Here is a 144,179-nt window from a genome sequence, read left to right as displayed (position 1 = left end):
TGTTTGTGTGCTCTGAATGCATAAAAAAATTATGAGATGAGTGCACTGATCCCTTTGTCCAAAAATGTGCCCTGTTGCATAAGCTGTCCTTAACAGGTCAATGGCCCATTTACCTGGAGAAATATAAATGAGGTCGTAATCATGAACTCTCTTTCAGGTAGACAGAAAAAGAGGGAGGCAAAATTAACAAAATAATCTGAGGGAGTTATAACTGTCTGCATAAGGTATGTCCTACAGACAACTGACAACTTCAACCAGAAGGTAATGTACACAATGAGACAAGACATTAAACATTTAATTACAAAACCAAAATAATGTCAATCAAACATGTTACGTTTACCACATGATCCAACCTAAAGTGTTACCAAATTGACAACCAGAAACTAATTGGTTTTGCTTAGTTTCTGCATTGTTCTTTTACACCATGATCTTATGGCCTTAGGATATCTCTATTGTCTAACTCAGGGGTGGGCAACTCCAGTCCTCGGGGGCCTGATTGGTGTCACACTTTTTGTCCATCCCTAGCAAACACAGCTGATTAATCAAATTGCATTCTAAACTGAAGGTCCTGATTAGGTGATTATTGGAGTCAGGTGTGTTAGCTGGGGCTGGGACAAAACTGACACCAATCAGGCCCTCGAGGACTGGATTTGCTGATGCAGAATACGACACTGAATCCGGCATTGGGGCCAATCCGTTGGACAGTCCAAGGTCATGGGTGCACTTAGAGCCAGGAGTCAAACACATTTAGATCTAGTGATGCACCTTACAATCCTCCATAAGCATTTAATCATCAACCTTAAACCATGCATGTGTGATCAGTAGTGACTTGTAAATATACCGTGCCTTCGGAAAGTATTCAGACCCATTTACTTTTCCACATTTTGTTACATTTCACCCTTATTCTAAAATTGATTAAATAAATACAAAAATCCTCAGTAATCTACACACAATACCCCATAATGACAAAGTGAAAACAGGTACGTAGGAATGTTTGCAAATTTATAAAAAATTAAAAAACAGAAATACCTTAATTACTTAAGTATTCAGACCCTTTGCAATGAGACTCGAAATTGAGCTGAGGTGCATCCTCTGTTCATTGATCATCCTTGAGATGTTTCTACAACTTGATTAGATTTGACATGATTTGGAAAGGCACACACCTGTCTATATAAAGTCCCACAGTTGACAATGCATGTCAGAGCAAAAAGCAAGCCATGAGGTTGAAGGAATTGTCCGTAGAGCACCAAGACAGGATTGTGTTGAGGCGTTGAGTGGCCCAGCCAGAGCCCGGAGTTGAACCTGATCGAACATCTCTGGAGAGACCTGAAAATAGCTGAGCAGAAAAGCTCTCCGTCCATCCTGACAGAGTTTGAGAGGATCTGTAGAGAAGAATGGGAGAAACTCCCCAAATACAGTTGTGCCAAGCTTGTAGCGTCATACCCAAGAAGACTCAAGGCTGTAAAAGGTGCTTCAACAAAGTACTGAGTTAAGGGTCTGAATTCTTACGTAAATGTGATATTTATTTCTTTTTTAAATATATAAATTAGCAAAAATATCTAAAAACCTGTTTTTGCTTTGTCATTATGGGGTATTGTGTGTAGATTGATGAGGGAAAAAAGGATTTAATACATTTTAGAATAGGCTGTAATGTAACAAAATGTGGAAAAAGTCAAGGGGTCTGAATACTTTCCGAAGGCACTGTATCCGTTTGAACACGTGCCCTGTGACACATTCTGTGTAATCCTGGAGTGGTGTGCTCTCCTCTGAGACACTTTGGAGAGAGTGTGAAAAATGCATGGCTATTATCTAGAACCTAAAGGTGCTATCTAGAACCTTAAAGGGTTCTTCAGCTGTCCCCATAGGAGAACCCTTTGAAGAACCCTTTTTGGTTCCAAGTAGAACCCTTTTGAGATCCATGTAGAACCCTTTCCACAGAGGGTTCTACTTAGAACCCAAAAGAGTTCTACCAGGAACCAAAAAGGGTTCTCCTATAGGGACAGCCGAAGAATCCTTTTGGAACTTTTTTTCTATGAGTGTAATGTTGGACAATGTGATTTCGGCCAATGTGATTACCTTGATAACGAAATGCAGATTACTCATGGCGGGGAAGGCCTTTCTGAAGTCTTTGTCTGAGCACACAAAGGCTCAGGTGCAGTTGGTGATATTGAAAGCAAACATGCACACACACACACACTCCCTCCCTCCTTCTTATATCAGTTATCCTCCACTGCACCATATACTTGGTTCTACAGCACTTTGCCCTGGAGGCTACTTCAACCTCACACAGCCCACAGCTCCAGTTCACTCCAATAGAGTATCCTACTGGGGACACAGTAAACAGAGATAGAAATCTAACCAGAAGATGCAAACACAGACACAAAACTATCTTTCAGGATCCACTGTCCACTCAAGTGGTTTGGGAAAATTAGGCACACGTGTCTTCTCAAAGCACTTGAGTGTTCCTATCAGAGAGAGGACACACGTGAAAGATTACCTCTGACCTATAGGATATTCCTCTACATCCGAGGACACGCTGGGGGAATAGTCTGGGTCACATAACCTTCAACAAGGACTCTGGACTTGGGAGGTGCAAGTGTCAAACGTATGAAAAAGTATGAAAATGTATCCACTCACTACTGTAAGTCACTCTGGATAAGAGCGTCTGCTAAATTACAAAAAAATGTAAACATTTCAACACATGCAAGTTTGCAATTTCGTCATGAAAAATTGCTGACACACCCCTGAACCTATAACACGTTAGGTTTGTTAAAATAGAGCACTCTGTCTCTCTCTTCTGCCCCCAGAAAGAATATGGATGGAAATCATTTAGTTGCAGATAATGGTAGAACCACATTGCAGGTTCATGCAGAATATTTATGCTGTATGAGAGGTGTTAGAGGAGTGAAGAAGGACAGAAGGTCTGTTATACAGTCATATGATAGACACCATACGTTCTGAAAATACAGCAGAAACATTCTGAGTGAACCGGCAGTTCTGTTGTTTTCCTTATCTGCAATTGATTGGATTGAGTCCTAAGAACACTCTGCCTGACCTTAAGGAAATACTACTTATTTACGCTGAACATTTCTTGCTTGTGACTAGATGGAGTACAGCTATGACCGGAATTGACTTTTCGAAGCAGGTTAGGAGAGCATTTTAGCTAACCCTTACCCTAATCCTAACCTTAAGTTCTTCTAACCTGCTACATTCATTCTCCTAACCTGCTGCGTGAGTTCTTCTAACCTGCTACATTCATTCTCCTAACCTGCTGCGTGAGTTCTTCTAACCTGCTACATTCATTCTCCCAACCTGCTGCGTGAGTTCTTCTAACCTGCTACATTCATTCTCCTAACCTGCTGCGTGAGTTCTTCTAACCTGCTACATTCATTCTCCTAACCTGCTGTGTGAGTTCTCCTAACCTGCTACATTCATTCTCCTAACCTGCTGCGTGAGTTCTTCTAACCTGCTACATTCATTCTCCTAACCTGCTGCGTGAGTTCTTCTAACCTGCTACATTCATTCTTCTAACCTGCTGCGTGAGTTCTTCTAACCTGCTACATTCATTCTCCTAACCTGCTGCGTGAGTTCTTCTAACCTGCTACATTCATTCTCCTAACCTGCTGTGTGAGTTCTCCTAACCTGCTACATTCATTCTCCTAACCTGCTGCGTGAGTTCTCCTAACCTGCTACATTCATTCTCCTAACCTGCTGCGTGAGTTCTCCTAACCTGCTACATTCATTCTCCTAACCTGCTGCGTGAGTTCTCCTAACCTGCTACATTCATTCTCCTAACCTGCTGCGTGAGTTCTCCTAACCTGCTATGAAAGAAATTACTTCCAGTCATAGCTGGATGGAACAGAACACAGAAGAGTTGTCAAATCTTGTCAACTCTTCTGTGTTCTGTTCCATTACACATTCAGCAAGACCTTAAATGGATCTTGTGTTTTATTAGCAGTCCAAGCGCTGTTCTATCTTCACTGTACATGCCACAGTTATAGAGAGCGTTAGTCCCAAATAATGGCCTTTAATGATAATGTAACCTTTGTACATCCATTGCTACTTACAATAACCGCCTTTCTACCATGTTTCTATAAAGTTAACTAGTTCAAAAGATCACGGAAGATTGCACTGATTATCTTATAAAAACCACAGTGGCAAATAACGAAACAGTTTTACAACTGACTTTGAGGAGTCGGATATCAGATAAAACTCCTCTCAGCAGGCCGTAATCTGTCAAAAGGTCAAACTGAGGTTGCGAAAATATTGGTCTCTTCAGTAAGACCACTTTGAAAGAATATTCGTCCGGCCTTCATGTGAGTTCTCTTCTAAAAGGAATCAAGTGTTTGGGAGCAGAGGGGTTTCTTGTCATGAGACTACAGGTTTGCCAAGAACAAGTTCACTGATGAAATGTAAGATCTGTGTTGATTGGCCAATGCACAACAATCTGTATGATCAGGCTGAAAAGCATACATAGAGTGAAGGGATTATTATTAAGTGATCCATATATTCAGAAAAGTCTTTCCAATGACACAAATGAATACCTCTGAAAGAATGTGTGACAGTAGGACACGGCTGTGTGAAAGTTCCAACAATAACACAAGTCTTGTCTTGAGGCCCTCCCCACCCACATCTCTCTAATCAGTGAACTTGACCTTAACAAAGAGAAAGCAGCACAAAAGTGGTACAGCCTTTTCTCAGGTTCACTAACTGCCAGCACAACGGCACACAACAGATCTGAGGAGAGCATCTGCATTCCACAGGACCTTTATGTTAGGGAAAGCCCTCCCATTCACAAACTCTGAGTATTATCAATATTGCCTCTACAAAAACACCACTGACGTGAACGGCCGTTGACAATGAATCCCTGACTGACGGGTACACCGAGATGTTAAGCAACGATATTGTAACACCATTCAACATAGCTGAAAACATACTTACTTGACGGGCAAGCCAATAACACAGGCACTTGAGCTGATTCAGAGAAAAATGGTTCAACTTAGACATATATCTTTGCACAAAGTTGAATCAAAAACCACCTCGATCATCTGTAATGTATGTATGTCACATACACTCCAGTCTACGCAACAAGGTTTCTGAAAATGGGTGTGTTGGCATCAGCCTTAAACTGTAATTGGACCAGAAACACTATTTATAGTTTGATGTTTGCTGCGAGTCTAAAATGTGTCCTTTTACACCTCATTAAAAAGAGCTTTTGCTCACAGCTGGTTGAATAGCCCCCAATCTTCTTTGTTGTTTATGAGTAAGTCAACACCAAATAGCCACCATCAGAGTTTGCTCTGAAACGGACCCTGGGGCATCATTTATCCCCACGGGTGTATTTACACAGAGCTAATGAAAGGTCTGAATACAAATGAAGCAGTGTATTAGAGACACAAAGAGACCAGAGCTTTTACCACCTGGGAGGTACACAACTGGACATCTACAGCACAGATACTGAAGATTTGGAACACTGAACTTTAAAAAGAGGAAAATGGCTGTGTGTACCTCTTTCTTAAGGGTTGTCACAGTGGGATGTGTTCAAGTATTAGTCAACTGTTATTATGCTTGAGTTGTTGTGTGTGTTTGAGACAGACTGTCTCACATTCCGAGTGGTTCCTATTCTGTAGGGGGCGAATCCTAACTTGAAAAATGTGCATGTTTTGTGTAAATCGTGCACTGACGTCCATGGGAGCTTTGAGTTTTAATTGTGTGCACATTTGTCAAGTTAGGATTCAGCTCTATCACAGACACTCTCTAGTTGTGGTTTCTCCATTACATAACATTATTATGATGTGTTTTTCAGACATTTTGGGGGTTTCATTACTCTTCGGATGCCAAAGGATTTCCATTGCGAATTGGCGATGTAAAAGCTCCAAAATGTTGTGCACCAGTCAGCCAGTCTCGGGGAAGTCTTGATATATGACTGTCTTTGGCTCTGACTCCCGGTGCCTGCATCATTCTCCATCTGTTTTGCTTTAGAGGAAATATTGTGTTATGATGAGAAACTGGTGTGGCATGTGTTGCAATTTAAAATTGTTGATGAAGTCGACTTGGACAGCCAAAGCTTAGATTAGTTAGTTTGGTCCTGGCCTAGGAAGAGGGATGTCGCTAAATAAATTCAATTTTCCACCTCTGACTCACTAAATGTACAGTAAGAGACGCCTGGGACTCCGGAGGGGAGCGGGGGATTTCAAGCAGTTCCACAGGAAAATTCAAAGCAGAACAACCAGTTATGAGAAACCATTCAACAGTGGAGGTATGACTTAGCAATAACCATTCCGTTAGAGCCTCAACACAAAAAAAAATGCAACTAAAGGGATAATGAATTGTCAATATTCAGGAATCCATTGACAGTAATCCAACATTCTGTAGCAATAACTCCCCTTTATATCTATTCCCAGTGGTTGTTTCATAACTCTGGTCTGTGCTAATCAGCAGCAGGAGGCTGATAGAGCCCAGGGAGATAGAGACTGGTCGTAGAAACTGGTGCCGCTCTGAGCCACCCACACTCACGTACACCACAGCGCTCCAACGATCTTTATCAGCACAGCTGCTCTGGGGAGCTGTGCATGACACACACACACACACACACACACACACACACACACACACACACACACACACACACACACACACACACAGTAAACATTTACATTTCAGTAATTTAGCAGAAGCTATTATCCAGAGCGACTTATAGGATCAATTAGGGTTAAGTGCCTTGCTCAAGTGCACATTAACAGATTTTTCACCTAGTCAGATCGAGGACTCAAACCAGCAACGTTTTGGTTACTGGACCAACGCTCCTAACCACTAGGCAACCTTGTAAAGGGATTAGGGTCATTCCCAGTCACATATGGAGTCAGTACGGGGATTTACAATACAAGTTCATATTTCCATACTTCACTGAGACTACACTACATCTCCCACAGTAGGCCCGTGTCCTTCCCTCATTCTTCTACATGCAACACAGTGACCCCAAACACTAAGGGTCTATACAGTCACGAGGCCACCCCCCTCCAGCACCACAGATCAAAGAGGACTATCAAGCCCCTTTCAAACAGGTTGGTCTCTTCAGAGCACACATCACTACACTGTTTGTATGGTAGAGCCCCACCCTTCAGAGCACTGTGTGTGTGTGTGTGTATGTGTGTGTGTGTGTGTGTGTGTGTGTGTGTGTGTGTGTGTGTGTGTGTGTGTGTGTGTGTGTGTGTGTGTGTGTGTGTGTGTGTGTGTGTGTGTACATGTACGTGGCATATGTGCATGTGTACGTGTGCATGTATGCATGTGTGTGTATCTAGAAGTTCCTGCTGGGCTTCCTGCTCAGAAATGTTATCGGTGGTGTGATTGTGAGCACTCTGTAAATGTGTACTCTATCTACCACACCAGTAACCCACTCGATAAACAAGAGAGAGGGAAAGACGCCATTTTTCACCCGGAGTGGTTCCCATCGAGCTCTCTGAAGGAATGTGATTGTAGATGGTGAAATTATGTCTTCGCGGTTTATGCTTGTTTTAGTTCCGGATCCTTCTCTTTTTTCTCTGGTCTTAGATTGTGCCTCTGAATGAGAACCAAAACAGTCTCCAGGTAACCAGGTAACACAGAAACAAGTTAGACATTGAACACCTGGAGCGGGGACAGAGAACCTTTTTATTGATTGTTTTACTGCGTGGCAAACTTTTAATGCCTTTCTAATCACGTAAGCACTATACCTCAGATAAGATTGTCTTAAAGGGGCAATCAGCAGTTGCGACATCCATTTCTGGACATATAAATTAATACTATATACCGATTGATTCTTAAAGAAAATAACTTATAAATGCCTCATGAGCTTAATTCAACTGTCGTCCCCCATCAGAACCCAAAATATAAGCTATCAGTCCATGTATCCATAGCTCTGTCTATGGATTTGAGTGGTCATATTTCTCCAGCCCCATCCCTCAGCTTTTTACCAAAACAGGGGCGGGGATGACGCTTTGTAATTATTTATACTGCTGATTGCCGCTTTAAGGGACAGCCTTCTAATAAAAGTAAATATAGTTAAAGATCTACAGAACCCGGACCAGGAAGACTGTACAGTAGTTGGCAACAGTTCAGAATGTCTTTCTGTCTTTGATTTCTTCTAAACTTTTGTCACAGTTGGAAAACACCAGAAAGTTCACCACATGAAAAATATTTTTGTTGTCTCTCCATCTGATTATTCTCTTTTATTCTATTGCTTGTTAAACGTTGAATGACTCCCTTAGCTGAGTCAGAGGACAGTCTGCCAAGGTCTGTGGTAAGGAGGGGTCTATCACAATACTACAGCATGCTGTAAATCAAATATAATAATAATATGATAATATATAACAAATAATATAATAATAATCATTTATGCCATTTAGCAGACGCTTTTATCCAAAGCGACTTACAGCCATACATGCATGTCATCTGTTCATACTGTAAGTCTACTTATGAACAGATAACATTCCAAGGGACTCCTCCAAACCCCAGATCCCATCGCTCCTATTTCTCTAACAGCAGATCCTGAATGCACTGATAGTTGTGACTTGAGAATGGAAACATGCACAAGACGGCCTGTCTCAAAAGCAGACATTATTTCTCTCTAGAGTCCTCATACGTCTCCATTAAATCCTAGGTGTCCTAACGCTGTCTCTATCAGTGCCATTTCAACCACAGAGCATGTAGATCTTATTACATTCTTCCTGGTTTAATCCAGTTACAAAGACTAGGAGATTGGAATAACAGCTTAGTCTGGCTCTCCTCTGTTTCCCACAGTGACATCATTGAGGATTGCCAGCTAGATAGATAACTTTTCCGAACAAACAGATGAAAGATAATCAGATGAAGGCAGCTGGTGCACGTAAATTGGCTGTGAGAATACGATAACGGACTGAAGCAAGAGTGCGCAGCCAGATTCTTTTAAGACAATGTTTCAACTCACGCCTTGGCAATTCAGGTGTGCAGTCCTCAGTCTAGAATATAACTTTCCCAAATCAGAGTGCTACAGTCAATCATCTCGCTAAGAACCCAAATGAGAGGACCACTGAGAAAGAAGAGAGAGAATCAAGTAGTAGCAGAGGTCTATTAAAAGAAAAGGTTAAGGTTGGGATGGAGGGGAGTGGAGTGGAAGTTACGTACGTTCAACAACTGTCACTCACCCTTTATTTGGATAATCCCAAATATAGTATACAGTGCATTTGGAAAGTATTCAGACCCCTTGACTTTTTCCACATTTTCTTACGTTACAGCCTTTTTTTTATGGATTAAAATTATTTGTTTTCCGCATCAATCTACACACAATAACCCATAATGACAAAGCGAAAAAAGTTTTTTTATGTTTGCAATCAATTATTATTATTATTTTTTTACTTTTACCCCTTTTCTCCCCAATTGGTAGTTACAGTCTTGTCCCATCACTGTAACTCCCTTACGAACTCAGGAGAGGCGAAGGTCGAGAGCCATGCATCCTCCGAAACATGACCCTGCTAAGACGCACTGCTTCTTGACACACTGCTCACTTGACCCGGAAGCCAGCCGTGCCAATGTGTCAGAGAAAACACCATCCAGCTAGTGACCAAAGTCAGCTTACAAGCGCCCGGAATGCCACAAGGAGTCGCTAGAGAGCAATGGGACAAGGAAATCCCGGCCTGCCAAACTCTCCTGTAACACGGACAATTGTGTGCCGCCTCATGGGTCTCCCAGTCACGGCGAACTGTGACACATCCTGGGATCAAACCTGGGTCTGTAGTGACACCTCAAACACTGCAATGCAGTGCATTAGACCTCTGCGCCACTAGAGAGGCAACTAGAAATAACCTTATTTACATAACTATTCAGACCCTTTACTATAAGACTCAAAATTGAGCTCAGGTTCATCCTGTTTCCATTGTTTATCCTTGAGATGTATCTACAACTTGATTGGTGTCCACCTGTGGTAAATTCAATTGATTGGACATGATTTGGAAAGGCACACACCTGTTTATATAAAGCCCAACAGTTGACCCTGTCTATATAAGGCCCCACAGTTGACAGTGCATATCATAGCAAAAACAAAGCCATGAGGTCGATTGAATTGTCCGTAGAGCTCCGAGACAGGATTGTGTCGAGGAACAGATCTGGGGAAGGGTACCAAAACATTTCTGCAGCATTGAAGGTCCCCAAGAACACAGTGGCCTCCACCATTCTTAAATGGAATAAGTTTGGAACCACCAAGACTCTTCCTAGAGCTGGCCGTCCAGCCAAACTGAGCTATCGGGGGAGAAGGGTCTTGGTCCGGGAGGTGCCCAAGATCCCGGTGGTCACTCTGACATCTCTGCAGCACTCCACCAATCAGAACTTTATGGTAGAGTGACCAGACGGAAGCCACTCCTCAGTAAAAGGCACATGACAGCCCGCTTGGAGTTTGCAAAAAAGGCACCCAAAGGACTCTCAGATCATGAGAAACAAGATTGTCTGGTCTGATGAAACCAAAATTGAACTCTTTGGCCTGACTGCCATGTGTCATGTCTGGAGGAAACCTGGCACCATCCCTAGGGTGAAGCATGGTGGTGGCAGCATCATGCTGTGGGGATATTTTTCAGCGGTAGGGACAGGAAGACAAGTCAGGATCGAGGGAAAGATTAACGGAGCAAAGTACAGAAAGATCATTGATGAAAACCTGCTCAAGAGCGCTCAGGACCTCAGACTGGGGCTAAGGTACACCTTCCAAGAGGACAATGACCCTAAGCACACAGCCAAGACAATGCAGGAGTGGCTTCGGGACAAGTCTCTTAATATGTCCTTGAGTGACCCAGCCAGAGCCCGGACTTGAACCCGATCGAATATCTCTGGAGAGACAAGAAAATAGCTGTGCAGCAACTCTCCCCATCCAACCTGACAGAGCTTGAGAGGATCTGCAGAGAAGAATGGGAGAAACTCCCCAAATACAGGTGTTCCAAGCTTGTAGCGTCATACCCAAGAAGACTCGAGGTTGTAATCCCTACCAAAGGTGCTTCAACAAAGTACTGAGTAAAGGGTCTGAATACTTACGTAAATGTGATATTTCAGTTTTTTTAATATATACATTTGCTAACATTTCTAAAAACCTGTTTTTGCTTTGGCATTATGTGGTATTGTGTGTAGATTGATGAGGGGGGGAAAAACTATTTAAACCCCTTTAGAATAAGGCTGTAACATAACAAAATGTGGAAAAAGTCAAGGGGTCTGTATACTTTCCAAATGCACTGTCTGCTCTACACATGGTCATACTATCTGTTGATATGCAAATGCTTGCTAAGGTTACAGTAAGGGTTAGTGTTAGGTTTAGAATAAGGCTTAGAATTAGGGTTTGGGCTAAAGATCAAATCAAATAACATTTTATTAGGGCTAAGTTTAGGGTTAGGATAAGGGTTAAGGTTAGTCCGTTTGTTAATTCAACCTGACGTCTGGAATCAGTTCTGCTCTGCTGCTAAGGAATGGGTTCAGTGCTTCAGCCCTCAAACTTTCCAGCTTGTAACCTGGCATGACACCCCCCTGCCCCAGGCCTAGTGACAGAGCGGTTCACACCAGACAGTCTTATTCACTCTACAGGAAAGGTGCCAACAACCTACATACTATCACAGCTGATTACGGGAGACAGATGTGCTCATAGGCTGACTGATTGGCATGGCCTTGGGTTAACTGGTGCAGCTCAGTGAGTACTGTTCATGTTAGTGAGTGAACTGGTGCTGCCCTTCAAAGGAATACTTTGGAATTTGGGCAATGAAACCCTATAGGGGTGGCAGGTAGCCTAGTGGTTAGAGCGTTGGACTAGTAACCGAAAGGATGCAATATCAAATCCTCAAGCTGACAAGGTAAAAATCTGTCGTTCTGCCCCTGAACAAGGCAGTTAACCCATTGTTCCTAGGCCATCATTGAAAATAAGATTTTGTTCTTATCTAACTTGCCTAGTTAAATAAAGGTCAAATAAAAAATAAAAAAATGTACTCCCCCAGACTCATGGGTACCATTTTTTTTATATCAGTGTTCCTTACTTTTCGTGTTTAATGTTTTTGTGTGGACTACTGGAAGAATAGCTGCTGCTTTGGCAAAAGCTAATGGGGATCCGAATAAACCAATAAACAGGTCAAATATTATCTATCAGTCATTTCTCTCATTAGTCATGTACAAAGCTTACAGTCCAACCCGGGATAATATAAAGTCAATATTTTTGTAACATTGTTGACATACATTTAATTCACAGCCTTCCACTGTACTGAATTTCTCTATCTGTGTACATTCTACACCTGTGGTACTATACATACATTCACTAACTGGGATCTAACTGGTATGCCTCCACCTGGGTACAGTACAATACAGTAGAGTACGGTGGCCAAGTTCTGATAGAAGAGGCCCTGTTCAGGTAATAAAGGTGTTTGAACCAGCTGTCTGGCCTTTTCTTCTGCTCACACAAAAGGCTTCGTTCTGTTAGCATTGCCAAGATTAACATCCTCCTATCTTCAATACTCTAGTTTTTTCAGCCGCAGCGTGCCAATATTGACAGGCTATGTGGACTGAACAGTAATTAATTTCCCAATAGGACCTGTGTGGCGTTGCACAACTCTACAAACCCATCAATCAGGTAGATTTTGTAACTGGGTATGTCTGGAGAAAGGCAAACAGTGTAACAAGCAAGTGTCGACACACAGGTTCAGAAAATCTAACAGTAAAGTGCCTGTTGACATTAATGCCCTGACGGATAAAGGCCTCAGATGAAGATTTCTTACGAGACAAGAGAGATTTACAAATGGAATTCACCTTGGCCATTAGCTGCCTTTCAGCATGTTTTTAACATGCCTTTAGCACAGCAGAACTGGGCCTACGGTGTTATCCAAGCCTTATAATGTGTGTTAGTAATGCACACTTCAATGTGATGCTGAGTGTACATACAGTTGAAGTCGAAAGTTTACATACACCTTCGCCAATTACATTTAAACTCAGTTTTTCACAATTCCTGACATTTAATGCTACTAAATCCTACTGTCTTAGGTCAGTTAGGATCACCACTAAAGTAGTATAGAGAATGAACTAGCATTAGCAATTCTTCACAAACACCTCTCAAAGTCAGCCACTACAGGCCTTGAGGCTTCACAACTCCTTTGTTGTTGTAATAGTAATTTCTGTCCTAAAACAGTGGCCCCTATAAGCCTATGAGGTGTTGTGCGATTTTTCCACAAGGGCTTTGTGAATACAAACTACACTTCTGTCTGCCATCAATGGTGTATTGAAAACCCCAGGTCTAGAGAGAAAAAACAGTCAATGGTTGGTGGTAGGAGCAAAACTTAGAACAAGGACTCATATTCAGCCAGGAATGAGGTGTCTTCAGTGATTGCTACAACTGACAAAGTGGGGAATTTGAAGCCACCTGAGTAACTAACAGCACAGGACTGTGGAGCGGAAAGGCTCAAAACCACAAATATTCAGGAACATTTTGAATTGGCTGGTATTTTACAACTTGGGCTTTATGGGCAGTAACTTAGAAAATCGAAGGTAAAAAACAGGTTATAATTATTCACACACTTACTGCATTCCTTTGACACAGTTTGGACTAACGAACAATGGACTGAACTAAATTCCCTACACAGAGCCATGTCTCCAGTTATATACTACAAAACTGCAGTGCAAATGAAAGCATTTGCCAAAATTGTAACAGTCTATAAAACACCAGACTAAATCAAAACAACCTATTCTTAGAACAAGTGGCTAGATGATAAAATATAGCAGGAATATAACTGTTTAAGTTATGCTGTAGTAAGAATATTCTAGAAGAGAGAGCCATCCAAGCAGAGTGATTTGCCATGTTATACTGAGGCACGATAAAGCGTTATAATTGTAAGCTTGACACTGACACTTCACCTGCGTCTGCATTTTCTCACGCTTCGAGGACAGCAAGGATTCTGAGCGGTCGAGGAGAGGACAACGAGGGCTACGTACTTATGGTCTGCACAGAGGACGTATGTAAATCCTTCAAACGTGTTAACCCTTGCAAGGCTGCCGGCCCAGACGGCATCCCTCTCCGCGCCCTCAGAGCATTTGCAGACCAGCTGGCAGTTCTGTTTTCTGACATTTTCAATCTCTCTCTAGCTCAGGCTACTATCCCCACCGGCTTCAAGATGTCCACCATCATCCCCGCACCCAAGAAAAGGAAAGTAACTGAACTGAATGACTACCGACCCACAACACTCACTTCCATTATCATCATTATCATCAACTGCTTTGAGAGGCTAGTCAAAGACCACATCACCTCCTCCCTCCCGGACACACCCGATTCTCTCCAATTCACCTACCGCCCTGACAGATCCACAGACGATGCAATAGCCATTGCTCCGCACACTGCCCTCACCCACCTGGACAAAAGTAATGCATATGTGAGGATGCTGTTCAGCTTAAAAAAATCTGATTTAAAAATATACCTTATGGGGGGACTGTGAAGAGGCACACAGACAGGCACACGCATACACAGACACATGATAACACACACATTTACACATGGATTTTAGGTTGTAGATATGTGGTAGTAGAGTAGGGGCCTGAGGGCACACACTTAATGTGTTGTGAAATCTGTTGTGAAATGTAATGTCATGTTTTTGCTGGACCCCAGGAAGAGTAACTGCTGCCTTGGCAGGAATTCATTTTCAAAAAACATTTATTTCACCTTTATTTAACCAGGTAGGCCAGTTGAGAACAAGTTCTCATTTACAACTGCGACCTGGCCAAGATAAAGCAAAGCAGTGCGACACAAACAACACAGAGTTACACATGGAATAAACCAAAGTACAGTCAATAGCACAATAGAATAAAATCTATATACAGTATGTGCAAAAGTAGTAAGATGAGGGAGGTAAGCCAATAAATAGGCAATAGTAGCGAAATAATTACAATTTAGAAATTAAACATTGGGGTGATAGATGTGCAGAAGATGAATGTGCAAGTAGAGATACTGGGGTGCAAAGGAGCAAAGAAATAAATAACAATATGGGGATGAAGTAGTTGGGTGGGCTATTTACAGATGGGCTGTGTACAAGTGCAATGATCGGTAAGCTGCTCGGACAGCTGATGCTTAAAGTTCGTGAGGGAGATATAAGACTCAAGCTTCAGTGATTTTTGCAATTCGTTCCAGTCATTGGCAGCAGAGAACTGGAAGGAAAGGCTGCCAAAGGAGGAGTTGGCTTTGGGCATGACCAGTGAAATATACTTGCTGGAGCGCGTGCTACGGGTGGGTGCTTCTATGGTGACCAGTGAGCTGAGATAAGGCGGGGCTTTACCTAGCAAAGACTTAGATGGCCTGGAGCCAGTGGGTTTGGCGACGAATATGAAGTGAGGGCCAGCTAACGAGAGCTTTCAGGTCGCAGTGGTGGGTAGTATATGGGGCTTTGGTGACAAAACAGATGGCACTGTGATAGACTATTTTGTAAATGACATCGCCGAAGTCAAGGATCGATAGGATAAGTCCGTTTTACGAGGGTATGTTTGGCAGCATGAGTGAAGGATGCTTTTTTGCGAAATAGGAAGCCAATTATAGATTTAATTTTCGATTGGAGATGCTTAATGTGAGTCTGGAAGGAGAGTTTACAGTCTAACCAGACACCTAGGTATTTGTAGTTGTTCACATATTCTAGGTCAGACCGTCCAGAGTAGTGATGCTAGACGGGCGGGTGGGTGCGGGCAGCGATCGGTTGAAGAGCATGCATTTAGTTTTATTTACATTTAAGAGCAGTTGGAGGCCACGGAAGGAGTGTTGTAGGGCATTGAAACTTGTCTGGAGGTTTGTTATCACAGTGTCCAAAGAAGGGCCAGATGTATACAGAATGGTGTTGTCTGCGTAGAAGTGGATCAGAGAATCACCAGCAGCAAGAGCGACATCATTGTTATATACAGAGAAAAGAGTTGGCACGAGAGTTGAACCCTGCGGCACCCCCAAAGAGACTGCCAGAGTTCCGGACAACAGGCCCTTCGATTTGACACACTGGACTCTGTCTGAGAAGTAGTTGGTGAACCAGGCGAGGCAGGCATTTGAGAAACCAAGGCTGTTGAGTCTGCCGATAAGAATGCAGTGATTGACATAGTCGAAAGCCTTGGCCAGGTCGATGAAGACGGCTGCACAGTATTGTCTTTTATCGATGGCGCTTATGTCATCGTTTAGGACCTTGAGCGTGGCTTAGGTGCACCCATGACCTGCTCGGAAACCAGGTTGCATAGTGGAGAAGGTACGGTGGGATTCGAAATGGTTTGTTAACTTGGCTTTCAAAGACTTTAGAAAGGCAGTGTAGGATAGATATAGGTCTGAACAGTTTGAGTCTAGAGTGTCTCCCCCTTTGAAGAGGGGGATGACCGTGGCAGCTTTCCAGTCTTTAGGGATCTCAGATGATACAAAAGAGAGGTTGAACAGGCTAGTAATAGGGGTTGCAACAATTGCAGCGGATAATTTTAGAAAGAGAGGGTCCAGATTGTCTAGCCCAGCTCATTTGTAGGGGTCCAGATTTTGCAGCTATTTCAGAACATCAGCTATCTGGGTGAAGGAGAAATGGGGGAGGCATGGGGAAGTTGCTGTGGGGGGTGCAGATCTGTTGTCTGGGGTAGGGGTAGCCAGTTGGAAAGCATGGCCAGACGTAGAAAAATGCTTATTGAAATTTTCGATCATAGTAGATTGTTTGGTGGTGACAGTGTTTCCTAGCCTCAGTGCAGTGGGCAGCTGGGAGGAGGTGCTCTTATTCTCCATGGACTTTACAGTGTCGCAGAAGTTTTGGAGTTTGTGCTGTAGGATGCAAATTTCTGTTTGAAAAAGCTAGCCTTTGCTTTGCTAACTGCCTGTGTATATTGGTTCCTAACTTCCCTGAAAAGTTGCATAACGCGGGGGCTTGGGGATCGTGGGAATCCTTAATAAATACAAATACCATAGTGCCCTCTAAGCTCACCACAAAGCTCACAGCCCTGGGACTGAACTCCTCCCTATGCACCTGGGTCCTGAACTTACTGACGGACCATCCCCATGTGGTGAAGGTAGGCAACAATCCCTCCTCGACACTGATTCTCAACACGGGGGCCCCACAAGGGTGCGTCCTCAGTCCCCTCCTGTACTCCCTGTATACCCACGACTGCTTGGCCTCACACAGTTCCAACTCCATCATCAGTAGTGGGCCTGATTATCAAAAACGACGAGACCGCCTACAGGGAGGAGGTAGGCACTTTGACGGCATGGTGCCAGGTGAGCAACCTCTCCCTCGTCAGCAAAACAAAACAAAACAAAGGAGCTGATTGTGGACTTCAGGAGGAACCAGGCTGGGCACACCCCTATCCTCATCAACGGGGCCGCCGTAGAGACGGTCAAAAACGTCAAGTTCCTCAGCGCCCACAAACCACACAGGCAAAAAGACACGACAGCGATTCTTCAACCTCAGGATGCTGAAGAAATGTGGCCTGTCCTCAAGGGCCCTCACAGTGTTCTACAGCAGCACCATCGAGAGCATACTGTTGGGCTGTATTACAGCCTGGTACGGCAATTACACGGCCAGACAGGAAGGCGATACAGAGGGTGGTGCGCTCAGCCGAACGCACCATTGAGGGCACACTGCCTGCCCTCCAGGACACCTACAACACCAAGTATAGGAGCATCATGACAAAAACTATAAGACTGGCCAATAGCTTCTACCACCAGACCATCAGGCTGCTGAATAGCCACCACTAGTTAGCTGCCTGCTCCCCTTGTCCCCCTCCCGACCCCCGGACTTCCTACCAGTCCAACTGACATTTATCCTGCCCCCACCCCAATGGACATTTATCATTTACACAGTTGTTAATATGTATATTATTATAGTGTTTAATTTGTAACATGGGTAGTATAAAGGGGACCAAGGTGCAGCCTGTAAAGTGCTCATATTTCCTTTTAATGATAACACTTGACCAAAATAACAAAAACGACAGCCAACAGTTCCGTCAGGTACATAGACAAAACGGAAAACAACTACCCACAAAAACCCAGGAAGAAAATCCCCTACTTAAATATGATCTCTAATCAGAGGCAACAAGGACCAGCTGCCTCCAATTGGAGATCAACCCAAAAAACAACAACATAGAAATAGAAAACCTAGAACACAAACATAGAAATAGAAAACATAGAAAAACACAAAACACCCCCCTGTCACTCCCTGACCTACTCTACTATAGAAAATGACATCTTACTAGGGTCAGGACATGACATTATTTCACTTTGTCCTGCATTGTTGGAGCTCAAGAATTTCACTGTACCCTGTAATTATACCTGCAACCCTGTACATGTGACTGTTAAACTCTCTAATCATGTTCCTATGATTAATTTCAGTTACTGATGACATAGACCCCAAGAAAACTGTTGTGTTCACCATTTGCTAACATACTGTAATACCCTTTGGATGATCAGGTGAAATACTGCTCCTTCTGTTTGTGTGCAGCAATAGTATTAGTTTTCACTATGTGTGTGAGGATTCACTATCATGGGACCCAGCCTCTTGTAATCAATATAGTAATTCCCATAGTAGGTTGCAATAAGGAGCAGGTCAGTGAGTTCGAGATACACGTTCAAGGTGTCCTACATATCTCATTGTCAAGTGTTGTTGTTTTGAATGTGTTGTGTGTTATGAGACACTTTTCCATCTTATGTACATGATTTTCTGAACAATGTGGGATGGAGATCAGACGAGTGGTAAACTATGAATGACTGCAACGCCAGAGGCCAAGCAGGGATCATTCCCAGCAGGGTGAGTGTGAGTAACCCTGACATATTAGGCTACTGTAATATACATCATTCCGTTTGAGGCATGTCACTAACCAGAGGCAATGTGTCTTTGCATTCCCATCTCTATTTGAGTCAGAACAACACCTGATAGATGACATATCATCTATTATTCATAAACATTCATAATGAATTAATTTAGTAATATCTTACAAATACAGGCTTGCAAGTTGTGGGTAAAAACTATGAAGCATTAGTTACCCATTATTAATAACAGTTAACAAGTTAATTAGATTAATAATACCAATGTGATATTTAGTGCACATAAAAAAAAGATATTGTTTAAATTCAGAGTCATAGTAAACAGTTATCAGCACAACATACAACACACCATAGAGAATAACAGTAAACGGTGTACACTTTCTAAGTATTGTACCTTGAAAGGGCTCATAGAAAATAGTTTCCTGAAATACAAAAGCAGCCTTTGCACTACAGTGGTCTCTTTCTGCTGTTGAGGAGAACCAGGGCCAGGGGAGCCATGTTTGGCTGATTAAGATGCTGAACACAGGGGATCCTATGTTGGGAGACCCGCTGCAAGTTTGTTTCAGTGGCTTGAGCCGCACACAGAAAACAGAATTCGGTCGAATTTCCTGATTCCAGGGCTTCCTGTCAAGTTTGGTTGAAGGATAAATCGCAGCGATTCTTCTCGGCTTCTTACAAGTTTCAGTTGTAAGTACTGACTCTGAGTATGTATAGCAGAAAGTTGAAAAAGTCAGACATACACAGAGGAGAGTGTGTTCTGAACTCACGGAACTCATTCGTTGGAGACTGTAGGCCAACTCGTTTTGTGTGCGCGCGCGCACACACACACACACACACACACACACACACACACACACACACACACACACACACACACACACACACACACACACACACACACACACACACACACACACACACATCATAATGTCACAAATTCTTCTGTGGTCTTAGTTCCTGTAACACCCACCTCAGTCCTACCACAACAGCTCAATTCCCATAAAGGTTGATCACTAGTCATACGTGACCAAACAGATAAATCATGATCAAACCACTTCCTGAACTTCCAAACACATAATTAATGGAAAACGCAGTACTGTATATGTTCACGTGAAGCTGTCCGTCCGTTGGCAAGTCGAGGAAAACCATGGAGCAATAAGGGAAGCTGGACAATCAATTACAAAATATTACATAAAACCTATCCTAGGGGGGAAATTGATTTTCTTTCACTTCCTGAAAATGATTCTAGACATAGACAACTGCTGTTAGTGGACAGGGTGGTAACATGCAGGGCATGAAGCATTCTGCACCTCTACAGCCGATGAATCTGACTTAGAGGAGTTCAACTGTAGTAGCTCATAGACTGAGTGCTGTCTGGGGTCTTCAAGAAAGGTCCTGCAGGCAAAACTTCTTAAGGGACAAGAAGGAAGTTGAAGTTGGGGGTGTGCTAGGAAGATAAAGAGAGGTGTGTGCGCACCAAATCCCCCTTCCAGCTTTTTGGCCAGGCCTGCACTATTTTAGTTGATGCGCGATAAGCACAACACAATCAAAACTACGTAGACGTTCTTGGAAGAGCCACCAAGAACGTCCAACAATAGCGAAAGATATGGGCCATCTATCTGTGCTGTTTGAGTGCAGTTCTGGGAAAGTTTGCTTGGGCTGAGGCGCCATGCCGTGTTTACTTTCTGACCCAAACACTGATTCTCACGCGTCCGCACAGGCCATGTGCCGATACACACCGCACAGCGCTATCACCATCAACGTTTCCGCAGGGCTCACAAAGGTCACGAAAACACTGCTAGCTTGCCAATGGTTTGTCCCCCGACACTTAACTATCAACAGGAAACATCTTTCACAGAACAGGAAGTGCTACTCTCTTATTGGCCCAGTTTGATTCAGTGAGAATCTTCTCTCAGCCAATGGGAAGGCAGCTATTTTAAGGAGTATAAAAGGAGAGAGCACAATCATTGTGTACAGTCATTCTGAGCCAAGTTGTCCCTCTGCAAAGCTCTCGGCTAACATACTGTCTGTGTTCAAGGAAACAAAAGAGTCTGCTGGTAGCTGAGTCACTCTAATACAATGTTCTTAAAAAATAGTTCCAAAAGCCAAGATATGTTAGATATCACTATAATATGGATTCATTTCACGGAAATCCACAGAATAGCTCTCTGCACTCCAAGCTGACTCTTTAACATTATGCAGTGCAAGCAGATGTGCATACCATTGATACTTGACTGGTGAGTGGATTTATCTGGTCATGATTCCAGTACACTACAAGGCTCTTCTTTAAAGCCCCAAGAGGTGGACATTTGACCCTCTCTGACCATGGTGAGGTGGGAGCATGGTCTGCTAAACAACTGGGAATGTTCTAAGGTCCATTAAAGTCTTCACATGATAACGTTCAAAATTCGGTAACTATTATGGCATTTATCCGCTATAATAAAATCAACGCCAGGACTTTTATTGTACACAGCAACAATTAGATTGTAACTACAGTATCACTAACAACAACTTCATACTGTATACTGTCACATCAGAGAGGGTATGGTGGTAATCTAAATGTAATAGCCTTCCCTGTGGCAGTATGGGAAAAAAAAAATGTATGAAATTAATTGAAATGTATGCATTCACTACTGTAAGTTGCTCTGGATAAGAGCTTCTGCTAAATGACGTAAAATGTCATTTGGAAAGCACAATAAAAACCAAGGAAAGATCAGATGAATCTAAAGCACTTTGCCTCTGTCTTGGACCCTTTTAAAGCTGCAGGCGTCAGAGTAAGATCCGTGTGCACAAGTCTTTCAACACAAGTAGAACTGTGATCAATACCCTGCCAAATTGCATAGAAACCACTTTATCCCGCTGTCCATGGCAACAGCAATTACTCTTTATCAAAAGGGGGAATTCCAACCGCTGTTTTATTATTATGTTATGCAAGCCTCGCCATCCAAACCTTGAGTGGAAATTCACGCCGACCCTGCCAAAATGAAAAGTGACAGATTACGAAAGTGCAGGAGAGTAACAGGGGTCTTTGACAAAGTTCCCCAATTAGCAAGCCGCTGACAAGAGACAAAGAGACTCGGAAGATGCCTGATAGACAACAATTACAATGTGCATGCACATTCCAAGAAAAGCACTGTTCATAACAACAATCACTGAGCCTTCCGTAATCAAGAGGTGGCTGCCTTCCCTGCTAGAGGGGCCGGGTTCTCCCCAGCTCGCAGCTGCTCAGTCTATAAAACACACTGAAGTAGGCATCCAGGCCCAAAACATACCCAGTACTTACAGTAATAACCAGATAAACACAATCTAAACACACACATGCTCAGATCCTGGTTAGACCCTGGCTTAATTTGTCAGAATCAAGTGAATCAGAATTGACTTGATTTATTGGGTGCATCAGAGGCTCGATGTTTTGTTTTCGTCTTGTTTTTATGTTTTTTTCTTCTTCATGGAATGAGGGATAGTGGATGGGGTCCATTGCAGGCTTTTTCCGATTTGTAACAATATTTGGCTCTGTTCTAAAAAAGACTAATATGGGAGAAAAAAACAAATATTCTCACTCTCATATGTTTAACTATAGCTCAGTTATGCACATGTGTAGGCCTACTGATATCTGCCTCTACGATAGGATGTGAACCTTCTCAATAAAAACTTTATCTAGTGCCTTCAAACTCAACTCTGGACCTCCGAAGCCAGTGCCACTGCGTTTTTTCATTGTTCCCCACTAATCAGGGACTGATTTAGACCTGGGACACCAGGTGTGTGCAATTAATTATCAGGTAGAAAAGAAAACCAGCAGGCTCCGGACCTCATAGGTTAAGAGTTAAATACCCCTGCTCTAGTGCTTACTCCAGGGTTGAATTCCCAAAGGTTTTTAGATGAGGCTCTCACAAATCAAAAATATGTGCGCGCTAAAACATACCTTCCTGTATGATATTTAGCTGTGAGTGGGTGGACCTGAAATACACTTGGTTCCTTTTATATTTATATTTTTACCAGCAAAGTTTCAACATGAAGAAGGTAAACAAAGATGACAGCATGAGAGACTGCAGCTTCATTTGTAATTTAGAGGAAAGATAAAGACACAGTAGCATCCACTGAAAACAAAACTTTACTCAAAGTATCCCCCATATGGAGAAGAGACAATCTGGGCCCAAAATGATGTTTCTGGATCTATAGGTTTAACAATCCTGATATAACCTACTAGATATATACTATAAGTACAGTCAGGAGGACATGACTGTACATGTAAGAACAAGGGAATATAGTATGGAGTTCAGGTTTGAGGCCTGACGGTCTGGGGTCAGAGTAGTTGGAACAACCCTCCTAAGTGCTGTGATGGTTGCCTTGGTCGAGTGGAAAGCATTGTGGGCTAATGGGGCCTTGCGTCACTCTTTATTGGCCTACACCTGGACCCAGGAATTTTTACTGCACTGACTAATCTTTGCCGACCCCCGTCTCTGAACAGGGTCACTTTCTGTGACCTCCCCTTTGGTACCGAATCATGTAAAACATTGACCCAGGTTGTGCTTCACTGCATGTGTGTATTAGTGCATACGTGCCTGTGTGTGTGTGTGTGTGTCTCTCCAAAGCAGTACCCTTGTCTCAGTGTTTGGCAGTACTCCATGCGCGATGTCTGGAGCATTGCCAACTCTTCCGGCACGCGATTCCCTCCACACTCTTTGGTGGAGCGTCCATTGCCCATCAGATCTCTGACTGGGCCTGGAGGTTGTGATGAATGTGCTTTTGTGAAACTGCCAGAGTCTAACAAGAGAGCGAGGCCCCATTTGGGCTCCTTTATTAGGGCTGGCAATGTTTTCCCAGAAGCTTTATGTGGCACCTGTTGGGACGTTTTCTGGCAGAGGCAACAGGTGAGAGAGATCAGCCGGAGGGGCCGTCCACGTATGTCATCTCATACTGTTTTAACAACGCCACTGAGGTTATGATTAGAATGTATATAATGAGCATACGCTAGATTACTGTTGCATATTCATGCATTTACATGCCTGTATAGCATGTACACACACTCGTTGTGGTGAGCACTTACATACAAATAGGTTCTTACAGAGGTTGCGAAAAGTCACAGACCAATTAGGACAAAAGCAATCCTTGATTTTACAAGCTCAGGTTTTTCGCTCTGATACGCATTCACAAGAAAGTAAACAATTCAAGAAAGTACAATAATGTGTGTTCCAGTAAAGCTTAGACTTCTAACACTCCAATCCTTGATCTCACTCTGAAGCACTGACAACAGACAAGCCACATGCTGTGCAACAACTATGATCGGCAGGGCTAAAACTGTATGACACTTACATTTGTCCATCAAAATCCCTCTCTGTCTGTCACCAAGTGTCAACGATGGTCATCTCCACTGTCAGCCAACCTGTTACCTGAGACATACGTCTGCACTAGGCCTCTTAGAGACACATACCGCAGCATACATTTCAATGGGGAAGTCAAGTTACTTATCCTAAAGATTGACGGGAAGGCAAACACTGTGTTGCAGCCAAACCCCAATGTCCCTCAGAAAGTGAACTGATAGTAGTGATATCATTAATCAATCAATCAAATGTATTTATAAAGCCCTTTTTACATCAGCAGATGTCAGAAACTGATTACAGAAACCCAGTCTAAAACCCCAAAGAGTAAGCAATGCCGATGTAGAAGCACGGTGGCTAGCAAAAACTCCTTAGAAGGGCAGGAACCTATGAAGAAACCGAGAGAGGAAACAGGCTCTGATGGGTGGTCAGTCCTCTTCTTGGTGTGCCTGGTGGAGATTATAAGAGTACATGGCCATTAAGGCCAGATTGTTCTTCAAGATGTTCAAATGTTCATAGATGACCAGTAGGGTCAAACAATAATCACAGTGCTTATAAAGGGTGCAACAGGTCAGCACCGGAGTAAATGTCAGTTGGCTTTTCATAGCCGAGCATTCAGAGGTTGAGACCGCAGGTGCAGTAGAGAGAGAGGGAGAAAGAGAGAGAGCGCGAGAGAGAGAGAGAGAGAGAGAGAGAGAGAGAGAGAGAGAGAGAGAGAGAGAAGATCGAAACAATAGGTCCGGGATATGGTACACTCTTAGAAAAAATTATTCCAAAATGATTCTTCATCTGTCCCCATAGGATAACCCTTTTTGGTTCCAGGTAGAACCCTTTTAGGTTCCAGGTAGAACTCTTTTGGGTTCCATGTAGAGCCCTCTAAGGGAACCAAAAAGGGTTCCTCAAGGAACCAAAAACGGTTCTTCAAAGGGTTACCCTATGGGAACAGCCGAAGAACCGTTTTATGTTCTAGACAGACCCTTTTTTTCTAAAAGTGTAGCACGTCCGGTGAACAGGTCAGAGTTCCACAGCCGCAGGCAGAACAGCAGAAACTGGACAAGCAGTAGGACCAGGTGGACTGGGGATGGGGACAGCCAGGATGATATCCCCGGAAAGGGTCAACCAGGCAGGATATAACCCCACCCACTTTGCCAAAGCACAGCCCCCACACTACCAGAGGGATATCAACAAACCACTAACTCACTACCATCAGACAACGAAAACCAACAAAGATCTCCCCCACCACATGAGCCTGAGGGGGTGCAAAACCGGACAGGAAGATCATGTCAGTGACCCAACCTACTTAAGTCGAGTATTGCAAAAAAAAGCCTGCCAATTCTAGGAACAATAAGGGACCTACATTTTGTGACCGTAGCGTACGGGTAGGTACAGTGCCTGCAGAAGGTATTCAGACCCCTTGTACACATTTTGTTATGTTACAGCCTTATTCTAAAATGGATTAAATAAAAACAAATCCTCAGCAATCTACACACAATACCCTGTAATGACAAAGTGAAAACAGGTTTTTAGGAATTTTACAAATTTATAAAAAGTCAAACACAGAAATACCTTATTTACATAAATATTCAGACCCTTTTCTATGAGACTCGAAAGTGAGCTCAGTTGCATCCTGTTTCAATTGAGCATCCTTGACATGTTTCTACAACTTGATTGGAGTCCACCTGTGGTAAATTAAATTCATTGGACATGATTTGGAAAGGCACACACCTGTCTATATAAGGTCCCACTGATGTCAGAGCAAAAACCATGCCATGAGGTAGAAGGAATTGTCCGTACAGCTCCGAGACCGGATTGTGTCGAGGCACAGTTCTGGGGAAGGGTACCAAAAATGTCTGGAGCATTGAAGGTCCCCAAGAACACAGTGGCCTCCACCATTCTTAAATGGAAGAAGTTTGGAACCACCAAGACTCTTCCTAGAGCTGGCCGCCCGGTCAAACTTAGCAATCGGGGGAGAAGGGCGTTGGTCAGGGAGGTGGCCAAGAAACCGATGGTCACCTTGACAGAACATTAGAGTTCCTCTGTGGAGATGGAAGAACCATCCAGAAGGACAACCATCTCTGCAGCACTCTACCAATTAGGTATTTATGGTAGAGTGGCCAGACGGAAGCCACTCCTCAGTAAAAGGCACATGACAGCCCACTTGGAGTTTGCCAAAAGGCACCTAAAGACTCTCAGATCATGAGAAACAAGATTCTCTGATCTGATGACATGAAGCCTGAATGCCAAGCGTCATGTCTGGAGGAAACCTAGCACCATCCCTACGGTGAAGCATGGTGGTGGCAGCATCATGCAGTGGGGATGTTTTTCAGTGGCAGGAACTGGGAGACAAGTCAGGATCGAGGCAAAGATGAACGGAGCAAAGTACAGAGAGATCCTTGATGAAAACCTGCGCGCTCAGGACCTCAGACTGGGGCGAAGGTTCACCTTCCAGTAGGACAATGACCCTAAGCACACAGCCAAGACAACGCAGGAGTGGCTACGAGACAAGTCTCTGAATGTCCGGGACAAGTCTCTGAATGAGTGGCACAGCCAGACCCTGGACTTGAACCCGATCGATCATCTCGAGAGACCTGAAAATAGCTGCTCAGCAACGCTACCCATCCAACCTGATGGAGCTTGAGAGGATCTGCAGAAAATAAGGTGAGAAACTCCTCAAATACAGTTGTGCCAAGCATGTAGCATCATACCCAAGAAGACTCGAGGCTATAATCACTGCCAAAGGTGCTTCAACAAACTCCTGTGTAAAGGATTTGAATATTTATATAAATGTCATATTTCATTTTTATGTTGTTGATGAAATTAGATGTTTTTAAAAAATATATATTTTTAAACAACTTAATCAATTTAGAATAAGGCTGTAACCTAACAAAATGTGGACAAAGTCAATGGGTCTCAGTACTTCCTGAAGGCACTGTATGCTTGGCGGAGCGATAGGTCGGAGCGATAGGTAGGAGTCCATGTAACGCTTTTTGGTTAGCGGTAAAACCTTGAAATCATCCTTAGCCTTAACAGGAAGCCAGTGGCTAGCAGTGGAGTAAATTATAACATTTAGTCAAGATTCTAGCAGCCTTACTTAGCAATAGCTGAAGTTTATTTTGTGCTTTATCCAGGTAGCTAGAGAAATGAGCATTGCAGTAGTCTAATCTTGAAGTGACAAAAGCATGGATTAGGTTGTCTGCATCATTTTTACAAAGATGGAACAAAGCGGCTCTTTAAATATTCTTGATATGTTCGTCAACAGAGATATCAGGGTCCAGAGTAATGCCAAGGTCATTCTCAGTTTTATTCAAGTACAATCATCAAGATGAATTGTCAGATCAAACAGCACATCTCTTTGTTTCTTGGGACTTTAGTGTCTCCATTGATCTGAGGTCCTGGCAGTTCTGTGCAGACTCAGGACAACTGAGTTCTGGAGAAATACGCATATTCAAAGAGGAGTCCGTAATTGCTTTCTAATGATCATGATCTTTTCATCAAAGAAGTTCCTCACTGCTGAAGTGAAGGCCATCCTCACTTGGGGAATGCTGCTTTTAAGTTAGCTTTGCGACAGTATCAAAAATAAATGTTGGATTGTTTTTATTCTCCTCAATTAGGTTGGGAAAGTAGGCTGATTGATCAGCAGTGAGGGATTTTTGATATTGCACAGAACTGTCTTTCGAAGCTCATCGGAAGACTTTCAATTTGGTGAAGTGCCATTTCTGTTCCAAATTTCTGGAAGCTTGCTTCAGGGCTCGGGTATTTTCTGTATACCAGGGAGCAAGTTTCTTGTGACAAATGTTTTTAGTTTTTAGCAGTGTGACTGCATCTAGGGTATTACACAAAGTTAAGTTTAAATCCTCGGTTAGGTGGTTAACAGATTTCTGTACTCCGACGTCCTTGGGTAGGTGGAGGGAGTCTGGAAGACCAAAATATCTATTCCACAGGACAAAACTAGATCCAGGATATGATTGTGGCAATGTGTAGGTGTCGAGACATTTTGAACAAAACCCGTCGATGAGTTGATGATGGCTCCGAAAGCCTTTTGGAGTGGGTCTGCGGATTTCTCCATGTGAATATTGAAGTCACCAAAAATATGAATATTATCTGCCATGACTACGAAGTCCGATAGGAATTAAGGGAACTCAGTGAGGAAAGCTGTATGAGGTCTGTAAACAGTAGCTATAAAAAGTGATTTAGTAGGCTTCATAGATTTCATGACAAGAAGCTCAAAAGACACTCATGAAGACCTAAGACAAAGGGAAAGTTCAGCAATAGACATCACACCCTTTCATAACATGAGTCCCTTAAAACGGTTAACATTTCTTTGGTTAGTCATAAACAATAAATTATACTCACTATCTAATATTTGGGGATTAACACACCACACAAAGAAAACTGCTTTTGCACAGGTTTATATTACCACACGTGCACTGGTTCACGCCCCCTTTTCTTCAACTTTAAAAACCACAGTGGAGCTTGACTCTGAAGGCAGGCAGGCTAGGTGACCCTGTTGTTCTGGGTTGTGGCAGGTGTGGCCTACCAGTGTGGTGTGTACTGTGCAGATAGCCCCCTCAACACTCCCTGCACACATACCCAACTCTCAGCTTCTCTGTACTCTGCCTTCCTGGTGAGGAGCAAAACATTTCTAAAAACCGCAAGCCCTGCAGCAAAAACATCACACATCTACCCTCAGTTCCAAACACTGATTTGTACTGTAGTATTTCATCTCTAAACGAATTACTATGATTTGTTAGGTACTAATGGATTAATGCATCTTGCATAAATGCAGTTTTCAACCAAGACTCATAAAAAACAATAACAAGTCTAAATTCCCACCATATACATGTCATGTTTGATATGGTCAGCTCATGGTTCACAAAGTCTATCAAATGAGTAAATACATACAATATGTTACTAGGCATGATGCGGGACAAAAGTGAACAGTGTTGTTAAAGGACTGGTGTGACATGGAGGGAGTAATGTTGTCCACAGAGAGAATTAGCTAATTAGCCATAGAGAGAATTAGCTCACCGCCATCTGTCTGATAACTATGTGGAGTGACTTCACTGAGACGTCAAGAGACGCTCGCCGCACAGATACATACAGTATGAAGTAACATTCTGGAGAAAATAGCAAGAAAAAGAAGGGAGAGGGAGTGAGTGAGGAGGGCCAGATGAATAAGGGCGGCGCGAGTGAGGGTTTGTTTTGTGAGGATACGGGTCGTCATGGTTACAGAGGGGGAAGCCCACACAGCTGTTAGCAGCCAAAGTGTGAGTGTGTGGGGTGGGGCGGGGGGCGTCTCCTCCAGGCTCCTGGCTGCCGATTGGCTCCGAAGAAGGGGGGGCAATGGCAGGCCCTCCCTGGTTTCATCATGCGAGGGGCCCTAATGCGCTGCAGATGTGGAGCCGTCAGGAGCTGTCAGCCAACTGACAGCCAGGATGGAGCAATCCCCATTCCTCCCCTCCTTCTCCTCTTCCCACTCCCCACTCCTCACTCCAAAACCCTCCTCTCTTAGCTCTCTATGGGACGCAATCCCAGGCTTTGTTTGCTAGGCCAATGAGCCCTAGATTCAGTTGTGTTTGAATGCTATACAAGCAGATGCTTTCACTCTCGTACTGTATGTTAACACATGTACTATACAGTCCGACACATACGCTCACATATACAGTTGAAGTGGGAAGTTTACATACACCTTAGCCAAATACATTTAAACTCAGTTTGTCACAATTCCCAACATTTAATCCAAGTAAAAATTCCCTGTCTTAGGTCAGTTAGGATCACCCCTTTATTTTAAGAATGTGAAATGTCAAAATAATACAGAGAATGATTTATTTCAGCTTTTATTTCTTTCATCACATTCCCAGTGGGTCAGAAGGTCACATACACTCAATTAGTATTTGGTAGCATTGCCTTTAAATTGTTTAACTTGGGTCAAACGCTTCAGGTAGCCTTCCACAAGCTTCCACAATAAGTTTGGCACATTCCTCCTGACAGATCAGGTGTAACTTAGTCAGGTTTGTAGGCCTCCTTGCTCGCACACGGTTTTTCAGTTCTGCCCACAAATTTTCGATAGGATTGAGGTCAGGGCTTTGTGATGGCCACTCCAATACCTTGACTTTGTTGTCCTTAAGCCATTTTGCCACAACTTTGGAAGTATGCTTGGGATCATTGTCCATTTGGAAGACCCATTTGCGACCAAGCTTTAACTTCCTGACTGATGTCTTGAGATGTTGCTTCAATATATGCACATAATTGTCCTTCCTCATGATGCCATCTATTTTGTGAAGTGCACCAGTCCCTCCTGCAGCAAAGCACCCCCACATCATGATGCTGCCACCCCTGTGCTTCACAGTTGGGATGGTATTCTTCGGCTTGCAAGCCTCCCCCTTTTTCCTCCAAACATAACGATGGTCATTATGTCCAAACAGTTCTATTTTAGTTTCATCAGACCAGAGGACATTTTTCCAAAAAGTATAATCTTTGTCCCCATGTGCAATTGCAAACCATAGTCTGGCTTTTTTATGGCGGTTTTGGAGCAGTGACTTCTTCCTTGCTGAGCGGCCTTTCAGGTTATGTCGATATAGGACTCGTTTTACTGTGGATATCGATACTTTTGTGCCTGTTTCCTCCAGCATCTTCACATGGTCCTTTGCTGTTGTTCTGGGATTGAGTTGCACTTTTCGCACCAAAGTACGTTCATCTCTAGGAGACAGAACACGTCTCCTTCCTGAGCGGTATGACGGCTGCGTGGTCCCATGGTGTTTATACTTGCGTACTATTGTTTGTACAGATGAAAGTGGTACCTTCAGGTGTTTGGAAATTGCTCCCAAGGATGAAACAGACTTGTAGAGGTCTACAATTTTTTTCTGAGGTCTTGGCTGATTTCTTTTCCTTTTCCCATGATGTCAAGCAAAGAGGCACTGAGTTTGAAGGTAGGCCTTGAAATACATACACAGGTACACCTCCAATTGACTCAAATGATGTCAATTAGCCTATCAGAAGCTTCTAAAGCCATGACATAATTTTCTGGAATTTTCCAAGCTGTTTAAAGGCACAGTCAACCTAGTGTATGTAAACTTCTGACCCACTGGAATTGTGATACAGTGAATTATAAGTGAAATAATCTGTCCGTAAACAATTGTTGGAAAAATTACTGTCATGCACAAAGTAGATGTCCTAACCAACTTGCCAAAACTATAGTTTGTTAACAAGAAATTTGTGGAGTGGTTGAAAAAGTAGTTTTAATGACTCCAACCTAAGTGTATGTAAACTTCCGACTTCAACTCTACAGACTCACATATACATTTGTAAATAACAAAAATCACCTTTGAACATGCAGTGTTTCTCCAACCAGGACTAGGGCAGGTTGCCATGCCCCACTACCAAGCCACCTAGTTCAGCAGACCCCGACCAAATGAGTAGTGGTTTCAGTTGAAAACCTTTGTGCTCCCCAGGTAGATTTTTTCGGGCCTACTGTATGTGCCCCAGCTAGGGAGAAAGTATCGAGAAAACACTGAGATCCTTACCTGAGAAATTCTGAAGACAGAGCTCCCAACCAAGGCATACAACCTCGAGAAGCGCACATGTTGCTCCCTTTTGGCAGATCAAGGCCTTGTTTGACTCAAACCAACCAAAACAACTCCTACCTGACCCTTTGAACTTTCACATTACGTTTGAGTGCCAACTAAAAACAAGGTCCGTCCTCTAACCAGCCATATGTGAAGCCTCAGGGAGGGAGACGGCTCTTTGTGCTTTGCCCATACAACTACAGGTCCTCTCTCTGTACCAGCCTGTGGAAGCCTCCACTTGTCAGTGCTTGCATAACCTCCAGCTGTTACCCACAACAGTAAACGCTGCCTCAGTGACTACAGGTTGTCTTACTGCTTGTCCTCCTGTCATTACCATGGTATTAACACTCTTTTATTTGAACTCTTCAGCTGTTTATGCCTCTTGGCCGTTATTGTGAATGAGAACATGTTCTTAAATGACTTCCCTGGTTACAGAATGGTTAATAACTAGAGAAACACACAGGGAGGAGAGATGACTAAGGGTAGCCTACGCGTTAAAAATGTATTCCAACCTATGGAATGTTCATCATAGAATAGTCTCATGGTGCAATGTCAAAGGCAGCCATCACTAAAAATACTTGTGTGGGAGCCAACTGGTGTTATCCAACCATTCTATCAAGCTGAGATGAAAGTGGGAAAAAACAGTAGTAGCTGGTGGGGGTAATCAATTTTCACAACAAACATGCCTCATACTGTAGTGATAACTGTGCAACAGGGTTGTGGTCCATTCTCAGGAAGTAAATCAAAATTCCAATTGAAGAATTGACAAATCTTGATCGAATTAAATGGCACTTTCAATCATTTAACTAATCTAAATTATTTCTATTGATCTCCTGAATTGACTAATGGACTTGACCCCAGATCCCGCTGCAGGACTCCAACAGAAAAGCCCTACTTCTATCCCAGCAAGTTCCATTGCAAATAGTTGGCATCCACAGGGTGATTATGGTTGGCCCTGTCCCTGGACCCTGTCTGTGGTGGAGGACTCTGGGTAATGGCTGCCTGTAAAGACTGGGGATTTTGCAGAAGGGGGTTTGGATCCCTGACACTTCCTCTTGGGAGACCAGCTCCAAACAAAACAGCAGGTGCTACTGGCGAGTCTCAAACCACTAATCAGCCCTTTGCAATAAAATATGTTCCACTTCTTCTAAACCAGAGAGAGCAATTTGACTCATTTGAAAAGGCTTTACACTATTCAGCTCAACTCTTTTCTGTGTGGCTGCTCTCTTGTCTCTCAGTGTCACTCACAAAGCAGCCTTACCACTGTGTGTTTACTCACAGCATGAGAAAGAATGGGTCCTTGCACAACATCAATGTTACTCTGTGTGTGCTCTCCCCCCCCCCCCCTTCTTCTATCTCTTTTTAATCTTCTCTTCAATGGCACCTAGCGATTACATTGTGCTGACTGTGTGGAGTTGATGAGTTGAAGCTGTGTAGTGAATGGATGGGTGGTATGGCTAAACAGGACAGGAGTCAGTGAGAAGAGGAGGGATAACAATGAATTAGTGGCAAAGGAGGCTGGTAGAACAGTCCTAAAAATGAACCACTGTCAAACATCCTTGTTTTTCTTTATGACTGTGGACAGCAGTCTGGCTCTAGGGCATCACCACACTCCAGTAAGTCAGAGTCCTTCGTTCTACATTTCCTTCCATCATAGGAAAACAAAGGCCAGAAGACCAAACAGAGAACTAAGAATGTGATGGTCGATGTTTTATTTATTCCATCCTGACAAACAGATTGACTTCACTCTCTCTTTCTGTGAGCTGTACCAAAAAAGGAACGTATGCTGGGACCTCATAGTACTGTCTGCAAAATAGACACATCATGCAAAGGGACCTCGATTAGTCATTCTATGTGAAAGGGTGAGGTTCCTGGGTGTTGTTGAGGGGTTTGATGAACAATATTGAGAGAAGAAAAGAGAACAGAAAAAAACAGGTCTGTTCCTGCACTCAAACATTGCACGATTCATGTAAAGTGAATCATGTGAAGAAGAATCGTTGAAAAGGAAGTGGTTATAGTAGAAGAAGAAAACACCACAGATGCATGTTTTTTTCACTTTTGAAAAAAAACAACTGTTGCTTTAAGCCAACTGGTTGCAAAACTCATCTTAGCTTGTGTCTTATCAGACCTGAGCGTGATTTTTTAAAATTTAACTGGGCAAGTCAGTTAAGAACAAAGTATTATTTACAATGGCGGCCTATCCCAGTCAAACCTAGACAACGCTGGGCGCCACCCTATGGGAGTCCCAATCACAACCAGATGTGATACAGCCTGGATTTGAACCAGGGACTGTAATGACCCTTCTTACACTGAGATGCAGTGCCTTACACCGCTGCGCCACTTGGGAACTACTTCACTGTTATGAAAAAAAGTACTCTGACTTGCATTGAAAAGATGAAAATGTAATCGTTAGGCACTGAAAATAAATCTCAGCCAGACAGCCAAACACTAGGAGTGACACATTTTGCTTGGTTGCACATCCTTTTGAAACAGTTTCACTGACAAATCTGGTGCTTGTTAACTCATCTTGAAAGAGGTGAAAGACATTTCAACAATAACTAGAGTTGGAAAGTGTGATTATGACTATAAATCACAGTTACTGATTGTAAGGGGATTTTTGGTAACTGTCTATCCAATCTTTTTGTCACGTCTGCTCCTGCTCTTCCCCCCCGGCACTTGAGGGCGCCAGGCTGCCCTGCATCACGTACTCCTATCATCTATTACGTACACCTGCCTTCCCTCATCACGCGTATCAGTGATATTGGACTCACCTGGACTCACTCATCACCTGTTATTACCTCCCCTATATTTGACAGTTCCCCAGCTCTGTTCCCCGCTTCTGCATTAATTGTTTTTTGTTTGTGTTACTCGTTTGCTGACGCTGTTCCTGTCTCGTTCCATGTCCGTTATTTATTAAATGTTTTACTCCCCGTACCTGCTTCGTTTCTCCAGTGTCATCACATGTGACACTTTTACATTTACATTTGTCATTTTAGTAATTTAGCAGACGATCTTATCCAGAGCGACTTACATTAGTGCATTAATCTTAAGATAGCTAGGTGAGACAACAACATTTTCCCTCAACAAAGTAACACGGAACCCAAACCGGCTGCGCGCGTGCGCCATCGTGCATAAATGTATTTTGTCCCCCACACCAAACGCAATCACGACCCGCAGGTTAAAATATCAAAACAAACTCTGAACCAATTACATTCATTTGGGGACAGGTCGAGAAGCATTAAACATTTATGGCAATTTAGCTAGCTAGACTGCACTTGCTAGCTAATTTGTCTTATTTAGCTAGCTTGCTGTTGCTAGCTGATTTGCCCTGGGATATGAACATTGAGTTGTTATTTTACCTGAAATGCACAAGGTCCTTTACTCTGACAATTAATCCACAAATAAAACGGTCAACTGAATCGTTTCTAGTCATCTCTCCTCCTTCTAGGCTTTTTCATTCTCTTGACTTTATATTGCGATTAGCAACTTTCATAAATTAGGTGCATTACCACCACTGACCTCGTTCGTCTTTCAGTCACCCACGTGGGTATAACCAATGAGGAGATGGCACGTGGGTACCTGCTTCTATAAACCAATGAGGAGATGGGAGATAGAACTGACTTCACAAATAGAACTGACTTCTATTTTAGCCCTTGGCAACGCAGACGCTCCTTTGGCGCACGCGGGCAGTGTGGGTGCAATAATTGAATAATATAGATTTCTACATTTATTTTGCAACGCTCGCGCACATGACGCGAGCGTTGTAGTCAGCCTGTTACTGTCAGCGCAGACTTGGTAAAAATGGGCAGACCAGTTGTGGCTCCACTACACTGTGGCTCACAGCTACAAACTGACAAGACCAATGTTATCTGTGAAGACTTGAGGGAGGTGGACAGAAGAAGCCATTAAGGTATTATACCTATGATACAGTTTCCAAATCTGCACAGCAAAGGATAACCAACAGATGGCTACCAAAGACTGATGAGACCGGCGAACTATGTCCTACAGCAATGCATGCTGTTACCAAGCACCCAGCTTTTGAATGTGAAAAACATTCCCCTGCACACATACAAGGAGAGTATCCCGTGATTATATGAGTGCTGACATCCCAGCATAATGAATACAAGACTTAAGGACCTCAGGTTGATGATGTCAGAGGTCTCCAGTGAAGGACATATGTTACCATAGAAACAGAGGGAGATTGGGCCAAACACTTTAACCCTATTAGATCAATACTGTAACAAAGGGGACCAGGTGCACTGATCCAAGATACAACACAGCTTGACACTAGCTATGGGACTAAGCCCCCCAAAATATTTGTTAACATACAGCAAGGGTCCTCTGTGCCCTGTGCCTGAGAGAGATCTGTTGCGTTTCAACACTCCTTCAAGGGGAGGTAAGTCTTTGCTTGCTTACCAAGGTTATACTCTGCTTTCTATCCATAGCCGCAGGAAGTAGTTCAGTGTTGCGATTTGGGGGGGATGCAGTAAAAATTGCCCGCACTCAAGGCGTCTATATCGGTCCAATAATACAGGACTGGTAATGGCCCAGGCGTCTATATCGGTCCAATAATACAGGACTGGTAATGGCCCAGTGCACTACTTCAGTGAAAACATTTTAACTAATTGTATTTGAGTGTTTACCAGCATGTGTAACTTGAGTCTGATAATTATCTGTACAAAACAGTTCATCTGATAATAGTTGAATATAAAAATACTTGCTTGATATATGTTTTCCAGTTTCTTGAAATAATTAGCAAATGCAACTTATTTCTATGTGAAAACTGAAATGGTCTATTCATTCATTTTACAAGATGCTCATATACAGTGCATACATCTTCATACTGTTCCCCTGTGGGAATTGAACCCACAACCCTAGCATTGCAAGCACCATGCTCTACCAACTGAACTACATCATCACATCACAACAAACCACTTGATATATAAATGTACTCAATTACTGTATTGTGCATTGTTTTTCTTCACAGTGATGAAAAGTCTACAGGTACAAACCTAGATGTCCAATGTACAATACAGTAATGTACATTTACATTAAGTGGTTTGTACGGATGGTAAAACATTTTTTAATTTGATGTGGATGTTTTGTGTCTTTGCCCATAATTTTGCACATTTTGATGGAAAGGCCCAGTGCATTACTTTTAATTCGATTTTTTATAATATTTTTTATAAATATTTTTTTGATGTTGTTGTTTTCACAGGGTGCTGCAGCATCCTCAGCACCCCTACTTCCTGCGGCTATGTTTCTATCTTGTACTTTTCAATCACCAACTCTGGCATATAGGAGACAACACAAACTGAATGTGTGTTTGTGTCATGAGACAGATAAGTGAGCAAGACATAAACTGTTTAACGTCTCTCCTGCCTTGTTTTGATTTCATCTGATTCACCCTATAAGGCACTGACATTAAAGGCCAAATTGGTGGCTTTATAGTCATAACAAACGGCGGTTACACCAGTAAGCACGACAGGACGGGTGTAGACTACTCACTTTAATCTCTGATATCTTTTGACTTTTTAACTTCACGACCAACACACTCACATCACGGTGGCCGACAGACTTGCAACTCCACCCCCCCCCCCCCCCCCCCCCCCGACAGCCTGATTGAGCAGATTTTAGTGAAGTTACAGTAACACCTTTAAACAACACTAAGACGAAGTCTCTCCTCCTCTATGTACAGTATTGTTCCCTATCCTATCATCCAGACAGTAAATCCAGGCTGCATCACATCCGGCCGTGATTGGGAGTCCCATAGGGCGGCGCACAATTGGCCCAGCGCCGTTAAATAAAGGTTAAAAATAAATACATTAAATTATCCCATAATCACTGATCTGGGATGGCCTGGGCTCTGCAACAGGAAAAGACTGATGTGTTCTAGATAAAAAAGAAGACACCTGAGCTATCAAAGCCCCAGAAGCAAGGAAAAGAGCACGTTTGGTTGTTTGAAGTCATCAAATGAAGATGTTGATGTGAGCGGTAATGTGAGGCTGAGGTTTGTCAGTAGTAGATGAGTAGCTGCCCCCCCATCTAGACCGTGTAATTACCCCCACTAATAAAACTGGCTGTCTACCGGCAGCATGAAAGCAGCACGGACGCCTAATTGATTGCCCTGAGGAACACCCAGCGCTTTAAACAGCGCCACTACCGTAGTGACATTAGTTTGTGTCTGTGTGTGTGCGTGCGTGTGTGTGTGGCAGGTCCTGAGCATTCATTTTACATTCCTAATTCCTACGTCCACCATTGGCAGGCTTGTCATTTGGACCTTCCATATACTTTGACTTGTCTGCACCCTTCATATCCATTGCCCGTCTTTGCTGAGTTGCGGTTTCAGTTGAAACAGACTAGAGGTGGTCTGAATTCAGGGGACTTTTGGAGGGCTCTTTACATCCGATGTATGTGTGAAAATGTTCTCTCAATTTCCATGAGGATATATATGACTAGGCAGTGCTTCTAAGAATGATATATATATATATATAGATTGACACAAACACCGTTCTAGAGCTGCACATACCAGCATATACAGCATCTGTTTCATCAACACCAAAGTGCTAGTCATCTTCTCACCCATAACATCAATTTATTTTAAATCAATATGAAATATAACATCAGTATTTTATTTGACTTTTGAGCTTGTTCTTGATTCTTTACCACATTGAATTTTTACATGTTGGATGAACCTATTGACCAGAGAAAGGAGATAAGGAAGAACAGGATATTTTAGGAAAAAGACAACCAAGCATCCTGGACCACAAAAACAGCACAAACACAGACAGCCTAACTGGTACTTTACAGTTCCCTGGCTATCATGTAGCACTGCACCTACCCACCTTTATACTGGTTCAAATGTTCCATGCAGGGCCGGCTCCAGGCATAAGCGACATAAGCAGGCCCCAGGTTGTAAAACTTACATTTGTTTCTCTCTACCCCATGGCAATATATGTAGAATTGCATGAAAGGTGTTAGAAAATTGCAAAATGTTAGTAGAATTGCATGAAATGTGTTAGAAAATGGCAAACTTTGCTCTATGCCCCATGGCAAAATGAGTAGAACTGTAGGAAACTAGCTGTAAAACTGGATATTTTTATATCTGCCCCATGGTAAAATTTGTAGAATTGCATGAAATGTGTTATGAAATTGCAAAATGTTCTCTCTGCCCCATGGCAAAATGTGTAGAACTGCAGAAAACTATTTTAAAACTGCAACATTTTCTCTATACCCTATGGCAAAATGTGTAGAATTGCAGGAAATTAACCAAACCTCACTGAGGGCCCCTAAAAGACTAGTGATGGCCTTGATTCAATGGCTTAAAAACAATAACATGGCATTATGTGTAAGTTTGAAGGCCTAAAGCCACCCACCTGCAGTTACATCTATTTTTATTCCATATGCTCCCTGTGTTTGGACTGTGAGAGACCACCCTGGAAAAATAACCATTTATATCTCTACATTACCACGACATTGGATGTTTCCTGGCATGTGGTTATGAACTAGGATACCCACCAAGCAGTCAATTAAATGCAGTATAAAGATGGTCTTTGTATTCTCAGGTAGGCCCTATTATTGCCTCGAAACTAGGCCTAGCATAGCAACGATGGTGAGTGTGGGTTTGTGGGTATACAATACACAGAGTGAACCAACTCAACCATTGTGGTAATGATAATTATGTTTAAATAACTTTTTGAAATGATGCAACAATTTATTTCTGAAGTTAAACTATCTGTAAGGTGTTCATGTCAGTTTTCTTCTTAACAGTGCATATCTGTGAATTATCTGGTAAACATCTATCTGCACGGTGTGTGAAACGTTGGCGTGTGTCATAAAGCTAGAAAGCCCGGCCACGAGAAAAGGGGAGCCTAGTTGTAACACCCTCTTGTGGTTTAACAGACCACACATCCTGTATCTGCTGCTACGCTGCAAACCTGGCCACTCTGTTGTGTGTCGTGAAGAAGTGTGAAGCGGTGATACCAGAGGCAGAGCTCACCGCAGTGGCATCTGGGTTCACCACTCAAAGTGAAAAACACAGGTTTAGAGCCTCTGTCACTGACATTTACATAACCTAACTGTCACACTGTCATTTTCTTAGTTGGTTCCAACTGAAAGCCAAGCAAGATAAGTCAAATATTTATGACACACATTTCATTTTTTTGCACCGTTCTACTGTTTTAGATGACACAGCATGCCTTAAGGTACTAGGGTATTCTCATGAAAGGAACATTCACATGGATAGTTGGGGTACAATAATACCTACGATGCTATTCACAAATCAAAAACGTGTGTTAATCTTACACACACTGTATAAAAATTAAGGAAAGTCTCACAGACACACACACACACACACACACACACACCACCCCCCCACTGGAGAATTACCACTAACATTATCATGCCCGGTTTCTCCGCGACCCAGAAGAGAGGGCTCGTCACACTTACCTTCGACCCCCTTCCAAATCAAATCTAATTTTATTGGTCACATACACATATTTAGCAGATGTTATTGCGGGTGTAGCAAAATACTTGTGTTCCCAGCTCCAATAGTGCAGTAATATCTAACAATTCACAACAATACACATAAATCTAAAAGTAAAATAATGGAATTAAGAAATATATCAATATTAGGACGAGCAATGTCCGAGTGGCGTTGACTAAAATACAGTAGAATAGAATACAGTATATACATATTAAATGAGTAAAGCAGTATGTAAACATTATTAAAATGACTAGTGTTCCATTATTAAAGTGACCAGTTATTCCATGTCTATGTATATAGTGCAGCAGCCTCTAAGGTGCAGTTTGAGTAACCAGGTGGTAGCCGGCTAGTGATGGCTATTTAACAGTCTGATGGCCTTGAGATAGAAGCTGTTTTTCAGTCTCTCGGTCCCAGCTTTGATGCACCTGTACTGACCTCGCCTTCTGGATGATAGAGTGGTGAACAGGCCTTGACTCAGGTGGTTGATGTCCTTGATAATATTTTTGGCCTTCCTGTGACATCGGGTGCTGTAGCTGTCCTGGAGGACAGGCAGTGTGCCCCCGATGATGCTTTAAGCAGACCGCACCACCCTCTGGAGAGCCCTGCGGTTGTGGGCGGTGCAGTTGCCGTACCAGGCAGTTATACAGCCCAACAGGATGTTCTCAATTGTGCATCTGTAAAAGTTTGTGAGGGTCTTAGGTGCCAAGCCAAATTTCTTCAGCCTCCTGAGGTTGAAGAGGCACTGTTGCGACTTCTTCACCACACTGTCTGTGTGGGTGCACCATTTCAGATCATCAGTGATGTGTTTCCCACCGTCTCCACTGCGGTCCCGTCAATGTGGATAGGGGCGTGCTCCCTCTGCTTTTTCTTGAAGTCCACGATCAGCTCCTTCGTTTTGTTGACGTTGAGGGAGAGATTATTTTCCTGGCACCACTCCGCCAGGGCTCTCACCTCCTCCTTGTAGGCTGTCTCGTCATTGTTGGTGATCAGGCCTACTATGGTTGTGTCGTCTGAAAACTTGATGATTGAGTTGGAGGTGTGTGGCCACGCAGTGGGTGAACAGGGAGTACATTAGGGGGCTGAGCACGTACCCTTGTAGGGCCCCTGTGTTGATGATCAGTGAAGTGGAGGTGTTGTTTCCTACCTTCACCACCTAGGGGCGACCTGTCAGGAAGTCCAGGACCCAGTTGGACCCAGGGCCCCGAGCTTGATGATGAGCTTGGAGAGTACTATGGTGTTGAAGGTGGAGCTATAGTCAATGAACAGCATTCTTACATAGGTATTCCTCTTGTTCAGGTGGGATAGGGCAGTGTGCAGTCCAATGGCGATTGCATCGTCTGTTGATCTATTGGGGCAGTAAGCAAATTGAAGTGGGTCTAGGGTGTCAGGTAAGGTAGAGGTGATATGATCCTTCACTAGTCTCTCAAAGCACTTCATGATGACAGAAGTGAGTGCTACGGGGCGATAGTCATTTAGTTCAGTTACCTTTGTTTTCTTAGGTAGAGGAACAATATTGGACATCTTGAAGCAAGTGGGGACAGCAGACTGGGATAGGGAGAGATTGAATATGTCCTTAAACACTCCAGCCAGCTGGTCTGCGCATGCTCTGAGGACGAAGCTAGGGATGCTGTCTGGGCCGGCAACCTTGCAAGGGTTAACAAGCTTAAATGTCTTACTCACAACGGCCACGAAGAACGAGAGCCCACAGTTCTTGGGAGCGGGCCGCGTCGGTACTGTGATATCCTCAAAGCAGGCGAATAAGGTGTTTAGCTTGTCGGGGAGCAAGACGTCGGTGTCCTCGACGTGGCTGGTTTTTCCTTTGTAGTCCGTGATTGTCTGTAGACCCTGCCACATACGTCTCGTGTCTGAGCCGTTGAATTGCGACTCCACTTTGTCTCTGTACTGACGTTTTTCCTGTTTGATTGCCTTACAGAGGGAATAACTACACTGTTTCAATTCAACAATATTCTCAGTCCCCTTACCATGGTTAAATGCGGTGGTTCGCGCTGCCCTTCTTCCCAGAGAGTTTTTTATTCCTGTCTGCGCGATGTACTGAGAACCCAGCTGGCTGTATGGACAGGGACAATATATCCAGAGAGATCCATGATTCCTTGAAACAGAGTATGCTACCGCCCCTGATGTCTCTCTGGAAGGAGATCCTCGCCCTGAGCTCATCTACTTTATTGTCCAAAGACTGAACATTAGCAAGTAATATACTCAGAAGCGGTGGATGGTGTGCCCACCTGAGTTGGACTAGAAGTCCGGCGGTGTCTTGGAGCAGCCTATGGGATAAGTTCAATTGCCCGGGGGGTGTGAACAAAGGATCCAATTCATAATGCCGGTGAGTTACTGCCGCTCTGCTCTCCAAAAGTTATTTCCGGCTGTATGTAATAACACAAAAAAAACGTTCCTGGCTAATAGTGTAAGAAATAACACAACAACAAAAAAATACCGCAAAGTTAGGAGGAGCTGGAAGCAGATCGGCCATGTCTGCCGGCGCCATCTTACAACTGATACCATACAATACACTGACTACTGTAACATTAATTCAAAGTATGACATGTAGAGCTAAGGTCTTGTTAGTAGTCATGGATCTGGCCTATACCTACAGGATCCATTGCTGTAAACATATACAGTAGAAGTGACCTATCTTATTGCAGATAAGTAGGCATGTGTGTCAGAAATAGGTTGGCTATATGGTTAACTGGGTATCACTAACTTGCAGTCCAACCAGCACGTGTGTTAGCTACCATGTGAAAATACAGTAATAAAAAACATTTGTAATTGTTAAATAGAAATGGCCCGAACCATTTAGCTCTTGATGACATATTTTCTTATTACAGCTCTGTAAAATTCTGATGAAAGAAACAGATTTGCATTGATTTTTTGAAATAATACGGTAACATCAATGTAAAATAATAAGGCAATACCATGACAGACTATTCATTTAGAAAAACAGAATAAAAACAACCCCTACATACCTGATTGACCTAGTCCAAAAAACACTGCTGTATCAAAATAAAAGATGGTCAAAGCAAAAGTGGAAGGGTGATGGGCCTAGTTCTGGTAGGCTTTGTCAAAGTAAAAGCCCTCTAATTCATAATAGGGAACAATCACCATGCTACGCACTCATTTAAGAAGAAACCGAATGTAGATTACAAGAGTTATTAGAGGAAGATAGAAGTCCAAGTATTAAAAGGCAATATGTTTTGGTTTATTAACCTTCATCTGGAGGTGATGCATACCAATACCAGAGGCTTCACCAGAGATCTCCAGGCCTCAGCAATAGTTTACTCTGCATCAGCTACCTGTAGAGTGTTTGTGAAGGAAAGAATAACATGGGGAAGCCCCACAATGAGAAGGGAAACTCTATGGCTCATCCACATGTGTCCAACAGAAGTGTGTCTGGCCTTTAAAAGTACTCTGGAAAAACAACACACCTAGCCGACCCCAGTAAGGATGATGAACACCATGAGCCTAGATTTTGCAGGTTGGCATTTATTAAGATGACTCATGTACTGGAGGCAGCTCTGCAGTGGTCACTAGTAGGCACAGCCACAAAGTCATCAAATCTTATTTTAAACCTAACCCTAACCGTATAACCCTAACCGTAACCACACTGCTAACATTAATGCCTAACCCTAACCTTACATTAAGACCAAAAAGCACATTTTTGTTTTCAAGAATTTTATGATTATAGCCAATTCTGACTTTGCAGCTGGCCCATCTATCGAAAACCGCTCAGTTCTGCCTCTAGGGCAAGACTCATGACAATAAATGCCAACCTGCATAGATTTTCCCCTGGTGCCCTCCAGGCAGAGTACCTTCCTAGAGGTTCCCGGAGATCCACCTGAAAGACATGGAATAACTCATTGGATGGGGACAGATGATAAAGGTTGTTCTATTGGCATTTTCTAATTCCTTATTGTGTGATTCCTTGGTTCTGTTTCTATTTTACCAGTGTTTCAATTGAACTCAGCTTTAAACCCAATGATAAAGGGGAAAGAGCCGTTTATCACCGTAACTTGAGCATTGATTGATTCCTTTACGATACCTCTATTCGGGGTTGAAAGACATAAACTGGGATTTTTTTAACAATAGATTGGCTGGACTTTAAATGAAACTGACACAAACTATGATGAGGTATTAAAGCATACACTTTACAATAGTAACACAGATCACAGATATGGCAAAAAAAAATTATGACTTCGATGGTGCAAATAACTGTATCAGCTGCCATGGGTGAGTGCTTTCCATGGAAACAGGAAACAATACACTTCCAGTGGAACCTGCTGACTACTGCAGACACAACCCAGCAAACCAAAATTGATTCTGTGAAAGTTCCCAGAAATGTTTTTAAATCGCGGCAAATGTTCTCATAACACAAAAACTGACCAATCGTGCTGATGATTATAAAACATTTGCCTAATGTTGCAAGAACGTTCCTAGAACACATTTAATCTGTTCTTTAAAGGTTCCCTAAACCTTTCATAAGGTTGTGGAAACAGTTTGGTGAGAACATTGTGGGGTCATCAAAAAATATATGGTGCAAAAAACACTCCTTTGATGTTGCAGGAATGTTGACAGAACAGCTGTTCTGATTCTTTAAAGATTCCCAGAACATTTAATTAGGTTGTGGGAACAGTGTGGGTACATTACAAGAGATAGGTTCCCAAAACACAAAATATGCTCAGTTGTGATGACATTCATACCATGTTTAAGTTAGGTTGCACAGGACATTCATATAATGTTGTAAGAACGTTTACAGAAGTTATTTAAAGGTTCCCAGAACATGTTAGGGATGTTGCAAGAAAATGATTGTGATATTCACATTCAATGCATTCGGAAAGTATTCAGACCCCTTGATTTTTTTTCCCACATTTTGTTGCGTTACAGCCTTATTCTAAAATTGATTAATAAAACAATTATCTCATCAATCTACACAATAACCCATAATGACAAAGCGAAAACAGGTTTAGATATTTTTGCACATTTATAAAAAAAGTACCAATCATAAGTTTGGACACACCTCATTCAAGGGTTTTTCTTTATTTTTACTATTTTCTAAAACTTTTGACTGGTAATGTGTCATATTTCAGTTTTTAATACATTTGCAACAAATTCTAAAAAACTGTTTTTGCTTTGTCATTATGGGATATTGTGTGTAGATTGATGAGGGGAAAAAAACAATTGAATACATTTTAGAATAAGGGTGTAGCGTCACAACGTTTTGAAAAAGTCAAGGGGTTTGAATACTTTCCGAATGCATTGTAGGTTGCACAGAACATTCCCACAATGTTGCACAATTTTCCACAATTTCCAAATAAATCAGTTTTTATGACGTTCATATACTGAACAAAAATATAAACACAACATGTAAAGTGTCTGTCCAGTGTTTCATGAGCTGAAAGGAAAGATCCCACAAATGTTCCATACGCACAAAAAGAAGATGTCTTTATTTCGTCCAGATTTATAAATCCAGTCAGAAGTGTAGAATTTTGACTAACTGTAAAAAATAAAGCATTCTGTAAAAATGTACTGTTCAACTTCTTAAAAAACACACCCAATATAATTCCTACCTTGAGACGCTTGACATGGTCTTGTTTTTCATTATCTGAAAAGCAAAAGTGATGCTAGATTAGCACACATAGTCTTGGATATGTGACGCCCTGACCTGAGAGAGTCGTTTTTCTCTGTTTGGTTAGGTCAAGGTGTGACATGGGGTGGGCATTCTATGTGTTGTATGTCTATGTTGTTTTTTCTTTATTGGCCGAGTATGGTTTCCAATCAGAGGCAGCTGTCATTCGTTGTCTCTGATTGGGAATCATACTTAGGCAGCCCTTTTCCCACAGTCAGTTGTGGAATCTTGTCTTTGTGTTGCATGGTTTTGCACGCATAGCTTTTTGTTAGTTGTATTGTTTATTGTTTTTTTTCTGGTTCACATTTAAAATAAAAGTATGATGAACCTAACTCACGCTGCGCCTTGGTCTACCTTTAACGACGGACGTTACAAAAGATCCCACCACTAAAGGACCAAGTAGCGTGGGCCGATGGACTGGACATGGGAGAACATCCTGGATGGCAAAGGATCCTGGACGTGGGAGGAGATCCAGGCCGGAAGGGATCGCCTCCCATGGGAACAGGTGGAAGCAGCGAGGGAGGTACAGCGACGAGATCAACAGGCAAGGCAACAACAGAGGCCCGAGAGGCAGCGGCAAAAAGAATTGGCTGAGGCGGTTTTAAGACCTGAGCCAACTCCCCGTGCTTACCGTGGGGAGCGAGTGACTGAACAAGCACCGTGGTATGTGATGATGCGCACTGTGTCGCCCATGCGCACTCACAGCCCGGTGCGCTCGGTGAAAGCTCCACACCGTTGCCGTGCTAGAGTTGGCCGTCAGCCAGGAAGAAGTGTGCCGGCTCAGCGTATCTGGTCTCCAGTGCGTCTCTACGGCCCAGGTTATCCTGCGCCTGCTCTACGCACGGTACCCCCCGTTCACCAGCGCAGCACAGTTCATCCTGTACCAGCACCTTGCCCTTGCTGGACTACAGTGACCATCCAGCCAGGACAGGGTGTGCCAGCCCTGAGCTCCAGACCTCCAGTGCGCCTCCACGGCCCAGTGTGCCCTGTACATGCTCTGCGCACCCAGTCTCCTGTGCGTCTCCCAAGGCCGGTGAGACCGGTTCCAGCAGGGGCGAAAATCTGATATCAACTTTGGAGGGGACAATTACATGAAATTTTCTCAAGAGCAATTCCTGAGGGGGACACCAAAAGTAGTGCTGTAACACATAGCCTACATTGTAATATGGTAAATGTATATTGAGGAACCAAAGAAATAAGGTGTTTGCCATACTCCTAACTACCGGTACCCAAAACTACACAACTAATCACAACAGCAATACCATTGCCTTTAACAAATCTTAGTTCAGTCACCAGTTTAAGTTGAGAGTGGGGGTATCCATGGCATTTTCCAATTATGTTCCTATTTTACAAGTCAAAAAAATTGAGAACCTTTCATAATGTTGCCAAACAAAGACTCAACAAACTTACCCGAGACTCCCTGTCTCTGCCAGTCTGTCCCTGCATATCTGTCCCCAACTCTGCTGTCTGTATGCCATCTGTTGCCTGCTCTGCCTAATGACATCATTGTGAAACATTTCCATTAGAATTTCATTTCTTTCTTATGAACATTTTATCAACTAGTCTTTGAGATATTAGGCTACTAGGGTTCTTACTATGCGTTTTGGTGTATTGAAAAATACTCTGATGTCCGTCTTTTATTTTTCTGCCATTTTTCTACCTGGCTGGCTGGCTGGCTACACACACACACAGTGTGTAGGTTATTTACAGTAGGAGATGGGATTCTATTATCTTATCTTTTATCATTCTATTTGGGCTTCGATCTAAAAGGTAGCTAGCAAATGTGAAACGGATTAAAATGACAAGAGTTGACAGCTGTATGAGTTCACCATTTACACAACATATGCTGCAACCTTTTGTAATTTTAATAGTTTGTTTCATATTGGCTGGCTTCCAACAATAGCTGAATTTGCAAAGCTAGCGAGCACCAATTCCGTTTCAGTGGTGTTTGCTATAATCTTTGCTTCCCAGGTTAAATAAAGGTGAAATAAAATAAATAAATAAAAGTTCCCTTGCAACAATTTAGCTTTTGTAACGAGACCATTAAATATATTTAAGACAATGGTAGAAGAGAGTGTAGTTCTGTTCAGTTTGGACTTCAGTTTATCGCTAACCTTATCACAGGAATTTTGAAGCACTAATTTACATCATCTGCATGCTGATCTTGGAATAAATTGACGATAGCAAAGATTCCATCTTTGACGAGGCCACATAAATGGAATAGGTACTAGCTAGCTTAATAGTTAATATTTGCGCGCTAGCTCTGCATATTCAGCTAGTGTGTGTGCGCGATTGACTGGATTAACCTCACGTCAGTTACGTTCATTGAGTGCCTTTCAGACAGTAGATACGACCCCTCTGTTACCTTGCCAACTAAGGAACTGGCAGTGGATCAAACCATTGTGAAGCAAAGGGGGGGGTCGCAATCTTTTGAAACGTAAAAACGCGCTATTAAGTGTCTATGATCAGCACAATTGCTTTCATTGCGTATTATTAATATTATTTAAATGACATAGTTATGTTTCAGTGATATATTGGGGGGGACAAATCATATTTTCCCCAGGATGGGGGGGTCGTGTCCCCCCCGTCCCCCCCGGGATTTCCGCCCCTGGTTTCCAGCTCCACGTAGGAAGCCTCCAGTGATGATCAATGGTCCGAAGCCTCCAGTGATAATCCATGGCACAAAGCCTCCAGTGATAATCCATGGCACGAAGCCTCCAGTGATGATCCATGGCCCGGAGCCTGTAGTGATAATCCATGGCACGAAGCCTCCAGTGATGATCCATGGCCCGGAGCCTGTAGGGATGATCCATGGCATGAAGCCTCCAGTGATGATCCATGGCACGAAGCCTCCAGTGATGATCCATGGCCCGGAGCCTCCAGTGATGATCCATGGCACAAAGCCTCCAGTGATGATCTAGTAAAACTTTTGTTACTTCAACACCGTCTGCATCTGGGTCTTCTCCTGAAACATGATATGTAATGGGGTTGAATTACCTCTGACCTCTTTTCTGACTTTCTGGTGAGGCCTGATCACCCTCACTAGAAAGGCTAGAAACATTGAGTGACATTTAAATGTAATGTGGACACACTGATAATTAGGAAGAAGTTTATAATTTATCAATAGCCCTATTTGTGATTGGACCACGAGAAGAACAGAGAGAGAGCGCTGCCCCTAAATGAGGGACACCTGTCTCTGGTGTATTTCACAATTTATTGAATTACCTTATGGGATACAATTATCTTAAGATGGAGTTATCAAGGGTTGTAATTCTAATTGTATTTCTTATTTTGATTTAACTGGCAGTGTTGTTGTTTTTTTTGTCTTGCTTCAATACAAATTTCTCCAGATTGGGTCTGCTGGATGGTCGGGATTTCTCCCTAAGGATTGGCCCTGTAACTCCCTGACCATGTAACTCTGCGGTGAGGTCGCTAATGTGATAGGGGAGTATAAGCCAATTTGCAAAATTGGTTTCAACAATGTGTTGTTGTTCTCTTCTCTCAGAAATGTGGATAAAAACATATTGGTAGTAGTAATAATTTGTCATATAGTGAATAGTTTGTCTGGATTTCTTGAATTAGAAATGCCGTAAACTAAACTGTTGTTCTGGTCTGTCCTCTCTCGAGGTTATGGCGAAAGTGAACACAGATGGTATCTAGATGCATGTAAGGGATAATATAAATGAGAACAGTGTGAGCCTCACCCCCTCTAACCAGCTGAAGTGATGGCTACAATGGCATTCACTATGGCCCTATCCTTCACCACTTCTACCTGAGACCTGAGTCAGCAACCTGTGCACAGCATCCAGTCGAAGCTATCCACTGCCTTTTCTCTCAGGAGTGTGACATTAGTCCACGTGGAGTGAGCATGGAGAAAGACCCTGTCCAAACTTCTCTCATGCTGCTGGTGTACTGGTCGGAAAATGAACAAGACATAATGGACCGTAAAGGATGGTGGCGGCTCAGGGGAAATATTTGTCTGCTTGGGAAATATTCCCCAGATATTGGAATAAGGACATTATCAAGGGCCATCCACTTTGAACATGTGCCATTGGGAGGATGAACTGAAACACTATCTGAAGAAGAAAATGAAGAAATGCCAGTAGAATGAGTGCCAGGAAGGAGGGAGAGGATCAACCATGCCCGTAATTGATTTAGGCTTGTCCAAAATTGTTTGTTTGGGGTATCAGGTTGATTGTGGAGGTCTGCACACTGAGAAATGTATAGTGATTTAGAATAAAATGCATTGACATGCCGATCTGTCATTAACATGCCACACGCAACAAAAGCGCAAGCTGAAATGTCATTGCCAGAATCCATCAATTAAATTGTGTAATGAAGCATATGTGTAACTGTATGAGCTATGGAAACAATCTGAGTCTACAGATCCCTTGTGCCTATTTTAGATTGTACAACACAGAGTGAAGGGTTTTAAAGGATGAAGTGTCTGGTTTTATGTGTTGATTTCACTTACTTTAATAGAAGTACAGAACCTCCTTTTGATAGAAGCTTTAATCTAATGCTTACCTTAATATTTAACGATAATGATCACATGGTGATGAGGAGGGAATGTGAAGGAAAATGTTATGTTGTGCTTTTCTAATAACCAATTTGACTGGGTTCATGCAAGTGACTGATTGATCGTGCCTGGGAGGAATCCTCACTATCAGTATAAGCAATTTGGCAGTACATCCAGGAAATTGCTTTGAGAACCGAAAGGTGTATCTCAGTTTCAAGGTCTCAACTTGGAGAGAGGAAGTCTCGTGAGGTATTGGTTGGTCACATGCATGAACCAAACGTTATTGATGAATTAATGATGAATAACTAAAAATGTAAATCATGCGAATTTAACTTGCCTGTGTAAGCAGTATATAAGAGAACTAATAGGACTGCCCCGGCGAAGCTCCCAACCGACGTGTACTATGGTGCTGATAATAAAGAATGATTTATTTAAGATTGACTTCAGGTGTCCCTGGTGGTAATTTCCACTACAATATCTTTTGTGATGTCCCAACAATGTTCCCACCAGACTGTTCCCACAACCTAATGAAACATTCTGGGAACCTTTAACCTCTCGGTATAAGTGGGCGTCCCACCTCAACAACAGCCAGTGAAATTGCAGGTCGCCAAATTCAAAACAACAGAAATCCCATAATTAAAATTCCTCTAACATACAAGTATTATACGCCATTTTATAGATAAACTTCTTGTTAATCCAAACACAGTGTCCGATTTCAAAAAGGCTTTACGGCGAAAACACACCATACGATTATGTTAGGTCAGCACCTAGCCACAGAAAACCATACAGCCATTTTCCAACCAAGGAGGTGTCACAAAAGTCAGAAATAGCATTAAAATTAATCACTTACCTTTGATGATCTTCATCTGGTGGCACTCCCAGGACTCCATGTTACACAATAAATGTTTGTTTTGTTCGATAATGTCCCTCTTTATGTCCAAAAAGCTCCGTTTTGTTGGTGCGTTTAGTTCAGTAATCCAAAGGCACAAAGCGCGCTCTCAACATCTAGACAAAAAGTAAAAAAAATACATTAAAAGTTCGTAGAAACAAGTCAAACAATGATTCAAATCAATCCTCAGGTTGTTTTTGTCATAAATAATCAATAATATTTCAACTGGACAAAAGCATCGTCAATAGAAAAGAAGAAACAAGAAAGGCACGTTCCCGATCACGCGGTGGACTCATGTCTGGAAATTTCCACTGTCCACTCATTGAAAGTGCTGTATCTCCCTCATTTTTCAGAGTAAAAGCCTGAAACAATGCCAAAAGACTGGCCACATGTAGAAGAAGAATGTTTAATACGTGGTTTGGTAACATCAGTTTTTTAGGTGCATAAACGCTATAGTGCATTACAAGTAAGAATCGCACGATGGTCAGTTCAAAGTGGGAATCAAAAAGAACCTGTGTTTGAGTCAAGGCTATAATATTTATACAGCTGGCACAGTTTAAGGCGACATGTTCAAGTGTGTGCGAGTTTGTGGTCTTAGTTGTGTATAAAAACTCTTTGGCCTGCCTCTGCTTTAGAAACTCAACTCTGCAATGTAACGAGTCGCTCTGTAATTCCCACTCCTAAATAAAAAAGAATGACTGTTTTTGGCAGATCCTCCAGCAATCCTGTGGTTTCGAGACAGAACGGACGGGAATCTAGAGCATTGAAATTATACGAACTCTGCCAAGTTCAACTCTAAAAAACCTCACCCAAGCTTATGATTCCCTGTTCTAATTGTTGAAACCCTTTTGCTTTCAGATTCCTTGTTCCTGTTTGTATAATAAAGACTCATGTCCGCTCCACAGTATTGTTAAAACGGCTGTCCAAAACAAAGTGATGAAGTTATTGCCTTTTGACTGGATCTCAGTTCACTCTCTCTCTAGCGTTGACCTCACCATCACGGGAAACATCTCTGGTCATTGGATGTATGAGGATCCCCTCTTTCATATATGTGGGAGAACACCATAGCATTGCGTGACCACTATGGGAGGAGTTCTCAAACAGGGCCCAAAAGAGTTCATACAGATGTGTACATTGTTGACACGCAACTCTGAGAGAAAACAGAAGGAAAACAGAAAAAAGTAAGCCTGTCTGTTTTCCTTATTTCAATAGAAGGCCACTTTTCACCTTGCGAGAACGAAAACATTTCCAACAGCCAGGATTACGGTATGTGTCCGTGGAAGACCTGTATGATTTGGAGTTTTAACAGCTAATAAAATTGCCTTACTCTCCCCAGTGAATAACCAAACCAATTAGATCCACATGCACCCACATGCACTCTCTAAAACATGCCAATCATGGAATAAGGCCTTCCGTGTTGTTCTGGCACGTCCTGTTTTGAAAGGGAAGGAGGTCTCCTTAGTGTGCAGCAAAAACAGACCTACTCTGTAGTGTTTATAAAAATGCCCCGGTGTTTCACTCAAGTTCAAACCAGATACACGTTTCTGAATTCAGATCGAGGTGCTGTTAAATGGCTAACCCTCCTGTTGAGTTTGCAAACACTCCTCCAGTACACGGTCCAATTATCTGGGACTTGGCCTCACACCTACGCACTACATTGAGTGGCTTAATCCAATAAAAAATGAAAAAATCTCCCCTTTAAATACTTAATAACCTCAAATTGTTAACAGACATGTGAATCCTTAAAAACATCCCAGAGTTAAACACTATAAAAGATGACAAATGAGGGACATTTAGAACAGATCATATGTTGTTTTTGACCAATTTCACATATGAAACCATTCACTCAACTCGGCTAATAAAAAATGGTTACCTGGGGTGGTAATAACAGAATAGAAAATACACTGGTTGATTCATTTCTAACCTGTTCTCAGAATGGGCCCCTATACATTCCTTAAAACCATGAATACAGCACTGTATAATGGTAATGAACCCATCCAGTGTAACACACTGCTCTCCCTCCCATTTGTTATTATGTTTTTTGACAGTCTCCTGCCTGCCTCAGCACCAGTAGAGGAATCTCTCTCTCTCTCTCTCTCTCTCTCTCTCTCTCTCTCTCTCTCTCTCTCTCTCTCTCTCTCTCTCCTCTCTCTCTCTCTCTCTCTCTCTCTCTATCTCTCTCTCTCTCTCTCTCTCTCTCTCTCTCTCTCTATCTCTCTCTCTCTCTCTCTCTCTCTCTCTCTCTCTCTCTCTCTCCTCTCTCTCTCTCTCTCTCTCTCTCTCTCTCTCTCTCTCTCTCTCTCTCCTCTCTCTCTCTCTCTCTCTCTCTCTCTCTCTCTCTCTCTCTCTCTCTCAGCCCCGGCGCCTGAAGGATTCCCCAAGGGACACAAAAATGTAAACAGGCGCAGCCACCAGTCTCACAATTATCTGTGCCACTGTTTCAGACAGAGATACTCTGAGAGAGGTGCACTTTAAGGCCTGGAAGAGCTGCTGAGACCTGCTCTGTCAGACTCTGTACATGTGCCAGGCCAGCCTTTTGGGAAAAAATCTATCCCCCTTTTTTTTCTCCTTTTTCCCTCCTCCTGGAGCCTGGCTGTCTCAACGCTATCATTCCCTGATTCCCTTTGAATCTGCCCGCGTGTGAGCAGGATATGGAGCCAAGCGGGCTTCCTGAGCGTCCCGGAGAGGAAACGCTGTAATAAGCAAGGGGTGTGTGTTTAAAAATAACCCTCCTATATAAGAGGCGAGCAGGAAACCCACTCACTCTCAGAACTCTTGATCGCTCTCTCTGGCTCCGGCAGTGGCTCTCTTTCGCTCTCTCTCAGTCCAGCGCTCTCCATCTCCCTCTCCCCAAAGCACACACACAGAAAACGAGACAGCCTTCCTGCCGTGCAGAGGTAGGAGGAGAAGGAGAGCAGGTGTTTTCAAGAAGTTTAACAAAGACATAAAATATGCACCATGGAGGCCCACTTTATCCAAACCAGGCATTCATAACTCTCAGACAGTGAGAAAAAGTCAGAGCTGTTTCAAATAAGAAATCAGGACACAGATAACATGATTCAGCCTTTTATAGAAATGCTTTGACATTGATCTCATTCACTTTGTACATAACCTGAGCCTTCTTTTTTTTTAAAGCTGAAGAAGATGCATGGCAGCTTAGATAGTAGACCTGAGGGCTACAAGTCCAGAGTTGTAAATCCATGTCAAAACTATGACATGGACACTGATTACCACATGTGTAAACCATCTAGCCTTTGGAGGCTCCAACCCTTTACACATGGAAACCAACGCTGACACAAAGTGACATCACTCAAAAACACGCAAAAACACACTCAGTCAAAACCATTGGCCATCAAGTGATTTGGTGCTGCTGCCTTGGGACACTTAAAGTGCCTAAACGTATGGACACGATTATCAGTGAGGGCTATGAGGACAGATGCAGGTGGTTCAAATAGCAAATACACTCTTTCACTTTAATGAACCACATCGTTTGGAAACACAACACGGAGGACAGAGATGGGACTCTCTTCAAGAAGATATATTGATTCTCATATGACGTGCCAGGAAACTGCCTCTATGCCAGAGCTGTAAAGCACATGCTGCAACCTTACATTCATATGGTGACCAACTGGGAAAAGGTGTTCAACATGCTTTGCATTAATAATACAAAAGAAAGGGTCTGGGAAGTTAACTGTACATGGGAATGTACTTTTTTTTTGCTTTTACAGTGCTTAGCAGAGTCGTCATGTTCTGTCCTGTTGTGCCACAGCGAAAGCAGATAATTAGCTAGAAACCAAAATCTAGCATGAATGACTAGAGATGCATAACTTTAGGATGGCACTTGAATAATTTACATTAAGACACCACTCAAGTAGCCTTTCCTCTGAAAGTTATGTGCCTGCATTCATGTAGCACTAATCACGCTTAAGCACCGAGCAGTGAGTCAAATTCCTCCTAATCACCAACAGTTTAGGGTTTTACCTTATCAGGTCATCTGTCAGAGGTTGACACTCAGGACCAGTGTACAGCTCATGCCTGCTGTCTGATACTACTATGTAAGTTCTTCTGAATCTTGGACTGTATGTCGAGATTGGCTCTGTGCTCTGCAGTACTGAAATTCCTTATAACCTAAATAGGTTTTCAGAGTTAAAAAAAGGTCTGACTGGACATCATTCTAAGGAAACAAGTGAAATCGGATACACATGTGGTAACAGCTGTTACCGATACCTGTTAGCTATCAACAAAAAGATTGATACCTACCCTATGTGCTCTCCTATAGTAACTTTCATGGATACATATAAAAAAGTTAAACATTTCGAGTAGCCTAGTGACCGTAATATTCTAGGGGTCATACAGACGCTTTGACTTGTGAGTCACTGATACAACTGGTCATAACTAATGTTGCACATCAATCTAACCACTCTACCAATCACGAGTTGAAGGATATATCAACTTATGTCCTGGTAGACGTGCAGTTTTCACCAACCGTCTTATACGCTGGAAACAATGTCTGGCCGCCAAACAAACGTCACCACGCATTGTAGAACATTGTTGCGAAACCTGATTTAATAGAGACATCCTTACTAATGACGTTGGAATGTCACACATGTACATACAGCGTATGCAAACCACATCATCCCAGCCTATAATTAATACACCAAATTTATGTTGGCCTGAGGAAAGAACACATTGTGAAGTACAGATTAAAGTCTCACCAAATTGAGGTTGGCCTGAGGGAAGAACACGTTGTAAAGCACACTCCCCAGTCCCTGCCGGTGACAAGCATAACCATAACATGATGCTGCCATCGCAATACTTGAAAATAAAGTAAGGATGTATGAAAGGAGGAAAGCCCGGATAAAAAGGAAAACCCGCCTCAGTCTTCTGAAAACCTACAGTGCCTTCATAAAGTATTCATACCCCTTGACTTATTTCACATTTTGTAGTGTTACAGCCTGAATTTAAAATGGATTCAATATAAAATGTTTTACCCATCTACACACCATACCCCATAATGACAAAGTGAAAACATATTTCCAGAAATGTTTGCTAAATTTATTTAAAATGAAATACAGAAATATCTTATTTACATAAGTATTTACACCCCTGAATCGATACATTGTAGAAGTACCTTTGGCGACGGTAACAGCTTTGAGTCGTCTTGGGTATGTCTGTATCAGCTGTGCACGTCTGGATTTTGAGATTTTCTCCCATTCTTTCTTGCCAATTTTCTTAAGCTCTAAAATTAGATGGGGAGTGTCGGTGAACAGCAATATTCAAGTATTTCATGGAGACTTTCAATGGAATTCAAGTCTGGGCTTTGGTTTGGCCACTCAAGGGATTTCACATAATTTTTCTGAAGCCATTCCAGCGCTGCTTTAGCAGTAAGCTTGGGGTCATTGTTTTGTTGGAACGTAAATCTTCGCCCCAGTCTAAGGTCGTTTGCACTCTTGAAGCAGGTTCTCATTAAGGATTGACCTATATTTGGCTCCATTCATTGTTCACTCTATCCTTACCAGTCTCCCAGTCCCTGCCGCTGAAAAGCATCTCCATAGCATGATGCTGCCACCACCATGCTTCATGGTAGGGATGGTGTTCGAAGGGTGATGAGCTGTGCAGTCTGTGGAGACTGTTGTTCTTCTGGCAGAGTCTGGGTAGTTCTATATTTTTTTCCTTTTCCCAATGATGGAGACCACTGAGCTCATGGAAACTTTCAATACTCAAGAAATTGTTTTATACCCTACCCTTCATGGAGATCTATGGACAGTTCCTTGGACTTCATGGTATAGTTTTTGTTCTGACATGCACTGTCAACTGTGGGACCTTATATAGACAGGTGTGTTTCTTTCTAAACTCAGCAACAACAAAAAAATACTCTCACTGTCAACTGCGTTTATTTTAAGCAAACGTGTAAATATTTGTATGAACAAAACGAGATTCAACAACTGAGACATAAACTGAACAAGTTCCACAGGCATGTGACTAACAGAAATGGAATAATGTGTCCCTGAACAGAGGGGGGGTCAAAATCAAAAGTAACAGTCAGTATCTGGTGTGGCCACCAGCTGCATTAAGTACTGCAGTACATCTCCTCCTTATGGACTGCACCAGATTTGCCAGTTCTTGCTGTGAGATGTTACCCCACTCTTCCACCAAGGCACCTGCAAGTTCCCGGATATTTCTGGGGGGAATGGCCCTAGCCCTCACCCTCCGATCCAACAGGTCCCAGACGTGCTCAATGGGATTGAGATCCGGGCTCTTCGCTGGCCATGGCAGAACACTGACATTCCTGTCTTGCAGGAAATCATGCACAGAATGAGCAGTATGGCTGGTGGCATTGTCATGCTGGAGGGTCATGTCAGGATGACAACAAGCTCAGTCCGATGATGCTGTGACACACCGCCCCAGACCATGACTGACCCTCCACCTCCATATCGATCCCGCTCCAGAGTACAGGCCTCGGTGTAACGCTCATTCCTTCGACGATAAACGCGAATCCAACCATCACCCCTGGTGAGACAGAAAACCGCGACTCGTCAGTGAAGAGCATGTTTTGCCTGTCCTGTCTGGTCCAGCGACAGTGGGTTTGTGCCCATAGGTGACGTTGTTGCCGGTGATGTCTGGTGAGGAGCTGCCTTACAACGGGCCTACAAGTCCTCAGTCCAGCCTCTCCAGCCTATTGCGGACAGTCTGAGCACTGATGGAGGGATTGTGCGTTCCTGGTGTAACTCGGGCAGTTGTTGTTGCCATCCTGTACCTGTCCCGCAGGTGTGATGTTCGGATGTACCGATCCTGTGCAGGTGTTGTTACAAGTGGTCTGCCACTGCAAGGACGATCAGCTGTCCGTCATGTCCCCCTGTCTTAGGCGTCTCACAGTACGGACATTGCAATTTATTGTTCTGGCCACATCTGCAGTCCTCATGCCTCCTAGCAGCATGACCAAGGCACATTCACACAGATGAGCAGGGACCCTGGGCATCTTTCTTTTGGTGTTTTTCAGAGTCAGGAGAAAGGCCTCTTTAGTATCCTAAGTTTTCATAACTGTGACCTTAATTGCCTACCATCTGTAAGCTGTTAGTGTCTTAACGGCCGTTCCACAGGTGCATGTTCATTAATTGTTTATGGTTCATTGAACAAGCATGGGAAACAGTGTTTTAACCCTTTACAATGAAGATCTGTGAAGTTATTTGGATTTTTACGAATTATCTTTGAAAGACAGGGTCCTGAAAAAGGGATGTTTCTTTTTTTGATGAGTTTAAATCATGTCCAAACAATTGAATTGGCCACAGGTGGACTCCAATCAATTTGTAGTGATCTCTCAAGGATGATCAAAGTAATTTGGATGCACCTGGGCTCAATTTGGAATGTCATAACAAATTGGTATGAATACTAATGTAAATTAGATATTTCTGTATTCCATTTTCAGTACATTTGCAAAAATGTCTAAAAACATGTTTTCACTTTGTCCTTATGGGGTATTGTGTGTAGATGGGTGAGACAAAAATAAATGTAATGATTTTTTAATTCAGGCTGTAACAAAACAAATGTGGAATAAGTCGAAGGGGTATGAATACTTTAAGACACTGTAACCCTGGGATAAAGTTGTATTTTTCAGCGGGACAATTACAAATTTCTTTATGCCAAAGACACACTACAATGGCTTTCCAAGAAATGCTGAGTGTTCATGAGTGGTGCAGTCTCAATACTGACTTAAATTTGCTTGAAAATCAGAGACAAGGTTTGAATATTGCTTGCCCATGAATGACTCCCAACCAAATTTACTGAGCTTGAGAAATTTTGACAAAACCATTGGATAAATGTTCCTCTAAAAGTTATTCAAAATGATTCACAGCTGTGATGACTACCAAAGGTGCTTCCACCAAGTATCACTAAGTGTGACGACATATGTGTGACCACCAAGTGTGACGACATATGCAATCAATACTTTTTTTATTCAATTTGGACAGTTTTCTATGTTTCTTTCACCTTGAAAATGTGCAGTATGTTGTGTAGATCGGTAGGAATACAATTAAATGTATCCCCTTTTGAGATGTAATTTTAAGGCAGCAAAATGTGAGGACTGTGCAAGGAAAATGTGAAGATGGTTCATCAATGCACTCCTACTAATGCGGTGGGGACTGGAAGTGTAGAGAGAGGTAGATGTGTCTAAAGGTGCAGGTTTACTGGGAACCTTTAGAAATATCCTACAAACCTCAAGATGAGCAGAACAATGTTTCTAGAATCTAGCAAAAGCTCAATAAACCACAACTATCAAATGCTGTCTAGGAAAAACCTATGTATTAGGTAGGTACAAATAAAGAAAACACATACATTTTTGTTTACTCCAGTCTATTCTAAAACATTGTTGAGACACCTAATAGAGTGATACAGTAGGTATGACATTCTTACTAATGATGTTGCAATGTCACACATGTACCTACAGCATATGCAAACCACATCATCTTCTCCAAATGCAATAATAATCTGTACTATATGTTCTTTCCTCAGGTCAAATAATATGGCCTATGGCCTGAGGAAAGAACACACTGTAAAGTACAGACTAAAGCCACACCCATGTTTCTTTATTTGTATGGTTGTTGTTCACAATATAATTTATATAATAAAAGTGTAACCGCTGCTCCTTCGTGCCACAATCAGATCATTGCTATATGTTTTGTATATCTCTCATTTGTTGACAGACTTTATAAGGGTTTTCATGCATGGTTGACTAGGGGTGTTTAAACTGAGGAACAGAAGCAGTTACCATGTTTTGGTACCTGGTTTGCTGGGAACTCTTGAATAAATAAGAATAAAGTAATTTGCTAAAGACAAACTCTGAATTGCCAATCAGTTAAGCCAAGTTGTACTGGCACAAAGGAACCAAAATTAGCAGGAGCGCTTTGGCATTTTAATTGAGTCCTACAAGATAAACAGGCAAATAAAACTTTAAATGGCAGTGGTTACTTGTTGTAGATTTACGGCATTGGAAGGACCATATTTGGTTGGCTGATTAGGGAAACTCAGATTACTCATTACATGGCGTTTATGGTTTAGGCTTAGAGGGATGTGGATTATGTAAGAATGATGATAAGGTATTCATTTACTGACCTTCCCCAACTATTCACTGTAAACAGAAGAACAGATAAAAAGTCAGAATAGTTTTCACACATGCACACAGTTAACATAGAACCAAAAACACACCCGCCCAATTGTGAGAAAGGAAAGGTATCATCCTGGTACACCTGCATGGATATGGATGTTACAATATGCGTAACAAAACAATTATCTGCACTTAGCTGAAGACTGTTTTGCGAAACTGGCGCAAGAAACCCGATACCAATGTGAATACGTCGCTGGACAAAGCAGGCTCAGCAGCCGCTCATTCAGCCTCATTATTTGCACCTGAATGGGGCTTCATAGAGGTTAAATGCTTTATTAGCGCGTGTTTACGTGAGCGTTTGAAGAGGTGAAAAGTTTCTGATGAAGGCCTACCTGGCGCCTGGTGGCTGCGCCGTTTTGAAAAGCCTGCTGCGTTGGGTAACTGGGTTTATCACAGGCTGATAGTGATAGGCAAATGACCTGAGAAGACGGAGGAGTTGGTCAGGTGATGGGAAGCCAACTGATCTGCCAAATTAAAGGTATTATATATAGGCCTATGAGAAAAACGAATATGGGGTATATTTTTATATATGTTTATTTTTTATATACTTTAAATGTGACTTTATGGAATAAAATGCAGTGTATTCATATTACAATGTTTAGTCTATTATCGATAACGCAAAACATTACCAATAGCCTATCCTGTAGGCCTTATCTCACGTGTTGTCCTATGTATCCATGCATATGCAGCTTGGACATGTCTTTCATATGTGTCTGGAGATAAAACATGAGTTTCGGTTTTTGTGTTTGTAGATTATATTGGGTTGAACGATAAGATATTTAATATGAATTTCCTAATGTTAGCCTATATTGAAAGAAAAGCTGTGCTTAATATTCTATCCAAATGGGTAACTTTGTCTCTAGTGTTCATCTTTTGGTTACCTTACCCTATTCGTGACACATGCGTTTACATTTCACATACCGTATGCTACTCTGATTATTACCTATGCATAGTGACTTTACACCTACCTACATGTAGATATTACCTCAATTACCTCGACTAACCCGTACCCCTGCACATTCTCTCGGTATCGGTACCCCTTGTATATAGCCCCGTTATTCTTATTTTGTGTTACTTTTTCCCCTTGAGTTTATATAGCATTTTTTTTCCAACTTTTTTTCTAACTCGGCATTGTTGGTTAAGGGCTCGTAAGTAAGCATTTCACCTGTTGTATTCGGCGCATAATCTTTTATTTTATTTGCCATCGTGTGTTAATTGTTTACCAGATGATGTTCTGCAAGGGGCGGTCTTTGCCTAGCGCGTCATTACGTGTTATACTTGTTTAACTCGTTTCTATGCAGGAAGGGGCGTGTGTATTTGTGGCTTTAAGACTTTAAAGCTCGCACGATCGCACGAGGGAAAGCAAAGAGACTGCAAGGCTCACTGGCTTTATATAGGTGCGTGTTTCCTCCGCTTAGTACAATAGGTCCAGCTTTTCAGCTACAATATTTATAAGGTATAGGAACTCCTACCAATCAAACTTGCACATGACACTGAAACACTATTTCAAGTGAGGAGATATAGTGATTTACTACAACAACTCGTTTCTCGTGTGGACTCTACATCGCTTTTGCTGATATTCATAGACAGAAAGAACGTTTTTTATTCAAGAAAACGAATTTATTTTGTCATTACAACGTATGGAAATGTCCTTAACCGGGACCATTTTACCATCCATCGCTACATTTGCGAACCAAAAGGAAAAATACTGGGAATATGTAAGTATATTGGTTTATGTATTTAGAGATTTTTGGGGTTGTTTTACCTGTAGTTGATATATTAATCTAGTATATATGTCGTGTAGTTAGAATAAAGCAATATCATTTCAGTCCAGATGTAGAGTGAACCCATATGTTGTATCAGTTAGGCTTCTAACTTATTATTTGGTTACATATTGCTTTTACAGTTTTTTTATGTAACAAATATTAATGTTCCATTTTATTGTACTTTTTTTTTTTTTTTACATGGTCTTTTCACTAATGACATATTGTACTATTGCAGAGGTGGAAGGGCGAGATGGACAGGTCGGTTCATTCCAGCTGTGCCGTGGCTGAGGGCATGGACATCTGCATGGGCATAAAAGACGAAGAGGAGCTAGATAAGTTCCTGGATCTGGAGTTTATTCTCTCTAACTCCACTGGCACAGACACCACTCCATCCTCCGGGACGGAGGGAGAGTACAGGCTAGCAGAGCAGAACAACATGTATCACTCCGTGATGCAGTCTACCTACACGGTGCCCGAGATAAACATTCCACCTCCACCGTACAACAGCCTGATGGCTGAGCTCCTGCGCAATGAGCTTGACAGCAGCTTCTGCCACCAAACCTCTGGCAACAGCGTCCATGGGAGATTTCTAGTCAGTTCGTCTGCTTTCCCAAATCAGGACTTTCCAGACAACATTAAGGTCGAGCAATCCATGGACAGTTACCGACCAGTTATGGAAATGGTCCCTCAGAGCTGCCCAAAAATCAAGCAGGAGGGGAACGTTTCGTGCATGATGTCCTTCGAGCATCCGAGACTAGCCAACTCTCCGCAGGCTGCGGGGAACATGACACCACCTCTCAGCCCAGACGACCTGATGAGCTCCGAGTGTCAGACCCAGATGTGCCACTCCATGACTTTCCCCCAGAGCTACCGCTCCGCAGCGGGCTACCCTCACTCCCATCCGCCCCCACAGATGCAGCTCTCGTACCAGAGCGCACACCAGTTCGGGATGTACGAAGACGGAATGGGTATACAGCATACCAATCAGAGAGCGCTGCTCACTCCACCGTCCTCTCCGTTGGAGATGATGGACTCAAAGCCAAAGAGGGGTCGGCGTTCCTGGCCAAGGAAGCGCACAGCGAGTCACACTTGCACTTTCGCTGGATGCGCGAAAACCTACACCAAGAGCTCGCACTTGAAAGCGCACCACAGAACGCACACAGGTAAAGAACATTCCTCAATGTATTTATGCTTATTGGAAACTAGAAATATTTGGCTATATGTTGCAAATGGCTGTATTTTCTGTCAGTATACTCATGGTATTTTCCCATTTGTCGTTCAACAGGAGAGAAACCATACCATTGCAGTTGGGAGGGTTGTGGCTGGAAGTTCGCCCGCTCCGACGAGCTGACGCGCCATTTCCGTAAGCACACTGGCCACAGGCCGTTCCAGTGCCACCTGTGCGAGCGCGCCTTCTCCAGGTCCGACCACCTCGCGCTGCACATGAAGCGACACATGTGAGAAATCACATACGATTGAGGACTTTGCTAAATGAATCAAGAAAGATATCTCCAAAATATCTATTTTGTATTTTTGTTTGTTTATTTAACTTTTTGGAGGAATAGGAAAACAGCATTTGAAAATAAAACATCTTCAAAGGAATTCTATATACAAATACTATTTTAAAAATATGTAGCTGGTACTACTTTGTTATTTTTTATCGAATAATATTTTGTAAAAGGCTTTAAAAAGTGCATTACACGGAGTTGGCATTTGTGAATTCAAGTCAACATATCAGGTTGGCTCTAAGTACACCCCTGACAACTGGAATCTAACAATAACATTGTTTAACATGATGTGTTTTGATATTCAAGATAGTGCCTTCTATTATATGCATCCTACGAGTGCCATATTTTCTACTGGCAAAAAAGAAGTTTATCTATGTGTTATAACTGTAAACAGCACATGAAATAAGCTTTAAGACAATGTTTTGATCTAAAACTGCCTTTCAGTCTTCAGAGGCTTGAATTGAATGTTCTGTGTGTGCATTTACCTGTTGAATAACATTTCATGTCAGGGTCTTTAAAACTATGGCAATAAGAGTAACCATCTCAACATGACAAAGGGCTAAAAGTCTTTTGACTTAATGTTCTTTTTGGTTTTCTGAGTAAATGTATTATTGGCATGTAAATATATTTTATATAATGTAAATAGTTTATTTTAATGTACATATTAAACTAATTGAACAACATAATTCTTGACTTTGAGTAAAATCCTTGTGGCTTTGGAAAATGGAGCAGCCCTGACATCTGTGTATCATCATCACACCATACTGTAACATCACACCAGTCATAAACTCCTCAACAATACATCCATATCTTTACATCAACCATGAGCCAGCTATCCTGCAGCACCAGTTCAGGCCTGAGCAGTTTATAATATGATTTCTGAGTGCAGTGTTTTCCAGCTGTCACAGGGCCACTGCCAGAGTCTTGCGGCTCATGCAGCCTATAAATACAAACATTACATTTACATAATTACAGAGATTCAATATAGATGTCCCCTCTCTGGGTCTGGGCACAGGGGCACACTGCACTGAAAGAGAGAGGAATCCTGGCCGCTGCCTCAATGACAAGACCCAATGGGACAGGATGGAAAGTTCAGTGGGGATGATAAGAGAGAGTGACACGAAGGTTATATGTCTGGTAGCCTGGATTTGAGTCTCACAATGAATGTATTCTATAAAATCAAATCTTTCACTTCAAGTAGTCCCCTGGGTTAGGTTCTATTGTCTTGTTACTTCAATGTTCATAAAGCATGAAGCAGTATTAAACAGCTATCACCTAAACATGGTTGCATATTCTTAAAAGTGCATTTTTAGGTTGGTATGCTACCCAACAACAAAGCACCTCCACTGTGGAAGGAGAAAGGTGTTAAAAGAAGAGGCTCAGAAAACCAATATTTTATCCATGATCCATCTCTTAATCAGGGGCCTTCAGCCTGTGTATCTGGGTCACATGACAGCATCCCTGCACACTAAAGTTAGGTGTAGTAGCCTTCAGAATAAACTCCTATTCACTGTGTTAGGGGCCTAATTATGGAATTTGGCTACTGTATGTGTAAAAACAGACAGAGAGTGGGAGAAAGAGAGAGCGAGAAAGAGAATTCCCTGTGTTATGGGCCTAATTATGTACTTTGGCTACTGTATGTGTAAAAACTGAGCGAGAGAGAGAGCGAGAGAGCGAGCGAGAGAGCGAGCGAGAAGAAAGGGTCCACCTTTGTGAACTCTGAAAGCTCACAACAATATCTCTACATTGGCTCTATGGGGAAGCATAAAAGAGGACCCTTTTCTTAAAGTGTTATAACTTTTTAGGGACTGCATCATCTTCTGGATGCCCCTGCCAGTTTAGAGAAAAGAGGAAATAAGAATGCCCCTATGAATAGCCCATATACTCAAGTGAAAAATGGAACATTCTCATTTCACTTTTTGCTCTTCGTGTAATAATAACTTCTGGAAGAGAGTGTGGGAAGATTGAACCATGAGTTAGGGCTCAGCGGTAATATCATATGGTTTATCCATTCGGTCAGCCATGCCTGTCTGTCTATAAACAAAACAGATAGCATGTTTTCCGCATGCATTCATTGCTATCTGGTTTCCCCTTTAGAAGTCTCAAATTACAGGCTTTACTAAATGTTTACATTTATACCTCATCACACATGCAGCACAGTAATTCAGAATAATCTCTGAATCTGAACGATAGCCCTCTGCTCCAGTTTCAACCGAAGATTATCTGTATTCCTAGTATGAAACCATTCATAATCATAACACGCAGTATTCGCTGGCTCTTTGCCATGGCACACCTGAAACTCCATGACAGAGATCAAAAATACCATTAACAGAGCCAAGACAACCACATGCTGCTCTACCTACTTTATTTGTGAATTAAGAGGGTGTATAAATACTGTAAATCTAGTGGCAAGGACTGTTCTTAAAGGTCACTGGAGGTGATTATCATAGTTTGGGGACTAATGTCAACATGATATAAGCAAGATATCTCTTAAAGTTACCATCTTTATATGCAAATGTATCTAGGCCTATTCAAATTTCTTTAATATTAGGTATACTTTAGTCTGAAGTGAGCACTTTCATCAGGTCAGATAAACTATCCTTATCAAGCAGAAATACATTACAGAGTATCTTCAAAAACAACAGCATAATTTTAAACAATTCTACAAGGACGGTTACATAAAAAGGCAATAAAGAAGTAAGTCCATAGAGAGAACATGGAGAAGACAGCTTTTTAAAGCTCTACAGTACAAGGTAGATACGTATGTTTGAGTTTTATATGAATTCTCTGAAAGAGGTGAAAGAGTATTAACTGCTGAAAATCAAGGGAGCAGTTCAGTGTGTGTGTGTGTGTGTGTGTGTGTGTGTGTGTGTGTGTGTGTGTGTGTGTGTGTGTGTGTGTGTGTGTGTGTGTGTGTGTGTGTGGATCACTATCACAGTTGGCCCCCAATGGGCAACAGAACACACACAAATCCCCAAATTTCAGTTTCCAGTAATAACGCTCAACAGGATATTCACCAAGACTTTGAGAGACACAAACAAGCCTGCCCTCCATATTCAATGTAAAGCCCCAACATCTCATACTAACATCTTGTCTGAGTCAAATGTATAACATTGATTATACCAGGAAAGAGTTGGTCTCCTAGACTTCACGGCAGCCAGAAGCCAATTACCATGTGTGGGAAAAGTGGGAATGTCGTGGGATGAGTACACCATCTACTGGAGCTGTTTGGAAGCTCCTCAGTGGAAGACACTCATCTGGTCTATGGATGAACAACATGGATTAACATTGGTACTGGCTCAATACAGTCTTATGTAGAATGATACTGTGTGTGGAGTGAAAGAGTGGGGTCCTTTCCCAACAGACACGTGGTGAGCACTGTACCACTATGCACTTGAGGCCGGAAATACACAACTCAATTTCTAAGGCACTTGATATATACAGCATATTTTTGTTCATTGATAAATATGTTAATGTCTCAGTTCATTTCGGGAAAAACACTTAATGACATAAAAACATCCATACCAACATCAACTTTGTTGTATATTTACGATACAAAAACCATTTCCCCTCCCCAGCTGTATGTAGCCCTAGTACTGCTTCAGTGCATACCACAATATATATTTCTCAAAGATAAGCATCAGACTAATGGTGAATTATATGGAGTAACAGAGTACCAGAGAGGGTCCATCTGGACTGTTTTAGTCAGCATTCCTCCCCTGACAGTCAGTCCTATTGGAAAATATGAACACTTTCCCCCGGTCTGTACCACGACATTCCTGGGTCAGCCAGGCCAGGCAGCCCTGCTCTAGAGCAGCAAGTCCCACTCCTTCCCTCACCAACAGCTGATTAAATAGACTGGGCCAACGGGACAGGGTCTGCTGCTCCTCACGTCCAGGGCTGATTATTTATTAACTATGGCAGATTTGTTAAAGGTTCTCTTAACTGTTTTCCTAGGCTTTTCTAGCATTGGGGCGGCAGGTAGCCTAGTGGTTAGAGAGTTGGGCCAGTAACCAAAAGGTTGTTAGATCGAATTCCTGAGCTGACAAGGTAAAAATCTGTTGTTCTGCCCCTGAACAAGGCAGTTAACCCACTGTCCCTAGGCCGTCATTGTTCTTAACTGACTTGCCTAGTTAAATAAAGGTTCAATTAAATTCAAGCTCTTGGAGCTAAGGCTGAATGGACCCCCAACTCCTGTGTGTGTGTGTGTGTGTGTGTGTGTGTGTGTGTGTGTGTGTGTGTGTGTGTGTGTGTGTGTGTGTGTGTGTGTGTGTGTGTGTGTGTGTGTGTGTGTGTGTGTGTGTGTGTGTGTGTAAGCATTCTCCAACATCATGAAGCATTAAACTAGCACTGGAGACCCACCATAGCTGGCAAGGGATATCCCATTATTTCCAGAAATTCTCTTTAAAGAGGGGGTAGCACAATTGTCCTGGTGAAAACAGATGCTGCTAGTGACAACATGACTACATGTGCAACCTTTCTGCTCATAACATGTCAAGTTCTTGTTAAGAAAACATGTAAATTCAGTCACTCTTTGAAAAGGTAAAAGACAACACTAGTAAATACCCCAAAAAGAATGCACAAATATGGATACAAATATTGGAGGGGCAATTTGTGAGACGAGCATATCTTCAATACGTCTCCATGTCCCATTTTCCTCCTTAAAGGCAAACAGCATTTCATTTCCGTACTTCCATTAGTATAAGGTAAATACAAACTTACCTAGGAATTTCCTGTTATTTTATACGGAGACAGTTAACATTCCAAACACAGGACTTGCTTGGGTTTCAAGTAATATGTCCAGAAATGAGTGGTCTATTGGCACAGAATTATTTTCACACGTGCAGCTGTATCCTTGAAATATAGACGGCTGTAATTCACAGCCCATTTTACTGCCGGGTGTTGCTTTTTGGCAGGTCTGGCATTTGGGGGACCATCAATGAGCATCTTGTCTAGAGGTTTAGATCTACAGTATTTACTAATTTGAGGGAGTTTTAATTCAAAAGGTCAAGAAGTATGAACCAACACACCTGGGGGTTAAATAAAGTCTCTGAATCTTTGGCTGGTTCATATAAAAAAAAGTATATTTTGTATTTCAGATTCTTCAAAGTATCCACCCTTTGCCTTGATGACTGCTTTGCACACTCTTAGCATTCTCTCAACCATCTGCAGGAGCTAGTCACTTGGAATGCATTTCAATTAACAGGTGTGCCTTGTTAAATGTTAATTTGGGGAATTTATTTCCTTCGTAATGCATTTTAGCCAATCAGTTAGTTGTGTTGTGACAGAAATTGCACCCCAAATAAATGCTTCACAGAGTTCAAGCAACAGACACATCTTAACATCAACTGTTCAGAGGAGACTTCAGAGGCCTTCAGGGTAGAATTGCTGCAAAGAAACCACTACTAAACGATACCAATAAGAAGAAGAGACTTGCTTGGGCCAAGAAACACGAGCAATGGACATTAGACCGGTGAAAATCTGTCCTTTGGTATGACGAGTCCAAATTTGAGATTTCTGGTTCCAACCGCCATGTCTTTGTGAGACTCGAGTGATCGGATGATCTCCACATGTGTGGTTCCCACCGTGAAGCATGGAGGAGGTGGTGTGATAGTGTGGGGGTGCTTTGCTGGACACTGTCTGTCACGGGTGTCGTATGGATTGGACCAAAACGCAGCGGGAGTGTGTACTCATCTTTTTATTAGGTAGAAAAAAGGAAAAACAAAACAAAACACATGTATACAAAAAAACAATGACGATAAACAGTCCTGTAAGGCTTACAGCTATACAAGGAACAACTACCCACAAAATCCCATAGAAAAACACCCCTCTTAAATAGGACCTTCAATTAGAAGCAACTAGGAGCAGCTGCTTCCAATTGAAGGTCAACCCAACAAACACCACATAGAAATAGACATACTAGAACTAACATAGAAATAGACTAACAAGAACATAACCCAACAAACTCCGAACCACTCTAAACAAACACCCCTCTTAAATAAGAACATAGCCCGACAAACCCAGAAACACTCTAAACAAACACACCCCTGCCACGTCCTGACCAAACTACAATAACAAATAACCCCTTTACTGGTCAGGACGTGACACTGTCAGTGATTTATTTAGAATTAAAGGCACACTTAACCAGCATGGCTACCACAGCATTCTGCAGCGATATGCCATCCCATCTGGTTTGCACTTAGTGGGACTATTATTTGTTTTTCAACAGGACAACGACCCAAAACACACCTCCAGGCTGTGCAAGGGCTATTTGACCAAGAAGGAGAGCGATGGAGTGCTGCATCAGATGACCTGGCCTCCACAATCACCAGACCTCAACCCAATTGGGATGGTTTGGGATGAGTTGGACCGCAGAGTGAAGGAAAAGCAGCCAACAAGTGCTCAGCATATGTGGGAACTCCTTCAAGGTTGTTGGAAAAGCATTCCAGGTGAAGTTGGTTGAGAGAATGCCAAGAGTGTGCAAAGCTGTCATCAAGGCAAAGGGTGGCTACTTTGAAGAATCTAAAATCTGAAATATGTTTGGTTACTACATGATTCCATGTGTTATTTCATAGTTTGCCTTCACTATTATTCTACAATGTAAAAAAAAAAAAAACCTTGAATGAGTAGGTGTGTCCAAACTTTTGACTGGTACTGTATCTACAAAAGTATGTGGACACGCCTGAGTTGATTCGGCTATTTCAGCCAGTTGTTGCTGACAGGTGTTTAAAATCGAGCACCAAGCCATTTAATCTCCATAGCCAAACATTGGCAGTAGAATGGCCTTACTGAAGAGCTCAGTGACTTTCAACGTGACACCGCCATGGGTTGCCCTGATTAACTGTAAGTGATATTATTGTGAAGTGGACACATCTAGGACCAACAACGGCTCAGCCGCGAAGTGGTAGACCACACAAGCTCACAGAATGGGACCGCCGAGTGCTGAAGCACGAAGCAACACTCACTACCGAGTTCCAAACTGGAAGCAACGTCAGCACAAGAGCTGTTCGCCGGGAGCTTCATGAAATGGGTTTCCATAGCTGAGCAGCCGTACACAAGCCTAAGTTCACCATGTGCAATGCCAAGCGTTGGTTGGAGTAGTGTAAAGCTCGCCACCATTGCAATCTGGAATAGTGGAAACGCGTTCTCTGGAGTGATGAATCACACTTCACCATCTGGCATCTGACAGACAAATCTGGGTTTGGCGGATGCCAGGAGAATGCTACCTGCTCCAATGCATAGCGCCAACTGTAAAGTTTGGTTAGGGAGGAGGAATAATGGTCTGGGGCTGTTTTTCATGGTTCTGGCTAGGCCCTTTAGTTCCAATGAAGGAAAATCTTAACGCTACATCATTCTAATCGATTCTGTGCTTCCAACTTTGTGGCAACCATTTGGGGAAGGCCCTCTTGTTTCAGCATGACAATGCCCCCATGCACAAAGCGAGTTCCATACAAAAATGGTTTGTCAAGATCGATTTGGAAGAACTTGACTGGCCTGCACAGAGCTCTGACCTCAACCCCAATGAACACCTTTGGGATGAATTGGAAAGCCAACTGCCAGGCCTAATTGCCTAACATCAGTGGCCAACCTCACTAATGCACTTGTGGCTGAATGGAAGCAAGTCCCCACAGCAATGTTCCAACATCTAGTGTAAAGCAGTTCCATGAAGAGTAGAGGCTGTTGTAGCAGCAAAGGGGGGACCAACTTCATATTAATGCCCATGATTTTGGAATGAGATGTTCAACGAGTAGGTGTCCACATACTTTTGGTCATATTGACTCTTTGCATCAACTTCATGTAATTGTCAATAAAAGCCTTTGACACTTATGAAATGCTTGTAATTATACTTCAGTATTCCATAGTAACATTTGACAAAAATATCTAAAGACATTGAAGCAGCAAACTTTGTGGAAATTAATATTTGTGTCATTCTCAAAACTTTTGGCCACGACTGTACCTTGCTGCTTTGATGGAATCCTTCAGATTCATACTAAGAAATCACATAACCACTACGGGGAAAAGTCTGTATGGTTTGTACTTGTTCAAATAAACAGCAAGCCTAATGTTTAGTACACTCGTGGCCAAAAGTTTGACCACAGGTTCACAGTGGGATTAAGGTCTGGGGAGTTTTCTGGCCATGGACCCAAAATATCAATATTTTGTTCCCCGAGCCACTTAGTTATCACTTTTGCCTTATGGCAAGGTGCTCCATCATGCTGGAAAAGGCATTGTTTGTCACCAAACTGTTCCTGGATAGGTGGGAGAAGTTGCTCTCGGAGGCTGTGTTGGTACCATTCTTTATTCATGGCTGTGTTCTTAGGCAAAATTGTGATTGAGTCCACTACCTTGGATGAAAAGCAACCTCACACATGAATGGTCTAAGGATGCTTTACTGTTGGCATGACACAGGACTGATGGTAGCGCTCATCTTGTCTTCTCCGGACAAGCTTTTTTCCGGATGCCCCAAACAATCGGAAAGGGGATACATCAGAGAAAATGACTATACCCCAGTCCTCAGCAATCCAATCCCTGTACCTTTTGCAGAATATCAGTCTGTCCCTGATGTTTTTCCTGGAGAGAAGTGCTTCTTTGCTGCCCTTCTTGACACCAGGCCATCCTCCAAAAGTCTTCGCCTCACTGTGCGTGCAGATGCACTCACATCTGCCTGCTGCTATTCCTGAGCAAGCTCTGTACTGATGGTGCCCCAATCCCGCAGCTGAATCAACTTTAGGAGACTGTCCTGGCGCTTGCTGGACTTTCTTGGGCGCCCTGAAGCCTTCTTCACAACAATTGAACCACTCTCCTTGAAGTTCTTGATGATCCAATAAATGGTTGATTTAGGTGCAATCTTACTGGCAGCAATATCCTTGCCTGTGAGGCACTTTTTGTGCAAAGCAATGATGACAGCACGTGTTTCCTTGCAGGTAACCATGGTTGACAGAGCAAGAACAATGATTCCAAGCACCACCCTCCTTTTGAAGCTTCCAGTCTGTTATTCAAACTCAATCAGCATGACAGAGTGATCTCCAGCCTTGTCCTCGTCAAGACTCACACCTGTGTTAACGAGAGAATCACTGACATGATGTCAGCTGGTCCATTTGTGGCATGGCTGAAATGCAGTGGAAATGTTTTTGGGGGATTCAGTTCATTTGCATGGCAAAGAGAGACTTTGCAATTAATTGCAATTCATCTGATCACTCTTCATAACATTCTGGAGTAAACTGAGGAAGCAGACTTTGTGAACATTTATATTTGTGTCATTCTCAAAACTTTTGGCCACAACTGTACTCAGTGCACGTGCAAAAGGAAAATCGATTAAATAGAAAAACACCACAAAAAAACATGAGACCTATTCATTTAAATGAAATGTTTATTCTAGTAAACAATGACCATGTACATAGGATTAACATTTAAAATAAATCCAAGCATTTTTTTTTACTCTTAGTGTATAGTCATATATCCTCAAAATGTTTTAAGTTGCAAATTTTTTCACTTCTTATGGGACAAATATAACAGACATAATATACCGTTTAAGACAGCTTTGATTATTTCTTCTCATCTACAGCGGAAGGACAATTAAAGGCAGACCAAAAGAAAATGGAATGCATCGAGCTTCAGAAGTCAGATCATTTGTCAGAAAAACAAAAGATAAGTCCTCTACAATCTCTACAATCTGTTTAGGCTTGTATTAGGCCTCTGCATGTATCTCTGAATGTAAGATCAAACTCAGCCAAGTTGGGGCAGAGGGCACTCATATTAAAAGCATAGATATATTAAAAGTCCAATGGGATTCACAGGTATTTTTAGCACACGAACAACGAGGAAAATACAAAATAAAATCTATTGCACGATGTAGGTATCAAAGTCAAAATACAGCATGAGTGGTAAGTATGTAGAGAACACTAGGTAGTGGATGAGAGAACAGTTGGGCCCTATTTCAATACTCTCAAAATGCATCCTTCCATCCTGCCTCCCTAATCTGACATGATTGGATGGGTGATTGGGATACATAATGGAACCCTTTCTTTCACCAATCCAACAGTGTCAGATCAAGGGAAGACCTAATCAGTTGCACAACTGAATGCATTCAAGCGAAATGTGTCATCCGCATTTAACCCAACCCCTCTGAATCAGAGAGGTGCTGCCTTAATTGACATCATCAGCGCCCGGGGAGCAGTTGTTGTTGGGGGTTAACTGTCTTGCTTAAGGGCAGAATGGCATATTTGTTTCCACCTTGCCGGCTCAGGGATTCAAACCAGCAAACTTTCAGTTACTGGCCCAATGCTCTTAACCGCTAGGCTAACTTCAAAGAATGGAGTAAGAAAGGATGGATGTATTTTCAAGGCATACAAAAAGGGCCAGAAATGACCAATGAACAGAGAGCTGTGGCTGAGTCTCCGGCCAACCAAACACCCTCACTGTAGATTTCCCCTAACCCGAAGGCACACTACAGGGGTTCTGACATAGAGCATGCTGGGTAAGGGCGGGAGTGTTGGCATCCCAAGCTTCGAGAGTCTGACCTGTGATTAAAACACCACAGGTAGGGCCAAAAAGGTCAAGGGTCAAATGCAGACGATGACAGGTTACCTCCCCACTGGGCACAGATATCAGTTCAACGTCTAGTTTTGATTTACATTTGGTTGAGTTGTCAACTAACATGAATTCAACAACAAAAATTCAACATGTCATTTGATTTACGTTAAAAGTTAGGGTTAGGGGTACCCTAACCCTAGCCTCTGCCGAGTACCCAACAAACAGATGTTCCGGTTTTAAGGGGAAATGGAAAAAGAGCCTGTGAAGTGACTTCCACATTTAGGCGTTAACAAGACACGGCGCACCATCTTAACTCCTCCACCACATTTACTGGATTGGTTGAACAGTGCAGAAGAGAACCTCCCCCAACAGTTTTTTCTTCTTCTGGTCAAGACCACTATGTAGTGGATCTAGTTTCAGGCGTTTCTTTTACCCCTGCTTTGTTAGGTTACCCTAACCCTAACCCAAAATACCAAATTCCCTCACGTTGATGACTTTTTTCTACGTTGACTCAACGTCATCGCATACATTTTTTTGTTAAAATGACGTGGAAACAACATTGATTCAACCAGTTTTGCCCAGTGAGTCAGCTATACACAGCAGCACAGTTAAAGGTCAGATCTGTACCAGAACAGGTTCTTCACATAGAGTATAATTACACAGTTTTAACCACTAGAGCAAAGAAGTTTGATATGTAAACATTAACAAATAAATGTTACGGAGAGATGGTTTCTATTTCCACCTTGTGGCAGCGTTTAACGGCCCATACCACTGAATTGTAACTTAAATCATGTCCTTTTCCAAGCCAAAGGGGATGTAACTTTCATAATGCATTTTCACAACATCCCATATAGTTAGGTGATGTCTTTTCACTCAGCCTAGTACAATAGTAGGTGACAACAATGATATTACATGGAAGCTTATAAAAGTCAATGTAGGACACATACAGTTCAGTACAACAGGAAAACATAGAACACTGGGGCAATTAATGTAAGTGTCCTTTTCATATGATTAGGACCTCAGCTGCTATCATCATCATCTCTATTCAGTTCAATTCAAAGCTTAATTAAGGTGAAAGTGAAGTAAAACCCACAGGTGTAATGTGCTAAGCAGGCAGTACCATCAGCAAGGAGTTTCAAGTAAAAGACAAAGCAGCTATAAATAAAAGTGGTTGAGCCCAAGTTGTAACATCAAACTATGACACACTGTACCGTAAACAGCAGAATATTCCAGTTATAGCTGTGAAACTCATGTGACCTAATGAATTTGCATATCATTGATGGTTAGCTGAAGAAAACCACAGGCCATTTCTAACTTTCTTTAACCTCTCTGCAGCTTGTGCTTGTAGGTTTGTAATTTTTGGCAGCTCTTTTCAACTAGAATCGTAATAAACAACATGTGTATGTCTTTTAACAAATAATACCTAAAATAATAAAATAACACATCACATAATAAAACAAATTATAATAAAAAAACTCTATAATAAAACAATAAAACTTGAAATAATTTCCCTCATCTCGCCTTTTTGGTTGTTGTTTGATATACATCACAGCTTTGTGAACTTACTTGAACTTTCAGAGGAGGCACAGCTAAGTACCCATTCCTTCTTCCTATGTTCGCTGAAGAAGCACTGAATTATTGTCAAAACAATGCATCTACTATCTCACACTCAAAGAGAAAGAAAATATATCTGTACAGTTTGTTCTGGTCCAAACAGACCTCTCTCTCACACAACACTTACAGTAGCCAGTCAGAGAACCCTGCCACTGGCTTGCCACATTCACATAATAAACCAATACTAAAATAATGTCTCAATCTTAATAAGCATTCCAGCATAACCTTTAGGTATTCCCTTTTTCACATCTGTCAGAGCTCTAGTTGCGATTCATGCTCATTCACCAAACCAACACATATTATGTTCATCTTTACATCTTTCATGTTGAGCCAGCCTCTATAGTGCATTTAAACAGTGCATCAGTTCATTCTAAAACCACGGGTCATCATCTTTTCCCCTCCCCACCTATCAATTAAAAACAGTAAGAGAGATTGTGATTGTTGGCTTCAATCTCCCACTCCAACTCCAACCTACTATCGTAAAGTCAAATCCAGTTCCATTTCCACCAGTGATGTAGTGGTAAACAAATAGGTTGGTAAACTCTGATCACCGGTCGTGGTGAAAAAAGTAATGCATTTTTCCGCAAAAAGTGGATTAACTGTCACAAAAAATAAAAAAGGTTGGTAAACTGCATTTACTAGAGTTTCCCCTTCACTACACCACTACACCACTACACCACTGGTGTCCACTTAGGGCCCAGGATAACCCCAAAAGTTCTGTTTTGTATTTTTTTTTTGCTTTGAGAGTTTGTCCATCCAGAGATTGTGTGGTGAGGTTTGTGTTTCTGTGTGTGCGTATCAGATGTGTGTTGTGGCTGTGGTATGTGTCTGTGTGTGTGGTTTAGGAAGCGGTCATGTGTTGGGCACATCGGCCCTGAGAGAAATGGCCAGCTCCAGGTCCTTCACAGTGTGATGGGGTATGGTGTGTGAGTCGTACACGCATGTGTTATGCATGTGTATGTGTCCGAGTAATGCTAGTAAGAGTATGTCTATCTGTGTGTTTGTCTATATGTGTCTGTACCTCTGTGTGTGTTTGTCTATATGTGTCTGTATCTCTGTGTGTGTGTTTGTCTATATGTGTCTGTATCTCTGTGTGTGTTTGTCTATATGTGTCTGTACCTCTGTGTGTGTGTTTGTCTATATGTGTCTGTATCTCTGTGTGTGTGTGTGTTTGTCTATATGTGTCTGTATCTCTGTGTGTGTGTTTGTCTATATGTGTCTGTATCTGTGTGTGTGTGTTTGTCTATATGTGTCTGTACCTCTGTGTGTGTTTGTCTATATGTGTCTGTATCTCTGTGTGTGTGTTTGTCAATATGTGTCTGTACCTCTGTGTGTGTTTGTCTATGTGTCTGTATCTCTGTGTGTGTGTGTGTTTGTCTATATGTGTCTGTATCTCTGTGTGTGTGTGTGTTTGTCTATATGTGTCTGTATCTCTGTGTGTGTGTGTGTGTGTGTGTGTGTGTGTGTGTGTGTTTGTCTATATGTGTCTGTATCTCTGTGTGTGTGTGTTTGTCTATATGTGTCTGTTTCTCTGTGTGTGTGTGTTTGTCTATATGTGTCTGTACCTCTGTGTGTGTGTGTGTGTTTGTCTATATGTGTCTGTATCTCTGTGTGTGTGTGTGTTTGTCTATATGTGTCTGTATCTCTGTGTGTGTGTTTGTCTATATGTGTCTGTATCTCTGTGTGTGTGTGTTTGTCTATATGTGTCTGTACCTCTGTGTGCGTGTGTGTTTGTCTATATGTGTCTGTATCTCTGTGTGAGTGTTTGTCTATTTGTGTCTGTACCTCTGTGTGAGTGTTTGTCTATATGTGTCTGTATCTCTGTGTGTGTGTGTTTGTCTATATGTGTCTGTATCTGTGTGTGTGTGTGTGTGTTTGTCTATATGTGTCTGTATCTCTGTGTGTGTTTGTCTATATGTGTCTGTATCTCTGTGTGTGTGTGTCTGTCTATATGTGTCTGTATCTCTGTGTGTGTGTTTGTCTATATGTGTCTGTATCTCTGTGTGTGTGTGTGTTTGTCTATATGTGTCTGTATCTCTGTGTGTGTGTTTGTCTATATGTGTCTGTATCTGTGTGTGTGTGTTTGTCTATATGTGTCTGTACCTCTGTGTGTGTTTGTCTATATGTGTCTGTATCTCTGTGTGTGTGTTTGTCTATATGTGTCTGTACCTCTGTGTGTGTTTGTCTATGTGTCTGTATCTCTGTGTGTGTGTGTGTTTGTCTATATGTGTCTGTATCTCTGTGTGTGTGTGTGTGTTTGTCTATATGTGTCTGTATCTCTGTGTGTGTGTTTGTCTATATGTGTCTGTATCTCTGTGTGTCTGTGTTTGTCTATATGTGTCTGTATCTGTGTGTTTGTCTATATGTGTCTGTACCTCTGTGTGTGTGTTTGTCTATATGTGTCTGTATCTCTGTGTGTCTGTGTTTGTCTATATGTGTCTGTATCTGTGTGTGTGTGTTTGTCTATATGTGTCTGTACCTCTGTGTGTGTGTGTTTGTCTATATGTGTCTGTATCTCTGTGTGTGTTTGTCTATATGTGTCTGTATCTGTGTGTGTGTGTTTGTCTATATGTGTCTGTATCTCTGTGTGTGTGTTTGTCTATATGTGTCTGTATCTCTGTGTGTGTTTGTCTATATGTGTCTGTTTCTCTGTGTGTGTGAGTGTTTGTCTATATGTGTCTGTATCTCTGTGTGTGTGTGTGTTTGTCTATATGTGTCTGTATCTCTGTGTGAGTGTTTGTCTATATGTGTCTGTATCTCTGTGTGTGTGTTTGTCTATATGTGTCTGTATCTGTGTGTATGTTTGTCTATATGTGTCTGTATCTCTGTGTGTGTTTGTCTATATGTGTCTGTACCTCTGTGTGTGTGTGTTTGTCTATATGTGTCTGTATCTCTGTGTGTGTTTGTCTATATGTGTCTGTATCTGTGTGTGTGTGTTTGTCTATATGTGTCTGTATCTCTGTGTGTGTGTTTGTCTATATGTGTCTGTATCTCTGTGTGTGTTTGTCTATATGTGTCTGTATCTCTGTGTGTCTGTGTTTGTCTATATGTGTCTGTATCTGTGTGTTTGTCTATATGTGTCTGTACCTCTGTGTGTGTGTTTGTCTATATGTGTCTGTATCTCTGTGTGTCTGTGTTTGTCTATATGTGTCTGTATCTGTGTGTGTGTGTTTGTCTATATGTGTCTGTACCTCTGTGTGAGTGTGTTTGTCTATATGTGTCTGTATCTCTGTGTGTGTGTTTGTCTATATGTGTCTGTATCTCTGTGTGTGTGCTTGTCTATATGTGTCTGTATCTCTGTGTGTGTTTGTCTATATGTGTCTGTTTCTCTGTGTGTGTGAGTGTTTGTCTATATGTGTCTGTATCTCTGTGTGTGTGTGTGTGTGTTTGTCTATATGTGTCTGTATCTCTGTGTGTGTTTGTCTATATGTGTCTGTATCTCTGTGTGTGTGTGAGTGTTTGTCTATATGTGTCTGTACCTCTGTGTGTGTTTGTCTATATGTGTCTGTATCTCTGTGTGTGTTTGTCTATATGTGTCTGTATCTCTGTGTGTGTTTGTCTATATGTGTCTGTATCTCTGTGTGTGTGTTTGTCTATATGTGTCTGTATCTCTGTGTGTGTGTTTGTCTATATGTGTCTGTATCTCTGTGTGTGTTTGTCTATATGTGTCTGTACCTCTGTGTGTGTGTTTGTCTATATGTGTCTGTATCTCTGTGTGTCTGTGTTTGTCTATATGTGTCTGTATCTGTGTGTGTGTGTTTGTCTATATGTGTCTGTACCTCTGTGTGAGTGTGTTTGTCTATATGTGTCTGTATCTCTGTGTGTGTGTTTGTCTATATGTGTCTGTATCTCTGTGTGTGTGCTTGTCTATATGTGTCTGTATCTCTGTGTGTGTTTGTCTATATGTGTCTGTTTCTCTGTGTGTGTGAGTGTTTGTCTATATGTGTCTGTATCTCTGTGTGTGTGTGTGTGTGTTTGTCTATATGTGTCTGTATCTCTGTGTGTGTTTGTCTATATGTGTCTGTATCTCTGTGTGTGTGTGAGTGTTTGTCTATATGTGTCTGTACCTCTGTGTGTGTTTGTCTATATGTGTCTGTATCTCTGTGTGTGTTTGTCTATATGTGTCTGTATCTCTGTGTGTGTTTGTCTATATGTGTCTGTATCTCTGTGTGTGTGTTTGTCTATATGTGTCTGTATCTCTGTGTGTGTGTTTGTCTATATGTGTCTGTATCTCTGTGTGTGTTTGTCTATATGTGTCTGTATCTGTGTGTGAGTGTTTGTCTATATGTGTCTGTATCTCTGTGTGTGTGTTTGTCTATATGTGTCTGTATCTGTGTGTGAGTGTTTGTCTATATGTGTCTGTATCTCTGTGTGTCTGTGTTTGTCTATATGTGTCTGTATCTCTGTGTGTGTGTTTGTCTATATGTGTCTGTATCTCTGTGTGTGTGTTTGTCTATATGTGTCTGTATCTCTGTGTGTGTGTTTGTCTATATGTGTCTGTATCTGTGTGTGAGTGTTTGTCTATATGTGTCTGTATCTCCGTGTGTGTGTTTGTCTATATGTGTCTGTATCTGTGTGTGAGTGTTTGTCTATATGTGTCTGTATCTCTGTGTGTGTGTTTGTCTATATGTGTCTGTATCTCTGTGTGTGTGTTTGTCTATATGTGTCTGTATCTCTGTGTGTGTGTTTGTCTATATGTGTCTGTATCTGTGTGTGAGTGTTTGTCTATATGTGTCTGTATCTCTGTGTGTGTGTGTGTTTGTCTATATGTGTCTGTATCTCTGTGTGTGTGTGTGTTTGTCTATATGTGTCTGTATCTCTGTGTGTGTGTTTGTCTATATGTGTCTGTATCTGTGTGTGTGTGTTTGTCTATATGTGTCTGTACCTCTGTGTGTGTGTTTGTCTATATGTGTCTGTATCTCTGTGTGTGTGTTTGTCTATATGTGTCTGTATCTGTGTGTGTGTGTTTGTCTATATGTGTCTGTATCTCCGTGTGTGTGTGTTTGTCTATATGTGTCTGTATCTCTATGTGTGTGTGTTTGTCTATATGTGTCTGTATCTGTGTGTGTGTGTTTGTCTATATGTGTCTGTATCTCTATGTGTGTGTGCATCCCACTGGGCACAGAATTCAGTTCAACGTCTAGTTTTGATTTACATTTCTTTGAGTTGTCAACTAACGTGAACTCAACATGAAATCAACAAAAAAAATCCCCATGTCATTGGATTTAGGTTAAAAGTTGGTTGAAAAAAATACTTAATACCCTTACGTTACTGACTTTTTACAAATCCAATGAGTTTTCAACGTTAATTCAATGTCATCACGTATTTATTTTTTGTTGAAATGATGTGGAAACAACGTTGATTCAACCAGTTTTTGTGCAGTGGGATGTGTGTGTGTGTGTCCAGTCCAATCCAGGTCACCCGTGGGACATCTCGGCCTTGCTGAGAGCGATGGCCAGCTCTAAGTCCTCTTGCTCCTGCTGCCGGAGTCTCTTCAGCCGCTCCCGCTCCGCTCGCTCACTCTCTCGCTTCGCCCATTCCAGTTGCTGAGCCTCATTTCCAAACTACAGAGAGAAGAGGAGAGAGGCATTTGACATACAAATGATTCATCCCTCACACCATATAGAAAACACATACATTAGGAGGTGTTTTGACAGATTATTGCATTTTAGTGAACCTTACACTGTATATAAAGGGTAAACTTCCATGTTTGCCTGGCTACAGTAAGAGGATATACATGACTAGAGTTTTCATAGTCACCATCTACTCTGCTCAAGATTATAACTATACAACGTATACACACATTATAACACACTTCAGCACACACACAAAATATACACACTACTACACACACACACTAATTGACTTATCCCTATCCTTACTTTAATATTCAATTCAAGTGTGTTCTGCTGTTGGAGGAAAGGTGCTTCTTATAGTTAAACCTAAGTGGTTGTGCTCAGAGCCTACAGTACGAGACCAAAACACAAAACAAGCCACTATTCAATTTGACCGCATGTTCAAACAATCTTACCTTAACCTTTTCTGGTCCTGCGAAAGAAAAATGAATGATAAAACACCAAAGAAATAATTCACCAATCGCGCATCACCATCCAATTTTACACCGAGCACACTTCGAAACACCACAAGATACAACTATGACAAAGCAACATGGAGGACTTTTCAGTTTGGTCCCAAGTGAAAATGAACAAACAACTAAAAGCATATTTGAGATAACATGCAAAAGTGACATGCAGGGAGAAAATGGAAAGGAAGAAAGTGACATTTTCCTAATCTATTAAAGTGATAGTATGAGATCTAGCCTGTGTAAGGATCACAGCAAAGTAGAGCTAGGAACTCTCCCATGCATACCAAAACACACATATCAGGAGACACTGCTTTACCAACCTTAGATCTGATTCAGATGTTAGACTCAAATGAATGCCTTCAATTCTGACTCACCAAAATAAATATGGAACATTGTGGCGTTTAATAGATACATTACATTTGTTTCAAATTATTCATCATTCAATTCAGGAGCCAAGTTAATATACGATTATATATTATTATTATATTATTATATGATATGGTATTTTCTAGATAATATCTTTATTGTGGAACACCATGCCTCTTAGTTTCAATAAAATCCAGGCAGCTGATTCTGTTCAAATTGTTTTGGTTACTTTGGGAGTAGTTTGGCACAAGTCAAAGATGGTAAAGCAGGATCTATGCTACCAATGTCATGCAGCAGACCAACACTAACCAGACTGAGCAAACTAAGCCTCAAGAAAAGACAAACTGATACTGCATCGACACACTAGTAGGACACACATCACTGATACACACCATAGACATGCTGGGTAAGAACTCAGGACTGAGAGCTGAGTAGTGATACTGCTGCTTCCCATGTCAACAGATCCCACAGCCAGACCAGTGACCTGGAGCTGTCAGTCACTAAACCACACCGGATTGGCTTCCCTCTCTGGCCTAGCTTGGCATAGAGCACACACTGACTGACTGACTGACTGACTTACTGACTGAATGACTTAATAAGGGACTGATGACACACTGACTGACTGACTGACTAACTTACTGACTGACTTACTGACTGAATTACTTAATAAGTGACTGACTGACTGACTGACTGACTCACTGACTGAATGACTTAATAAGTGACTGACTGACTGACTGACTGACTGACTGACTGACTGGCTGACTGAGTGACTGATTGACTGACTGACTGCTGATGATTGGAGCTGAGATGGTAAGGGTCAATATTCAAATATGAGTATGCTGGATTATGGCTTCACTGAGTACATTTACATGCACACTAATCATTTTAGATTAAGCAGATCATGGTAGTAGGCCGAGTATGGTAATAGTCATGTAAACACTTTACTTTGCTTATCTTAATCGGCGTGAAGTCAAAAACGAAGTAAGCATACGCCAATTATAACACCTGGTGTTCTGAGCAATCTGTTGAATCGGCGCTCCGGCTGTATATTTGATCTGCCAGCACCGGTAGTGCAAGCCTCCCTCTTATCGGCGAGTGAGTTCAAAAAACTGAACGTATGCATCTAGATAATATCTTTATTGTGGAACACCATGCCTCTTTAGTTTCAATAAAATCCAGGCAGCTAGCAAATTGTTTTGGCCAAATGTATGTGGACACCACTTCAAATGAGTGGATTTGGCTATTTCAGCCACACTGGTTGTTGACAGGTGTATAAAATCCAACAGACAGCCATGCAATCTCCATAGACAAACATTGGCAGTAGAATGGCCTTACTGTAGAGCTCAGTGACTTTCAATGTGGAACCGTCATAGGATGCCACCTTTCCAACAAGTCAGTTTGTCAAATTTATGCCCTGCTAGAGTTGACCCGGTCAACTGTAAGTGCTGTTATTGTGAAGTGGAAATGTTTAGGAGCAAAAACAGCTCAGGCGCGAAGTGGTAGGCCACACACAAGCTCACAGAACGAGACTGCTGAGTGCTGAAGTGCGTAAAAATAATCTGTCCTCGGTTGCAACACTCTCCACCGAGTTCCAAACATTCTCTGGAAGCAACATCAGCACAAGAACTCTTAGTCAGGAGCTTAATGAAATGGTTTTCCATGGCCAAGCAGCCGCACACAAGCCTAAGATCATAATGCGCAATGCCAAGCTTCGGCTGGAGTGGTGTAAAGCTCCCCGCCATTGGACTCTGGAGCAGTGGAAACGCGTGCTCTGGAGTGATGAATCACGCTTCACCATCTGGAATTCCGAAGGACGAACCTACCTGCCCCAATGCATAGTGCCAACTGTAAAGTTTGGTGGAGGAGGTTCAGGCTCCTTAGTTCCAATGAAGGGAAATCTTAACGCAACAGTATACTATTACAATCTAGATGATTCTGTGCTTCCAACTTTGTGGAAACAGTTTGAGGAAGGCCCTTTCCTGTTTCAGCATGACAATGCACCCGTGCAGAAAGCAAGGTCCATACAGAAATGGTGTGGAAGAACTTGACTGGCCTGTACAGAGCCCTGACCTCAACCCCATCAAACACCTTTGGGATGAATTGGAACGCCAACTGCGAGCCAGGCCTGATCGCCCAACATCAGTGCCTGACCTCACTAATGCTCTTGTGGCTGAACAGAAGAAAGTCCCCACAGCAATGTTCCAACATCTAGTGGAAAACCTTCCCAGAAGAGTGGAGGCTGTTATAGCAGCAAAGGGGGGACCAACTCCATATTAATGCCCATGATTTTAGAATGAGATGTTTGACGAGCAGGTGTCCACATACTTTTGTCCATGTAGTGTCATTTTCACATACAAACTTTATATGTCCGAACTTAGAATCAAATAGGCTTTGCAAAAATAACATGGTCACTGTGGTAAAACATTTATTGTGATTGCCTATTATCTGTATTTATTTAAGTCCCATCAGGAAGCCTGATTTCAGATATGTCCATGGAAACAGGATTATTAGGGAAATCGTTCTTCTTGCAAAGTATGCAAACGTTTTAAAGTATAATATTAATATGACTATCCACAATAATGGTATTATTGTGTGAATGTAACTGTACTCACAGACAGCCCAGGCCATAGCACCACACTGGCTGGATTATTCAACACTGATTTTAAGGCAACCACTGGCTGGTTGAATAATAATTCACACTCTGCCAGAATCCACTTATTGGACTGCCAGAGAGGATTGCCAAAGATATAATACTTTTCAATTGCGCTTGTTTAAGCCCTCAAACTCAACTCTGAACCTCAAAGCAAGTTCAACTGCGTTTCCTTTCATTGTTCCCCTCTAATCAGGGTGTAATTAATTATCAGGTAGAACAGAAAACCAGCAGGCTCCGGACCTCATAGGACAAGAGTTGAATACCCCTGCGCTATAGCATGCTAACTAGCAGCAAACCACAGGAAAAATATATTTCTATTTGTTTAAATGTTCCGATCGCAGCGTACACATCAAACCACAAAAATGGCTGACACCCTTGCCTGCACAAGTACTGGGGATCACTTCTGCAATGCAGCTTCTGTGCTTTACTGCACAACATCAAATGCATTGTAGGTGGTGTGCAACCAACTACAATGCATGTGTTGAGAGAAATCCCCCCCAGAACCAGAACACAGTATAGACAAGTGAGTGTCTTCTTCAACAGGAAACAGCTAGTGTCATCATCTAAGATGTGAGGTAGGGTTGGAACATACGCTCAGATAATCAGTGATCATGAACAGTAGTTATTGCTAGGGATTATGCCATAGGTCTGAACAGTTAGCCTGTTACATGGTGGTTAATATGCCTGGCTCTGGTCTTTGTGTGGAGTGATGGTAGGTTATTCACAGAGATGTCTGCACAGTGAAGGGAGGCCAGGATGAGATGCAGCAGAAAGGTCTAGATAGACAGGCTGAGCCTTGTCGTCTGCTCTGCTCTAGATCCTTCAGTGAAACGTTGTGGGAGCTAGAAGTAGTGAGGTAGTGGCTAGGTATATAAAGACTGGTCTGGACAGAAAGAGAGTATCACTGAGCTCAACTTACAGAACTGAAGTCTGCAAAACCCAAGGAAGAGTCTTTAGAGGCTTTACTTGAGGCAGAAGGAGCAAAAGGGTCTTTGCCACTAAAGGGGTCTCCGACCACCTTTTTACTCTGAAATGGGTCGATGGCGTCACTGCCGAACGGCTGGAAGGGGTCGCAGGGCTTGGCCAAGTCGCCCGCTCCTCCAGGCAAGTTGACAGGGCTGCTTTTACCTGAAGACATTGAGACAGTAAGGACACAGTCATTTCCCCAACAGATATGGTGTACTCCCATTTGAACTATAAATGTTACACTGATGTCTCAAAGATTAAATATGTGGTTAAGGGGACAACTTGAGGTATTAAGTGATGGTTTGATAACTTTTACCACAGAAATGTGAAGTTTTTCCTTATCACTGTCTGCACCAAAACCACACGCAGCTCAACTTAAACAAGATAGAGAGAGCAGACAAACAATGCCCCGCCACCATCGCGTACACACAAAATTGTAATGAAACAATATGCCAGCATGGTATGAATTAAACACATTCAATTAGATGGGCCATACAGTATATTGCAAAAACCCAGTATCAAAATACACGCGAGAGCAATTTCCTCTTTTATGCTGGGTTTTATGGCGAGCAGATGGGTAGAGTTTCTGCCCACATAACCAACAGAGGATTCAGTTCACAAGTTCATCAGATCGCTCCTCAGTGTGTGATGCCATGCCAAGGCCCTAGGGACGGCAGTGTTTTCTGACTACACTTTAAAAAAAGATTCCAAAAGGATTATTTGGCTGTCCCCAAAGGAGAACCCTTTTGGGTTCCATGTAGAACCCTCTGTGGAAAGGGTTTTATATGTAACCCAAAAGGGCTCTACCTGGAACCAAAAGGGTTCTACCTGGAACCAATAAGGGTTCTCCTTTGGGGACAGCCAAATAACCCTTAGGTTCTAGAAAGCCAGTTTTTTTCTAAAAGTGTAGGGAAAATAAATATTCCTTGTAATGTCAGGAAAAACTCCTGGCCTTATTTATGCCAACGTATTGTATTCTCATACCTTTATTTCCACATATAAATATATAAATCATTTCACAAAGAACTGAAACTACTCTAAAATAGGCTCATGTTAACATGGGAGTAATGTTTCTCTGTAGGCCAACCTCGGCTGGCAGTCAGTGGGCCGTGGGAACACAGCGCTGGTGGTTGTTGCTTATGAAGGTGTTGACCACATTTCCAATCGAACTGTTATTTATACCCAGCTTGTCAAGGTTAGCAGTTCACAGCCCCACTGAACAGCCAGGCAATCAGTTTCTCTTTCGGGAAATGGAACATATTCTTTACCACATACCATCAGCTCCACCCTGTTCCAAAATACCAGCACATCATTAGTGCTACCTATCAATGTAATGCACAAGGCACACCTCAGAACCCCACAAACAAAGGTTCTGACATAAATCACATGTCCTATTCATGACCGACTGACTGTATCTCGTAAAAATCTAAAGTATTGCTATGTAATGACTTCAGAAACCACCTAGAAACATTAAGATATTGGCATCAAACTATCACACTATGCTAGTGACCTTTCACTTATCTACTGTATGTTGCAAATTCTTCTCTACCCATATCATTTCGTTTCCATGGTTCTATAAAACCAGGTGTGAAAGATGTTTATTGGCCAGGGCACAGAGTGTGACCCGAGTCGGGCAAGAGGTCGCCAAAAAGCCACACTGCTCACCCGAGTGTGCACACACACGTGCCTGCACACACACACACACACACACACACACACACACACACACACACACACACACACACACACACACACACACACACACACACACACACACACACACAGAGTGGAAAGAGAGGAAGTGGGGAAGGGTGGGGTTGAGAACATTGTTGTTCTTACTCATCATCTCCTGTGAGACCTGATGCTCTGTGTTCTCCCTGCAGCTTGGCATCAAATAATAATGTCAAGTAAGGATTCTAAAGATAGGGGATGTTTAGCTACAATTCATTTCTTTATTTTAATTTAATTTCATGCTTGTAATTCAGCACATAAACCACTCACATGCATCTAAGTTGCAACTACTTTGTAATGATGTATACCTAGGCTACACTGCAATTACATTGCATGTTGAATACATGGTGTTACCATGAGGTGGGACCACTTTAATAATAGTAAGTGGTGAAACCCTGAATACCATGGTCCATTCAACTTCCTTTGGGAGGCTTAAATGGTGAAATAACACTGTTACTAACTAACGTTCTGGGTAAAAATGCATATTAGGCATTGGTACTAAGTTGAGCAGAGCTACTGCATAGTCAACTGGACTCATCTCCTTGCAAAACTGATCAGTTTATCAATCTTCAAAAGGAGAATGAGATGATCAACTCTTCTTATCTGTTCTCATGAAGAGCCTTTCATGTTTTCTAAGCTGCATTGACCATCGCTGTTTGATCTATGACTTCTGACTAGCATACTCTACTCTACTCATGCGGAGGTAAGAGAGGAGGTGACACCAGCTGAGTGTTACCTACGGGCACAGACGTCAATTCAACATCTATTCCACGTTGGTTCAACGTAATTTCGTTGAAATGACATGGAAACAACGTCGATTCAACTAGCGTGTGCCTAGTGGGTATTCAGGGCCCTTACAACTCCTTCTAGTCAACTAGGCTCTAACAGTCAGAAGATTTGTGATGAGCCACGCCATTCATCCTCACAACCTTCTTCTGAGTATGTCACTAGAAGATCCAAGCAAAAGAGGGCAACACTTGCAATGAGATGAGAAAGACCATTAAGGGGAAATGGCCAAGGGATACTAAGCCATCACAATTCTATAACACAGAACCAAGATCAAATTGACCTATATTGCAAAATATACAGTTAATCAAGGTACAAGGTGTTAAGTAGTATTATTCATAGTGAAACCTAGAAGGTAGGCACTACCCATCATTGGTTAACGCACTACCCGTCCTTGGTTAACCCACAACCTCACCCTCCTCTAGTTTCTTTTTCTTCTCTTTCCCTCTCTCTGTTTCTCATTCTCTATCTGCCCCTTCATCTCTCTCTCTCTCCTACACCTCCATTCCATCTCTATTCTCCCACGTATTTCCTCCCTCTATTTCTCCCTGTTTCCCCTCGGGCCTCACTCACCACTGGGAGGTTTGGGTCTGGGGGGAACACTCATCTTGGGCGGCAGAGCTGGGCCGTCCTGATTCCTACTGAAGGGGTCCTCTACAAACCCCGACTGGAAGGAGAGAGAGACAGAAGAGAAGAGATGAGAAGAGAGAGAGAGAAAGGGAGAGAGAGAGAGAGAGAGAGGGAGAGAGAGCGAGAGGGAGAGAAAGAGAGGGAGAGAGAGAGGGAGAGCGAGGGAGAGAGAGAGCGAGGGAGAGAGAGAGCGAGGGAGAGAGAGAGGGAGAAAGGGAGAGAATATATGAGTCTTCAGATGCCAAAGCTGAAGCTAATAGCATTAACTTCCATAAGTTCCAAATCATATCAAGACTGATGTGCAGTGAAGGTGTTAAATCAGGAAGTTAGAAAAAATACCTCTGGATAGGAATTGTGCAGTCTAATGATTAAATAAATAAAATGTAAAAGTTCATAGTCTTTAGTAGAAATACCTGCTGGTATTCTGGGAAACCTCCTCTTCCTTCCATTGGGTCTCTGACCTTTGACATTTGGCTGAAGTCTGCAAACCCACTGTTACTGATACTGCCAAATGAGCTGGTACTGCCTCCAAAAGCAGTGCTGCTTCCAAAGGGGTCCAGAGTACCAAAGAGATCTGAGCAAATATCAACATGAGATGTTCAAGAAACGTTAGTCCAGGGTTTAGGTTACACAGCACAAATACACAAATATTCAAAGTATTCGAAAGGGTGCTCTTCGAAACATAATCAAAATGGGAACCCTGGCACTCTCCCAGAAGCTTGGCTGTGGGTAAAACCCGCACATTCAGACAAACAAAAAAGTGTATTGGGTCCGCACTCAAAAAGACGTTGCATAAAGCTAACTTTATTATTCAATTTTTTTAAAACAAGACTGATATGAGTTGTGCTTCCAGTGTCATTGCTCAAAGGTTGGCACACTGGTGCATCTATGTTTCACTGTTTCACCCCTGAGTGTGTAGAAACCCTGTGTCGTTTCAGTTAAGAGTGACAAAATGAGCTGGCGAAAAGATTTGAATATCAAGTATCCAACGTGACACCTTTTCACTTTTCATAAGTTCAATAGGCAAACTAACATGAAAACCTGACCCTACAAATATCCAACTGCCACAGCCTGCCCTGTGTTCTAGCACGGCGATGTATTGCAGTACTGCATGGTGTAATGTGTTTATATGGACTACAGCAATTTCCTAGGGAAAATAAAAAGAGGACTTTCTCGCGCAACGCTAGAGAAGTGAAGGGGTTGCTTGAGAATGGGACCTACACACTTGCACAGTTACAGATGGCCCTGTCCAAGGTCTCTCTAGGGCTATTTCAGATGCCACGAGCCATCCTCTGGGCCCTAGCCACAATGCAGCTCTTGTTTTCACAGGGACTCTTTCAAGTGGTTCATGTGCTGCTAAGAATGGGAACCTTAGGAAAATATCACATCAAACAAGAACCTCAACTGTTTCCCTCTTAAAACCATTAGGGTCAACATTTTACCCATCTTATCCATACAAATTCTATTTGAGGTAATGTGTTATTTTACACTGATATTTGTTAACCACCAGCACCCAAACACAGACTGAGACCTACCCTGTGTTCAAAAACTTGAAGGGGCCAAAAAGGGTTGGAGGGTTTAAACGGATGTCAAAGATGGGAACTATTTTCAGTGCCTCTCGTCACCTGCTCTGCGGGTTAAGACAGCTCACAACGCCAAAGGCCTATGGGCTTATACACAGACAACAGTAGACTGGGCCAAAAAGGTGTGGGTGCTCTTGTGCAACTCACCAGAAAATGAATCACCTTTATTCACCAAATACATTTGCAAGTAAAGAAATGTGACTTTCCACATCACTAGTGTATATCTCTCTATCTCTGAATACAGAAGGCAGACTTATACATGACAGAGAAAGAGATGGGGAGAGGGGGAGAGGGGTAGCCAAAAAACGACTTGGGGTGAGGAGAAATAGGAGAAATAGGAGAAAGAGATTTGAGCATGTACCTGGTCCTGGGCCTCTGGTGGGTTTTGGGCTAATGGATAAGAAAGGGTCTGCGCTGCTTGTAAAATGACTTGTCTGCAAGAACAAGCAGAAAGAAACAGTTACATACATACACTGAGTATACCAAACATTAGGAACATTAGGAAGCTTTGATCCCTTATCTATTTTAGTTTGCTAAATCTACTTCAATCAGTGTAGATGAAGGGGAGGAGACAGGTTAAAGAAGGATTTTTAAGCCTTGAGACAATTAAGACATTGATTGTGTATGTGTGCCTTTCAGAGGGTGAATGAGCAAGACAAAATATGTAAGTGCCTTGGAATGGGGCATGGTAGTAGGTGCCCGGCGCACCGGTTTGTGTCAAGAACTGCAACGCTGCTGGGTTTTTCACGCTCAACAGTTTCCCGTGTGTATCAAGAATGGTCCAACACACAAAGGACATCCAGCCAACTTGGCACATCTGTGGGAAGCATTGGAGTCAACATGGGCCAGCATCCCTGTTGAATGCTTTCGACACCTTGTAGAGTCCATGCCCCGACTAGTTGAGGCTGTTCTAAGGGGAAAAGGGGGAGTGCAACTCAATATTAGGAAAGTTTTCTTAATGTTTTGTATACTCAGTCTATACACCCATATATAAAATATACTCAGTGTGGTTAGAAGGTGCCATGATGGCTTCTCTGTACCTTGGTGGGGAGGGTGGCACTTTTACTGAAAGGGTCGGTGGTGCTGAAGGGGTCTGCCTTGATGGTGGTCTTCTTGAAGAAGTCTTCTGACGAGGCCTTGAAGGGGTCCGTCTCTTGGAAGGGGTCCCCCCCAAAGGGGTCTGGGTGGAGAGAGAGATCTAGGAGAGCAGACTGTGGATCAGACATGACCTTTCCTTCACACAGGCCAGCCTGACTGGTCTGTATACCTCACACAGCGACGCTATATGAATCAGGTGTACTGTGTAGTCTAAAGCATATAGTGGCTGAGATAATGTCTCATTTGGTTAACATTTTCAGTAAGACTCATTTAACCACGTTCAGGCACTATGTTCTATGTATATTGTTTAAATCAGTTCAAAATGATGTGTGTTCAACTCTCATTGACTTTACTATAGTCAACATTGAGAATGTAGCCATTCTCCATTACGCAAGACAAACACAACAAGTGTCCACAGATATTTGGCAATCACCATTTAGATAACATTCAATATCCAGCAAATATTTTCTTTGGAATCTATCTTATAATTACAGTTAGGAGTAAACGAGGTGAGTGCTGCAATGAAAACATCAGCGTTTTTTTTCACTCATCGTGAAGATAAGGGAACAGAAAGTCCACAATATTACAAAGAGAGAAGTGTGACGGTGAAAGCCTGTTTCACAGTTCCATAGTTTCATTAACATAACAAGAGGATGGCATTGTATGTCCATCAAACGAGGCTGCTGAGGGGAGGACGGCTCATTATAATGTCTGGAACGGAGCTCATGGAATGGTATCAAACACCTGGAAACCATGTGTTTGATGTATTTGATACCATTCCACCTATGCTGCTCCAGTCATTACCACGAGCCCGTCCTCCCCAATTAAGGTGCCACCAAACTCCTGTGATGTCCATGTATAATTAAACTCATGTATGGCTCTTTCGTGTTGTGAATAAATAAATACCTGCAGCAGGTGGTAGTGATGACTGCTTTGCAAAAGGGTCATTTTGGAAGGGGTCACCTATAGGAGAAGAATCAAGTGGGGGGGAATCAGAGGCTATGCCACAGAGGACAAAAGCTAAAACGCTGGAATTGGTCATCTAAACCCAGAGGAATCAAAAACAAATTATAGAGCACACTTAAGGCAAACAAAGGCAGAACTGCAAAAACAAAGTCTTAGACGAGCTGCAGAGGAGTCCACATTGCTTCTGGTGAAACTACCAATAATGTCAGGGAGAGGGAGGATGGGAGCACTGTGGAAACATTTGAGTGAGGAGGAGAGGGATCTCTAGCAGGACTGTCTGAGGAAAGGAGAGGACAGAGGGATGAGGGGAGAGATGAGTCAGATGGAGAGAAGTAATCGTAGAGGTCGTTGAAAGAGAGCGAGAGAGAAAAGAGAGAGAAAAGAGACAAGAGAGAGGAAAAAGAGAGAGGGACAGGAAAGAGAGAGAGGGACAGGAAAGAGAGATATGGAGAGGAGATGGAGGGAGAGGTAAGAGGGGGGGAGAGGAAAGAGAGAGAGGGAGAGAAAAGAGAGAGAGGGAGAGGAAAGAGAGAAAGGGGAAAGAGAGAGAGAGACAGGAAAGAGAGAGGGAGAGGAAAGAAAGAGGGACAGGAAAGAGAGAGGGAGAGGAAAGAAAGAGGGACAGGAAAGAGAGAAAGGAGGAGGAAAGAGAGAGAGGGAGAGGAAAGAGAGAGAGGGAGAGAAAAGAGAGAGACGGTGAGGAAAGAGAGATATGGAGAGGAGATGGAGGGAGAGGTAAGAGGGGGGGAGAGGAAAGAGAGAGAGGGAGAGAAAAGAGAGAGAGGGAGAGGAAAGAGAGAAAGGGGAAAGAGAGAGAGAGACAGGAAAGAGAGAGAGAGAGGAAAGAAAGAGGGACAGGAAAGAGAGAAAGGAGGAGGAAAGAGAGAGAGGGAGAGGAAAGAGAGAGAGGGAGAGGAAAGAGAGAGACGGTGAGGAAAGAGAGAGGGACACTAAAAGAGAGAGAGGGAGAGGAAAGAGAGAGGGGGAGGAAAGAGAGAGAGGGAGAGGAAAGAGAGAAAGGGGAAAGAGAGAGAGAGACAGGAAAGAGAGAGGGAGAGGAAAGAAAGAGGGACAGGAAAGAGAGAAAGGAGGAGGAAAGAGAGAGAGGGAGAGGAAAGAGAGAGAGGGAGAGGAAAGAGAGAGACGGTGAGGAAAGAGAGAGGGACACTAAAAGAGAGAGAGGGAGAGGAAAGAGAGAGGGACACTAAAAGAGAGAGACGGTGAGGAAAGAGAGAGGGACACTAAAAGAGAGAGAGGGAGAGGAAAGAGAGAGGGGGAGGAAAGAGAGAGAGGGAGAGGAAAGAGAGAATCAGCACCTTTGAATGGGTCTGTCTTGAAGGGGTCTTCGGAGTGAAAGGGGTCTGTGTGCATCTCCTGAGGGACGCTATTGAACCCAGATGTATTCACCTTGAACGGGTCCTCCTGAGAAGGGGAGAAAAATAGGGATTTTGATGTCTGTCTGTCTGTCTGTCTGGCTCTGGAGAGCTTTGGTTTATTTACACTTAAAATGCTGCCACCATCTCCAACCATTTTCCCCTCAGACAGGCATTAAGGAGAAAAACCAAGTCACATCGACTCCATTGTTTATTCAGTCGACCGCTAAGTCTCGCCAAGCTGCCAAACACGACGGCCATCAAATTAAATACTTCACATTTCAATAACGGTCCACTCACGTTCAAGTGAAGGAATTTGAGTTCAACAACACTAACAGAGACCTCGGAGAGAGAGGAATGTGTGCCTTTAGAGAAGCCCCACTATGACTGCCTGGTTCCAGACCAGACCAGAGAGCCCCCTGAGCTTGAGTTTCACTTTAATAACACACAGGCAATTTTCATTCTCCTGCAATTTGTCCATTCGGTGTCTGCTGCGCCCCACTGCACTCAGCTGGTCCCAATGAAAAAGCCTCCGAGTCGGTAGGAAACACAGGTCTATTAGGGCCCACATTCTTGAGGGTGTCGGGTTTCTCTAGAAAACCTGCCTTCACGGGCCAGACGAGCCCTGGCTATGAAAACGCTAACTTGTTATGTTTCATTAGCAGGACTTCTCATTTCAATAAGAAGTCTGACCATGATCCCTGTATTCACTCCGCCATGACAATCAACGCTTCCCAGAATTAGGACCAAGAATAAGAGCTAAGTGTCCGAGCCCTTTCAGAATGCACAGGTAATAAAGCTTAAAATGGAATAACAGAGGGCTGCCAGGTAAAATAACTGTGCGAGAGTATTTAAGGCAAAATAATGACATTATGCGGAAAGCAAATAAAATATAACCAAACTATGGGATTAATCCATTTAAGATTGTGGAGTCGCTCGTTTGAATGGAACATTTCTGATGCTAAATCATGGAAGTGATACCTCCTTTCTCTGCAGGTGAAGGTTTTGCATATTCCCATCATCGTCTCTTTATCTGCAGCTTTCTGCAGCTGTTCAAAGTGGTGACAAGCAGATTAATTTCACACCCAGGCCAGCAGGTTTCAATGACTCATCATATTACCATGATCTGAAATGAACTACAACATTACACTAGGGCTGCAATCCATTGTTCAAGTCCAAATGTACCAGCTGTGTTCAGTAGAGTAGAATGAGAGCCTTTTGTAGGTTTAACCAGTTCTCCACTAGACACCAACCATTCAACCTCAATTTACCTCTCATATATATTACTTCTACAGGCTTGCACTTAGGTACTACTACTATAGGTTTACAAATAGAGCCAGATGACGTGGCCAGGAAAGAAACTCTGGGCCGTAGTAATAAGGCCTGAATTCAACCTCCTGTCCTTTTAAACAGTGTGGTGTCCTCACCATGGCGCCGAAGTCTCCGTTCTCGCGGTCGGGGAATCCCTCGCTCATGTCAGCCAGGTTGGTCATGCTGCCTCTGTGGGTCCCATTCAAGGTGCTGTTGTACTGCTCAATGCTCTTATTCATCTCCTGCTGGCTGTCCTGGATCTGAGACAGCTTACTGCGAGCCTGGAGGAACAGCACAGCACATACACAGTAGGTTAATGTAGGGTTTCTTTCAACACAGAGAATGTCATGGTTGTTAGGGTAACAACACAGTCCTATGTGAATACAGGATGCTGTGGTCCATGTGCAGGGCTGGCTCTAGGCTTTTTGGGGTCCTAAGTGAGATTTGGTTGGGCCCCCCACCCAATCTCGTATGTAAAACATTTTAATGGCCCCCCTGTTGACCGTGGAGAAAACATTTAAAAGTTTTAAAGTTAATTTCCTGCAATTTTACACATTTTGCCATAAGGCAAAGAGAAAATGTTGCCCTTTTAAAGCAGGTTTTCTGAAATTCTACACATTTTGCCATGACTTTTGCCATGGTAAAATGATATCTAAGTGAGAGTAGCTAAGAAAATCCATGGGGGCCACCTGGTGGTCAGGGCCCCTGGGCATGTGCCCTTCACGTCTGGTCGGTAATTCGGACATGATTACTACAAGTTTTGATCATTGGCTAGACTAACTTACCAATCAAAACAAATTTAGTGTGTGACTGTCATTGACTGACATAACAAAAGGAAAACTGCTGATGCACAACCAAATTTCAAAACTTCACCTTGTGTATTCTACTATTAGAATAGACTAGTGGCCGAGGGCCCTAAGAGAACACTTATGTCACTTATGCTTGGAGCCAGCCATGTCCAAGTGTTTGTACATAAGGTTGTGATTACTTTTTCCATTTTATTTCAATATGTCCTTGAGAGACTAAACCAAAAAGAGCCAACACAACAAAAATAATCATAAAGTGGCTACAGCTGAGTACTGGTATTCCCCTTGGCTCCTCACAGATGGTGGGCTGAGAATACAACATAAACTATGGTGGTGTAATCTCAATATAATTCAAATTTACTGAGAGAAGAGTGACGAATTCTGATATTAGAGTCAATATGATTTGGTCCTGAAGAGTATGGAAGTGCTGCCATTTGTTCATAATGAGAGTAGAGAACGGATCATCTTTCACTTATTTCGGTGCAATGGCAAGGACGTCCTCACCTATAAAAGACAACACAGCCATCTATGGCTCAGCATCCTTTCTAGGGTGATACGAGAGATGTGAGATCTGAGGCGTGGGCTGTGGCACGTGGAAGTCATGTCACATATGATGATTCAGATGATGCAGAAAGCAGAGGTAAAACAGTTGGTTCTATAACTGAAACTGCCACACCCAAACCTGGCAGAGGACTGAGGACCAGCTGATATCTCCAAATCAATTCAAGAGGGGTTGACGACGATGACATGCACTTTACAATATAATAACGGAATATATTACATTTCTCTCTAAAACAACTTCCCTAGAACATCACTGAAAATGAAGTATGCCTTAAATGTCCAGTCTGTGCAGAATATCTTTCAGAGAAATGAGAGGATAGAACTCAAGGGGGAATGAACCAAGCCCAAATTGAATCTGGTTGTTTCCACCATTCATGACACAGTCTCCCCCTGGTGGTCACATTAGAAAGTGTCTTGCAACAGGTCCTCTCACATCGCAGACACATCAGCCTGGTTCACACCACAGGACAAAACAGAGCCAAGCCATGCTGAGCTGAATTGCCTGGTTATGCATCCACCATAGATAGCTGTGCTGAAACCATGCAAGGAAAGGATAGTGCGACAATGAAATATCAGAGCCAGCATGGTTTGGGTTAGCCCTACTGTGTGAATCAGGTAAGGTTGTGGTCCTTGTCCTTAGCCCAATCCCCAACAGGACATCACTGTGTCTGGGACCTCTGCATATCTGGCTGGGAACATTCCTGTTCCTTCTCCTCTCTCACTACCTGGCCCCAGTGGTTCTCTCTCACCTGGTTGATCTCGTCCTGGGTAGCTTTGAGGGACCTGATGATGGTCTCCAGCTGGAACTTGCCGGCAGTCAGGCTCTGTTCCATCTGGCTCTCCTCCAACTGCAGCCGGTTCAGGTCTGCTTTAGCCCGGCTCAGTTCCTCCTCCTGGCTCTGCAGGTCTGTCTCCTGGGAGTGGATCTGGTTCTGCAGAGATGAGATCTGGGGTAGAGAAAGAGATTGAGAGCAACAGACAGAGAGGGAGAAAGAGAAAGTGGACAATGTAAGCTTTGTCCACCAATGTAAGGATGGAAGGTCTGTCTACCAGATTGATAGTGAAAAGTAGCTATGGATATGTTTCATATTGATTCCATGGCTACTACATGACCCCTCCATCCCTCTCACCATTTGGGACTCCTCGTTGCACTGGATCCTGACGTCGTTGAGCATGTCCTCCAGCTTGGCCTTCTGCTGGTCCATCTCCTCCAGCCGCTCCTGGGCATCCTGCTTCTGGGCCTCCAGCTCCTGCAGACTGCACGTCTCTCTGTCCAGGTCGTTCTGCATCTCCTGATGGACAGATGGGGGGAAAGAAGAGGATATTGGTTTGGGGGAAGATCCATTTCATCATTGAAATAGGGTGTTTTTGGAAAAACTGTACATTCCTGATTCATCACAATTCTTCGATTTGGAGAACCACCATATCACATTTAAATATATATACTGTACATATGTGAAAACCCCTGAGTCCCCTTTTAATAAAAAATGGTATGCCTGCTCACCTGCACCTCTGAGGACTTGTGTCTGATGGCCTCCTCAGCATCTCTGATGTCCTGCTCCAGGTTGAATTTCTCCCTGAGAGAGGGAGACAAACACACACAACCATCAACCGACAGTGCCACAGGCTAGAACCAGACAGTCTCCCCCTCCTCCTTCCTTCTCTCCTACTCCTCCCTCTCCTCCTTCCTTCCCTCCTCCTCCCTCTCCTCCCCCTTCCTTCCTCCTCCTCCTCCCCCTCTTTTCCTTCCCTCCTCCCCCTCCTCCATCCTTCCCTCCTCCCTCTCCTCCTCCTCCCTTCCCTCCTCCTCCTCCCTCTCCTCCTTCCTTCCTTCTCTCCTCCCTCTCCTCCCCCTCCTCCTTCCTTCCCTCCTCCCCCTCCTCCACACCTCCCCCTCGTTTCCATCCCTCCTCCTCCTCCACACAAAACAACAAAAGAAAAAGGACAGACTGTGACAGCAAAGAGAGGGTTACCTGAGAGCATTCCAGTGCGTAAAAGCAAGATTGCTGACGCAGCATGAAGAGTATGTGGTGAAAACAAAAAATTGATAAAATACACACAGTAAAGGAAGGTTGGGGGGGGTGAGAGGAGATGAGGTGGGATGAGCGGAGATGAGGTGGGATGAGAGGGGATGAGGGAAGGACTCATCCACCAGCTGTGACCTGTCTTCTCCTTTGAAGTGTGCATTTTATGCCCTGAGTTCTAGTGTGTAGATAGCATAACGATATATTAAAACACAAAACAGTATACAGATGTTGAATCTTAATTCGAGTCAGTTTGCTGCAGCAGGAAAATAATCCTTTAGCAACAGGAAATTATTATTATAATTAATGGACTTATTATTTTATTTTTTTATATTTTATAAACAATACAAAACATACACATACAAACGACAACATCATACAAACATCAACAACATCCGACCTGCCCAGACCCACTAGCACACACCCCCATCTTCAGCGCCGCATCACTTTCTACCACATGGCGTCACACTGCTCCCCGTTGCCCATGAACTTTCCATTTTTAGATAATAAAGCAATTGACCTTTCCATTGCATTAATGACGAAGGATTGGTTGATTTCCAGTTTTTAAGTATATGTTTTTTTAAGATGACAATGAATGGAATTTTGTAGGTGGTTCTGCAGGGGTTGATACATTTTCGTAAGGGACATTTCAAAGTGGAAATGTCAAACTTCAGAAACCTTTACAAACCTCAAATAAACTACTAAGTTTAATATTTCTTGCATTGAAGGAAAGTTCTCCTGCAACAGGGTGATCAAATTAAGATCCTACATCTGTAGTTGCTACTTTTATTGCGTTTAGGTTAAACTACTGCTGTAAAACCGCAATGTCTAACTAAATCAAGTCAGAGCTATGTTGAGTGATGATGGATGAAAAAGGAAATGAAGAGAGGATCTCATCCAGGGTGACATAAGCTGGATATGACATAACAAAGCAAAAAACATCTGAAAAAACGACATCCCTAAAGACTTTGTGTCATAGTGTGTTTTTAAGGTACAGAATTCTGGATCATTGTCAGTGGCACAAATGTTGCGTGATGAGAAATAAATTACAATTTGAGATCACTTTGAAAGAAAATAACCCCTTTGATATCTCCACAGTGTTGTGAATTACCTCTGCAGCTGAGCGATCTCTTGACTGATGTCATCAAGCTCCTTGATTCCAGTGAACTCTGACCCTGACCCAACAGAACTGGAGCTGTCCTGTGGATGGACAGAATGAGAAAAAGAAGAAGAGAAAGAGAAGAAGAGAAAGAAAGTTAGCCCTATTCTTAGATGACCTGAGAGCCAGAATGCCACGACATCAAACCATCCAGACCAAACCAGAGGGTAGATAGAGAGAGAGATCAAAGGGAAGGAAGCATCACAGAGGGACGGGCAACGGGACGAGTGCAAAAATGTCTGAGGGGAGCCGGTCACCATCGCCATGGTTAGGAAACTCAGGAGGTCAAGTCACACCACCGTTCACAGTCACTGAGTTCTCACAAATGCTTTTCATCATTGGGTTTCTGTCTCGTGAGCCATCGAAAGCATTTGTCGAGTTTTACCAGTTACCTACCCAGAACTTGAACATTATTTGCTGATACAGAGATATAACCCAGAAATCGGCATTCAGCAGCATTTAGGTTAGGGTAAAGAAGAAAAGAGTGTGCGGTAAGCTCCTTGTAGGGTCTAAGCACCAGACTAGAGCAGGATTGCAGCAGTCTACACACAGATCACAGCAGTCTACACACACAAAGCACATCACAATTCCGAACCACGATTCCGAACCATTGCGATTCCGAACCATATAAATATAATTTCACACCAAATCAATCAATGAATAGTTATTGTCCATCAAGAGGATACTCTCTCCACAGCTCAATGATGTAGTTACATAACACGCCCTGGCTGCCAAAACAAGTCTTTCTTATCAGAGGATCAAAGTCCCTCCGTCCACTCTTTTAAACCAAGCACCTGGAAGCAGGGCCATGGAAAATGATAACACATTTTCAAAAATCAAAATATGGGAGGACGTCACTCACCCGCCTCATCTCAGACAGAGCAGCCATCTCAGAGCTCACAGGGGTCACATACCCAGACATACTCTGTGGATAGAGACAAGGGTTGAAGACTTCCTACTGAACACAAGAATGACACATTGAGTGTCAATCCCAGAAATGAATACAGGATTAGATATTTTTTTTAACTGTGTTATATGTCTAAAAGTGTATAAACATAAAGAAAGAAAGTTGCACACTGTATATGCCCCAACAATTGCATGGGTAAACCTAATAACCTTTTTCTCAAAGTGGAAATACAAGTACTTTAAGCATGTCTCTGCACCAAAATAGGTTGTTTTCAATAAAACGTCACAATAAGGTGTAGAGCAGTGGTCACCAACCGGTCGATCGTGACTGGTGGATCTCCTAGTCGATCACCAAACATTTCTGTTAAAAACCCAATAATAAAGCCTTACGTTCCTATTTTTTGTATTTGTTTGGTGCTGTTGGCGGTAGGTGCACTTGATTCAGCAGCCCTAGTTCTGGGGAGGCACAGTGTTCTCATTATGAACCATTTCATGTGTCTGAAGGTAGAACTCCGCCTACCTGGCAGGCCTAGTGAGCAAATCAAGTGCACCTATTTGTATTTTGTATATGTATTTATTATGGATCCCCATTGGCAGCAGCTACTCTTCCTGGGGTCCAGCAAAATTAAGGCAGTTTATACAATTTTAAAAACATTACAATACATTCACAGGTTTCACAACACACTGTGTGCCCTCAGGCCCCTACTCCACCACTACCACATACTTATAGTACTAAATCCATGTGCATGTATAGTGCCTACGGCTGGCCAATCATATAGCTCAAACCACCGTGTCTGCAGTTTCCTCGCGCCATACACTTTAAAAAGAAGCCTCAAACACACAGCAAAGTTGATCATGTGAGATTTAAAAACTTTTAAAACCATGACTTGAGAGAGACTCAATGAATACAGCAAATAGCTGCTGTTTTTATGGGTAAGTTCATGTTTAAGTTGTTATTCTGCACAGTCAACACTTTGTTCAACACTTTTATGAGCAATAAAATGTGCATTCTCCACTCAAGCTACAACCAGCACTGCAGCTTGCTCACAGCTGCTCCCTCCCCTCAGACTGGCCATCAGATGCAGGCCATCAGTCCAGTAAAATAAATAAGCTAATTATTATGCTCACTCAGCTGTGCCTCACAAGTAATACAACAAATTATAAATTACCAGTGTGATCATATACCTACAATGTTGAAATATAATTTCAAAATGGTCTGAGAAGAACAACATTGGCAGGGCAATTCAAATGTAGACAATATACAGTGATAATATATTGGGCCAAAGCCTACTGCACAAACTTCATTGCTACAAAACTGTTTTTAATTGGTTAATGTTGCATAGGCTTAAGTTTTTGAAGTCCTGTTTAAAAACAAATCTGAGCGGTAGATCTCAGCTTGCATTTTGCCTCAGAAAGTGATCTTGACACTGGTGTAGAGCGTTCGATTTGCCTACTGGGGAACAAGGAGACACACAGCTCCGCTCAAACCACTGACAACTGCGTGCCGTTTTCAAGGGACTGTTAAATACATGTGAACTATTTGGTTGTAATATCATCAGCTCTTGAAGAACATGTTTACTGATCACGATAAGCAGGCAGGTACTTGCTGTATAACTCTGATGACATAGCTAAATGTGCGCAATTGCTTTGCATGGAATAATCTGAAACTTGTAGTTCTGACTATGCTCAATAGGTGATTTATTTAAACAAAATAGTTATAACATTTATTTAACAATCCCTTAAAAACGGTATGTAGTTGTCAATGGTTTTAGCGAAGCTGGGGGTCTCCTTGCCCCCCAACAGCCAAATCTAATGTACTGTGACGCTTTATTGAAAACAACCTATAGAAAGCGTGTGTATGTGTGTGTGGTGCATGAATGCGTACATGGGAGGGAGTGGTACACACTGGAACGGGAGTGCCCCTCTCTGAAGGAGGGATCATGTCAGGGGTCAGGGCCTGAGGAGGGTCCATGCCTTTGCTGACTTTCTGCTGGATGAAGTGCATGGCCAGAGCAAACTGCTCCCGCGTCAGTTTCCCCATCTGCCTGGTGTCTGCCAGGGCCCTGGACACACAATAATAACAACATGAGTAATACAGTCAACTTCAGTCCGGTAATCAGGTGGCATCAGCCATCAGTCAGTCTCTCCTACCATATATGTGCCAGTAGGTTCTGGGGCAGCCCTGAGTGCATGAAGATGTCCTTGACTTCCATTCCGCTGACAAAGCCATCCAGATCCAAGTCTGTCTTCAGGAAGATTTCATCAAAGCGTCCTCTGTCTGTCACCGGGACCACCCAGTTCACTGAGTGCTGGCATGGAGAGGAGATTACACGCATTATCACACACACATCTCACGTCTCACATGTTAAATGTTTTTGTGTGTATGTGTGTGTGTGTGTGTGTGTGTATGTGTGTATGTGTGTGTGTATGTGTGTGTGTGTGTGTGTGTGTGTGTGTGTGTGTGTGTGTGTGTGTGTGTGTGTGTGTGTGTGTGTGTGTGTGTGTGTATATGTGTGTATGTGTGTGTGTGTATGTGTGTGTGTGTGTGTGTGTGTGTGCTTACCTGTGCAGATTTGAGTGTGTGTTTGGGGGAGAGGCTGCCGGCACTGTTGAGGGAGTTCATGCTGCCGTGGGAAGGGGTGGAGCGCAGGCTGTCCTTGGGGGGCGGGGGGCTGGCGGGCAGCACAGGCACGGTGCCACCAGGGAGGGAGCCAACCAGAGACTTCTTCCTCTTGTTAGGAGGGATGAGAGAGGAGGGGAGAACAGAGGGGACCGGCTCCTTCTCCAGGGCCCGATAGACCAGGTGCATGGCCTGGAGAACAGAGGGGAAAGAACAAAGATGACTGAAGTTATTACTAGTCATTACAAATGCTATTACAAGTAAGCCTTATTACCAATGTTATTAGACAGTTATTATGTTTTACTATTGTGTCAGTTATAATCTTATACACATGTGAAGGTGAGCTGTGAAATATTTGTTTATTCAGATCTAGTCATTCCACAATTTACTGGAGTACACCTTACCACAGCAAACTCATCTCGATCCAGATGTCCATCTTTATCAATGTCACTAAGATCCCAGACCTTTCCTAACACGTCCAGAGGTAGTTTTGAGTTGATTAGAACTGGTTTTACTTTGTCACCAGAGAGCAGTCCACTGACTGGTGCAAGACTTTCAAATATCCCATCGAATTTACCCTTTTCTTCGGGCTGGAATAGAAAATGAACAAAAAGAACAATGAGCGATTGATAAACAAAGGTAAACTCATTGTTGATGATTCTCTGAATTCTGTTCAGTGTTTTGGATGATAAAATTAAAAAAAGTCTAAGATACAAAACAAAAATATTTCTGTATCAACCAAACATATGGTCCTGGGGTGTTTCAACATGACTCACCCTCACAGCCCAGTGGGGTTCACTAGAGACGGATGATGTGCTGAGCGATGGGCTGCTTGTGTCCTTCTATAACAAAACAATTTAAAAAACGCTTACTTTACAATCTCCCAACCAAACGTATTAACATATAGAGTTTGAGAAAATAAACGCATCATAAAACTATCATGAAACGTGTGTAGTTAGGAATGTACTAGGTAGGATTGTACTAGTTAGGATTGTACTAGTTAGGATTGTACTAGTTAGGATTGTACTAGTTAGGATTGTACTAGGTAGGATTGTACTAGGTAGATTTGTACTTGGTAGGATTTTACTTGTTAGGATTGTACTAGTTAGGATTGTACTAGTTAGGATTGTACTCACAAATTTTGGGGGAGGGATAGTGAGGTTCAGACTAGTGAGGCTGACGTCTTGTTCACTCTGTGCACAGGCCACCAACCGCAGAGCTACATAGAACCCCTATTAGACAAGACAGGACAACAGCATTGTTTATGGGAACCATACAAATACCAGCTCAATTGCCCTCAAGGGCCACAGAATCAAAGGCATCGCACAAAGAGAGGAAATGATTAGTTCTCTACCTGTTTGTCCAAGAACCCTTTCCCATCTGGGTCTGCCAAATCCCAGATCTGAGGGGAGACAAACACAAACAAGATGATTAACTAAGGAAACATCAATTAAAGCATCAATGTGCAACAATCATTATGGAATGTGTACAAAGTCAAGTAAATAACAATCAATGTGCATAAAAGTCCCAGATAACCAGCTGAATGTGATGGTGAGATAGAATAGGCTAAGACTCAAAGCAGAGTATGACATAAACAGACCAAGGTAACAAGTAAAACAAAAGATGGGTACAAACGGTACATCAAATATAGCTGAAACAAGTACACACCCTAAAGGTTCTGATAAATAGAAAGGAAAGACATTGATCCAATCAGACCAGGCAATGACGTAAGATGTGGTCATCTTTTCCAGTTATATTCCTCTGGGAGTACTGAAGCATGCCTGTGTGTAGGTGCTCGTATTACTCCTTAATGACAGAGACACTCTAATAAACATAACTTCCTGCTGGTTGCTTTCAGAACAGTTTATCCGTCTACAGTGTCCAAGACTGTTCCCTTGAGTCTGCCACTCTGCCCAAGGCTTCAGAGGCCGGCAGCGCTACACAGTACCAGTGCTACCCACCTTTCCCAAGGTGACATCAGGAAGGCCAGATTTCTTCAGGAACAACGCAGCTTCCGTGGGCCCTACTCTCCCCGTGTTTCCTGGGTCCACCTTACAACAAGCACACAGCAAACCAAATTATTAAATGTTTCTATCCACACCTCCACTCTATACTGTTGAATGTGTTTAGTGTGAAATGGAATTATCCCCAATCTATGTAGATAATATGATTATGTGATAACCAAACTTAAAAATGTATTTTACCTGTCTATAAAAGTTCTCGTACACAGGGTTCCCACTTGACAGCTGATTGGGGAAAGGTTTTTCAGATTACTCATAGCATTTCAAATAGCTGCTGGAAACCATTGTCTTACGTCAAATAGTGTGACACACCCCACCAAACTACTACTGACATCTGGACCCATCCTTTAAAAAGCCACTTAAGGGTCTATCACAAACAATAGCTAGAGAGGGATTTCCTGTCCCATGACATCAAATATGAATGTCCTCTAATAGGCCATAGCCAAGTTGTTGAGTACCCTTTGTGAGCTCTTTAAACTTAAAGCATTGTGTAAATTCTAAGATGGCAAAAGGGGTTATAAATCCATGTTCTCCAATAACACTAAAAGCCAATCTTTGTCATGTTTTAATGGAATAACTAGAAGCATCATGTAGCCTAGCTAATGTGACTGACACAAAACTGGTCCTCTCTGCAATCTTACTTAAAATGCAAAGTAGCCAGCATCGACATAAGCGCACAAGCTGGTCAGTCATCATTCATTACATTTAGTAGGTAGCTGCAGGCATTACGGTATCACTACTCACTTCATAGCTATCACAGTGTAGCAGTGTATTAATATGTATATATTAATACACTGTTATTACAGTAACTGTTCGTGTTATTACAATGTTATAATAGTCAAATTGTGTAGCTTGCTAGCTAGTATTGTTTAGCTGGCAAGCTAGCTAAGCTTACCTAGCTAACTGTATATAGCTAGCCTTCTAGCTCGCTATAGCTAACTAACGTTGAAATATGTTGGTATGTTTTGGTTGCATACCTTTTGCTCCTCTGTCTTGTATCTAAATCTAAATATTTATGAAACATATCTCAAAATATCTTTCCTCAAATGAGCATTAACTTTAGCTAGCTTGTTCATTTTTCAAGCAAGCTAACGGTAGCTAGCCCACTAGCCAGGCTAGCTAACTAGCTTTCTAACGGTACTCTCTTCAAGCTTACTGTCATGGCCTTGTCCCATCCATCAAGCAAGCTAAATACCTTCGGTATTTGTCTTCTTTCTTATACAAATTGGATAAAGAGCACACCACTAAAAACTGCAGGTCATCAGCATGCACAACAGCTAGACTGAAAGTCCACTGCATAATATTGAATACATTCGTGTAACATTACCTGGGTGAGAGATGTGAGAGCTGCCATCTTCCCTGTTGCTGCGGGAACGCACACACCCTCCAGCTCGTAGACAACACCACCTCCTAGTGGACAAGCTTGTGCATGGCACTTATGATTGAAATGATTGGTCTTTCAAACGTGTGGAAATTGTCATATTGTTTCAAGCAGTAATGTAAAGTACTTAAGTATAAAAACTTTAAAGTACCACTTAAGTAGTTTTTTATGGTATCTGTACTTTAGTGTACTATTTTTATTTTTGACAACTTTTACATTTACTTCACTACATTCCTAAAGAAATAAATGTACTTTTTAATTTATTTTCCCTGACAGCCAAAAGTACTCTTCACATTTTGAATGCTTAGCAGGACAAAAAAAAGTGTCTAATTTACGCACTTATCAAGAGAACATCGCTGGTCATCCTTACTACCTCTGATCTGGCAGACTCACTAAACACACATGCTTTGATTTTAAATTCTGAGTGTTGGAGTGTGCCCTGGCTTTCCATACATTAAAAAAAACAAGAAAATGTTGCTGTCTGGTTTGCCCTCCAATAAGGAATTTGAAAGATTTATACTTTTACTTTTTAGCAATTATATTATATGCTTTTGATACTTAGTATTCAGACCCGTTGACTTTTTCCACATTTTGTTCCGTTACAACCTTATACTAAAAATCTTGCATCAATCTACACAAAATACCCCATAATGACAAAGCAAAAACTGATTTTTAGACATTTTTTACAAATGTATAAAAAATGTAAAACTGAAATATTCAGACTATTTACTCAGTACTTTGTTTGAGCACCTTTGGCAGCGATTGCAGCCTCAAGTCTTCTTGGGTTTGACGCTACAAGCTTGGCACACCTGTATTTGGGGAGTTACCCCCAATCTTTTTTTTTTTGTCATTTTAGCAGACGCTCTTATCCAGAGCGACATACAGTAGTGAATGCATACATTTCATTTCATGCATTTTTTTTTTTTGTACTGGCCCCCCGTGGGAATCAAACCCACAACCCTGGCATTGCACACACCATGCTGGCGTTGCAAACACCATGCTGTACCAACTGAGCCAGAGGGAAGCTGATCCTCTCAAGCTCTGTCAGGTTGGATGATAGCTGCACAGCTATTTCAGGTCTCTTCTAAGATGTTCGATCAGGTTTAAGTCCGGACTCTGGCTGGGCCACTCAAGGACATTCAGAGACTTGTCCCGAAGCCACTACTGCATTGTCTTGGCTGTGTGTTAAGGGTCGTTGTCCTGTTGGAAGGTGATACTTCACCCCAGTCTGAGGTCCTGAGCACTCTGGAGCAGGTTTTCATCAAGGATCTCTCTGTACTTTGCTCTGTTCATCTTTCCCTCAAGCCTGACTAGTCTCCCGGTCCCTCTAGCTGAAAAACATCGCCATTGCATGATGCTGCCACAACCATGCTTCACTGTAGGGATGGTGCCAGGTTTCCTCCAGACCTGACGCTTGGCATTCAGGCCAAAGAGTTCAACCTTGGTTTCATCAGACTAGAGAAACTTATTTCACATGGTCTGAGAGTCCTTTAGTCCTTAACTCCAAACAGGATGTGGCAGTCTCTATGGGTGTGCCACAGGGTTCAATTCTTGGGCCGACTGTCTTCTCTGTATACATCAATGATGTTGCTCTTGCTGCTGGTGATTCTCTGATCCACCTCTACGCAGACGACACCATTCTGTATACTTCTGGCCCCTCTTTGGACACTGTGTTAACTAACCTCCAAACGAGCTTCAATGCCATACAACTCTCCTTCTGTGGCCTCCAACTGCTCTTAAACGCAAGTAAAACTAAATGCATGCTATTCAATCGATCACTGCCCGCACCTGCTCGCCCGTCCAGCATCACTACTCTGGACGGCTCTGACTTAGAATACGTGGACAACTACAAATACCTGGGTGTCTGGTTAGACTGTAAACTCTCCTTCCAGACTCAATTAAGCATCTCCAATCCAAAATTAAATCTAGAATTGGCTTCCTATTTCGCAACAAAGCATCCTTCACTCATGCTGCCAAATATACCCTCGTAAAACTGATCATCCCACCGATCCTCGACTTGGGTGATGTCATCTATAAAATAGCCTCCAACACTCTACTCAACAAACTGGATGCAGTCTATCACAGTGCCATCCGTTTTGTCACCAAAGCCCCATACACTACCCACCATTGCGACCTGTAAGCTCTCCTTGGTTGGCCCTCGCTTCATTCTCGTCGCCAAACCCACTGGCTCCAGGTTATCTACAAGTCTCTGCTAGGTAAAGCCCCGCCTTATCTCAGCTCACTGGTCACCATAGCAGCACCCACTCGTAGCACGAGCTCCAGCAGGTATATCTCACTGGTCACCCCCAAAGCCAATTCCTCCTTTGGTCATCTTTCCTTCCAGTTCTCTGCTGCCAATGACTGGAACGAACTGCAAAAATCTCTGAAGCTGGAGACTCATATCTCCCTCACTAGCTTTAAGCACCAGCTGTCAGAGCAGCACACAGATCACTGCACCTGTACATAGCCCATCTGTAAACAGCCCATCTATCTACCTACCTCATCCCCATACTGTATTTATTTATTTATCTTGCTCCTTTGCACCCCAGTATCTCTACTTGCACATCTACCATTCCAGTGTTTAATTGCTATATTGTAATTACTTCCCCACCATGGCCTATTTATTGCCTTAACTTACCTCATTTGCACTCACTGTATATATACTTTTTTTTCTTTTGTTCTACTGTATTATTGACTGTATGTTGTTTACTCCATGTGTAACTCTGTGTTGTTGTATGTGTCGAATTGCTTTATCTTGGCCAGGTCGCAGTTGCAAATGAGAACTTGTTCTCAACTAGCCTACCTGGTTAAATAAAGGTGAAATATATATATATTTTTTTAAACAGGATGTCATGTGCCTTTTACTGAGGAGTGGCTTCTGTCTGGCCCCTCTACCATAAAGACCTGATTGGTGGAGTGCTGCAGAGATGTTGTCCTCCTGGAAGGTTCTCCCATCTCAACAGAGGAACTCTGGAGCTCTGTCAGAGTGACTATCGGGTGCTTGGTCACCTCCCTGACCAAGGCCTTTCTCCCCCGATTGCTCAGTTTGGCAGGGCGGCCAGCTCTAGGAAGAGTCTTGGTGGTTCCAAACTTCTTCCATTTAAGAATGATGGAGGCCACTGTGTTCTTGGGGACCTTCAATGCTGCAGAAATTGTTTGATACCCTTCCCCAGATCTGTGCCTCGACACAATCATGTCTCGGAGCTCTACGAATAATTCCTTTGACTTCATGGCTTGGTTTTTGCTCTGACATGCACTGTCAACTGACATGCACTGTCAACATGTCCAATTAATTGAATTTGATGGACTCCAATCAAGTTGTAGAAACATCTCAAGGATGATCAATGGAAACAGGATACACCTGAGCTCAATTCCGAGTTTCATAGAAAAGGGTCTGAATACTTATGTAAATAAGGTATTTTTTTTTTTAATCTGTTTTTGACTTTGTCGTTATAGGGTATTGTGTGCAAATTGATGAAGAAATGTAATTACATTTTTTTTGAATAAGGCTGTAACTTAACAAAATGTGGAAAAAGGGAATGGGTTTGAATACTTTCCGAATGCACTGTAAGTAAACTCAGCAAAAAAAAACATCCTCTCACTGTCAACTATGTTTATTTTCAGCAAACTTAAATATTGTATAAATATTTGTATGAACATAACAAGATTCAACAACTGAGACATAAACTGAACAAGTTCCACAGACATGTGATTGACATAAATGGAATAATATGGCCCTGAACAAAGGGGGGGGGTCAAAATCAAAAGTAACAGTCAGTATCTGGTGTGGCCACCAGCTGCATTAAGTACTGCAGTGCATCTTCTCCTCGAGGACTGCACCAGATTAGCCAGTTCTTGCTGTGAGATGTTACCCCAATCTTCCACCAAGGCACCTGCAAGTTCCCGGACATTTCTGGGGGGAATGACCCTAGCCCTCACCCTCCGATCCAACAGGTCCCAGATGTGATCAATGGGATTGAAATTCAGGCTCTTCGCTGGCCATGACAGAACACTGACATTCCTGTCTTGCAGGAAATCATGCACAGAATGAGCAGTATGGCTGGTGGCATTGTCATGCTGGCGGGTCATGTCAGGATGAGCCTGCAGGAAGGGTACCACATGAGGGAGGAGGATGTCTTCCATGTAACGCACAGCATTGAGATTGCCTGCAATGACAACAAGCTCAGTCCAATGATTCTGTGACACACCGCCCCAGACCATGACGGACCCTCCACCTCCAAATCGATCCCGCTCCAGAGTACAGGCCTCGGTGTAACGCTCATTCCTTTGACGATAAACACGAATCCGACCATCACCCCTGGTGAGACAAAACCACGACTCGTCAGTGAAGAGCAATTTTTGCCAGTCCTGTCCGGTCCAGCAACGGTGGGTTTGTGCCCATAGGCAATGTTGTTGCCGGTGATGCCGGTGACATTGCAATTCATTGCCCTGGCCACATCTGCAGTCCTCATGCCTCCTTGCAGCATGCCTAAGGCACATTCACGCAGATGAGCAGGGACCCTGGGCATCTTTCTTTTGGTGTTTTTCAGAGTCAGTAGAAAGGCCTCTTTAGTGTCCTAAGTTATCATAACTGTGACCATAATTGCCTACTGTCTGTAAGCTGTTAGTGTCTTAACGACTGTTCCACAGGTGCATGTTCATTAATTGTTTATGGTTCATTGAACAAGCATGGGAAACAGTGTTTAAACCCTTTACAATGAAGATCTGTGAAGTAATTTGGATTTTTACTAATTATCTTTGAAAGACAGGGTCCTGAAAAAGGGACGTTTCTTTTTTTTTGCTGAGTTTATGTTTAAAATCAAATACTTTTAGACTTTTACTCAAGTAATATTTTACTGGGTGACTTTCACTTTTACTTTAGTCATTTTCTATTAAGGTATCTTTACTTTTACTCAAGAATGACAATTGGGTACTTTTTCCACCACTGGATTCAAGATGCATAGTCTTGTGTAACCATAACCAATGACACAATTTTAAAGCTTTGAAAAACTATTTATTGTACTGAAACAATAACCTTTCAAAAACATTCAGCAAAGCTTCAAGTGGTGCTTTTAAGGCTAAATCCCTATGCTTTATTGTAGTTTCAAAGAAGAAAAAACAAAAAGTTAAACAACAAAACAAGATGATAAAAATCAATATCATCACTCCTGTGGTTCCACAGCATGCCATAGCTCAGCTTAAGCCTCTGTTATAAAACTCATGCAACCAAACCAACCAACCCTACATCGCTCAGAGCAACAGTCTTCACAATAAAGTGGCTTGTTTTGCAAAGGCTGAAATCAACTCCATGTACATTATGATACAGAAAGATTGATCTTTCTCGTCTACACACAAGAGAAAAGAAAAGGCAGAGGCCAGTGTTGTGTGTTGTTCACACAAAACTGGGGGGTTTCTAGCACTTCCAGAACTTCACTGCACTTTTAACACCTTTTATAGGATGGCTGTTTGATTATGATAGGCAATATAAATCCTATGGCACTCATCTATGAATAATTAAAAGACACAATTTGACTAACCATGGACCTATAAAAAAATCTGTACACAATTTTCCACAAACGAACAATTCATCTTCATCAAAATGAGACTAACCTCAATGCATGGTAGAGTAATTACATGGATAAAAAAGAACGTACAGCATGATTTATTTTGACATGATACATTAAGGATCAGGGGGAAAGTGTTCGGGGGGAACAGAATCAGGTGTGCATAAGATGCTTATTAAATAATAACAAAGGGACATGGCTCAAATGACATTCAGCTCCAACTAAACATCTAATCAAATCAAAATATAGATGAAAACTTTCTTGGTAAATAGTGTGGTCTACAGCTTATCATTAGAACTAGCTTTCGAGTGTTTAGCAAGCATTTGTAAAAAACAACAATGTTGCTCAAACTTCATTTAGTGCAGTCATGTGGTACCTTACAGTGAAACTATACTGGGACACATCTGGATCCACTGCTGCTACTCTCTGTTTACCATATATGCATAGTCACTTTAACTATACATTCATGTACATACTACCTCAATTCGTCTGACTAACCGGTGCCTATATATAGCCTCGCTACTGTATATAGCCTCACTACTGTTATTATTCACTATCTTTTCATTGTTGTTTTTTATTTCCTTCTTATCTATTGTTAACCTAATACCTATTTTTTACACTGTTGGTTAGGGACTTGTAACGCCCTGGCCATAGAGAGGGGTTTTTGTTCGTTATTTTGGTTAGGCCAGGGTGTTACATTGGGTGGGCGTTCTACGTGCATTTTTCTATGTTGGTTTGTTTCGTTGATTTTGGCCGTGTGGCTTCCAATCAGGCACAGCTGTAGAGTGTTGTTGCTGATTGGGAGTCACACATAAGTGCCTGTTTTTCCGTTGGGGTTTTGTGGGTAATTGTTTCTGTTTAGTGTTTTGCACCTGACAGGACTGTTTGGCTGTCGGTTTTCTTGTTTTGTTTTGTATAGTGTTCTTTCTGTTATTAAATTCAATGATGAACACTAACTCCGCTGCGCCTTGGTCTACTCTCTCTCTCCCGACAGCCGTTACAGGACTGTAACTAAGCATTTCACTGTAAGGTTGTATCCTGCACACGTGACAAATAAACTTTGCATTTATTTGATCTGAAATCCAGGATTACTCATCATGTATCATCTTACAGTGAAACTACACTGGGACACATCTGGAACCAAATCCAGGATTTCTCATTATGTCTCATCTTACAGTGAAACTACACTGGGACACATCTGGAACCAAATCCAGGATTTCTCATTATGTCTCATCTTACAGTGTTATCACATTTCAATATGATGACACTTATCAATAACAGAACTTCCTTAACTTTCACACAAACGATAATACATAAACAATAGAAACATTAATTCTCTAAAAGTAAAATAAAGTGCCAAAGTAACTCTCCAACATTGATATGACATTTCATTTACAAAATATCTGAGTTACCTTTATATGAAAAAACAAACAATACATTTGAGTTCCATGGCCATTTTGCTGGTTTTGTCACTTTATTACGGGAAACTCAAGTATATTTTCATAGGAGATGAGGCCCACATAGCAAACACAAATCAAAGTATGTTTGGGGTTTCCTTTGAGAGAGGTTGAAAAGCAATATATGGTGAGGCAAACTTCCACTGTAACTCTATGGATGGACACGGCACAAGCAGCAGTAATAGCAGCAGTGATAGCAGCAGTAATAGCAGCAGTGATAGCAGCAGTGATAGCAGCAGTAATAGCAGCAGTGATAGCAGCAGTAATAGCAGCAGTGACAGCAGCAGTAATAGCAGCAGTGATAGCAGCAGTAATAGCAGCAGTAATAGCAGCAGTGATAGCAGCAGTTAATAGCAGCAGTGATAGCAGCAGTTAATAGCAGCAGTAATAGCAGCAGTGATAGCAGCAGTAATAGCAGCAGTGATAGCAGCAGTAATAGCAGCAGTGACAGCAGCAGTAATAGCAGCAGTGATAGCAGCAGTAATAGCAGCAGTAATAGCAGCAGTGATAGCAGCAGTTAATAGCAGCAGTAATAGCAGCAGTGATAACAGCAGTTAATAGCAGCAGTGATAGCAGCAGTTAATAGCAGCAGTGATAGCAGCAGTAATAGCAGCAGTAATGGCAGCAGTAATAGCAGCAGTGATAGCAGCAGTTAATAGCAGCAGTGATAGCAGCAGTTAATAGCAGCAGTGATAGCAGCAGTTAATAGCAGCAGTGATAGCAGCAGTTAATAGCAGCAGTAATAGCAGCAGTGATAGCAGCAGTAATAGCAGCAGTAATAGCAGCAGTGATAGCAGCAGTAATAGCAGCAGTGATAGCAGCAGTAACAGCAGCAGTGATAGCAGCAATAATAGCAGAAATTATCGCAGTGATAGCATCAGTAATAGCAGCAGTAATAGCAGCAATGATCGCAGTGATAGCATCAGTAATAGCAGAAGTAATAGCAGCAGTAATAGCAGCAGTGATAGCATCAGTAATAGCAGCAGTAATAGCAGCAGTGATAGCAGCAGTAATAGCAGCAGTAATAGCAGCAATGATCGCAGTGATAGCATCAGTAATAGCAGCAGTAATAGCAGCAATGATCGCAGTGATAGCATCAGTAATAGCAGCAGTAATAGCAGCAATGATCGCAGTGATAGCAGCAGTAATAGCAGCAGTGATAGCAGCAGTAATAGCAGCAGTGAGCAAGAGAGAGCTAACATACTCAGAGAGAATGGAGAAGGCATAGCTTACAGTAACTAAACATCACGTCTTTGTCCAATGACAAGTCACTTTTGGTAACCTTTTCCATTCCTTCCTTCCAAAGCACATTTTGTAGCACTATCACTCGTTCTCTAGCCCTCCATTCTTCCCCTTCATGCTGACGCATGCACATTCACTCGTCATCAAATATTTGTTGGAGCAGGAAATTAGCAGCTAAATTCTCATTCTTCTCACATGCAAAATATGCTTGAATGACAAGTCCCTCTGGAAATCCCAAGGCTTTTAACTGTAATGAAAACACATAGGCAACTGTCAGCTCGGAAACACATAACCAATGACACAGCGAGCTTCCCATTGAGAAAGTGATATAAATGAGTTCAATCTCAATTATTAACCATAAATAATCATACCCTCTCGATGGCCTCCTTCTCTTGTGGGGTGACCTGGATGTAGTTAGTGTGTGGCGCCCCCTGGGCCTCAACTCCCTCCTCTACCATCTCTCCTCCTTGGGGCTCGTTCAGCATCTGCACAAAGCGCTCCTGGTGCTGGGTAATTTGCTGCAAAGAAAGAACATCATCATATAAACCCTTACGAATACAAATAATGATTTCCTTTTTAGTAGGCTAAGCCAAAACAGAATCTAAAGGGCAGAATATTTCCAACCTCCCATAAAACCAGATTGGGTCTGGAAAGCCAAGCTGATGAGCATGGCTACGTGGATGGAGAGAGACTGCATGCAGTCACTGGGATGTCCAGTCTCCCCACTGACCTGCAGCAGCTGGGGGTTGTCTCTGCCTAGCTGCTGGAGCAGGGCAGGAAGGAGAGCTGGGTTCTGCTGCATGACCTGTCTCATCTGCTGGAACTGTGGCTGGTTCCTCAAAAACTCCAGGGGGTTCTCACCCTCAGTACCTCCACCAGTCAGCCCACCAGTGAGCCCACCAGACGAGGGGGGCTGCTGGGTTGAAGACACTGAGCCTGCTGCAAAACAAGAAATAATGGACAGAGAGTTCAAAGACCTCTATGAAACACAGTACTGAGCTGACAATGTGCGTCCAGAGAAATGATTGGTTGGTATGAGAGACACATGGGCCTGGTAAAAGAACAAGAGTAGAGTGGGTGGGTGGTCTCACTCGTAGCTGCTGGTGGGGGCTGGGCTCTATCTGTGGCTGGAGCAGGGGCTGGAGCAGGGGCTGGGGCAGGAGCTGGGGAAGTGGGGTTGAGGTTGGCCAGAGCTGTGGGTAAGAACGCCTCTGGTGGCAGAAGGTCAGCCTCGGCCGGAATCCGCTGGATGAAGTAGAGATAAGAATGTATAATGCCTCGGGACAATTAAATAATAATAATGAAGTGCATTTATATTGCTCTCTTCTAAGTTCTCAAAGCGCTTTGCATTGTAAGGGAGACAGATGGATAAACACACAATGAACTGTATACAGCTTTGAGACTGAAAATCATATTTTATTCTGTGTGCATACTTCTGTCAGATTGTGGAAAAGAGTGTGGTGGAACCTAGGAATTAGCTCCACTGCTTCCAGGTCATAATACACTAATCTACCATTAAATCACTGATAGGATGGAAACTCACCATTAGCAGGTACTCCACGGCTCTGTCTGGGTTGTTGTAACTGGCTCGCAGCGCTGCAATAACCTGCTCCCTTTCATATCCCATAGACATGATTTCAGACACTAGATTCTCATATGCCTGTCCTGTCACTGTCTCATGAAGAGAGGGGGAAAAGATACAGGGTCATAAATCAGTGGGAAGATGAAGCATGATATTGTGATGTGAAAGATTAGACTAGTCTCTTGATTACCCAGTATTGATGCTGCTTCTTCCAGGAGACTTAAGAATTTTTGGGGGGATCAAAACAGACACATTTATGAACTAAAACCATGTTTGCCATCCACATCTTTAAATGATCTAAGATATAAAATATTTTATCATAAGTCAATACCTGGAGGAGGAGAGGGCTGGTGGTGTAGCAAAGGGCTGTTCAGGGTGCTCCCCCTCAGGCTTGTCCTCTGAGAGGGAGGATGCTGCTGCAGCTGGGGCTGTACTGGTCCCCAGGACTGCAGGGGGAATAGAAGCAGGGGCTGGTGCAGGGGGTGTGAAGGACTCCACTGCTTGTGTGAGGTTTGAGGCAGGGGCAGATGTAGGGGACAGGGTGGAGATCTCCATCGGGGCAGGGGATGAGGTAGGTCGGGCAATGTCAGAGAGGGACAGCCCAGAAACAGCAGGAGGTGCAGGGGCAGGAGCAGGGGTGGAGGCTGGGGCTGGGGCTGCCTGAGGAGTAGCTGGAAGTTTGGGCTGTAGGGAGACAACAAACAAGACTGCCCAGAGATGACCACTGTGACTACAGACAACTACCTCATCTTTAGACATCAATGAATAATAATATTTCTACAAATACAAATTACTAACTCCTGCTTTCACTGTCATGACAGTAATGACAGTATTATTAGCACATAAATGATCTTGTATGTACTTTGTTAAAGTTTACTATCAATTAATCAATAAAATAAGGAACTCGTATAATATCCTCACATATGAATGGCTACCAAATAAATCCATTAAAACAGTGTTGAAATCTTACCTTTGTAACCATGACCACCAGAAAGTTGTTCTCATCAATTCTGTAGTCTTTTAGAGGTATGTCATCATTCAAGATTTTGCCTACAAAAACACAACAAGAAGAACCTGCTCAATGACACTGAACAAAAATATAAAACGCAACATGCATGCAAAGATTTTACTAGGTTACAGTTCATATAAGGAAATAAATTAGCTTAAATGAATTCATTAGGCCTTAATCTATTGATTTCACATGACTGGGAATACAGATATGCATCTGTTGGTCACAGATACCTTAAAAAAGGTAGTGGGTGTGGATCAGAAAACCAGTCAGTATCTGGTGTGACCACCATTTGCCTAATGCCCCGCGACATATCTCCTTCGCATAGAGTCATCAGGCTGTTGATTGTGGCCTGTGAATGTTTTCCCACTCCTCTTCAATGGCTGTGTGAATTTACTGGATATTGGCGGGAACTGGAACATGCTGTCGTACACGTTGATCCAGAGCATCCCAAACATGCTCAATGGGTGACATGTCTGGTGAGTATGCAGGCCATGGAAGAACTGTGACATTTTCAGCTTCCAGGAATTGTGTACAGATCCTTGTGACATGGGGCCCTGCATTATCATGCTGAAACATGAGGTGATGCTGTGGATGAATGGCACGTCCATGGGCCTTAGGATCTCATCACGGTATCTCTGTGCATTCAAATTGCCAAATTGCCAAAATGCAATTGTGTTCATTGTCCATAGCTTATGCCTGCCCATACCATAACCCCACCACCACCATGGGGCACTCTGTTCAGCAAACCGCTCACCTACACAACATCGTACACGCTGTCTGCCATCTACCCGGTACAGTTGAAACCGGGATTCATCCATGAAGAGCACACTTCTCCAGCGTGCCAGTGGCCATCGTAGGTGAGCATTTCCCCACTAAAGTCTGTTATGACGCCAAACTGCAGTCAGGTCAAGACCCTGGTGAGTACAACAAGCATGCAGATGAGCTTCCCTGAGACGGTTTTGACAGTTTGTGCAGAAATCTTTCGGTTGTGCAAACCCACAGTTTCATCAGCTGTCCGGGTGGCTGGTCTCAGATGATCCCGCAGGTGAAGAAGCCAGATGTGGAGGTCCTGGTCTGGCATGGTTACACGTGATCTGCGGTTGTGAGGCCATTTGGACGTACTGACAAATTCTCTAAAACGACGGTTTATGGTAGAGAAATGAACATTAAATTCTCTAGCAACAGCTCTGGTGAACATTCCTGCTGTCAGCATGCCAATTGCATGCTCCCTCAAAACTTGAGACATCTGTGTCATTGTGTTGTGCGAAAAAACTGCACATTTTAGAGTGGCCTTTTATTGTGTCCAACACAAAGTGCACCTGTGTAATGATTATACTGTTTAATCATCTTCTTGAAATGCCACACCTGTCAGATGGATGGATTATCTTAGCAAAGGAGAAATCCTCACTAACAGGGATGTAAACAAATGTGAACAAAATTTGAGAGAAATACAATTTTTGTGCATATGGAAATTTTGTGGGATCTTTTATTTAGGCTCATGAAATATAGGACCAACACTTTATATGTTGTGTTTATATTTTTGTTCAGTTTAGATCTATAGACTACAACATTTCTGATGTGTCCGATAGATATTCAAGATGCAGTTAGTGATTAACTGCTGTTTTACCTGCGTAGATTAATTTTTGCCCCGCCGCTGGATAGCCATCCTTCCCTTTCTCAGTCTCAATCTTCTCCTTCAGGGCTTTTACCTGCCAATAACATAACATAATGACAAGCTGTTAAATAGGACTAGAGACAGAACACATTTAGTTTGATCTCTATGGGCAGGACATTCTTCTGAGTAGTTCTCTGAGGAGAGCACCTCTCCTGGACCACCTGAACCTAATAAGGTGACACATTATACTGTATGTCTCAGCTCCGTCATAAAGCAGAATCCTTGAGGATTATGGGATTGGAAGTGAAAAGCTGTGAGCCTGTGATTCACATTCTGTCATTACTTCACCTTGTTGTGAGTGCTTCAAGGCAGTACAGAGATATTTTATAGACAGATGCATTTCAATGGCTCTACATTCCCTTATGTGATACACCATACATGTATTTTTAAAGTTGACACACTATACACAAGTTAATGATACAGTAATACATGTTCCAGTTTTAATACTGAGATGTAGACTTGCTCACCAGACAGTGTTATTACCAGCAATGTAATATATCTGTCAGTCAATTAGCAACACAGGCCTAGGGAAAGAATTTGTAAAGCAGATGCCATAGCTCGTATACATTCGTACTACTATTTACATTTCTCTAAAGGTTGAATGTTACTCAATATTGGTCCTGTGGAACCTCAGGGGATGCAGGCTTTTGTTCCATCTCAGTGCTACTGCTAGTTACTAACAAACCTGATTCAACAAATCAGGGTCTTGCTAATCAGATGTTTGTATCTAAACCATTTTTCCAGGTGAGTTGACTGAGTAAGCATTCTCATTGACAGCAGTACTATAGTAGAAAGCTGCTCTAAAGGTAGAACCCTAAAGATCACTGCTATGTAAGGGGCTATGGTAGTTGCATTCTAAAGGGGAAACGTCACCTGTAAATTAAGCCAAGCATAGAGCAGATAAATATGCAAAGAAGATGATGTGTTCACATTGGAAAGGTATTGAAAACAGCAAACAATCATAATATTGTTTAAGAAACCATTTTAAAATACATTTTACTAATCAAGAGCCCCCCAATGTATAGCCTAAGTTATTTTAAAAAAGACAATTGTTGTAGAATATCTCAAATACATTAAATAATGTATATTGTTATTATTAACCTTATCTTTGTATTGTTAATTTTACGGCCTCTCAAACAGTTTTTTTCAATGGTACAGTGTATAAACAAATATAGCATAACAAATGTACATAACGCCCCCTCCACCCGATTCCTATAGTCCAAAAGAGGGGGTATACGAGAGCCGCTCTATGGTATCGAGACCTGGGCTCGTAAAATCTGGCGTCATCATTCATGAGAATACAGCCAGGCAATCTCAGGCGTCACGAATATCGCCATTTGACAACAACACCTAACTGTTACAATGTGACATGAAGAATGACAACATTATATAAAATAGCATCCCCCCTCTCCAGCTTAAATCACATTGTCCAAGGCCCTGGTTGCGCTCAGCCCCTCGGCCTCAAGCATATTTACTGGAGTCACTAACTTCACTTCCACTACTCACCGTTAGTTCTGGGTCTATTTCTATTTTAAACGTTTGCTGCTGAAGAGTCTTCAACGTTATCGACAGCATCTTCAAGACGATTTCCGATAATTGCCAGACGCTAAAGGGCTCTACACCAGTATTCACACCAGTTTCTGTAGGCTACTGTTGCCACAGTAGGACCTAGCTGTGTGACTCAGCTATCACTGTATTGGTTGTGTTGTAGTCAGACGCCATCTACTTGCTGCCTGAGACAAGACATACTGCTGGGGCTAGGGCTATACCACGCGAATCTAAATTATTGTGCATATGATTTACCAAATGCTGTTCTAGTCTCAGCTCTTACAACAATATTACTTTGTCAATTATTTAGGGGGTTTTCAACAAGCATTTAAAACATGACTGACGGAGACATTTCATTTACAAAATGATCAGTTATGGAATTGAACAATTATTAGAAAGCAAACAATTTCAGTGGTTTCTTTCTACTGAAAATGTTGTGTACTGTTACTGACAAACGTGCATGTATTGCTGTATCTGGGTATGGATTGTTCCAGAACATGGTTTAGAGAAAAGGGCCACCGCCCTGTCACGAGTGTCCTCAGAGAGGCAGAGACCTGCCATCGTCCTGTCCTGAGTGTCCTCAGAGGCAGTGACCTGAAATAAAACACTCAAGCATGGTCAAGAGTACCTCTACTCACTGTGTCAACAACACCAAACTAAAATCAGTTAGAATCAAACTTTTCTGGAATGCAAGTCTCCTGAAAATACTTTTATTGAAAGAAAAAGCTTGATTTATTCACTGAAACAGTACTCTGTGAGGACAGTGACATGTTTAAGATTGTGAGTCACAGTTTAGATCCTTTAGTCTGATAGTCATGTCTGCGGCTGTCATGTCTGCGGCTGCCCTACAACTAAAGCAACGTCTGAGACAGCAACATGTACAAAATAGATCATGGGAGAGTTATGAATGGTGGACAAACAGAGGACAATTGTAACGAGGGAATAAATTAAAAGGATGTTAATTATAATAATTTATAGTACAGTACTGCATACAACTGTATAAAAAAGAAATCAAACAAACTACAGCTGATATGTACCCAATTTGTTTCCCAAAATAGACAGCATCAGATAAGATTGATGACAAGAATGGGGGGAATAATCCTTTGCTTTGACACTGAAGGTATGAACTGATGGTAGCTGATGATAAAAGCAAGGAAGCCAGTGGCAGCACCACCTAGAGCAACTGTAGGACACATGGACAGGACAGACCACATTCTGAACAAAGGGGGAAATTATCCTAAATGAATCATTCTCACAGAAACATAAAACTTAAACCCAGTTCTTCAACCCTAAACACCTATTAAAAATAAAAAATGGAACCTCTAGAAAAGGCAAACATTACCTGCCCCTTTCCCACCCCTACACCTGAAAAATAGGTTGCCACAGGAAGGGCAAGTCCATAGGGTATTACTCAATGTGATGATGCACAGCAGTCAGTCCATTGGAGAGGAGATAGGGCGGGACAGAAACATCTTCTGTTCAGTTTAATTTACAACTCATCCTTGTCCTTCATGGGAATTTCCTCTTCCCCTTCTTCCGTTGGGCTGTCCTCTTCATCTTCCTTTGACTCATCCTCCTCTTCATCTTCATCCCCCTCATCGTCAGCAGTGTCCTTCTTGCTCTTCTCCTCCTCTTCTCTCACTTTCCTCTCCTCCTCCTCCTGTGCATCTTTCATTTTCTTTTCTGGTTCCTATTTTAGAAATAAGGAAAATGGGTCATTAAGAGAGCACTGTGGGTTGTATTTTGGTCTAACATTTGAAAAGGAATAGCAAATTGAACTCATACTAACTTATGCCAAAATAGAAACGTATCATGAAAATAACAAAATCCTACCTTTGTAGTTCCCCAGGTTTCATTTCCAAACTCCTCCGCCTCCTTTACATCATCACCAATCAAGAAGTTGTCAAAGATGGTGCCAGACTTCACCTATAGAAAGACAGACAAACAAATGTAACATCAAGCCCATAATTACCCTTCAGCTACACATTTCTCATTCATTGTCTAACATACCTGCCACAGGTCCAGACCCAGCACTCCAATGTTGTCAAACTTGTAGATGGAGGTGTCGGCTGTGTACTCAGGGTTATCAATCTCAGGATGCACCCAGGCACCTTTGTAGTCGGGGTTGTCAATCTGCTTTGGCTTCCACTCTCCCTGGAAAGACAAGGCCAGATATTAGACTACCAGTGGTGACCAACTAGCTGTATAATGCAGCTCATGGAAGGATAACACTCTATAATAACTTGTATTAATAAACTATTTGTGAGTATTGTATATGCTATGAATGCATGAGGATTCTAGAGTTTATTAACATAATAAGCTTAATCAGCATTTACATAATTTGTAAGCATTTATAACAGCTTAATAATTGAAGTTATTTAAGTGTTGTTAGCCACTGGTTGAAACTCAGTGTGTACCTGATACTCCGGGTTGGGGATCACAGGAGGCTCCCACTCTCCATCCATGTCCACGTCCCAGTCATCAGGCTTCTTGGCATCAGGGTCAGGGATGTTCTCAGGCTTCTCCCAGCCCTAGTGAGAAAGTTCAACATTAGTTGGCCAGTGACAGAACTTAAAGTGCTTTGGACAAAAGAGAGAGAACTCCTGAATTGGTGTAACTAAATCAGGAGCACAGAAAGCTCATGCTCTTTGGCCTTAAATAGTCAAATTACTGTTAATATCAGGAAGAAAGATCATAGAACATTTTCTAAGCACAATGGCCCCATAATATGGCAGAATGAAATGTGATAGCCATCAAATTCTTAATTTTTTTTACCATTATGTAAGAGTAACTAGCTTGGGGAAAAACTTTGGGATCTGTCCATTTTACAGTGGATTGATGAAACTGTTTCCTGACTAGATGCATTGGGCCGAATAGGGAAACAGCGCTGACTGGACACCAATGCAAAGAGGCTCACCTCTGGCTTGGTGTCTGTAGGATCGTCAATCTTGGGCCTGTCGTCCCAGTCCTCTGGCTTCTTGGCCTCGGGGTCCTTGATGGTCTTTGCGGGCAGAATGTCCCAGTCCTCCTCCAAAGTGCCTGACTCCACCTTCTCATTGTTGATCTTCACCTCGTATGTCTGGTCCGGGTTCAGGATCAGAGTGTACAGGTGTGTCAGCTCGTCATCCTGAAGGGACAAAGTGGAGAACAGCAGGGGTCAGGTTAGAGGCAAAGAAAGGCCTGACGGGAAATATGCAGTAACAGAATTAAATGCTGAGGGATTTAAAATGTCTTACCTTGCATTTGATTTCTTTCTTGATGAGGTGGTTCTTGCCTTTGTAGTTAAAGATGACGTGAACCTTCTTGGTGCTGTAGCCACAGATGTCTGGCCCTGTGGGATGGATGGGTAGAGAGCATTTAATATATTGATTGTCACGTCAATAAAACACAGAATCTACCTTAAAATCCACACATTTCTGAAAATGACCGAGGGTGACAAAATCAAATTTTATTGATTGCATACACATATTTAGCAGATGTTATTGCGGGTGTTGCGAAATGCTTGTTTGTGTTCCTAGCTCCAACAGTGCCGTAATATCTAACAATTCACACAAATCTAAAACTAAAAGAATGGAATTAACAAATATACACAGAGGGATTAATCTCTGACCAAAAATCATTCCTCAGTCAGAAAAACTAGTGGGGATCTGCACCCACTCACCAAACATGATGTAATACTGCGAGTCCCCGTGCATTGCTGCCTGGTCTAGGTTTGCTGGGAAGATTTTGACATATCCGCCACCACAGTCGATCTTCTGCTCGTGTTTGACAGTGAACTGGACCACCAGGGGCTTGCCCTCGTTGCTGAAGGGTTCAAAGCGGCTGGACATAGCATAGAAACGGGCATCCTGGCTGGTCTGGAGACCTGTGGAACAGGTAAGAAGATAATACATTAATATCAGTACGTATAAGGTGTAGGAGGCGAGTGATGTATAGTGAGTTTACAGTACTGTATGTCATGTGGATTACATTTTGATTAGTGTTGGCAAGAATACGCTTTACATTTGCATTGACAACAATCCACAATCTAAAGGAGCCATTTGCAACCATTTGGCATATGCAAACTCAGACTTAGTGAAGGAATTGGGCATAACTCCATATTGAAACATCTTGTTATGATCAAACTACTGTATATCCCTATTCAGCTCACCTTTATCGGCCTCAGCATCGCCATAAAACTTCCCAGCGGTCAGTTTCCACTCTCCATAGTCAGTCTTGTGCTTCGATACAAGCCACCGGCTCTTCCATGCATCTGAAACCAACATTTACATTCTTATCAGTCAGGATCTAGGGGAAGTTACATGGATGAGTAAGGATGGTAGGAAATTAAAGAACAAATCAAAAGCGAAAGAATCAAATACAGTGCACTGCTGAGTCATATAATACTTTGATGTAACAAAATGACAATAATGGATTTCACCTTGATACTATGTCAAAAGTTCTCTTGATACATACACAAATGGTGCGTCTTCTACACACAGTGTAACATGTCTGACCATAATGATATTTTATGTCAATTCACTTTCAAATAGATTGTATGCAACAACAAAAAATAAAACTCAAAAACTTCCTTGACGCACAAGGTGTAGATCTCATGTTCCACATTACAGAAAACTTTTATTTTACCAGAAACTACATAATGGAGCATTTTCCAAGCAATAGCCTAAATACCAAAGTGATTGACTACTACATGCAGAAAGAACATTTAATATTTAATTAAAGACCAAAACACCACGTTATAGGGTACGGTATGGGCACTTGATTAGATCACCCCAAAACATAATCTATCCCATATAAACATTTTAGCAATGATCAGTAAGACAAAAGTCACATTTACCTCCATCCTGAAATTGTTCCTTGAAGTATACAGTAGCGTCGATGGTGACAGCTACCGATGCAAAAACTGAAAATATTGCCACTGCGACCCTCATGCTTCTACCGTCCCGCTGTCCAGGTAAACTGTCGTTTAGCTCCTTGAAACCCAGTAATAAACGCTCAAAGAATAAGGAAACAGGTTATATGATCATTTCTAACTCCGTATTCCTTCACAGATGGCCATGGCTCATTGGATGAGATCCTGTCCAATGAAATGAGACCACGAGTTATTTTTCGGAAATGCTCGGATTACACACAGAGAGGAAGAGGCAAAGAGAGAGGCCCAACTCGACGGAAAATCTGTCTCCCTCCAGCAGATCACGTTTTTTCGACCACCAAGCAAGGAGTTTTTGTATGGAGGTCAATGAGCGAGTATCGAATTTGGTCAACAAAAAACGAATGATTTATTTGCTACGTGAGGTTTTTTTGATGGAAAAGAAGTTTTGTAATGTTTAGGTTGTCATGAGTGTAGTGAGATAAGTAGGACACGTGACATTCCGGCAACTCGCGTTGTCTCGAGATGGCTATGCATATTCATTGTATGAGGCTAGTAGCATAGCATCTATCCATCCAATACAGGCGGTGACGTCAACAACCCTCATCAAATATTCAAGAGTATTAAAACAATTAGACGTATCCACCGATCCAAAGAAAGGATAGGCGGGAGCAAGACAGCCCGCCATGCCGCTTTGTGGACAACAACTGCCATTGTTAGGGGGGAGAGAAGCATCTTATCAGTATATCCATCATCTTTGTTTACACATCGGCTCGAGGTCTAGGGTCAGATTGCCCAATCCCAAACCCTAGATTTAACGGCATGGAGGATAAAAACGGTCTGACTCTGATCCAGAGGTTAGAGGCAACCTCTTCAACACCGAGTGGGCCATATTTTCAATAATTTCTCTGAATTTGTAATAGCAGCAATAATAGGGGACGAGAGGGAAACAATTTAGTTTATGTTGTGGATAGTTTTGTAAAATTGTAAAAAACATGTTCACCTATTCTGAGAACCAAGTGGGCTATTCAAATGTGCACGCTATAGTCTAAATGCACATTTCCACACAGTTACATAGCAAAATAAACGTCCCTCCAATGTTGACACACACATCCACTAGGTTTACCAAATGCCTCGTTTAATGCAATAACAATAAAACATGGACATTGCATGACATACCTCTGAAAGCTTGTGCCTTTTAGCTTTCCGTAGAATGACGCGTTTAAATGATGTCATGTGAGTAAACTGCGATTCGTCCCATGGATACGAGGGACGCTGTTTACAGTGAAACGTTGGATACATTGTAGCGATCGTGGCTGATAGATCCAAGGCCAAATCATGTTGCTACAATGTTCATCTCAAAACGGACACATCTAATCAAGTGCATATGTAGTATGCACTCGTCTGCTTGTTTTGTACACGACTGCAAAGCAGATATATTCTTGCTAGCAGCCCAGTGTAAATGTAGGTCACTGTATTTTTTTAAACTGCTTAGAACTACTTACGATGAACATAGCTTTGCTTTGTTGTTAATTTTTTTAAATTCCTGCATTTATTTTTCTATTTCATATGATCAAAAATGACAACGCAAATATCCAATTGTTGAACAGCTAATCTAACATTATTCATTTGAATGTGTTTCTAACAAGCTAATAGATAGAATGTGGAATCGTGGCAGGAGTTCAGCTCTGGAAAGAGCACAGGCACAGCTCTCAGAGAGGAGAATTACCAAAAACACTGCTGACTCAAAGGATAACCCAGAGCGTTATGTGGCCAAAGGAACAGTTAAAACCCATGGAGATCCAGTAAGTTATAGTTAATTTATTTTATACCGTACACCCAATGGTTGTTCATTAGCTAAGCTACCCCGAACTGCAAGAATGGTGAGTGCAAAGTATTCACAGAATATTTTGCATTTCTATTGCAATTTTCTCCCCAGGGATATGTGGACACAATTGCCAATAGGAGAAACACCTCACAAGCCAGACAAACCCCATTCCAGGACCTGAGCGACCTGAGCGACCTATCGTTATCCTTAGAGGACAACCCACCACCAGAGAGCTTTGGGGCTGGTTGGGGGAGCAGGTTCCTCAAGAAAGCCCCTCCACCTGCTACCAGCCAACCTCCAGCCCTGAGTAGGACCAAGACACAGCCGGTCGAGTCCAAATATGTGACCACATCCCAGAGGAGCTCACAGAGCGCGGCCCTGAGCCGACTGGCCCTCATAGAGAACCGCATCCGAAACCGGCAACAAGCCAGGGATGGACCAGCACTGTCTAATAGGAGTACACCACCAGCCCCCCAGGAGAGGGAGACGCCCCGGACCCTGTCTGACCAGTCCAGCAGTGACCTCAGCATGAAGGAAAAACGCTTCCTGAAGAAGACAGCGAATGCATCAGCTACACCTGCTGTAGTTCCCAAGGAGAAAGGCCCGGATCTGGATCTCATGCCATTGGGTGGTTTCAAAGCCCCTACTCCTCCAGTCAGGGTGGCCAGTCGAGGTGTGACTCTGGACAGTGATGAGGAGGATATGAGGAAGCTCCTGGGAGGCTCTTTTGAGTCATCAGAGAATAGCCTGCACAAAGAAGCAAGAGTGTCCTCACAGACAACTAGAAAGGTACCTCACTGCCTTCCTAAGAGTGGTATTATGTATTAATAGCAATTTAGTACCAACAATGTGCAAACAAACCACCATCTCTCCTTTTGCTTGTATTCCACAGTCCTTCGTCAAAAGAAGCCAAAAGGTTTCACCCTCACCTCCACTGGTAGACTGGCCATCCTCAGTCAGAGCACTGTCCCGCTCCCCAACCTTTCCTCAACGACTCGGGTCCCCCGATCGCTTCTCCAGCCGAGCCCTGGCACAGCACAGCCCTTCTCTCTCCATCCGCAGTGCCTCAGCGGTCCTCTCTCCATCGCCCTCTCCCCCCAACACTCCCTCTTCAGGCAGACAGGGCTCCCCCCGGGCCAGACACCTCAAGTGCTCCCAGTCCTCAGTGTCAGCCCTCAGCGAGGTGCGCTCCTTGGAGGAGCTCTTCCCTGAGGCCTTGGGCTCCCTTGTGGAGATCTACCCTGAGGACCTGCCCTCTGACGATGCCATGAGTGAGAAAAGTGGGGTCTCTGATGGTAAGATGTCATGCGTTAAATATCTGTAGTCTGAGTTGTAGTGAAAAGCAATATAGAAATTAGTAGTGTTTTTCTATATTGTTTTGAGTGTGAAGGCTAAACAGTGGTGCAGAGCGCTTTTAATATAATTTACTAAATTCAGTTGATTCATTAAGTCATGTTTTCTCTGCAGAATTCAAGCTTAACATTATGTCACTGGACGACCTGGCACCGGTCATCACGCTTGGAATGTCTGAGAACAAAAAAATAAAAAAGGTTGGTAATAATGGCAGCCAGCGGTACCATTCTTTCTGGAACATGTTTTTCATTTCTGATGAGGTTTTGTTTTCCAGAAAGAAACCAAAGCGGTCAAGCACAAGGACCCTGCCCCTAGATCATTTATCGAGGAAGTTTCTGGTGAGGAGCAGATCCCATCAGAGGAGCCCAGGGAGGACTATGAGAGTGACTTTGAGAGTGAGATCAGGACTGAGACAGACAGGAGTAGGGTGAGTGAGATCTCTGAGCACCTGGGAGACAGGGACAAGGATGTGTCGGAGGTCAGGAACTACATAGTCTCGGACACATCCCGGCAAGACAAGTACTCCAGTGTCTCGGAGGGGGACAGTCACATCACCAACACAGACTACAGTAGAACCGCTGATTCATTCAGTGGCAGAAGCAGCAAGGGTTCCTATTCCCGATCATCATCTCGCTCCCACTCTGTGGCTGACACTATCACGCCGTCTAGTGTGCGAAAAAGACGCTCGCCCAGCAGAAGGAGCGTGAGAGAGGCTGCGGTGCAGACCCAAGCAGACGGACTAGCCTACACCTGGTCCTCCGGTTTGTCCACTAACTAACTGCAGTAATATTTGTAACAGCAAAAAAAATATTGCCACTTTAGTCAGTGTAATGTAGTAATGGCTACCTGTCTGTCAGTCTGTGTAGATATGGCCGCCCTGGGGCCAGCGGTGGGGATGGCCTACGTGGATCCAACCCCTGTTGCAAGTCACACCATTAGTGCAGAGGCTGTGGAGGGTATGTCCTTACAGCCACAGTTCAGTGACAAATTCTCACTCATTTAAAAAATAAGTTAAAACATATTTTAATAAAATGCCTCAAATCGCTACACTGCGACTCATGCCAGTCGACGCATTGTTTCACCCACCTCATTGTCACCATCGTTAATAACACAATGCCTGAAGCCTAATCTCTTATCTAAATAGGAAAGGCTCAGGTCTTCAACCTACTGACCACACCTATATTGTGTCTACCTCCTCCCAAGCCCTCAGTGCGTACAGCCCTGCTGTGTTTGCCCTTAATGACATGCTGAGGCAGCAGCTGGCCCTCACCAAACACTTTGTCCAGACCAGCCGCCACCTCCACTCCTCCTTACTGCAGTCCCTGGGCTCTGCAGACTACACCTACACCACTCTGGAGGACACCAAGGAGGTAGGCTACTCTAATGCCCAATCCTAAATTCATTCCTACACATTTACAGAGTACTGAAGGTATAATTGATAGTCGAACACCCCCCTTGACACCTATCCTCTTATGAGGGGCTTTCAACCTGTTAACTATTTGCTTTGGCCAGAAGATAGCGACCATACCTTTACGCTTGTTTGCACTGAGGTTGGCACGCAGTCATGGTTACATTAAGACAGGGTTTCCCAAACTCGGTCCTGGTTCCCCCCTCGTTGCACGTTTTGTTTTTTGCCCTAGACCTACACAGCTGATTCAAATAATTGAATCAGCTGTGTGGTGCTAGTGCAAAAACCAAAACGTGCACCCAGGGGGGGGCCCCAGGACCAAGTTCGGGAAACCCTGCATTAATACACCGTGGCGCCAGCGCAAGATATGGGTCAGAAAACATACTGCAATGCAGGGATGGAATATGCCTCTGTACTTCAAATGTTACCTTTATTCACACTGATACATCGAGAAGATTGAAAAGCTATTTTCCTTCCTCTGAAACTTCCCTTTTCATACTCATGCTAGCTAGCCGTAACCAAGGCAGCAATTTTGGAATGGCAGGGTTAGCCAATTAGCTCCGTTGTTGTTGAACGTGATGTGCCATTCCATAATAGCTGCTGTGGCTACTGGTAACTAGCAGTATTTAAATCTTCAATGTAGCAGTGTGGATAAAAGTCAAATTTGAAGTACAGTGGCATATCCCATCCCTGAATCGAGATGTTTTCCGACCCATATCTCGCGCTGGCTCCATGGTGTCTTAATGTAACCATGATTGCGTTCCGACCTAAGTGTAAACAAGCGTAACTGTGGACCCTAATTGTTTTCACACTTCTTACACTGTCCAGTTGTAGTCATAATCCAAGACAAAGATTAGCATTTTCAGATATTGTTAATCTTTCCCTTAATTGTAGTGGGATTCAATAACCTGTGCAATCTTTGTTATAGTTCATTCGCTGTCACAAGTCTCCCCAGCTGACAATGGAAGAGGCCTTGGAGGAGGTTCTTCAGGAAATGAGAGAGTATCACTATATCTGACAACCAGGAGGTGCCTGGACTGCACTCAGCACTGGAAATGTATGGACACTTTACATGGTACTATTAAAACATTTTATACCAGATCATTTTTGTAATAAAAAATGTATTAGTTGGGGCATGTGAGACTGACCTACAGATCAGGACATCCTTATGACAAGAATTTACTGTGTCATGTTCAATAGAATGTACAATTTTTATATTGAGATCAATGAGGACATGTAAACATTTGTAATGCTGTTCAATAAAAAGTTTAAGAACTGGAATCATGTAAAAAAATGTTTTACCTTGATATTAAATGGACCATCTTTGATGCTTGATTCTGAAGGGACAATTTTTTTGTCTTATGTTATTTACAGTGTACATTTAGGTTCAAGCGGAGACAAACTGAGCGCATTTATTCAAACAAATTAAAACAAAAATCTTTACAGCATGTGGTTAGAGGGTAATTTTGATTCACATTTACAGTTGACAATACATTGCATCAGTGGGTGAATTCCACACACTTTATTTTTCTTACAAAAGAACAATACTATTTATATCCATTTCCAAGTCAAACTGGAACATGAGAAGAAAATACATGAATGAGTATCACAAAAAAGCAACATTCAAAACCTTCTGGTATGTGAGGATTTTTGAAATAGATTGAAACATACTATAAGAACATTCTGTACAAAAAAACTGACTTGAAGAGGTGTGTTCTGGGTTAGGTTTGTTTTACGATGCACATTATTCAGCGGGAGGGGGCTCCTGTGGTTCCCGATTCACTGAAATAAAGAACCTTATTTTAGTTTGTCATATCACCTAAAAATACCTATCCACTACATCAGGATTTCATTGCAACAGTTTAAAAAAAGAACACTCCTACCTTCCTCCCTTGCTTTCATGCGAGCTACAAAGTTGTAGCTCTTGTTCCTGCGGTAGTTCTCATAAGGGTCATCCAGTGACACCCCCACTCCTTTATACTGGTCCCACTTGTCCCGGAGTTCTCCCCCCTTGATGGGGTCCTGGATGCCCTGCTCCTTTGCCCCAAGCCCCCCAGAACCACTCCAGCCCATTTTCATGAGCAGCTGATGGCCCTTGTTTTCCTCTCCCAACCTGCTGTCTGGAGGCAGGACCGAGGGGGCTGTGCCCAGACCAGACGTAGCTCTGTGGAGATCACAACCAATACATTCAGTAAAGACAAAATCTACAGCAGGGTCCCCTCGGACGTTTCACATTTTTGTTTTAACCCTTAAACAATTAGTCAAAGGCTTGATGATTAGTTGACTGAATCAGGTGTGAAAGTTTAGGGTTAAAACAAAAATGTGAAATGTCTGGGTGGGGCCCAGAGGAGAGGGTTGGGGGCCCAGAGGAGAGGGTTGGGGAACCCTGATCTACAGCCTTCAATGCTCTGCTTTAACTTTTCAATGGGACAGTGACGGCCTCGATTATCTCAATGGTGCAGTTACTATTTGGTCTCTACCTTCCCAAAAAACCTAACCCTATTATATACACAGATATGCAAGCAATATGTCAGAAGGAATAGAATGTGTGGACAGCAGAATACAGTGCATGCTGAGATGAGGGACTTACGGAGGTGAGGGGCTACGGGACTTCTGGGAGGCGGGGGCAGAGGCGGGGGCAGAGGCAGGCCTCTCTTGCCGTCTCTTGTCAGGAGAGCGAGATCTGGAGTGAGACCTAGAACGAGAGCGACTGCGGGACGACCTGGATCGGCTCCTGCGGAGGTGAAAGACAAAAAGTCATAAGCATCAATGTTGCCTTAACTGTGTCATGTTGGTGGTGCAATTAGACATCAACTATCATCTAACAAAATCTTAATTTCAGAGGTCAGGAATGTTAAAATCAGGAAGAATCCTGTCTGTGTACCTGGAGCGAGATTGGGAGTAGGAGCGAGATCGAGACCGGGAGGAGGAGCGGGAGGACTTGGAGGATCTTGAGCTGGATTCAGACGAGGAGCGACCCTGACTACGGGAACGGCTGTGTGAACGACTACCGTGTGCACTGGGAGAGACAGAGAACCCACATCGTTAACACACTCACCTCTCATACAGTTTTTACACTTACCACAAGCGGCCAGTGGCACCTTAATTGGGGAGGACGGGCCAATAATAATGGCTGGAACGGAATAAATGGTATGGCATCGAACACAAACACATGGTTTTCGATGGGCTTGATACCATTTTCACGCCATTCTCCAGACATTATTTTGAGCCGTCCTCCCATCAGCAGCCTCCTGTGACACAGATGGGAAAAAAGACAGACTTACAAAGCATTTGTATTTACCTGCTGATTTCAAAAGGCACATTTATTTTATGTTAATAGACACCCAAAGTCTCCTTATACTACAGATGTGTCTGTGTGTGAGACATAAGGCTGGTCAGCAGGCAGACAGTCTCACCTGTTATGTTTCTCCTGGCCCTTTCGCCTCCTGGCTCTCATCTTGGCTCTGAAGAACTCATACAGGCCGTTCTGTTCCCAGCCCTCACTGACAAACACATTGCAGTCAATAGAGCACATATTGCATTGATCACATGAAGTGAAAATGTTTACGTTTTACCTGTTCCTGGGTCCGTCGTGGGAGGGGGGGCTGTAGAAGGCCTCCACAGCAGCTAGCAGGCGTTCACTGGGGGGCATTGGGGGAGGCAGACGGATGTCTTTAGGATCCAGTGCTTTGTAGTCATGGTCTTCCAGCTAATGCACATAAACAGGTAGAGAACACAACTGTTTAGACCACTGTGGTCAAGAAATATATGCATCTCCATAGTGAGCTGTGGAAACAATTTATCCTTGAAAAGCAATAGATATCTTCATCCCTTTCTACTCACTTTGACTAGAGGGGCCATGAGTCCGGCGGGCAGGTCGAAGTAGGGGACGTTGGGGACCAGGCTGGGATCATCCTGGTTGACGTGAGCCGGGGCCGGACGCTGTCTCATGTGGGGGGACTGGCCGTTGAAGCCGTGGGATGGGGGTCCAAAGTCTGGGTGCTGGTTACCCCCCCAGGGAGGGTGCTCTCCTCCCCCCATACCCGGAGGAGGGATCCTCTGGCTAGGGTGGTGGTGCGGCGGGCCCATGTCTTGGTCAACACGCAGGGGCATGGGGAGATACTCAGTTAAATTACATGTTGCAGCCAGTACTTTCAGTTACTGATGTCAGTTACCGATGTAAATCGCTATGTGATGGTGGTCAGGGAACTAAACCAGAGAGGTGCTCATATACAATAGTCATAGAAAAAAACAGTGAATATTGAGCTCCCATGGTGGGACCTGTCCTGGATTCTTACCTCCAGGGAAGTCTCCCGGTGGGTAGTCAAAGCGGTGTGGAGGGTAGGGCGGCCTTTCAAAATGGTGCCTGGGTGGAAAGTCATCCTGCATGTAGCGCGGCGGGAACCGGCCGAAGTTGTGGGGAGGCGGGGGCGGCTGGTTAAAGGAAGGGGGCCCTGGCTGGTGGGGCGTGAAGGGCCCTCTGAAGTGGGGGGGCCTCTGCATGCGGGGGAAGGGGGGCTCTCTCTGGCCCCAGGGGGGCTGGTCAGGTCCCTGGTTGCTCCAGGGGGGCTGGTCGTACTGACTGCTCCAGTTGGGAGGGGGCTCATTCTGTCCTCCCCCTCCGCTCCAGGGACCCCCCTCCCCCCTTGGAGGGCCTCCGCTCCAGCTGGGGTCCCCCCTCTGCTCGTTCCAGATGCTCTCGTGGCTGTTCCAGGGAGGGCACGGCGGGGGCGCCTGGGTGGGGTCAAACGGAGGCTGAGGGGGGACAAAAATAAAAATGGTGTTTAGGCGGAGTCTCATCTTCCATGTTACTGTACCTTCACCACCACTCACTCATCAACTCAACAGTTTGTTAGCATGGGACTGATTCAATAGATAGGAACATCAGTCATTCTGTTCAACTCTACGACAACAGTAAACCTGTAAGTATATCCACACAGAATATTCCTTATATTTTTACATAATAAGGGAAAAGTCACACACTGCACACAAACACATTAGGAGAGCAGCTTACTGGTTGATTGGGGTTCCAGCCTCCAGACATGTGTTGTGGGTCAAACCAGGGTTTAGAGGAGGAGTTATCAGAGTGGCCACTGTTGTTGGCACCGGGGTCCGATCTGGACTGGGCGCCGTCATAATCACCAGGAGGGCCAGACATGGACGACTTCACCTCTCCTGTGGTTTTAAGTTTTGTCACATGCACAAGTACAGTGAAATGCCTTTGACACCACAAGACAGTGAGAAGGATATTTGGTTAAAGGGTAAATATGGCTACAGATGAAGAATCTACCCATAATCAACATGTAAACAAAATCCTGAAGTGCTTGGGTCTGTGTGTACACAAGAGAGACAGCCTAAAAGTCAATCAAAGCTTTCACCATCATCTCTACGGTGCTGTTTTGCTAACAATACCCTCAACATAATGAAGTGCCTGGTGTGTGTTTGTGAGAGAGAAGTGGTGTAAATTACTTCAGTAAAAATACTTTAAAGTACTACTTAAGTAGTTTTGATTATCTGTACTTTACTATTTATATTATTTTTGACAACTTTTACTTTACTACATTCCTAAAGAAAATAACGTACTTTTTACTATATACATTTTCCTTGACACCCAAAATTATGCACTACATTCTGAATGCTTAGAAGCACAGGGAAATGGTCCAATTCACACACTTATCAAGAGAACATCCATGGCCCTCCTCACTGCCTCTGATCTGGCAGATTCACTAAAGACAAATGCTGTATTTGTAAATGATGTCTGAGTGTTGGAGTGTGCCCCTGGCTAACCATAAATTAAAAAAAACAAGAATTGTGCTGTCTGGTTTGCTTGATTTAAAGGAATATTTTATACTTTTGATACTTAAGTATAGTTACAACCAAAAACTTTTACGCAAGTAGTATTTTACTGGGTGACTTTCACTTTTGAGTCATTTTCTATTAAGGTATGTTTACTTTTACCACCACTGTGTGTGTGCATGCATGAGAATGTGTGTTTATGCATGTGTGTATGTTCTTCTTTCTCTACCCTCTCACCAGGCTGAGTGGTGACTGCCTTAATGTCAGGCTCTGCTGCAGCTAGCTGGCTCACTGCTGCTGCATTCTGCTGCTGCTGAACCGCCAGGTTGGCCACAAACTCCTCATGCTGCGTCTTCAGGGTCTGGATCTGCTGCTGGAAGGCCAGCTGAATAGGCTGCACCACCGCAGCGTACTCTGTGATCAGAGAGGCCTGGGAGAGAGAGGAGATGAGCAGGAAGATGGCATTGCTGCAGAAAACACTAGTGGTGAATGGCCTGGCTGGAGTGAATAAAATAAATACAATTAAAACCATACGCTGTAAATGTATTCTATACTGATCAAAAAAATAAAGGGAACACTAAAATAACACATCCTAGATCTGAATGAATTAAATAATCTTATTAAATACTTTTTTCTTTACATAGTTGAATGTGCTGACAACAAAATCACACAAAAAAAATCAATGGAAATCCAATTTATCAACCCATGGAGGTCTGGATTTGGAGTCACACTCAAAATTAAAGTGGAAAACCACACTACAGGCTGATCCAACTTTGATGTAATGTCCTTAAAACAAGTCAAAATGAGGCTCAGTAGTGTGTTGCTGGCCTCCACGTGCCTGTATGACCTCCCTACAACGCCTGGGCATGCTCTTGATGAGGTGGCGGATGGTCTTCTGAGGGATCTCCTCCCAGAACTGGACTAAAGCATCCGCCAACTCCTGGACAGTCTGTGGTGCAACGTGGCGTTGGTGGATGGAGCGAGACATGATGTCCCAGATGTGCTCAATTGGATTCAGGTCTGGGGAACGGGCGGGCCATTCCATAGCATCAATGCCTTCCTCTTGCAGGAACTGCTGACACACTCCAGCCACATGAGGTCTTGCATTAGGAGGAACCCAGGGCCAACCGCACCAGCATATGGTCTCACAAGGGGTCTGAAGATCTCATCTCGGTACCTAATGGCAGTCAGGCTACCTCTGGCGAGCACATGGAGGGCTGTGCGGCCCCCCAAAGAAATGCCACCCCACACCATGACTGACCCACCGCCAAACCGGTCATTCTGGAGGATGTTGCAGGCAGCAGAACATTCTCCACGGCATCTCCAGACTCTGTCACATCTGTCACGTGCTCAGTGTGAACCTGCTTTCATCTGTGAAGAGCACAGGGCGCCAGTGGCAAATTTGCCAATCTTGGTGTTCTCTGGCAAATGCCAAACGTCTTGCACGGTGTTGGGCTGTAAGCACAACCCCCACCTGTGGACGTCGGGCCCTCATACCACCCTCATGGAGTCTGTTTCTGACCGTTTGAGCAGACACATGCACATTTGGGCCTGCGGAGGTCATTTTGCAGGGCTCTGGCAGTGCTCCTCCTGCTCCTCCATGCACAAAGGCGGAGGTAGCGGTCCTGCTGCTGGGTTGTTGCCCTCCTATGGCCTCCTCCACGTCTCCTGATGTACTGGCCTGTCTCCTGGTAGCGCCTCCATGCTCTGGACACTACGCTGACAGACACAGCAAACCTTCTTGCCACAGCTCGGATTGATGTGCCATCCTGGATGAGCTGCACTACCTGAGCCACTTGTGTGGGTTGTAGACTCCGTCTCATGCTACCACTAGAGTGAAAGCACCGCCAGCATTCAAAAGTGACCAAAACATCAGCCAGGAAGCATAGGAACTGAGAAGTGGTCTGTGGTTACCACCTGCAGAACCACTCCTTTATTGGGGGTGTCTTGCGAATTGCCTATAATTTCCACCTGTTGTCTATTCCATTTGCACAACAGCATGTGAAATGTATTGTCAATCAGTGTTGCTTCCTAAGTGGACAGTTTGATTTCACAGAAGTGTGATTGACTTGGAGTTACATTGTGTTGTTTAAGTGTTCCCTTTATTTTTTTGAGCTGTGTATTTTGATGGACCTTCTTGTGTGGCATGGGGCAGGACGCATATATGTGGTTGACTTCTAAGTCCAAAGCTTTTAACTGTCAGCCAACTTGCAGTATTTCACTTTACTAGGCCACTAGCCTCAGTCCTCACCTGATACTGGCCCAGGCCCACAGCTGGACTCTGTAACTGCTGGATCGTCACCTCGTCAAAGTAGCCATTCTTTTCCCAGAGTTGTAGAAGCTGTGAGAGATACAGGAAATAGAGGGTGTCATTCAACCACAGGTAACATCTATATGGAGCAATGTCTACATTGAACAGGCAGCCCACTGACACGTGTGATCTTCTGCTGCTTGTCCTCCTCTACAGCCAAGAAGCTGGTGCAGTAGATGGGCACCACCACCTTCTGCAGCGCTGCTAGCAGGTCCCTCTGCTGCTTCCTCTGACTGGTGGTACACAATACAAGTATCATGTAATTAACCATGAATACAATGCATGACATTATAATTACTAACATTATCGATAACAAGCAGGTATGTTTTTTTATCAGTTTAAAATGCACATAGATTGCCACTCACATATGAAAAAAGTGCATTCTGAGGATAAAACAAAGCCTAATTTCCACCATGCTTTTACCAGTGATGGAGGACATCATTGGTGAGATAGATGAGGTGTAGGCGGAGTTCGAAGTGAGCTGTGTCGGCTGTGATGCGGTTCCGGAGGTGTGAGCACATTAGCTCACAGTGCAGTGGGCCCTTGGCGTTGTTGAACATCCAGTTCTTACCAGCCTGGGAGGAACCAGAGAGAAACATACCACTGACTAAACATACCAGACCCTTCTCCTGCTCATGTTGTGTTAACCTGGTGTCATGAACCTACCGAGATGGCGTCTTTAGTGCAGGTGTCAATGATGGGCTGCAGCAGGTTGTCAAATTCAGAGATGTCCTGCTGAGTCTCCGCCAGCAGCTTCTGGGTCTGCTGCTCCATGGCCAGAGCTATGGCTGCAGTCACTTGCTCCTGGAATCAAACGACAACCAGTTCATCTTGGACATTAGGAAAAACAACAGCTGTCAAATGTATTTGCTTTGAAACTTCATGTACTCGGTCTCATACATTTTAGGACCAGAGAATATAAGATCTGGTAACGTTGGTCAGTCTGCACCATGGAGGGCCAGTGTGTGCAGGCTTTTTCTCCAGCCCCGCACTAACACAACTGATTCAACTAATTATGGTCTAGAAGACTGACCGACCCTGGGGTAAGGTGACCCGTACCTGTCTGAGAGTGAGCAGCTGCTGTTCTTGCTGCTGCAGGTTCCATTGGCTCTGCTGGATGAGCTCATCTAGAGATGGCGTGGCAGGGGCGATGGGGGGCGGGGCCAGGATGGCGATTGGTGGAGGGACGTCTAGGACTTCCGTACCAGGTGGATTATAAAGATCTGCAAAACAAGGTCAAAATATCTAAGCGATTAAAGGACAAAGCATGATAAGGAACATTGTAGTACTGATGCTTTTTGTCATTTGCACAGGCAGTTGTCTAAGTGACCTAAAAAAATAAAATTCAGAATTGAATGAAATTCTGGAAAAGCTAAGCCAGTACAATACAATTTTTACATGCAACTATCTTCATGCAATGTCAAGGAATGTCTTGATTCATTCTTCATCTTCATTTAACTAAATTCCTTTATACTTCAAAGGAGTTAATATTGAAAAACAAAGCATTTTGCAGCACCTCTGAAACAAATAAAAAAACAGCAGAGTGTGGATTATAAAGTCACAAAAACTTTGCAGCAGCATTGAAACAATCACAAGCAACAGACAAAAACTAAATAAATCTGCATTTTCTCAAAAAGCATCAAGAATATCAAGAACAAGAACTTTCTCTAAAAACTGACATACATAGGCATCGCAAAGTCCAAACTTGAATTGTGGTTGAAACATCAAAACTACAATGTTTAGACAACGACTAAAATCTAAGTATTTTTAGATAACACCAGCAGTAAGGGTATCCCCCCCATCTCAAAATCGCCATGATTGAAAAATATCAACACATTAAACGCAATACAAAAACAAAGCCTTCAAATCACTGCTGATGCAAAATGTGCAGGTTGGTACTAGAATTGCACTTTTCTATCCAGTAAATACCTTCCAACTTATACTCCTCACATTCGTGGGTAGTAGGATCTATGTGGAGAGAAGCACACATTACAATACAGCTAGCAAACAAACAGCCACACATCATAATACAGCTGGCAAACAAACAGCCACACATTTAAATAGTGTTGTCCACAGCTTCAGGAAGTATGGGTGCTGCATGGTTGTCACAATACTAGTATCAAGATAGTACGAATCCACGATACAAGTTTTTACTTGGCAAAAAGAACACAGACGCTGTGAAGCAGACTTTACTCTATGATCCTTTATAACTTTTTTGGGCTTCTGAGTGGCGCAGCGATTTTAGACACTGATCTCAGTGCTAGAGGTGTCACTACAGACCCTGGTTAGATTCCAGGATGTATAACAACCGGCCGTGATTGGGAGTCCCATAGGGCAGCGCACAATTGACCAAGCATTGTCCGGGTTAGGCCACCATTGTAAATAAGAATTTCTTCTTAACTGACTTGCCTAGTTAAATAAAGGTTAAATAAAATAAATAAAAATAACCTAATTGTGTAAAATATTGGGTGCTATAGCTTGCTAAATAAACAAATGTGACTGGTTGACAACATAAGGCAGTTTTTTCCCAAGATTGGGACTGTTTTCCATAAGAAGTGAAGTCTGCTTCATGTTGTGTTTCCTTCCTTAGCCTACTTCCTAGTATCGTGATACAAGTATAGTAACAACCCTATATCTAATTTGACAAAAATACATGCAGGTCTTCTTCCTGCAATGACTACAAAGATGTGAGCAGATGTCACAAGTTAAGCGACAACATCTGCACGTGGTGGTGGTTGTGCTCCAAAACCTGCTGCAAAATGGACTAAAGACTTTTTGTTTGTTACCTATGCAGTCACTTCGCCCCCACCTACATGTACATATTATCTCAACTAGACTGTACCCCTGCACACTGACTCAGTACAGGTGCCCCCTGTATATAGCCTCGTTATTGTGTTCCTTTTTATTTTAGCCTACTTGGTAAATATTTTCTTCTTCTTGAACTGCACTGTTGGTTAAAGGCTTGTAAGTAAGCATTTCACGGTTAAGTCTACACTTGTTGTATTCAGCGCATGTGGCAAATAACGTTTGATTTGAATCTAAGATAAGACTATTTGAATGGATAGCTATATGTGCTACATACGCTGGTGTTGTTCCATTGCAAGTTTGCATCGGTAATAGGCGAAGAACTCCCCTCCAAACAGAAAAGAGAATTTGGAATTGTCCTTCTGTTTCTCCATTGTCATCTTCTCAAACTCCGGGCCATTTCGAGCCACAAACTGGGCCAGTTTGTCAATGACATTTTTCAGCTCTTGGTCTGTGGAGGAAAACAATATATTTGTATGGTGAGTCACACAATTATTTCTGATACACCATACATACTGTACATAGGGGTCTCTTATTGTTACGTTACCTAACAAAATGTCAAAGCAGAATTACCCCCAGTTATGTACTGCACAAGGTAACTAACTGTAAGGGACAAAAGTAGTCAAGCAAAAGGGACATTATCGACGCATGCGCGACTAACGTTATAGCTAGGCGTATCAGTCAAAACAGTCCAGCTAGTTCCCTAACCCAAGTATAAATATATTAATTAGTTGATCAAAAAGCTAATAAAAATCATAGAATTCTATCTTAGTAACGATAACCATGTGCCTGACTAGCTTTGGATACACTAGCTAAGTTAGCTGCGTAGCTTCATTGCACAGCATGCTAAGTTAGCTAGCACATTGGCATTGCTAGTTACTCAAAATGGATACAAACCCTCAGGAGCTGTAGGAATATCCATGTTTGTCTTCAATAACGTAACAGCGAGTCCACTGAACCACAAAGACACACAGATGAATTTGTAAAAATGTTATCTAGCTATGTGGTTTAAGGAAAATACAGCAGCATTCCAAATTGTTAGAGACATTCCGGCACCGGAAGTACTTCGATGACTTCATACTTCAGGGCGCCACTGGAATAAAGCAGCTACAACGCTCCCCCAGTGGCGTATCAAGCACTTTTAGGACTGACAAGATACACAGCAAGTTTAGCAACAAGAAAAAAATTGTTATGATGATCAATTGTTTTCACCCTCCCAAAACTATAATGACTCCAGTTTACTTTTACCTTCTTTTTTTTTGCACTACCTACATAAGGAAGCAGTCACACGTTTGTTCCCCTAAACATTCCTAAGAAACTCTCTAACTAGTCTAACACACTGTCCTTTGATTACATGTACAATTAGTATATTTGTGTATATAGACATAAGTGGTCTTGTCTTGAAACACTGTTCCACTCAGCTGAGCGGTGTCTTCTGCTCTATCTTTCAGCGGTCCCTGAATACATTGGAAATTCCATCTCTATGTAAAAAAGCTATTGTTGTACCTGTACCAAAAACCTCTCATCCATCTGCATCAAATGATTACAGACCTGTCACTCTTACCTCTCACTTGATTAAATCTCTTGAAAAGATCATCAAGGCATACATAATCAACACCACCAGACACCTTCTTGACCCCCTCCAATTTGCATACCGGTCAGAGAGAGGGACAGATGATGCCATGCTTTCACTCTTACATCTGGTGTACATGCCTTTGGAAGGTAGTAAAACCCATGTGCGTATCAGGTTCGCAGATTTCTCCTCTGCATTTAACACAATGAATCCGTTGGTCCTCGCGGACAGACTGAAAGGAGACTTCGGACTTGATGCTATGCTTATCACACGGATCACCAACTTCCTAACTGATACGTCTCAGCAGGTACAAGTTGGCAACACACTCTCTGAGGTGCGCACTACTTCAGTTGGAACCCCACAGGGCAGTGTTCTTTCACCAGTACTATACATACTGTATACAGACAGCTGCCGGAGCCGTTTCCCAGGGCGTCACCTGATCAAATATGCCGACGATACTGCTTTGGTCAGTCTTCTCAAAGGGGATGAGATGGAGGACGGACCGGCTCTGAATGATTTTACTGTCTGCTGTGAGTCCTCCCATTTAAAATGAAATACATAAAAAAAACAAAGGACACAGTGATTTACATTCGAAGGAACACTACCATACACACAGTCAGCAGCATACCACCCTGCATCCCACTCCTGGCTTACTTCTGAAGCTAAGCAGGGTTGGTCCTGGTTGGTTGCTAGATGGGAGGCCAGATGCTGCTGGAAGTTGTGTTAGTGGGCCAGTAGGAGGCACTATTTCCTCTGGCCTAAAAAATAATATCAATGATTATAGCAGTGATTGGGGCCATTGCACAGTGTAGGGTGCTGTCTTTTGGGTGGGATGTTAAACAGATGTCCTGACTCTCTGTGTTCATTAAGGATCCCATGGCACTTATCGTAAGAGTATGGGTGTTAACCCTGGTGTCCTGGCTAAATTCCCAATCTGGCCCTTGTACCATCATGGTCACCTAATCATCCCCAGTTTACAATTGGCTCATTGAACTATTCCCCATTCTCCATGTCGTTGCTGTAAATGAAAGTTTTCTCAGTCAACTTACCTTGTAAAATAAGGGTTATTGTAAAGTAGTTGTTCCACTGGATATCATAAGGTGAATGCACCAATTTGTAAGTCGCTCTGGATAAGATGACGTAAATGTAAATGTAAATGTTTTAAAAAATACACCATCACTGATAAAAGGTGAGCCCATTGAAATAGTGGAGGAGTACAAATACGTTGGGCTAGTCAGTGACAACAAGCTATCCTAGGATCATTTTACTGATGCTATTTTTAAGAAAGGCCAGCAGAGACTGTATTTCCTATGGACACTGCACTTTTTTAATTTTGATCTAACCATCATGGTTCTCTTTTATGAA

General features: G+C 42.8%; 6 protein-coding genes across 17 annotated transcripts; 2 read left to right on the top strand and 4 right to left on the bottom strand.

The window, feature by feature from the left end:
- The first annotated feature begins 61,678 nt into the window (after positions 1–61,678).
- LOC115151746 (Krueppel-like factor 2) lies at positions 61,679–64,303 on the top strand. Its single transcript, XM_029695944.1, has 3 exons — positions 61,679–62,061; positions 62,345–63,272; positions 63,395–64,303. Exons 1-3 carry the CDS (start codon positions 61,984–61,986, stop codon positions 63,568–63,570), a joined length of 1,182 nt encoding a protein of 393 aa, XP_029551804.1. The 5' UTR covers positions 61,679–61,983; the 3' UTR covers positions 63,571–64,303.
- Positions 64,304–81,068: 16,765 nt separating this feature from the next.
- On the bottom strand, positions 81,069–106,781 carry LOC115151744 (epidermal growth factor receptor substrate 15-like 1). Of its 5 annotated transcripts, none has more exons than XM_029695942.1 (25): positions 106,737–106,781; positions 105,593–105,634; positions 105,350–105,439; positions 104,743–104,790; positions 104,525–104,620; positions 104,165–104,230; positions 103,793–103,978; positions 103,332–103,580; positions 102,920–103,077; positions 102,654–102,831; positions 100,725–100,787; positions 99,815–99,903; positions 98,184–98,256; positions 97,810–97,971; positions 97,429–97,626; positions 95,429–95,593; positions 93,945–94,050; positions 92,569–92,625; positions 91,605–91,762; positions 90,926–90,998; positions 89,395–89,555; positions 88,925–89,018; positions 85,788–85,996; positions 81,796–81,812; positions 81,069–81,328 (listed from the first exon to the last, which is right to left on the bottom strand). In XM_029695942.1, exons 1-25 carry the CDS (start codon positions 106,761–106,763, stop codon positions 81,259–81,261), a joined length of 2,835 nt encoding a protein of 944 aa, XP_029551802.1. In that variant the 5' UTR covers positions 106,764–106,781; the 3' UTR covers positions 81,069–81,258. The 5 variants fall into 5 exon arrangements, with proteins under 5 accessions (XP_029551802.1, XP_029551801.1, XP_029551799.1 ...); XM_029695941.1 differs by having other exon boundaries at positions 85,835–85,996; XM_029695939.1 differs by lacking the exon at positions 81,796–81,812.
- Positions 106,782–115,063: 8,282 nt separating this feature from the next.
- Positions 115,064–121,223, bottom strand: LOC115151742 (UV excision repair protein RAD23 homolog B). 4 transcript variants are annotated; one of them, XM_029695934.1, is made up of 10 exons: positions 120,829–121,223; positions 119,275–119,356; positions 117,606–117,685; positions 116,967–117,319; positions 116,826–116,854; positions 116,597–116,724; positions 116,145–116,298; positions 115,784–115,992; positions 115,425–115,571; positions 115,064–115,300 (listed from the first exon to the last, which is right to left on the bottom strand). In XM_029695934.1, exons 1-10 carry the CDS (start codon positions 120,895–120,897, stop codon positions 115,187–115,189), a joined length of 1,365 nt encoding a protein of 454 aa, XP_029551794.1. In that variant the 5' UTR covers positions 120,898–121,223; the 3' UTR covers positions 115,064–115,186. The 4 variants fall into 4 exon arrangements, with proteins under 4 accessions (XP_029551794.1, XP_029551795.1, XP_029551796.1 ...); XM_029695935.1 differs by having other exon boundaries at positions 115,784–115,989; XM_029695936.1 differs by lacking the exon at positions 116,826–116,854 and having other exon boundaries at positions 116,967–117,342.
- Positions 121,224–121,569: 346 nt separating this feature from the next.
- LOC115151743 (calreticulin-like) lies at positions 121,570–125,952 on the bottom strand. The gene is made up of 9 exons (XM_029695938.1): positions 125,708–125,952; positions 125,021–125,122; positions 124,532–124,735; positions 124,107–124,201; positions 123,788–123,997; positions 123,288–123,401; positions 122,881–123,024; positions 122,704–122,796; positions 121,570–122,560 (listed from the first exon to the last, which is right to left on the bottom strand). Exons 1-9 carry the CDS (start codon positions 125,799–125,801, stop codon positions 122,360–122,362), a joined length of 1,257 nt encoding a protein of 418 aa, XP_029551798.1. The 5' UTR covers positions 125,802–125,952; the 3' UTR covers positions 121,570–122,359.
- A 140-nt stretch (positions 125,953–126,092) lies between these two features.
- c17h19orf44 (chromosome 17 C19orf44 homolog) lies at positions 126,093–131,662 on the top strand. 3 transcript variants are annotated; one of them, XR_003867351.1, is made up of 9 exons: positions 126,093–127,204; positions 127,390–127,545; positions 127,680–128,357; positions 128,461–128,863; positions 129,036–129,118; positions 129,196–129,682; positions 129,779–129,877; positions 130,066–130,291; positions 131,258–131,344. XR_003867351.1 is itself a non-coding variant. In XM_029695931.1 (9 exons), the coding sequence occupies exons 2-9, from the start codon at positions 127,402–127,404 to the stop codon at positions 131,345–131,347; spliced, it is 2,151 nt and encodes a 716-aa protein (XP_029551791.1). In that variant the 5' UTR covers positions 126,094–127,204; positions 127,390–127,401; the 3' UTR covers positions 131,348–131,662. The 3 variants fall into 3 exon arrangements, 2 of the variants coding, with proteins under 2 accessions (XP_029551791.1, XP_029551792.1); XM_029695931.1 differs by having other exon boundaries at positions 126,094–127,204; positions 130,125–130,291; positions 131,258–131,662; XM_029695932.1 differs by having other exon boundaries at positions 126,131–126,160; positions 130,125–130,291; positions 131,258–131,662.
- Positions 131,663–131,726: 64 nt separating this feature from the next.
- On the bottom strand, positions 131,727–142,331 carry LOC115151739 (calcium homeostasis endoplasmic reticulum protein). 3 transcript variants are annotated; one of them, XM_029695928.1, is made up of 18 exons: positions 142,139–142,331; positions 141,519–141,692; positions 140,366–140,404; positions 139,496–139,659; positions 139,103–139,240; positions 138,860–139,011; positions 138,558–138,669; positions 138,377–138,466; positions 136,363–136,555; positions 135,344–135,504; positions 134,628–135,084; positions 134,173–134,426; positions 133,905–134,038; positions 133,746–133,832; positions 133,214–133,348; positions 132,920–133,063; positions 132,213–132,493; positions 131,727–132,111 (listed from the first exon to the last, which is right to left on the bottom strand). In XM_029695928.1, the coding sequence occupies exons 1-18, from the start codon at positions 142,161–142,163 to the stop codon at positions 132,074–132,076; spliced, it is 2,778 nt and encodes a 925-aa protein (XP_029551788.1). In that variant the 5' UTR covers positions 142,164–142,331; the 3' UTR covers positions 131,727–132,073. The 3 variants fall into 3 exon arrangements, with proteins under 3 accessions (XP_029551788.1, XP_029551789.1, XP_029551790.1); XM_029695929.1 differs by having other exon boundaries at positions 134,173–134,420; XM_029695930.1 differs by lacking the exon at positions 140,366–140,404.
- Positions 142,332–144,179: the final 1,848 nt, after the last annotated feature.

This window comes from Salmo trutta, chromosome 17, assembly GCF_901001165.1.
Source record: "Salmo trutta chromosome 17, fSalTru1.1, whole genome shotgun sequence".
Lineage (NCBI taxonomy): Eukaryota > Metazoa > Chordata > Actinopteri > Salmoniformes > Salmonidae > Salmo > Salmo trutta.
This window is presented reverse-complemented; position numbering and strand designations above follow the sequence as displayed.

Coding starts and splice junctions, on each gene's coding strand:
- LOC115151746 (XM_029695944.1), top strand. CDS start 61,984: ATGGAAATGTCCTTAACCGGGACCATTTTACCATCCATCGCTACATTT. Junction 62,062..62,344: donor AGGAAAAATACTGGGAATAT/GTAAGTATATTG, acceptor GTACTATTGCAG/AGGTGGAAGGGCGAGATGGA. Junction 63,273..63,394: donor GCACCACAGAACGCACACAG/GTAAAGAACATT, acceptor GTCGTTCAACAG/GAGAGAAACCATACCATTGC.
- LOC115151744 (XM_029695939.1), bottom strand. CDS start 106,763: ATGGCAGCTCTCACATCTCTCACCCAG. Junction 103,979..104,164: donor AACCCCACTGGGCTGTGAGG/GTGAGTCATGTT, acceptor TTTCTATTCCAG/CCCGAAGAAAAGGGTAAATT. Junction 102,832..102,919: donor AACCTACTGGCACATATATG/GTAGGAGAGACT, acceptor TTGTGTGTCCAG/GGCCCTGGCAGACACCAGGC.
- LOC115151742 (XM_029695934.1), bottom strand. CDS start 120,897: ATGCTGTCGATAACGTTGAAGACTCTTCAGCAGCAAACGTTTAAAATA. Junction 116,855..116,966: donor CCAGCCCTCTCCTCCTCCAG/GTATTGACTTAT, acceptor AAAATTCTTAAG/TCTCCTGGAAGAAGCAGCAT. Junction 116,299..116,596: donor CCGTGGAGTACCTGCTAATG/GTGAGTTTCCAT, acceptor TACTTCATCCAG/CGGATTCCGGCCGAGGCTGA.
- LOC115151743 (XM_029695938.1), bottom strand. CDS start 125,801: ATGAGGGTCGCAGTGGCAATATTTTCAGTTTTTGCATCGGTAGCTGTC. Junction 122,797..122,880: donor TGGGTCTGGACCTGTGGCAG/GTATGTTAGACA, acceptor GTCTTTCTATAG/GTGAAGTCTGGCACCATCTT. Junction 122,561..122,703: donor AAACCTGGGGAACTACAAAG/GTAGGATTTTGT, acceptor TTTCTAAAATAG/GAACCAGAAAAGAAAATGAA.
- c17h19orf44 (XM_029695931.1), top strand. CDS start 127,402: ATGTGGAATCGTGGCAGGAGTTCAGCTCTGGAAAGAGCACAGGCACAG. Junction 129,683..129,778: donor AGCCTACACCTGGTCCTCCG/GTTTGTCCACTA, acceptor CCTGTCTGTCAG/TCTGTGTAGATATGGCCGCC. Junction 130,292..131,257: donor CTCTGGAGGACACCAAGGAG/GTAGGCTACTCT, acceptor TCTTTGTTATAG/TTCATTCGCTGTCACAAGTC.
- LOC115151739 (XM_029695928.1), bottom strand. CDS start 142,163: ATGGATATTCCTACAGCTCCTGAGG. Junction 133,833..133,904: donor CACGACGGACCCAGGAACAG/GTAAAACGTAAA, acceptor TGTGTTTGTCAG/TGAGGGCTGGGAACAGAACG. Junction 132,494..132,919: donor TCCCGTAGCCCCTCACCTCC/GTAAGTCCCTCA, acceptor TGATCTCCACAG/AGCTACGTCTGGTCTGGGCA.